The 142,226-nt window shown below is 47.3% G+C and overlaps 5 protein-coding genes and 1 pseudogene across 6 annotated transcripts in view; 5 read left to right on the top strand and 1 right to left on the bottom strand.

Annotated features, from left to right (window-relative positions):
* The first annotated feature begins 26,680 nt into the window (after window positions 1-26,680).
* LOC118641404 (ectonucleotide pyrophosphatase/phosphodiesterase family member 7-like) lies at window positions 26,681-74,047 on the top strand. The gene is made up of 7 exons (XM_036278580.1): window positions 26,681-26,730; window positions 33,017-33,207; window positions 51,982-52,127; window positions 60,394-61,020; window positions 69,817-70,054; window positions 72,147-72,270; window positions 73,978-74,047. The coding sequence occupies exons 1-7, from the start codon at window positions 26,711-26,713 to the stop codon at window positions 74,045-74,047; spliced, it is 1,416 nt and encodes a 471-aa protein (XP_036134473.1). The 5' UTR covers window positions 26,681-26,710.
* A 1,975-nt stretch (window positions 74,048-76,022) lies between these two features.
* Window positions 76,023-92,333, top strand: EEF2KMT (eukaryotic elongation factor 2 lysine methyltransferase). Its single transcript, XM_036280570.1, has 8 exons — window positions 76,023-76,118; window positions 78,373-78,432; window positions 80,645-80,725; window positions 81,913-82,014; window positions 89,231-89,364; window positions 89,446-89,741; window positions 91,009-91,158; window positions 92,123-92,333. The coding sequence occupies exons 1-8, from the start codon at window positions 76,023-76,025 to the stop codon at window positions 92,221-92,223; spliced, it is 1,020 nt and encodes a 339-aa protein (XP_036136463.1). The 3' UTR covers window positions 92,224-92,333.
* A 1,644-nt stretch (window positions 92,334-93,977) lies between these two features.
* On the bottom strand, window positions 93,978-106,120 carry ALG1 (ALG1 chitobiosyldiphosphodolichol beta-mannosyltransferase). The gene is made up of 13 exons (XM_036280569.1): window positions 105,910-106,120; window positions 104,904-104,981; window positions 104,690-104,793; window positions 103,080-103,228; window positions 101,274-101,363; window positions 100,811-100,921; window positions 99,927-100,048; window positions 99,699-99,737; window positions 99,330-99,389; window positions 98,472-98,582; window positions 96,964-97,078; window positions 95,393-95,468; window positions 93,978-94,422 (listed from the first exon to the last, which is right to left on the bottom strand). The coding sequence occupies exons 1-13, from the start codon at window positions 106,118-106,120 to the stop codon at window positions 94,291-94,293; spliced, it is 1,398 nt and encodes a 465-aa protein (XP_036136462.1). The 3' UTR covers window positions 93,978-94,290.
* A 941-nt stretch (window positions 106,121-107,061) lies between these two features.
* Window positions 107,062-107,653, top strand: LOC118642766 (annotated as a pseudogene).
* A 3,081-nt stretch (window positions 107,654-110,734) lies between these two features.
* CUNH16orf89 (chromosome unknown C16orf89 homolog) lies at window positions 110,735-121,352 on the top strand. Its single transcript, XM_036279739.1, has 8 exons — window positions 110,735-110,939; window positions 112,312-112,461; window positions 113,466-113,616; window positions 114,812-114,929; window positions 116,111-116,246; window positions 116,902-117,006; window positions 118,784-118,870; window positions 121,186-121,352. The coding sequence occupies exons 1-8, from the start codon at window positions 110,735-110,737 to the stop codon at window positions 121,350-121,352; spliced, it is 1,119 nt and encodes a 372-aa protein (XP_036135632.1).
* Window positions 121,353-138,757: 17,405 nt separating this feature from the next.
* NAGPA (N-acetylglucosamine-1-phosphodiester alpha-N-acetylglucosaminidase) overlaps window positions 138,758-142,226 on the top strand; it is a 9,121-nt gene continuing 5,652 nt past the window's right edge. For both annotated transcript variants that reach the window (XM_036279470.1, XM_036279471.1), the window contains exons 1-4: window positions 138,758-138,846; window positions 138,946-139,401; window positions 140,586-140,725; window positions 141,625-141,733. In XM_036279470.1, the coding sequence (XP_036135363.1) occupies window positions 138,764-138,846; window positions 138,946-139,401; window positions 140,586-140,725; window positions 141,625-141,733 (788 nt within the window). In that variant the 5' untranslated portion in view covers window positions 138,758-138,763. The remainder of the gene's footprint in view (window positions 138,847-138,945; window positions 139,402-140,585; window positions 140,726-141,624; window positions 141,734-142,226) is intronic.

The raw sequence follows: 142,226 nt of genomic DNA on the forward strand, positions 1-142,226 counted from the left end.
TCACGTCGATGTTTCTCTTGCTCTCTCTCCCTACCACTCTATCTGAACAAAAAATGGCAAAAATGAAGGAATGTCCTCGAGTGAGGATGAAAAAAAAAAAAGAGGGGGTTGACTAAGTAAATTATGGCACATCCAAACAATGGAATAGTATCTATGCAGCGGAGAAAAGGAAAGGAACACTGCACCCTAACATGGGACAATCTCCAAGATAAATTGTAATGGGCAGAATAATGTTCCCCCAAAAGATGTCCATGTTCTTTTTTTTTTTTTTCCTCACCCGAGGACACTTTTTCATTCTTTGTTCAGATAGAGCAGGAGGGAGAGAGAGAGAGAGAAACATCGATGTGAAAGGGACACATCGAGTGGCTGCCACCCGCACGACCAACCAGGGCCGGGGACAAACTGCAACCGAGGTACATGCCCTTAGCAGAAACCGAACCCGGGTCTCTCCGGACCGCAGGCCGACGCTCTAACCGCTGAGCCAAACCGGCCAGGGCAAGATGTCCATGTTCTTATCCCTGGAACCTAAGAATATGTGTGTTACCTTACATGACAGAAGGGACTTTGCAGGTGTGATTAAATTAAGGGTTTTGAAATCAGATTAGTCTGGACTATCCAGGTGAGTCCAATGCAATCAAAAGAGTTCTTATAATAACAGAGTCAGAGAGGCATTTCAAGATGTTAGGCTGCTGGCTTCGAAGACAGAGGAAGAGGCCGCGAGCCTAGGAATGCAGGCAGCCTCTAGAAGCTAGAAAAGGCAAGAAAACCACTAGATTTTTAGCCCCATGGGGCCCATTTAGGGTGTCTGGACTCCAGACTGTATAAAAATAAATTAGCATTGTTTGAAGTACTAAATTTGTGGTAATTCGTTATTGCAGCAATAGAAAACCAGCATATCATTTAAATGGAAAAGGCAAGGTGCAAAACAGTGTTTATAGTGAGCTGTCCCTCATAGGAGATGGAGAGGTATGGGTGTAAATAGAGATAGAGATTTATCTGTATAAAAACAGATACACCTTCTGGAAGGAGACTAGAAACTGGCAATACAGTTTGCCTGTGGGGAGAATGGTTGGCAAAGAAAAAGGGATGGAAGGGTGACTTTTCAATGTGTACCCCTGTCTTAATCCATTCAGGCTGCTGTAACAAAATACCATAGATGGTGTAGTTTATAAATAACAGAGATTCATTCCTCACTGTTCTGGAGGCTGGGAAGTCCAGATTAAGGTGCTAGCAGATTCAATGTCTGGTGAAGACCTGCTTCCTAGTTCGTAGCTGATGTCTTCTCTGAGTCCTCACATGGCAGAAGGTGCCAGGGAGCTCTCTGGAGTCTCTTTCATAAGGGCGTTAATGAGGGTTATGCCCTTATGACTAAATCATCGCCCAAATGCTCCACCTCCTTATACCATCACATTGGGGGTTATGATTTCAACATATGAATTGGGGGTTAGGGAGTACAAACATTTAGTCCATAGCAATCCCTTTGTATCTTTTTTTTTTTTTTTTTTATCCTCACCCGAGGACATTTTTGCATTTTTTGTTCAGACAGAGCAGGAGGGAGAGAGAGGAAGAGAGAGAGAGAGAAACATCGATGTGAAGGGACACCCGCACGACCCGCACGACCAACCCGCACGACCAACCAGGGCCGGGGACAAACTGCAACCGAGGTACGTGCCCTTAGCGGGAACCGAACCCGGGTCTCTCTGTACCGCAGGCCGACGCTCTAACCGCTGAGCCAAACCGGCCAGGGCCCTTTGTATCTTTTTAATGTTACACCACTTGAATGTACTAACTAGTGAAAACAATAAAATTTCAGTTGAAATAAACCCCTCTCCATTACCATAGCATATAGACTTTCAAGGTTCAGATTATTTAAATTGTATAAACTCAAGAAACATAGAAACAGAAGGATCACTACCCAGTGGTTTGGGCTCATGAAAGACCTGTGGTATCTGGGAAGGAGAGACAAAAACGGGAGGAAAATCTCACTGGGTTTCATTGACTACCTGGTACTCACCAACTCAAAAGGAGTCGGCCAGTGGCCCCTTTCAAGGCGATTCAAAGAGGAAATCTCTCCCAAGTAATATATAAGCCCATATTACAGACCGTCTCCAGTCTCTTCTGGCGTGTGCCCCCTCCCAACACCCAACACACCCCAAATAGCAGACGGAACAAGCTCTGATGCCACCTAGAGCATGTCCTGGAGCCCAGTCCGTCCTTCAGTGTTCCAAGCGGGCCCCAGCTAGACTCTTCAACACCCCTCACTCTAACAAAAAACTCCTCATTTCTTCTGACTTTATATATTGGCTGGGGAAACAGTGAGAGACTCTAAGAGCCCCAGGCAAAAATAGCTTCCAGACCTAAAGTGATCAGCTTTATGAAAGCCATTATGCAGGTTTATGGCCATTTCAAAGCTACTGGGTCTTGAGGAAACCTAGCAGAGAATGGGGAGTAGAAGTGAAAGTGTTGGATTATCCACGTTCATTCAAATTGTAATTTGAATATTAAAACTCACCATGATTACTATGTGGCCCCTGTACCCTCAGATCTTTTTGAGCTTTACTCATATTGTGCTCAAAATCGGGGCTGTGGAGACATGAAAATAGTGATGACTCAAGGAATAAAGGTTGGTCCCGGTGTCACCAGTCCCTGGGGGGTTTCTTCTCTCTCACCTTTGTACCTGGATCACAGCATCAACCAGATATTATCATTTATCTCTTGCACAACCAGGAGGCGGCTGCAGACACACCCAGACTCAAAGACTATGAACTAGGGTCCAGAATGAGATCCTAACAACTCAGAAAGATACAGAGAAACATTTACTGAGCGCTGTTATCGGCAGGACACACTGCAAAATGTCTCACTTGTATTAACTCATTTTCTCATCTCAGCAATCCTATGAGATCAGTACTGTTGTTACCAGCCAGATTTGCCAATGAGCAGATTCCATCTAGTGATTCATCCACTCTGCCACACCATCCTGGATCAATGTATGCTTCTCTTCTAAAGTAATAAAACCAGTCATTTGGGATTTCTTGGGTATAGCATGGACATAGCTTACTTGGATGGACAGGGTCTAGACAGGATGGAATCAGGCTTGGGTTCTGGAAGTAGACCATCTGGGTTCAACCTTGGCCCTGACATTGCTCCGTGTGTCATCGCAAATGAGAGTCTTTTATTATTTTTTATTAAGATAGACTAGCCCTGGCCGGTTTGGCTCAGCGGTTAGAGCGTCGACCTGCGGTCCAGAGAGACCTGGGTTCGGTTCCCGCTAAGGGCGCGTACCTCGGTTGCGGTTTGTCCCCGGCCCTGGCTGGTCGTGCGGTGGCAGCCACTCGATGTGTCCCTTTCACATCGATGTTTCTCTCTCTATCTCTTCCTCTCTCTCCCTCTCACTCTATCTGTACAAAAAATGGAAAAATGTCCTCGGGTGAGGATAAAAAAATAAAAAAAAGATAGACTATTGCCCTGGCTGGTTTGGCTCAGCAGTTAGAGCGTCAGCCTGCAGTCCACAGAAACTGGGGTTCGGTTCCCGCTAAGGGCATGTACCTTGGCTGTAGTTTGTCCCCGGCCCTGGTTGGGTCGTGCGGGTGGCGGCCACTCAATGTGTCCCTTTCACGTCGATGTTTCTCTCTTTCTCTTCCTCTCTCTCCCTCCTGCTCTATCTGAATAAAAAATGAAAAAATGTCCTCAGGTGAGGATAAAAGAAAAATTTTTTTTAAGATATGAGTTTTAATTATTATTTATTAAGATATGATTCACATACCATAGTATTCACCATCTTAAAGTGCACAGTTCAGTGGTTTTTAATATATTCACAAAGTTGTGCAATAACTACCATTCATCAGTTGATGGAAGTTTGGGGGTGTTTCCACTTTTTGGCTATAGTATGAATAATGTTGCTATGAACTTTTGTGTGCAAGTTTCTGTGTAGACCTCCAGCTCCAAGGCGTAACTCAGAAATGTACGAGGGGTGGAGGGACTGAGAGAGAGAGAGACAGATAGAGAGAGAGGGAAAGAACTCATGGAATGGACAACAATGTGGGGAAGGGGGGGTGATAGAGGGAATAAATGGTGATGGGAAAAATAATATTTCGAAGAAGAAGGAGGAGGAGAAATGCATGAGAGCGGTCAGCACTTTCTCTCCTGAGAAGACTTTTGTGGGTTAGTGCTTGCATGTGGCGTCTCAAACTGGCCCGATCATGCCATTCACTTTCTTAGAACCTCCAGTGTCTCCCCATTACACAAAGATAATGTGGAAAGGAGGAAGTAGATGGGAGGGGGCATCTACACGGAATAAGTTTGGGCAGGAGTTGGTAATTACTGAAGTAGGGTGAGTGAGGACTCATTTTACTATTCTCTCTATTTTTGCATATGTTTGAAATTTTCTGTCATAAAGAGTTTGTTCAGATGAGGTCATCTTTATGTACTCTCTTGGAAAGAAGTCCATGATAGATTCTAAAGCAAAAGAAACAGCTAGTTGAAAATGCATGCATGACTCTCCACAATCTGGCCTCAGCCTATTTCCTTGAATAATCACTAATTGTTGGAAAGATTCCAGTTATTCTGGATAAGCTCCTTTGAACTCAAGCAGATATGGTATCTCCTTGTGCTGTCTGTGTGACCTTAGAAAACCACTTTACCTCTAAGCCTAAGGATCCTCGTCTTTATAGTGGAGGAGATAATGGCTCCCTTCCAGCATTGCTGTGGTTACTGAATGAGAATATAATTGAAGAGTATCTGGTATAATTGCTGGCATACCAAGGGTCACCTTTTTTTTTTCTAAGGTGAACAGTAAAGCCCAGCCAGTGTGACTCAGTGGTTGAGTGTCGACCCATGCACCAAGAGGTCACTGGTTTGATTCCCGGTCAGGGCACATGCCCAGGTTGTGGGTCAAATCCCCAGTAGGGGGCATGCAGGAGGCGGCCAGTCAATGTTCTTTCTCATCGATGTTTCTATCTCTCTCTCTCCCTCTCCCTTCCTCTCTCTCTAAAATCAATAAAGATTTAAAAAATTTTATAATAAATAAATAAAGGTGTATAATAAATATCTTAGGTCTTGTGGGCCATACCGCCTCTATTTCAATTGCTCAAGGCTGTAGTTGTAGTGCAACGGCAACCATACACCATATTTAAACTCATATGTGTGGCTATGTTCCAATAAAACTTTATTTACAAAAGCAGGTGACAGGCCAGTTTGGGCTGAGGGCTGTAGTTTGCCAATCCCTGCACCAGTTAATAAATATCTCTTGTGTTCACCTATAGTGTCTAATTCCTGACCACACAAGATTCCTCCTGACAGTTCCCTACACACAACCCTGCACCCTCACCTGATGCCTCCACTCAAGCTAGTCCGCCATCCCAGAATGTCCAGTGTGAACATCCTGCCTCCTTTGTGCAGACTCGCCTGCATTCCCCATGTTCTGAAGGCTCCCAAAGCCCATACGTATATGCCCCTGTCCGTGCATGTCCTCACTATCTCATGGCGAGTGGTTTACCATTCTCCCTTCCAAACTGAACAGGGAATCCCTATACTATAGTCCTTGGAGCCTCAGGGCCTAGCACAGCACACAGCAGGTTATCAGCACATGTTGATGGAAAAACTCAGTACTGATCTGCACACAGAACAGGATGAAGGAGTCTCACAGATATGATGTGTGAAAGCCAGACAAAGAAGAATCCCTACCAGATGGTTCCAGTTAGACGAAGTCTGAGAAGAGGCAAAATGTATCGATGATAATAAAATCAGAACTGATGATTATTTACCTTGGGTGGAGAAAGAGGTTCTAATCAGGAAGGGACCCAATGGAAACTTCCAGGTATTGAAGAGGTTCTATGTCATCATCTCGGTGGCTCCCCGGTGTATCAGTTTGCTATGCTGCCATAACAAACTGCCACAAAGTGAGTGGCTTAAGACAACAAAAGTGCGTTGCCTCACAGTTTGGAGGCCAGAAGTCCAAGATAAAGGTGTCAGCAGTGCCATGCTCTCTCTCTCTCTGGCTCTCGGGGAGAAGCCCTCCATGCCTCCTTCAGCTTCCCGTGGTTGCCGGCAATCCTGACTTGCTTAGCTGGTAGACTGAGGCACCATTTCGATCTGTGCCTTCTTCACATGGTCATCTCCCCGGGTGTGTGCCTGTGTCCAAATGTCCTTCTTTTTATGAGGACACCAGTCATTTTGGAGTAAGGGCCCACTCCAATCTAGTATGATCTCATCTTAACAAATCCCATCTGCAACAACTAGTTTTGAAATCAGGTCACATTCGGAGGTTCTGAGAGTTAGGACCTCAACGCAACTTTTCGGGGGACACAATTCAACTCACAACAATAGGTGTATTCGTGTGTAAAATATCATCAAATTGCACACTTAGGAAGAGTGCACTTCATCATATAAGTATTACGTCTCCATAAATCAAAATTTTTTAAAAATAAGCAATAACCAACAAGTCACACATCTCTGTCAGTATCTGAGCAACAAAGCCAGTAATAATACCCTCTGCTCGTGGAGAAGGTAGTTGTTCTTTAAAAAATTCTTTTCCCCCTCACTTATGGCATTGGACATGCACTCCCTTCCCATGAAATCGTCCAGGGCTCCTGGGATGTGCCTTTTCCCGAGGTCGGGGAGAGACTGATGGGGAAGCAGTCGTCATTTTTACTGTGAAGCTGCCTTGAAATTAGCAGACCAGCCAGCTGCTCACTTTCCACCCTCATGTGCCGCCCTTGGCAGTCGAGAAGCAATTTTCAAAGGCTGATTACACATTCTTTTTTATTGGTGCCATGTTTGTAGTATTCGCTGTCCCCAGCTGGTGCCACAGTAGGTGATGTAAGAAGATGTATGAATAATGGATATAACAACCCCAGAGTCATCAGCGAACCTCGCTGCCAAAACAGGAAGGAACAGCAGGCCGAGACCATGGATGCGAGGGGGGAGTGGGGAAAATGCATAGTCCTGCCCAGTTTCCCCGGAAAACTGTGGGCTATGGTTGGCTTGAAGATGAGCAAGTGGGATCTTCATCCAGCCCTAGAAAAAGCTCCCAAGAACATATGGGGTATTCAAACACAGCAAACCCACATCCAGAAATTGAACCTACCAAAATAGTCACAGATGTACAAATATTTATGGACAAGAATGTTGATTTCAGCACTGTCCTAATTGGGGAGAAAAAAATTAAAGCTACTGAATTAATAGTGTTTCTCCAGAAAGTCACCCTCTTGGGGCACGAGCCTTCTAAACAAAAGCTGCCTGAGACAGTCCCTGGCGTGAGTTGATGGACAAAGGTCTTGTGTGATAAACAAGATGATATCACTTGTTGCAGTGGGGTTGAATGTAGTGGAATAGAAGAGCATAATGGGTAAGTTGGTGATTTGTTTGGAAAAGTTGGAGGGTTGTTTGTCCATGGGTAGAGGCCCTCCTCAGCTCTTTCTTTCTTGCTTATGTCTATAGAAAGGACATGCTTGCTTTCCCAGCCAACTTTGTAGTTAGGGTGGCCATGTGACTCAGTCTTGACCAATGAGATATAAAGGGAGATCTCCTGGGAAAGAAATCTATCTCCTCCTTCATAAGAAGACTAACCTCTCCCTCCCACTGTCCCTCTTCTTTTCTCCTCCTCCTCCTCCTCCTTCTTTTTTTTTAATCCTCACCAAAGGATATTTTTCCATTTATCTTCAGATAGAGCCGGAGGGCAGGAAAGAGAGGGTGAGAGAGAGAAACATCGATGTGAGAGAGACACATCGATTGGTTGCCTCCCACAAGACCCCGACCAGGGCCAGGGACCGAACTGCAACCGAGGCACGTGCCCTTGACTGGAATCAAACCCTCAACTCTTTGGTCTGCAGCCTGACGCTCTAACCGCTGAGCCAGATTGGCCAGTGCTCCTCCTCCTCCTCCTCCTTCTTCTTCTCTCCTTCTTCCTCTTCTTCCTCCTCCTTCCCCTCCTCCTTTTTCTCCTTCTCTTCCTCCTCCTTTCTTTCTCTCTCTCTCTCTCACACACACACACGCACGCACACACACAGATACCCTTGGTCATCCCCAACCCCTTTACTCACATTTCACACCTTTGGATGGAACAGGGTAAAGATTTCCTGCTTGGGCCATAGCAGCCATCTTGCAACCATGAGGGAAAAACCAAGAAAATTGCAGAATCCCCAAACCAGAACCTTGATATCATGGGCCTGCTGCCAGAAACACCAATCTTCAGGTTGCTGTGGATCTTCCCACTCACCTGGGTTCTCAGTTGTTTGCAGGTGAATGCTCCCTAACTGCCCTGTGGCCTAGCCTATGGCTGCCTAAAGCCACAGTAACACCTATTGAGCCTCCAAATAGTCCTGGGCTCTTGCCTGGGGCAACTGAAAGTACCAGGACACTCCTGTAGTGAGCCAAAATGTGCCCCCTATAAAATCATGTCTAGCCTAAACCTCCGAATATGACCTTATTTGAAAATAGGGTCTTTGCAGATATAACTGAGGTAAGAACTGCGATGAGATCATTAGGATGGGCCCAAAATCCAATGGAAGAAAGTGTCCTTGTAAGAATCAGAAAAGACATACAGATATTCAGGAAGAAGACCATGTAAAGACAGGCAGAGATCGGGGTGATGCAGCCACAAGTCAAGGAATGGCAGGAGCCACCGAAAGCTGGAAGCGGCAGGAAGGATTCTCCCCTAAAGCCCCCCAAGGAAGCATGACCCTGCCAACACCTTGGTCTCAGACTTCTGGCCTCCAGAACTGTGAGAGAATAAATGTATGCTGTTTTTAGGCACCTAGTTGTGATGTGTTGGGACAGCCCCAGGAAACAACAATACCCACTCGAGTCTGCTCTGTGGCCCTAACATTTGCTGGGACCCATTGGTGTCGCCGCTGTGCCTCCCTGATCCAGTGGCCTGACCCACACCCTTCTTGGGGCCTCTCAGGCTATGGGGATGACCACCCTGCCCCCACCCCAGAGCCTGCCGACCTCATCCCTTCCTGCCCGGCTCAGAGCCCCGTCTCTTCCTTCCCCTGGGTCTGGAAGTGGCAGGAGGCAGAAAAGAAGCTTTTGTTTTACTCAAGACTAGAGGGTCTATGTCCTCAAAGAGTCTCTCCTTCAGAGGAGGAAAAAAAAAAACTTCCACTTAATTTCACATTTACAACTAGAAAAATATATCTTTACCTAGATTAAACACAGCTGGAATGCCCATTTATAGATGAGCCAAATAAATTGTGCTGTATTTATCAGTGGAGTGTCACATAGCAGTTAAAAAGGAATGACGTGTACTGATACATTTATAAATGCATTGATGTTTGGAATTTTCCTCAAAATAATGTGGAAAGAAGGAAGTAGATGGGAGAGGGTGTCTACACAAAATAAGTTTGGGCAGGAATTGGCAATTACTGAAGTGGGGGGAGGGGTACTCATTTTACTATTCTCTATACTTTTGCGTATGTTTGGAAGTTTCTGTCATAAAGAGTTTGTGCAAATGAGACCGTCTTTATGTGCTCTCTTAGAAAGAAGTCCATGATATATTCTAAAGTAAAAGAAACAGCTAAAGAAGCATGTATACAATATAATCCCATTGCTTTGTGTGTGTGTTTTATATGAACATAAGTGTGGAGAATAATCTACAATTATTATTACAGATAATAACTGTAAGATCTCTAATGATTTAATTATAAAATCTATAAATTATGAAATAATCTATACAACAAACCCAATAATGATTGTAAAATTTGCCTGGCTGTCGTTCTCTGTCATATCACCGCTTCTTTTCCTTGATAGCATTTCTTATGTTTGTAATTACACGTTCACCAGCCTGCACATACTAATCACCCCATAGCTATTTAACTGGTGGGTGTCTGACTTCCCTTCCTTATACCTGTGGAGCTCAAGAACGTGCTGAAATCACCAAATAAACAAGTGGACCTAAGGAGGCTCTGGAAGTTATTACCATTCCAGAGCAGTTTATTATTTATTCTCTTAAAACAGAAATTCTACTCTTGGCCAAATAGCCTGTGGGCTCAAGTGCAAAATTATAACATAAAGGCCGGCCTTGGGAACAACCGGGGAAGCTGCAAACAAGATCACAGCCTTGAAATCGATCAGCATAAAAACCCTGAAAGGCTTTCCCACCAGGAAAAGTCTATTTTGAAAGAAGTATTTTGCTGAGACCCAGAGGTCGGCTCACAGTGGGGGAGAGGGGTATGCTAAACCAGGGGCGGTGGGAAGAGGGGGCACTCCACCAGAAAGGATCTGTCTTGGCGGGGGATCACGCTGACAAGTTCAGCTCAAGTTGTCAGAAGGCTAGTGTGAGCCAGGCCTGAGGTGGGCACGTTGGCTCAGCACGGGGCACAGCAGCCACATCTGAGGTCAGAGTTCTAGCTTTCTCTACCCATACTGCAAATTTAAAGAGGTGCACCATGAATACCCCTCTCGCTTGGGATGGGAGGAGCAAGAGAAGAAGGAAAGTTTGCCCAACCCCAACACACATCACCTACCACTGATCCATAAACTTCGTAGTACAAGATACAGGCTGAGAGCCGGGGCACTGAGGCCAACAAACCTGGATTCCAGTCCTGGCTCAGAAACTAAGCGTGGCCAAATAGCTTCAATTCTCTAAGCCTCAGCTTCCTCACCTGTAAAACGGAGCTGATGACGGTTCCTCCTGGGCAAGGCTGATGTGAGGAGTAAATGAGATGACATGCCTAAGGTGGTTGAAGCACATGATGTCCCAGAAGCAGACCTCCTTTGATAGGGATTTGGGCACAAGTAGTTGTTTTGGGAGGTGATCCTAAGAACCACTGATAGGGGAGTGGAAACATGAGACAATGACAGGAAGAAGCCAATACTGGAGGTCTGATGAGCAGGTCCCTGCTATGGGCATCTGGGGCTCAACTAATGGGAAACTTAGAAAGACTACATGGAGCATGTCCCAGAAGCTTCTCCCCTGAAGGGGAAGGAAGCTAGGGGATTTTCCACCAACATCTGCCTGTGGTTGGCTGGGGACTGCTCCCAGTGTGGTAACTTCCTGGTACATCTGGTCTATCCCATGGACTGGCTGAGCAAGTAGGTGGTCATGGGTGCAGGAAGGAGCTCTGTGCACAGAGGAATGTGAGTACTGAGCCCTGAAGTGGAGCCCCAGCAGTCTGCTACAGCTGCTTAGCTACTGGGGCTGAATCCTAACTCCACCACCTGCCAGTATAGGGCCTTGAGGCAGGGTCTCAAGATTATAACCAAAGCTGTTGACAGAACATAAGGAAATGAAGGTGGGGAGCAAAGGTCACTACACTGGGCCATGGTGATCATTTAAAAAGTCAACCCAATGATCTCTGAGAAACACGGTGCTTTGTAATATAACACAAGTATATTGTATATGCAAGACAACCACCCACAGATAGGTGAAATGACCCAGCTGATGTGCAGAAAGAACCCTGTGAGTCTCATCAACAGCAGTGATCCTCCTGTGCACCAGGGTCACCAGGGAGAGTTGATAAAAATGCACACCCTTGGGCTCCAGCACCAGAGATTCTAATACTGCAGGTCCCTGGCTGGGCCCAGGAATCTGCATTTTAGCAAGCTCCAGGTGATTTGATGCAGATGGGCAAAGGACAACATTTGGAGAAATACGATGCTAATAGAGCCCAAGGCATTGTTTTTTCAGATCAATACCAAGTGGGTAAGCAACACCTTAAGGGAGAGGTCACTATTCAGCATTTGAAACAAGTGCGCATGCATGAACACTCATGCAATGCACATACACACACACGTCAACAATACCAACAAAGAGGGCTTGGAACACCAACTGTATTTACTCAACAAAAGAAATGACTCTGCTCTCAACATACTCCAGAAATTATCAAAGAATAATACATAAGCTCTATGATCACCACAACCACCACCACCTCCCCCCACCAAAAAAAAAAAAAAAAGCTCTTGTGAACAGCCAAGGTTAATGAGGCTGGTGGTTAACTGCTGAGTAAGTGCTGGCCACGCAAGTTAAACTGCCTGAAGGAGGATTCAATTTATGAGTCCAATTTTTCCAGGAGCACAAAGAAAAATGCACAAGAAGAGAGGCCAGACGCCACAGGCCTAGGTGAGAAGGAGCCACGACAGGGTTCCACCAGGCTGTACTTGGAATTTGGTCCAGAGAGGGCAGCTGACTCTCCAAATGCCTTTGTTTCCTCTCTATCAGACTCGCTCTTTTCCCCGCTACATCTACTAAGCCAAAGGCAGCACAAGGAACCTCTCCCAAGCTTTCTGTCACATTGAGCAATGCCCTCTACTCCCTGCATCTAAAGATGAAGATATCTATGGTTACCGCCTGTCCTACTTAGCTCCCCCATCCATCCCCGGGCAGTGGGCAGACAAGCTAAGTTCAATGAGTGTCAGCTGGGGAATATCTCTTCTGATGTGCTCAGTGGTAGCAAAGATCCTTGAAAACTTTACTGCTTAACGTGAGGTTCTCAGGCCAGCAGCACCAACTCAGGAACTCGTCAGAAATGCAGAACCTCAGGCCCACCCCACACCCACTGAATCAGAATCTGCATTTTAATAAGATCCCTATGCGACTTGTCTGTACACATCAAAGGTCCCCAGTGTCCTCAGAATAGAACCTGACATGCTTTCTAAGTGTAGGGACATCTGCCTTAGAAAGTTTGGGGGTGGGGGGGTTGCGGACCTTAGCTGCCTCTGTGACAGTCATTCTGTGTCTCCCTGGAGATGGCGCTCAGACCTTTTCTCCAGGATAGATTTCTTTTACTATTAATATGAAGTTGGTCATTTTCATACGGTCCCAAAACAAACACAATTGTGTGTGGCAATTTGCAGCGGTGATTTTACTTTTAAACTTCTTTCATGAGGTCTCAGGTGGTTAGGCCACCGCTTTGTTCAGTTTTGCCGGCATAGTGTTTTTACATTGTTTTCCATTAGTTGCCAATGTTTTAAAATGAAGATTTTCCATTTTTAAAAAAATCTGATTGCTAACATCTACTAAAAACATCAGAACACAGGGGATTCCAACATGGCGACGAGAAGGACCAGAGTGAGGGAGAGTGTTGGTGGATGCGCGTGTGTGAGAGAGGGTGTGCGTGGGTGTGAGTGTGGGTGGGCAGCTGCCTGTCCGTGGGGGAATCCAGGGCAGCCATGTGGAAGCTGCAGGCAGAGGGAACTGCCAGAAACAGAAGCATGCTCCCCGCCCAGCTCTTCTCCATGCTCAGATCAGAGAGCAGGGCATTTTGGAAGATCCGTGGGGTCCTCCTTGGGAGGAGGCTGCAGGGGATGGCAGATTCCCAGTGCCCAGTGGCCACAGATAGACACCTCCAACCCCACAGTCTCTCCTCTGGCAGCAGAGGTCCCCACCACCCCTGCAGGACCCACCAGCAGCAGAGGGCTCTCCACCAGACCCACCAGCAGCAGAGGGCTCTCCACCAGACCCACCAGCAGCAGAGGGCTCTCCACCAGACCCACCAGCAGCAGAGGGCTCTCCACCAGACCCACCAGCAGCAGGGGGCTCTGCCACCACTGCAGATCCCACCAGCAGCAGAGAGCCACCAGCCCTTTTGCAGCCATGAGCTGCGGGCACCGCAGTCTCCCCTACACCCTCATCCCCCCACCCTCTCAGCAGAGAGCCGCCATCCCACTGGCCCCACTGCAGCAAAGAGGTGCTGGCCCCCCTGCTGCTGCTGAGAGCTGCTAGTGCCACCAGATGACTGGACTAGATCTGAGATTCAGCTTACATGACCTGCTACCACCCAATGCCCCTGGACAGCCGACCTGCTCACACAACCCGGCCCACCCCCACCTGGCCCCAGACCATCAGATGACAAAATGGTAAGACAAAGAAAAAGCCTCAAATTAAAGAAGAGGAGGAATCACCAGAAAGGGAACTAATGAAATGGAGTAAGCAAGTTGTCAGATAAAGAATTCAAAGGAATGGTTATAAGGGTGCTCAAACAACTTAGTAAGACTTCTAAGCAACTCAATGACAATTATAATGAACTCAGTAGAAACGATATCTGCATAAAAAAGAAGCTAAGAATAAAAACTAAGTGGAAGTGAAGAATGACAGAGTGAAATAAAAAATACATGGAACCCTGGCCAGTTTTGCTCAGTGGTTAGAGCGCCAGCCCGTGGACCGAAGAGTCACAGGTTCAATTCCAGTCAAGGGCACATACCTCGGTTGTGGTTTGTTCCCAGCCCTGGTCAGGGTTGTGCAAGAGGCAATTAATCGATGTGTCCCTCTCACATTGAGGTTTTTTCTCTCTTTTCCTCTCTCTCCCTCCCGCCCACTCTATCTGAAGATAAATAGAAAAATATCTTTGGGTGAGGATTTAAAAAAAAAATTTTTAAATACCCTGGAACAATTCAATAGTAGATTAGAAGAAGCTAAAGATCAAATCAGTGAGTTAGAAGACAATGTAGAAAAGAACACCCAGCCCTGGCTGGTTTGGCTCAGCTGTTGGAGTATTAGCCTGCGGTCCCCAGAGACCCGAGTTAGTTCCCATTAAACGCGCGTACCTCGGTTGCAGTTTGTCCCCAGCCCTGGTTGGTTGTGCAGGTGGCAGCCACTCGATGTGTCCCTTTCACATTGATGTTTCTCTCTCTCTCTCTCTCTCTCTCCCCCTCCCTCCCTCCCTCTCTCTCCCTCCCACTCTACCTGAACAAAGAATGGAAAAATGTCCTCGTGTGAGGATAAAAAAATTTTGTTTTTTAAAAGAACACCCAACTAAGCAGAAAATGAAAAAAAAATTAAAAAGCAAGAGGAAAGTTTAAGGGAGCTTTGGAACAACATGAAATGTAACATTCGCATCATAGCAGTACCAAAAGGAGAACTGGAGAAAGGAATAGAGAACCGGTTTAAAGAAATAATGACAGAAAACTTCTCTAACCTGTTAAAGAAAGTCACACAAGTCCAGGAAACACAGAAAGTCCCAATTAAGATGACCCAAAAAAGACCCACACCTAGACACATCATAGTTAAAATAGCAAACGCTAAAGACAAAAAAAGAATCTTAAAGGAAGCAAGAGAAAGACAGAAAGTTACCTACAAGGAAGCTCCCATTAGACTGTCAGCTGATTTCTCAATACAAACAGAACAGGTCAGAAGGGAGAATCATAAATTATACAAAGTAATGAAAAGCAAGAGACCAAACCCAAGATTACTCTATCCAGCAAGGCTATCATTCATAATTGAAGGGGAAATAAAGAGCTTCACAGACAAAAAAAAAAAAAAAGGCTAAAGGAGTTTACTACTGCCAAATCAATACTGCAAGAAATATTAAAACGACTGTTGTAAGAAAAACAAAAGAGAGAGAGAGAGAGAGGAACACAGGCATAAAGAATAAAAAGGTCAACAAATAAGTACCTATCAATAATAACCTTAAATGTAAATGGCTTAAATACTCCAATCAAAAGATGTAGGGTAACTAAATAGATTATAAAACATGACCTTTATATGTGCTGTCTACAAGAGACCTACCTCAGAACAAAAGAGTTACACAGAATAAAAGTGAAGGGATGAAATTTTTTTTTTATTCCTCACCTGAGGATATATTTTTTTTACTTATTATCAGATAGAGTGGGAGTGAGGGAGAGAGACAGAGAGACAGAGAGAAACATCTATATGACAGAGCCACATTGACTGGTTGCCTCCCACACGACCCGACCAGGGCTGGGAACAAACCACAACCAAGGTACGTGCCCTGGACTGGAATCTAACTCGTGACTCAATGGTCCGCTGGCTGACACTCTAACCACTGAACCAAACTGGCCAGGGTGGGATGGCATTTTTATACACCAATAATGAACACTCAGAAAGAGAAACTATTAAACAATCCCATGTACCATTGTAACAAAAAAATTAAGATACCTAGGAATAAGCTTAACCAAGAAGGTAAAAGACCTGTTCTCAGAAAACTACAGAACATTGAAAAAAGAAATAAAGGAAGGTATTTAAAAAGTGGAAGCGTATACTATGTTCATGAATTGGAAGAATCAACATCATGAAAATGTTCATACTACCCAAAGTAATCTATAGATTCAGTGCAATCCCTATTAAAATTCCAATGTCAGCCCAGCTGGTTGAGCATCGACCCATGCACCAAGAGGTTGCTGCTTTGAGTTCCGGTCAGGGTACATGTCCATGTTGTGGGCCCAGTCCCCAGTGGGGGGCATGCAGGAGGTGGCCAATCGATGTTCTCTCTCATCAATGTTTCTATCTCTCTCTCCCTCTCCCTTTCTCTCTCTAAAAAAAAATCAATAAAGAAAAAAATTAAAATACCAATGGCATATTTCACAGATCTAGAACAAATACTCCAACCGTTTATACGGAACCAAAAAAGACCTCAAACAGCCACAGCATTCTTGGAAAAGAAGAACAAAGTTGGAGGGATCACAATTCCAGATATCAGGTTATATACAAAGCCACTGTATATAATAGTGTAATCAAAACAGCCTGGTACTGGCACAAGAACAGGCATATAGATCAATGGAACAGAATGGAGAACCCAGAAATCGAGCCAAGACATTATGCTCAATTAATATTTGACAAAGGAGGCAAGAGCATACATGGAGTAAATACAGTCTCTTCAATAAATGGTGCTGGGAAAATTGGACAGCTACATGCAAAAAAATGAAACCAGACCACAAACTTACACAAAAATAAACTCGAAATGGATAAAAGACTTAAATGTAACTCATGAATTCTTGAAGAAAATTCTAGAAGAAAATGTATGCAGAAGACATTACATGTAGCAGAATTTTTACCAATACATCATCTAGGGCAAGAGAAACAAAAGAAAAAATAATAATAAATGTGACTACATCAAACTAAAAAGCTTCCACACAGGAAAAAAAAAAACAGCATCAAAATGAAAAGGGATCCGACTGTATGGAAGAATATATTTGCCAATGATACATCATGGGATGAGGGGTTAATTTCCAAAATACATAAAGTATTCATACAACTCAACAAAAGGAAGACAAACAATCCAATTAAAAAAAGGGCAGAGGACCTGAATAGACCCTTCTCCAAAGAGGGCAGACAAATGGCCAAGAGTCATATGAAAAAATGCTCAGTGTCACTAATCATCAGAGATATGCAAATTCAAATACTATGAGATACCACCTCACACCTGCCAGAATGGCCGCCATCAACAAATCATCAAACAACAAGTGCTGGTGAGGGTGTAGAGAAAAGGGGACTCTAGCACACTGCTTGTGGGGATTGCAGACCAGTGCAGCCACTATAGAAAACAATATGGTGTTTCCTCAAAAAATTTAAAAATGCAACTGCCATTTGACCTAGTGATTCCACTTCTAGGAATATATCCTAAGAAGCCTGAAATACCAATTAGAAAGACTATATGTACCCCTATGTTCATAGCAGCACTATTTACAATAGCTAAGATCTGGAAACAGCCCAAGTGTCCATCGATGGATGAGTGGATAAAAAATTGTGGTACATTTATATAATGGAATACTATGCAGCTGTAAGAAAGAGTTCTTTCCCTTTGTGATGTCATGGAGGGACCTGGAGGGTATTATGCTAAGCAAAATAAGTCAGTCAGAGAAGGACAAGTATCACATGATCTCATTTATTTGTTGAATATAATGAACAAAACAGATGCAGAGACATGGAAGTAGAGAACAGACTGACAAACTTCATAGGAGGGGGAGTAGGGAGTAGAAAGAGATAAACCAAAGAACTTATATGCATATATGCATAACCAAAGGTCAGAGACAACAGTGTGGTGAAGGCAATGGAAGGGAGTGGGAGTGGGGAGGACGGTGTCAATGGAAGAAAAAAGAAGAGACATCTGTAACACTTTCAATAATAAAGATAATTTTAAAAAATCAGAACACAGGGCACAGCAGCTGAAGCTGAGATGTGACTGTCCCCCTGGAAGGGGCCTCTGTTTACCCTGTCCCCATCCAGCCCCTGTGGACAATTGAGTTGGCAACCCCTATTATCACCACATTTCTGATACTTACACAGTTTTCTGTAACTGAGGGAACACATACGTCCCTCTCACATATCCCACCCCGCTGTGTTAGTGTCCTGTGGCTGCCATAACAAATTACCACAAGTCAGTTGGCTTACAATAACAGAAATTGGTTATCTCCCAGGTCCAGAAGCAGAAGTTCAAAATCAAGTGTCAGCAGGGATGGGCTATCTCTGAACCCTCTAGAGGAAGGACCCTTCCTCTCTTCCTCCAGCTCTGGGGACGCCCAGCAATGCTTGGTGCTTCCTAGCTTAACGCTGTGTCACTCCAACCTCTGCCTCCATCGTACATGACCTGCTCCCCGCGTCTCCTCTGTGTCTCTGTATCTAAGTCTTCCTCCTCTTTGTCTTGTGAAGACACCAGTCGTTGGATTAGCCCTTCCCACTACCAATCAAGTATGACCTCATCTTACCTTGATTGCATCTGCAGAGACCCCACTTCCAAATAAGGTCCTACTCACAGGTACGAGGGTTTAGGATTTAGACATAGCTTTTGAGGGGACACAGTTTAACCCACTACACCACTAACTACATTCATCCCCAGCCTCATTTCTTACCCTTCTCCCTGCCACCCCTGCTGTCCACACCACACCCTTGGAAGCTCCAACGCCTTCACAGGGATGCTTTTTAGCATTTTTTCCCCTGGCTCCCATGTGCTTTCTATACATCCTTCCGTCTAACCCCAGCCATCACTTCTCTTGGGAAGCCTTTCCCCTGGCCCAGTTGCTCATTAAAGGGCCTTGTTACCCGCCCAAGTTATACCCCATCCCTTGAAATTGCCTTTTAAAGCACCTCTCCTATAACCGTATGTAAACTTTAAGAGGGATAACAACTGTGTCCATTTGTCCACCGTTTTAACTCTAGTTCTTGCACTTTGTAGATGTGTAGCAAGCACTCAAGTATTTGTTGAATGAATGAATGAGCAACAGAATGAATGAAACAGAGGGAGCAGGGGAGAAGGGGAGAACACAACAGCATATATCACGCCTCACATTTATAAGGATATATTCTGTGGCAAGAGACACGTTCAACAAAATGCCTTAGACTGCCTTAGACTCTCAAGAACTGGTCAGTGCATCTTATTTCCTCTTAATCAATACTGCCCAATCTCAGTGCTGGCTCCTGTCTCATTAACATTTATCAACAATGCTCGATGATATGTGGTCTTTTGCAATTGTTTACCGACTCTGAATTTCAGTTCATCTCACAGGCAGACCATTTAGCATCAGGCGAGGACAGAGGCTGCTTCTAATCTGTATCCCATTGAGTGCACCAGCTTTATCAATGTCATTCCAAACCCAGGCTGGCTGGGGCTCTCCCTCCATTTTTGGAATTGTATCAATTCTAAGACTCCTTCACAAGCCAAGCTGATGCTCCATTTTACTCTATCATGCCACCTTTTTTATTGACAGGGGAGGGTCCTTCTCCATCCTGCCTGGCAGTGATGTGCAGGCAAGTGATTTCCATCCATTCTGTGGGGCAGATGTCGACAAGTACTGAGTGCAATTTCAAAGTGCAGAATGGAGCTGCATTTGCAGAGGGAGAGAAGGGGTTCGGGTTCTCAGGCTGGCTCAAGACTTCCCTGGGTATTTCCTCCACTGCCGCCCCATTAGGGAGCTGTGAGCATTTGTCCCAGGCCTTTGAAGGGGGTCTCAGAATTGCCCTTTCAGTTCATTCCCTGGAAATGACCTTATTATGCACAGGCTTCGCTGAGAGGAACCTAGAGTCCTCAGGGTTAGCGGCTTTGTGCTTCTAGCTGACACTGACTTCTATCTTGCTTGTTAGCAAGTGTACCCCATGGCCCTGTGAGCAAGAAGAGACTTTTCCTGCACAGGTGGTTGGTAATTTGGTTCTCCGCACATCACACCAGCTTCTCTGGGCCTCCTTCTGCACAACTGAGAAAGCATTTGTTTTGCTTCAAAGAGCCTCTGACATCTGGCAGATTCCGGGGGGCGGGGGAGGGGGGGATCACCACTTACAATTTGTCTTCTCTCTGGGTTTTATTTCATTTGAGGTGTGTTTTCCTGTGCCTGCAGTTTACAAAGTCATTTGGGAAGAACGATCTTGAGTATTTCTTTGTTCCCATGATCCCACCTATTGTTCACCGGCATCTCTGATCATGTCACATGGCGATGCCACTCACCCCTGGAGGATCTCAGGGTGGAAGGGGGAGGGAGGGCAACTGCACGCTGTGCCTCAGGAGGAAGAGAAAAGAGTCTAAATGACCTAGTACTGTCTTGGTCTTGGTTAGCTGGGGAGGTACAGCCCCATCAAACACAAAACGGACAAAGTCTTTCACACTTGCCTCTCAGCCTCCTCCATCCCAGCCCAGCACCAGGTTCTCCCAACCTCTGGCTGTGCTCACATGTGTTAACCATCCCCTCCATCTGCTGTTCTTGGAGGTAGTGAGTGGTCTTAGAATTCTAAGAGGAACACCAAGATCTCCACTCCTCAAGCATCTGTGCCTGTATAATCACACCTGGAGTGTAGGCAGAATCTGCAATTAAGTTACATAACAAAGGGGAGGGAATTTTCAAATGCAATTAAGGTCCCTAATCAGATGACTTGGGAGTTCATCAAAAACACCTATCCTCATCAAGTGAGCCCTTTAAAGATGGTGAAGTTTCAGAAATTCACCCCCTGGTCTCCAAGGAGAAGCCAATAGCCATGCTGTGAGTTGCCTGAAGAGAAGGGCAGCCTCTAGGAACTGAGGGCCTCGATTCCACAACCACAAGGAGCTGAAATCTGCCAACAACCTGAATAAGCTTGGATGAGGACCCTGAGCCACAGATGAGACTCTCCAAATGACACCTTGATTTCAGCCTTGCGAGACCCAGTTAAATAAGCCCTGCCCAGACTCTTGACCCATGGAAACCATGAAATAATATAATAAATGGATGGTGTTTTAAGTCATTAAGCCACTAAGTTTGTGGTAATATATTACACAGCAATAGAATATTAATATAAAAGTAGCCCTGGCTTGTTTGCTCAGTGGTTAGAGCGTCAGCCCTCTGACCAAAGGGTTGTGGGTTAGATTCCCAGTCAAGGACATGTACCTGGGTTGCAGGTTCGATCTCCAGCCCTGGTCAGGGTCGTGCAGGAGGCAACCAATCAATGTGTCTCTCTCACATCTCTCTCTCCCTCCCTCCCTCCCTCCCTCCCTCTCTCCCTCCCTTCCACTCTCTCTAAAAGCCAATAGAAAATATCTTCAGGTGAGAATTAACAACAACAAAAAAAAAACATAAAAGGAATATTAATAGAGAAGTAAACTAACACTTCTGACCAAAAGTGGAAGTTACTGCTATTTCCTCTTAATCATCTTTATCTCAGTCCTGAAAAAAGCAGATGCTATTAACTCCGTTTGTTACAGATGAGGCTGAGGTCTGAGGAAGTGATGGAATTTTGTAAAAGTTGCCTTGCTATCTGGTGCTTAAGCTAGAATTCAGCCCCAAGTCCATACAACTAAAGTCCACAATCTTTAAAACACCCACAAAATTTTTACCCCTCCCTCAGCCTTGCTCTTCAGAAATCTGTTCCTTCAGTGACAGATTCCAATCAAGTGTTGAAAGTTATGAAATCATGATTTTGACAAAAATTTAGTAACTGCCTACCAAAATTAATAATAATAAGTAGTGTTTTTGAACCCATAGTTTTTTGGGGTTTTTAAAATGGATTTCTTTTTTTTTCCTTTTTTTTTTTTATATTTTTTAAATTAATTTGTTTTTGTTACAGATGTTTCTCATTTTTCCCCCATTGACACCCTCCTCCCCTCCCCCCCCACCCCATCCCCAGCTTTGTTGTCTATGTTCATTGGCCATGCATACATGCATGTACGTTCTGTGGTTTATCTCTTCCCCCACAAACCCCCCCTCCTCTGAGGCTTGTCAGTCTGTACCCCACCTCTATGTTAATAGAGGTTAATTTTGTTCAGCAGTTTGTTTAGTTCATTATATTCCACAAACAAGTGAAATCATGTGATATTTGTCTTTCTCTGCTTGGCTTGTTTCGCTTAGCATAATACTCTCCAGGTCCTTCCATGCCATCTCAAAGGATAAGAGATCTTTCTTTCTTACAGCTGCATAGTACTCCATTGTGTACATGTACCACAGCTTTTTAATACACTCATCTACTAAGGGACACTTGGGTTGTTTCCAGATCTTAACTATTGTAAATAGGGCTGCTATGAACATAGGGGTACATACATTCTTTCTGATTGGTGTTTCAGGCTTCTTAGGGTATATTCTTAGAAGTGGGATCACTGAGTCAAATGGCAGTTCAATTTTTAACTTTTTGAGGTAACACCATATTGGTTTCCACAGTGGCTGCACCAGTCTGCATTCTGAAACAATAGTTTTAAGCACTGGATATTCCCATTGGGATAGATAAATATTATTATTGTTGTTGTTGTTGTTGTTATTATTACTGTTGGGGAAACTGAAGCATGTAAAAGTAAAGAAACTTGCCAAAGATCACACAGTCAAAAAGCAGTAGAGCCCTGGCCAGTTTGGCTCAGCGGTTAGAGCATTGGCCTACGGTCCAGAGAGACCCGGGTTCGGTTCCCACTAAGGGCATGTACCTTGGTTGCAGTTTGTCCCCGACCCTGGTTGGGTTATGCAGGTGGCAGCCACTAGATGTGTCCCTTTCACGTCGATGTTTCTCACTCTCTCTCTCTCTCCCTCTCTCCCTCTCTTCCTCCCACTCTATCTGAATAAAAAATGTCCTTGGGTGAGGATTTAAAAAAAAAAAAGTTTTTAAAAAGCAGTAGAAATAGCAGAGCCCTGATTTTTAACCATCACACCATAATTTCCTCGGACAAAATTCTTAAGTCTGACATTCTGAAACAAAATAGTGCCCAATAATAGCTCGAAAATGCATATATCTTCTGCAGGTTAACAGATTACAATTCACTTCAGGGCAATGGTTCTCAACCTGTGGGTCACAACCCCTTTGAGGATCAAATGACCCTTTCACAGGGGTCGCCTAAGACCATCAGAAAACACATATTTCTGATGGTGATTCATAACAGGAGCAAAACTACAGTTATCCTCACCCGAGGACATTTTTCGATATTTTGTTCAGATAGAGTGAGAGGGAGAGAGAGAGAGAAACATCGACGTGAAAGCGACACATCGAGTGGTTGCCACCCACACGACCCAACCAGGGCTGGGGACAAACTGCAACCAAGGTACGTGCCCTTAGCGGGAACCGAACCCGGGTCTCTCCGGACCACAGGCCGACGCTCTAACCGCTGCGCCAAACCGGCCAGGGCGCAAAACTACAGTTATGAAGTAGCAACGAAAATAATTTTATGGTTGGGGTCACCACAACATGAGGAACTGTATTAAAGGGTCACAGCATTAAGAAGGTTGAGAACCACTGCTTCAGGAGAATCACAACTAAGGAGCTACATTAAATGAGGTCTTCTGTACAACTGATAAGAGTAGTGAACAAGGCTGTTCACAAACATTTTGGTTGGCCTTCCAGGCACATGGAAGTTGAGCATGACCATATGATCTATTTTGTCTGATGAAACATGAGCGAATGTAACTTGTGTTACTTCCAGGTGGAAGAATTAAGAGACTGTGATTTACCACATTCCCTTCCCCCTGCGATGTTGATCAGGGATATGTACACAGATTCTTTCATCGGCCTAAATTCCTGAGTGTCTGGAATGGACAGGTCACTCCCACAATGCCCAGTCACACACTGGACATGGAACACGACCAAGAATAATAAATCTTGCTGAGTTGAGCCACTGAGATTAGGTATTGTTGTTACAACAGCATAACCCAAACTGTCCTGACTAATACATTGCCCTAACTAGGGCTTCTTACCAAAATCAAAGGCATATTAAAAGTCAACTAAAATGTGGTGAAGGCCTGGGGTAGGATGGAATGGAGATTTGGTGGAGGGAACCAAGGAGGCAGAGGAGATATGAGGGACATCTGTAATACCATCAGCAATAAAATAAATAAATACAGTTAATGACATAAATGAAAGAGAAAATGCCAATATAATCTGCCACTTTGTCAGGCTAACAAACCCAAACAAAGCCAACAGCCATAAGTTAAAAGAAACAAATCATTAGGTTGAAAACAGAACTGACAAAACAGGCACAACAATCTAGTGATTGGTGATGAACATCAGGCAAGACACAGATGTTGTCATCATTATCATTTATGGTACGTCTAATTGCACATAATGTCTAAGAAAAACACAGTGTTTAAGCTCATTGTCTATAATTCAGAGAAGTCACTCTTCATTTATTTATCTCTTCATTCTGGATGTATTTATTGAGCAACCATTATGTCTCAGGCACTGTGCTTGGGTGCTGGTGATACAATGATGAACAAGGTAGGCATGCCCCTCTTTCAAAGAGCTTATGGGCTATTGAGGAAGACAAGAATAAAAAATTATAAAGAAATATAGAATTTTAAAAAGGAAAGTCCATGAAGGGAGTAGCAAGAGGCTGAAACGGAGACATGCAGAGAGTCAGGCAAGATGTGTCTGTGTAGATATTTATGCTAAGACATAAAGGGTATCAAGAAGCTATTCTGAAGAATAGCAAAGGAAAATCATTCCCAGGTCCTGAGATTGTAAAGGTTGTTCAGTTCAAAGAACCAAAAAGAGGCCAGTGTGACTGAAGGAGGTGGAAAGATGGGCAGGAGCCAGCCAGAGACTCAAGGTCTTTATTTTACTCTCTGTGCAATGGGAAGCCAAAGCAGGGACCCTAAGATTACTTCAGCTTCCAGGTAGGAAATGTGCTGTTAATGGTCGAGAGTGGGAGCAGAAAGCAAGTCAGGAGACTGCTGCCATTCCTGGCTGAGATATGGTTGGTGTCCTAGGCTAAGACAGTGACAGCAAAGATGGAGAGACTGGACAACTTGAGATAAAATTCAGAATCACAGGACTTGTTGATGGAGAAAGAGGGAAATGCCTGGCTTCCTGCCCTGAACAGCTGGGTAGATGGTGGTGCCATTTAAAGAATGAGGAAGGCATGGGTTGGGCACAGGGAGGGAGGTGGACAAAAAGCAAGAGTTTGGCTTTAGTGGCTTTGGACATGCCAAGTGTGAGATGTCAACTTTGCTGACATGGGGGGTGGGCAAAAAAAACACAAAACATTGAATGTGTAAATCTGGTGTTCAAAGGAGAAGCCTGAGCTAGAGACAGACATTCAGGGGTCAACAGCCAAGAAATGGCTGCTAAATTTGTGGAAATGGATGGGCTCATCTAGTGAGCAACTCTAGAAAGAGCAGAGATGAGTGTCAGGACTAGGCTGTAAGAACAACCAACATGTCAAAGGCGATTGTGTTGGACAAGCAAAGACCTGATTGCAGGCTATCCTCTACCCCTCAGTCTCTGCATTATGCCAGGGGGCTCAGCCTCTGTTGACTTCCAGTGAATCCTCACACGGCATTTTCATTCTTCTGAGACCTTTTCTAAAATCCTCCTTCCATACTTAGTGAAATGAGGCTCTCAACATGCTTGCCTTTTCTTCCTCCCATCCAGTCTAAGCAAAAACTTTTGATTATGAGAGGAATAAAGAAGCCTTTGGTATCTGTTCTACACTGTTAATTCCATCAACGATTTCTCATTATTCATGCCTGGCAATCTAATTTTCTTCTTTCACCTCTTCCAGCACAGTCATAGCCTTAATTATTGACCTTTTCACCCTCCTGCCACTACCTTTTTCCCTCGTCCAATTCTCAGGAAGTTCTGCTCGCAAGGTTATCTTCCGGATCCTCAGCTGAGGACAGACATTGTTTATGTGGATGTCTCCCCTTCTAATCATGATCAAACAAGTCAGAGATCTCTGTGCATCAAATATTAAATTCACGCTTGATGGATTATGCTTCTGGTTTCTGTCCTTCCAGCCAGTAAATTAACAAGCTTACAACCTTCGCCAAGAAGTCTCACCAAATGTTCACAAGGTCCGAGTTTCCAAGGGTGATGGTCATTCTTGCTCTCTTTCTCCTGTTCAGAATGTGTCATGAGAGAGTGTTACACTGCCACATTTACAGAGTGATGTATCTTGTTCTAAGGGGCCACATTTTAAGAGACGGACAAATTAACAGGCATTCAGAAAAGGGTTACTACAGTAGGAGGAAAAAATCAAAGCTACACCAAAAAGCATTGGTCAAAGGAGTTAGAGATGTTCAGGCTGAAGAGAATTTTTTGGAGTAGCAGGGGTCAGAAAACCATGGCCTGTGGGCCAAATCCTCCCTGCCCCCATGTTTTTATAAATAAAGTTTTATTGGAAGTCAGCCACATTTACAGTTGTATGTGAAACAGTTTATTCTTGTATTATTTATTAATTACTGTATTATTTTCCAGCCGAAGAACTGTAAACCTCCTTTTGCCCCACCTTGTATTCATTTACAATTATCTATGGCTGCTTTTCATGCAACAGTGGCAGAGTTGAGTCATTGTGAGAGATCATATGGCCTGCAATACCTAAAATATTTACTCTCTGGCTCATTATAGAAAAAGTCTGCCAACCCAACTCTGGAAAAGGAAGGGAAGGAGGAGAGAGAGGGGGGAAAGAGAAGGAAACGTGGCTGTATGCAAGCATCTATTGTAAGAAAGAAGGATTTGACTTGTTGAGCATGGCCCAAAATATCAAACAAGGAGCTATAAATTGAAATTACAGAAGATGGAAGTTTTGTCATGTGGTGTGAGACATAATCTCTTCTTCTATATTCTCCTGAAATCTTCAGTGAAATTATTTTACTGAATATTTTGTCCATGCTTCTGAGTTTGCATTAGTAGAGATGTATAGGAGAGCACGTGATATGGTGGCATCTGTCTCAACGAAATAGCATATTAGCCCTAGGAGATCTGGGTCCCTTCTAGCTGAGCTAACCCTTCTAGGTATATGATAGATGTAGGAGGCCATTCCCATCCTACCACCCCTGAGGCCATTTGAGTCTTTGAAAACATGATCTGGCATAACACTTACTTAATCTAACTTAACACTATTACTTAGTCTAACTAACACTATTATTTAGTCTAACACTAAACATGAACCTTGCTGACATAAGCCATAGGAATACATTCTTTAAACTTTTCTTTCATTTCAGATCCTTCCCAGAAATTCCTAAGGATCAACCACATGTATAATATTCCAGGAGAAAAAATAATGTCTGAGCTTTGGGATTTCCCTGAGATGATCCAAATCTGTGAATATTTCATACAAGTTGTACAAATTTTTGGTACAACACCAAGAGTGAACTGTAATATAAACCATGGACTTTGGGTGACTATGGTATGTCAATGTAGGTTCACCAATTGTAACAAATATACAATTTGTTGGGAGATGTGGATAATGGAGGGAGGCTATATATGTGCAGGGGTTGAGGGTATTTGGGAAATCTCTATACCTTCCCCTTGATTTTGCTATGAACCTAAAACTGCTCTAAAAAATAAGTCTTTAAACATTTTTTCATAGGCATTTAAAACAAGAAGGACATTGAGAACATGTGAGCTCTGGGTTGGATCCTAGGGACTTATAGATCTTCAGCAGATGGGATATATGCACCCCACGTGCTCACACCCTCGTGGGCTATTTCTATTACATCCAAAACTTAGTAGTTTTAAACCACAACAGTTGATTCTTTCTCATGATTCTGTGAGTTGATTGGGCATTTCCTCTGCTGGTCTCACCTGGGCACACTTGTGTGGTTGCCTGCAGCTAGAGGTACAGCTGGGCTGGGAGGTCATGACGCCTCATGCACATGCCTGGGAGTTGGTGCTGGCTGTTGGCCAGGGAACCTGGTTTTCCTCCACATGGCCTCTCATCTTCCAGGGCCCCCATGTCCACACAGCCCTTGAGCAGGACAGCCAGGGATTACTTGGTGCTGGTTTCAAAGAGGGCAAAAATAAGGGAAGTTACAAGAGCTCTCAAGGCCTAGGACCAAAAGTTGGACACCATCCCTTTTTTTTTTTTTTTTTTTTTTTTTGATATTTTGTTCAGATGGAGTGGGAGGGAGAGAGAGAGAGAAACATCGACATGAAAGGGACACATCGAGTGGTCGCCACTCTCACGACCCAATCAGGGCCGGGGACAAACTGCAACCGAGGTACGTGCCCTTAGCAGGAACCGAACCCGGGTCTCTCCAGACGACAGGCCAATGCTCTAACTGCTGAGCCAAACTGGCCAGGGCCACCATCCCATTTTGAACATATCCATTGGTCAAAGCCAGCCCAGATATGAGGGGAGGGAAATAAACTCCACTTCTCAATGGAATGATTCACATAATCACATTGCAAAGGGCGTTTGTGGGATATTTCACTCATCTTTGAAACTACTCTCTCTCTCTCTCTCTCTCTCACACACACACACACACACACACACACACACACACACGTATATGCAACCCTCCCTTGTGGTGCACCCACTGCCAGCCAGAACCTAAACTTGACAGTACTCAATGAAAGAAGAAATTAGACTGTCCTGCACGCCAGTCTCTTCTTGTTTAACTTCAGCCTCATCATAAGCAGACCCTATCAGACTGCTTTTTAAGCAGTCTCTTAAAAAGCCTTATAATTGATCTTTCAATCCATCAATAAGTATCTGAATCCATAACAATAGGAAATATTTGGCTCATAGTAGGTTTTTTCCTTTCTGCTAAACTATGCTGTAAGAACCATAATGAAACTTTATATTTAAAAAAAAATTTTTTTAAGCCCTAGTTAACAGGGGCTTAAACCTGTTAATAGTTTTAACAGGATACATCTCTTAATACTTTCAACACAGAAATCTATTATTTTTTTTCAGCCTACCCATTTTCTCTTCTATTGAGACTTATACCTCTCCCTACTCCAGTCACATGGCTCTAGTGGGGGCTACCATGTTCCTACATGACTCCACCCCCACCCCCCCACCCAGCCATGACTGATTAGTCCAGAGATAGGCATCTGACCAGGCCAATCAGAGCTCTTCCCTTGGAATTTTTGTCCTAAGTGAAACTGGAAAAATATAATCTTTCTCTGTGATGACAGGCACTGTAAAGCAAGAAAAACAGGAGCTTTTGAGACTGCATTCCTCACCATATGGAGAAAACCAGTCCTGAGAGAGAGAAAATTAAGCTGATATGAAGAAAAAAAAAAAAAAAGGCAGACACGGCAATGGAGAGAGATCTGGTGGTATGTGAGTCCCTGGACCGTGGAGCCCAGCTGCATCTCTGCCTTTCTGCAGAATGACTTCGATGCCCTGCCCATAGTCTGTGGTACTCATCATTCCAGTTGCATGCACCCAAGACTAAAGCACCTTGCGTCGGCCTCCTTCCTTTCCTTGAATCACTACCTCCCTCCCTTTTTGGTGCTCCCTGGGATCATGTCCCAAATAAAGCACTTGTATGCCCATCCTTGCTTCAGGGTCTGCTTCAGGGGAAAACCAGACTAGAGCATGGTCCCCTTTCTTACATACACTGGTAAGATGCAAGCAAGAGTTCTGACTATTACATCCATCTGGGATGATTCCTAAAATGTTTGTGGAATTTCCCCACCTCCCCACCAGTGACTATATCATAAATATGTAGGTTTATTAACAAAATTTAATAGTATTCTTTGAGCAATCTTGAATTTCACAAACTCATTGCACTTTCATAACTGTTCCCCATGACTAATATGTTAGTCATGCAAAAGAAGGTAAGAGTCAGAGATTGCTGTACTGGACTTGCAAGGAAGAGTCTAGTTCAGGGTGTGACTGTTGAGAGATGCTTTTGGAACTGTGGGACCCTCAAGCCGGCATGTCCCACAGCTGAGTACTAGGACAGCTTGGAAACACAGTGGCAGGAAGAAATTTACTCTCCTCCATATTTTATCTCTGAACTATCCAAAGTACTCAATAAATATTTGCTAAACAAATAATGGATGTATGCCTTCCAAACCAGAACTTACCAAAGAGAAACCAAGACACACACAATGCTGTGACCGTAGCATCACAGTTGACTATCATGAGAATTCTCTCTAGCCACCCACCTCCACTAAACTCTGCTGATTACACCAAACGTTGCACTTTAGGGACATTTCAGTGGACTTGGTGCATGACTGCTGGCTGTTTTATCTGCATTTCCAGAATATAGAGAGGTGTGTAGATTGTCCCTAAAAGGGCCTAACTGATGACTATACAACTCAAAGAGCCAAACCACTTAGTATAAGTATTCATATCCCCTCGGGGAATCTACACACCAGGGACTCAAGGTTCTCTCCAGACTAAACAGTGCTTGGCCTTGGACAGTCCAATCCTGGTATCAACAGTGACTCCTCTGGGCCTGGCTGTCTCAGAAATACATTGTTCATTGTCACCAAGGGCATCCAGGGACACAAAATAACATAACGATGCTTAGGTGTTGGCCCTCGATTGCTTGTTCCTCCCACATGCTAGAAGGAGTGCCAAGTCCAATTTGCCCACCATTGGCCCCATCAGATCAGGTAATGAAACTATCAGTAGTAATTTATCATCATACTAAAAGTAACTAACATCTGTTGGGCACTAACTATTACTAGGGACCCATGTAAGTGCTTAACATGCTGCATTAGCCAGGAAAGACTAGGTTATGCCACAGTAACAAATCAACCCCAAAATAACAGTGGCTTGGCAACAGAGGTTGACTTCCCACATTCCATGTCCAGCATGGGTTGGCAGGGACTGCGCTCCATATGGTCGGTCATTCAGAGGCCTAGAATGATGGAAATTCTTCATTTCAACATAAGGCTTCCACAGTCACTGCAGAGGGAGGGGGTGGTTATGCATCAGCCTTTGAAAGCTTTGGGCTGGAAATGATGTGTGTGGCTTCTGCTCACAGCACATTGGCCATAATTTACAAGGGGTCTGAAAAATGGGGGGGAGCACATGGGTACCCCATGAGCTGTAAGCACTCCTGCCGACATGCATTATCTCATCGGAGCCTCACAACCTCAGGAAATACATTTTCATTCCTTCTTACAGAGAAGGAAAACAGACATAGAGAGGTTGTGGCACTGGCCCCAAGGTATGATAGACAGTAAGTGGCAGAGCTTCAAAATACTCTCAACCACGATGCTTCATACTCATCACAAAATTCTATGAAAAGCCCTCATTTGGCAAAACACCATGCTGATTAATTATAGCAAAACACAGTGCTAACAACCCAAGTCACGCAAATACAAGATGAAGTCCCCTGACCTACCACCTCCTCACCCCAAAGATCCAACCTTAGCAAATGCCTGGAACAGAATTCTCAGGTGACCTGGCAAGAAAGAAATGGATCATCTCATCTGAGTCTGACATCCAGACTTCAGTCTCCCATGTCAAGACAAAATTTACAAAAACTGAAAACCCAGGCAGACTGTCACCAGAAAGCCCATTGATGACATCTTTATATAATTTACAGAACTTTCTGAAAGTGCAGGGGCGTCACCGAAAAAGGCCGGAGGCAGGGGGAGCTATTATGAGACTGTCCTCATATCCAAATGAGTAGTTAAGTGAAGGTGCTTCCAAGAGGCTAACTCCTCCCAGCCTGCAAAACTCAAGGCTAGCACCACCTCCTCCAGGAAGCCCTCCTGTGCCCAGCTTCTCGGGTTAGGACCTGCTCCTGCATCACTTCCCACACGCACCTCCAGCAGGGCCCTTCCACTGCATATAACCCTTTACTTGTCTCCTGGACTCTGAGCCACACACGGGCAAGCTCTGTCTCCCGCACAGTAAATATGGAGTGGACAGGGAAAAGCTTAAGTGTGTTCCAAGCAAGTTGTTCCCTTGGGGAATTTAACCCCCCTGTGCCCAGCAAACATGTAACCAAGTATTAAAACTATAGCTCTGACCTCACTTGTGCTGTGTGGCCTTGGAGTGGTCCCACAGCCTCTATATGCTATTTACTCAGCTACAAAGTAAAAACCACCTCATATATTGTAAAAATTAAGTGGAACGCAGGAATTAGTCAAACCAAAGCCTGTATACTAATGTTCATAGCAGCACTTTTCCCAATAGCCAAAGGTAGGAAAAAAAACAAACGTCCACCAGCTGGTGAATAGATATATAAAAAGTAAAATACCCACACAATGCAATATTATTCAGCCATAAAAAGGAATAAAGCACTGATTCACGCCACAGTGTGGATGAGACTTGAAAGCATTATGCTCAGTGAAAGAAGCCAATCACAAAAGTCTAGGTATTGTAGGAGTCCGCGTGTATGAAGTACCCAAAACAGGTCAATCTGAACAGAGAGAAAGCAGATTCGTGGTTGCTGGGGCTAGAGGAGAGAGAAATGAGGAATGACTGCTAAGGGCTATAGGGTTTCTTTTGGGGATGATGAGAATATTCTGGAACTAGATAGTGGTGATGGTTATACAATACTGAAAATGTACTAAATACCACTGAATTTGTACACTTGCAAATGATTGAAAGGGTCAATTTTATCTCATGTGTATTTGACTACAATCATTTTTTCAAATTTTTATGGGGAATTTTCAACTAATAACCTTCCTAAGATTTTCAAAAGTAGTAATTAAATGGGATAGGTAAGTTATCTACACTTCCCAGCCCCCACGGGCACTTGCTCTATGCTGGCTGTTTTCATAATCATCGTCAACAATCATTGTTGTCCTCAGAAAAACGGGATCTACTGAGCAAAGGAAAGCACCAATCTAATTTGTTCCCCAAATCTTTACAACAGAGGAATTAGTGTAAAAGTCCAAAATAGTTCACACAGTTTGAGTTTTCTTATTGAGATAAAATACCTAGAAAACATGAAATGTACCACGTTTACCGTTTTGAAGTGCACAGCTCAGCGGCATTAAGTGAGTCCACAGTGCTGTGCAAACATCCCCAGTTCCCATTCCCAGAACTTTTTCATCATGGAAAACGTGCCACCTTGTTATGCTCCAGGTATTTTGAGCCTCAGCAGAGCTGGGGCAGAATTATCAAGGTGGACTTTGTTCGACCTCAGATAAAAAAGGGAGAAAATGGGAGCGGGCCCACGGACTCTGTGGTGTGTGCATGCGAGGCAGCATGTTGGGGCGTGGGGTTCTCGGGCTGCTGCTGCCTGTCCTGCTGGGCTGGGCCAGCAGCCACCCCATCTCAGGCAGGAAGAGCTTCAACAAGCTGCTGCTGATCTCGTTTGATGGCTTCCGCTGGAATTATGACCAAGATGTGGACACCCCCAACCTGGACCGCCTGGCCCGGGAGGGAGTGAAGGCCAAGTACCTCACCCCACCCTTCGTGACGATGACCTCCCCGTCCCACTTCACCACAATCTCAGGTAAGTTCCTCGCTGCAGCGGGTCTGCAGATGCTGGTGGAAGGCGCCAGCATCTGTCATTGCCTGAGGGAGAGCCCATTCTGGCTCCGCTCTGGGGAAACCAAGGCAGCTCGTGCAACTAGGGGTCACCCCCTGGAAGAAGTACTGACTTAGTACAGCCTGGGATCTCAGGGCTGTTTCTAGAACCCTGTGGGCTACAGAGCCCTGACCTACAGACGGAATCCGGACCAGATGAGGACTGCAGCCTCCAAAGGGATCTTCATACTCCCAGGCCCACCCCGCCCTCCACCCTGCCTTTCACACAGTGGCTAGTGATTTTTTCTAAGTAAATCATTAAAAGAATTTTATAAAATAATAAAACCTTAAAGTTTAAATAACTCAATTATATCAGGCAACTCCCCTGCTTAATACTGGTGAGTTACAGGGACACCCTTGCACCCTGACGCTCAGCGGTTAGAGCGTCGACCCAAGGATCAAAGAGTCGTGGGTTTGATTCCAGTCAAGGTCACAGACCTCGGTTGCGGTTCATCCCTGGCCCTGGTCGAGGTCGTGCGGGAGGCAGCAAGTCGATGTGTCCCTCTCACATGGATGTTTCTCTCTCTCTCTCCCTCTCTCTCTCTCTCTTCCTCCCACTCCATCTAAAGATAAATAGAAAAAAAATATCCTTGGGTGAGGATTTTAAAAATAACAAAAATAAAGGGACACCATTGCTCTTTGAAGAGAATGTAATTTTGTCTTTCTGTGGCCCGGAAGGTCCTGGGTCCCGGCCTCTGGTCTTTCCTGGCCTCTCTCCTCCCTCTGCCCCTCGAGCGCTTCCCCCCATATCTCAGAGGCCTCCTACCTGTGTCTTCACTCAGCCCCACCTGGCTCAGCACGCTTGCCGTGCTGGTCTCCCCAGATCCCCTGAGCGTGATGTCTGCTGGGGCAGACAGACATCAGACAAGCACACACTAAAAGATCTCATTACCCCTGGGAGACGCACCAAGAAGGAGGAGGAGGGTTTCTCCAAGAGACGGCCAGAGTGGGGTGATTTGAAACTGGAGAGGCAGGAAAGGGGTCTCTGAGATGGAGCCGCTGAGCTGCAAGTGGACGAGACCTCGAATGACAAGAGGAAGGAAAAGTGTTCCGAGCAGAAGACACAGCATGTCCGAGGTCTCTGTGACAAGAAGGAACACGGTTGTCCCAGAGTCCCGGTTGCAAAGGAATCCAGCGTAAGAACAACAGCTTCCGTTTCTCCAGCACGGGCTGCTGTCGGGCACTGTGCTAGGCGCTTTGCTTCCTGTCTCTAACACAGTCCTGCAAAGCAGTGCTGTCCCATCCCACAGATGAGAAAACTAAAGCTGAGTAGCTGCCCAGTCACTCGGCCAGGAAGTGGGGAAGGGAGGAGCCAGGCCTGGATCCAGTTCTGGCTGGTTCTGCCCAGTTCTGAGCTGGGAATCCCCAGACCTCTCTCACAGGGCAGGGAGGGGTGGCCGGCAGCATGAGCCTCACCCCCATTCTGCGAGCCACTCCCCGGGGGTCCAAGAGCAGCTCCAGGAACTTCTGGTGCCAATTTGGGGGCAGAGGGTCTTATTATTTTCATCAGACTCTCAAAGGGGCCCTCAAGTCAGAAACTTACCAAATAAAGCTGAACAACCACGCAGAGGAAGACTTGCTGAGAGAGATTTTCCTACATGTAAACTCTGAGAGGCTGGTCCTTTGGGAACTGTTAGCACCAGGAAGCAGGAACTAAATAGCCCTTTTCTGGAGAAAGTAAATACCACTTCCTGGCGGCCTCAACTTCATCACACTGAAGAGATCTCCCTGGGCAGAAGGTGGGTCCCTGGACCCTGAGAATACCGCGAGCCCTAAACATCATGAGGCTCGCCCACTATTTATGTGTTCCCAGAGGGCGGTGATGAGGAGATATAAACAGCAAGAGCAAATTTTTGAAACTACAAAATCACCCAACTCCTCTCCCACGCTCACTGACAGTGGGGAACGGAAATGGAACAGCTCCAATGAAGGGTCATTGAGCAACTCCCGACACAGACCCGAATGCAGGGACTTTCTCACGTGGCAGTCGCACTGGTAGGACTTGGTCCTACAGATATGTATCCGTGCAGTGGAAAACCATGTACTTACAGCGTTGTTCACAGCATTCGTGTCTGTAACCACAAAAGAAAATATCTATCCAGAGGAAAATGGCTGGAAAAAATATATCCATAGAAGGGCATACTCTGTCACCTTTCAAAGGAAAAAATGAGGAAGGTCTTGGTGCCCAATAAAAAGCTATCCCCAAGATGGATTAAGTAACAAAATCGAGATGCAAAGCATGTGTGTAGCATGCATATATATGGGCATATAATACATATGTGGATATAGGCACATGCAATTGCTTCTTGATGCCTAGAGGACCTCTGGATAAATAAATGAAATTGCTAACACCAGTTCCTCCAGGGAAGGGGCAGAGTGGGAGGGAAGCTTTAAACTGTATTCCCTGTGTAGCTTTTAGATCTTGGACCCTGGGAACATATAGACCATAAAAAACAAAGTGCTATAGCACCAAAAACTCTTTTTAATTCACCCATTGTGGAAAGGCATGTTTCTGTAACCCCTATTTATAACCAGACCTTCCATTTGCTGAGCAGGATTCACTCTGCTTCAACTTTAAAACAGGTTTCTCTACGGACATTTGGGACCAGCTCGTTCCGTGGTGGGGCTGTCCTGGGCACTACGGGATGTTGGGCAGCCTCCACCTCCCCAACCCCCCACCCCCTGGCTGCCAGAAGCACTCCCTCCTCCCATTGTGGCAACCAAAAATGTCTCCAGACATTGCCCAATGCCCCTGCTGAAAAACCACTCCGTTACTGGTGGAGCCCTGTACCTGGCTTAAGAAAATGCCCAGCAGGTACCACCATCATGTCCTTCAATGCTCCTAACAGTGATGTGAGGTCAGGAAAGTTACCCTCCTGACCGGTGAGATATCCGAGGCTCACAGAATATACGAATCTCCCCTGGGGCAGGCGCAGGGTTCTAACTGCCCTGAACAGTCCAGACGATGGGTCTCAGTCCCCACCCTCCCGCATGACTACAGCCCTCTGGTATCTTTGGTTTAATTAAGTAATCATTCCAAATCCCTCTGAACGGTGCCCATCCTCAGAGCTTCCAGGCAATGAGTATATATGCTGAATATGCTGTATCAATGAAAGAGAGGCCACCACAGACCCAGCAAAACCGCTGGTATTTGTTCTCATGAGCCGGGCTCGAGCCGACCTCTGTCTGACTCCAATGTGGAAAAGAATCATCTGTAATAGAAAAAGTAATGGATAAAAATTGGTGCTGCCAGCACCCAAAGACCTCATCAGATTCCAGGGGGTCAGCCTGACACACACTATGATAAAAGAGGCTCTCTTGGCCCAACACCTAATTCACTAGAGTTCTGAAGAACACCTCTGAGCAATTTAACGCGCGAGAGAGGAGGTGACAGGGAGCCGCCACGCTGCTGCATCTCAGCTGAGAAGTGGGGTGACCCAGCTCCGACAAGGGCTCGGGGCTGAGAAGCCACATGGCCACCCCTCCAAGCATCCCAGACAGAGTCCAAGGAATCAGGGCCAGGTGGTCCCAGGCAGGGAACAAGGCTGGAGGGGCCATGCCCCAGGCGCAGGGCCCAGGAGCGAGCCCACTGAAACAGAGCTGACTTGGCTGCCCAGGTCCGAACCCTGGGCCACCCAGGGCACAGTCCACATCTGGGCAGCAGGGCCTCCTCGTGCTTTGGGGCTGCCAGGTGTGCAGATATCTCAGCCTGCACTGGAGCCAGCATCCCATGACCCTCATCAGTTTCCCTGCTGCTGGTGAAGAAGGTCTTCCTGGAGGGTGTTTAGAGGGCTGCCATTGCATGTATTCTTTCATTCGCGATCTCTGTTTGAGCCTCTCCATCGGGCCAGGCAGTGCGGATGGTGGCAAGGAGACACTTGTGTGTCTCCATGGTCTTTCCGGGGCTTGTCCCATGACACGGGCTCACATCCCTTGTGCTCCCAAATCCCACAGACCTTTTGCGGGGCTTGTTTCTGTTTCTCTGTAGTTCTACTAGGGAGAAGGACAAAGAGTCGCTTTGCTGGGGATCCTTCGGCCTCTGCTTTTTTTCTCTGATAGCTCAGAGCATCAGACTGGGGAGCTTCGATCTTACTCATCTGTGTCCCCCAAAACCTTTCTTTGCACCCCAACTCCCTTATGGCTCTCATAAGGAACCAAGCTTATGAAACTCCAAAAGCAGAGGAGTCTCTGCTTTCTACACTTTCTCGCATGGCATCTTGTCCTTGAAGCATGGAGGACAGAGTCCGGATGTTTGAATAGGGGAAAGGCTAAAGGAGAGAGAATTTTTTTAACTGGTTATTCAAAATATCCCACCTTATCAGCTTTCCATTCAAGAAAATATTTGCATCCTTACAAAGAGTGTGTGTGTTTCCTCCAAGTATTTGCCCCCCAGAACCACCTGCAAAAGGGGGAAGTGGGACTTCTGTCTAGAACAGGGGTGGGGAACGTCCGGCCCAGGGTTTTATGAGGCCTGGAAAATCACTTGGTCTGGCCCCGCCAAGCCAACCACAGGCGGGACTCAAAATTCAATAAATCTAGGAGCTTTTTTCATAGCAACATAAATTTACATTAAGTGAATCATAATAATAATGTAAAGTTTAAGGGACAAGCAAGGAACGTCCATTGCAGAGCAGAGAGGACACATACGCGTACATGAGGGGACAGACACACGTGCTTCTCATTGGCTGCCCGCGGCCCATCTGCCTGTATGCGGTGCCCCAGAGGACAGTCAGCCAGGCAGGCTGGGAGTGTACACGCTGTGAAAGTGTTAACACACTGTGGGAAACTACGGCGACCTGGTGATGCTGAGACGAGATGTGATAAGATGATCCACGTTGATGACCTTGCCTCCGATGATTGACAGGATGTTGTCGACTTCCTTGTCGACTTGGATGATAACTCCAAACCAACCTCTATCCACATCCACCATCAACAATCCCAGCAAAAACTGAATCTCAGATGAAGATTAAAGAAATTAAAATACAGAGAAAAGACCTCAAGAGTCCATGATATGAATGTTGGATATGTTCTAAATCCAAGATGCAGGACTAGAAGAGCGATCAAAGTAAAATATCGTGTCACTGGTGACACACACGCTGGATACTTATTGGAATTTATATGGTGTAATATCCCACAAATGGAGACTACAAAGAAAAGAAAAGTGGCCCTGGCCAGTTTTGCTCAGTGGTTAGAGCGTCGGCCTGTGGCCCAGAGAGACCCGGGTTCGGTTCCCGCTAAGGGCACATACCTCAGTTGCAATTTGTCCCCGGCCCTGGTTGGTTGTGCGGGTGGCAGCCACCCGATGTGTCCCTTTCATGTCTCTCTCTCTCTCTCTCTCTCTCTCTCTCTCTCTCTCTTTCTCTCCCTCCCTCCTTCCCACTCTACCTGAACAAAAAATGGAAAAATGTCCTCGGGTGAGGGTAAAAAACAGAAAAGAAAAGTGGATGCAGAGTGTCGATCTTTCCAAGAGAAATGGACAAATGATGTTTTTGTTGACGTCAGAGGCAAACCCATGTGCCTAGTTTGTGGCGATGCATTAGCAGTAATGACAAAAGCCAATCTGGAGCATCATTACAGCTCAAAACATGCTAAACTCAGTGAATTGAGAGGCCAAATGTGTTTGGATAAAATCAGTGCTCTTCAGCGGAGTTTGGAATCACAACAAGCCGCTTTCACTAGGCCTCGCTGGGACAGAGACAACGTTATTCAGACGAGTCATGTAGCGAGCGAGCTAATGGCAGAGAAGCTGAGGCCTCACGCAGAGGAGAGTTGGTGAACGAGCACGTGGTGGCTGCTACGGAGTGTTAGCACCAGACAAAGTGAAATTGTTTCAGTGTTAGTCTGTCTCCGAGAACCGTCTCAGATCAGAGTCCTGACTTAGCAGAAGGTATTGAAAAAACACTGAAGGATTCTGCAGGAGATTTCCAGTTTTTCTCTCTGGCTTGTGACAAGACACTGGACATAACAAATATGGCCCAACTTGCTGTTTATGTTCGTGGGAGGACTGAAGTTTGACAGGTGAGAGGAACCGCTGTCACTGGAAGCCACGCATGGTGCACCACAGGAGGTGAGGACTTGTTCGAGAGGCTTGTTTTATCAACGGAAAACCTTGAGCTAACATTTGAAAAGTGGCCTCCCTACCGATGGAGCCCCAGCCATGACTGGTTCACAAAAAGGGTTAATGGCATTTGTCAAGAAAGAACTGAATCATCTCAGTCTTGATCCAAGTGATTTTATTACATGCCACTGCATCATATACCAAGAAAGTCTCTGTGTACAGTCATTGGAGCTCAACGATGTGATGTCAACAGTATGGTCATGCATACATTTTGTCAGAAGCAGAGGGTTTAACAGCCACCAGTGTAAGAAGTTACTGAATGGTCTTGACTCTGAGTACAGTGATCTTGTTTATCACTTTGAAGTATGGTGGCTGAGTCGCAGGTACATGCTCATGAGGTTTTACAAACTGCAGGATGAAGTCAAGCAGTTCATGGAGCTGAAGGGGAAACCTGTCAGGGAACTCAATAATAGCAAGCGGCTGTGTGATTTAGTGTTCATGGTGGACATTACCAAGTACCTCTCAGAGCTGAACGTCAAGCTGCAGGGCCCAACCAGCTGCTCGGCTCCCTTTCAAACGTGAAATCATTTGAAGCTAAATTAAGGCTGTGGAAAGTGCAACTCGAAAGGAGTAACACAGTGCATTTCCCCACTCTGGACGGACAAAAGCCTCCTACGACACTTGAATATGCTGGTGAATGTGCAAAACTAATTGAGGCATTTAATGAAAGATTCAAGGATGTGAAAAGTAAACAAATGGAGTTGAACATCTTTGCTACATGGTTCACTGTGGAACCAGCTGATGTGCCCGGTAACCTACAACATGAAATCATTCAGCTGCAAAGCAATGATGAGCTGAGAGCTAGGTACAGTCACCTCCCACTGCTTGAGTTCTATAAACATTATGTAAGCCATGATGAATTTCCCACTTTGAGGAGACATGCATTGAAATATACATCTGTGTTCGGAATAACGTAATGCTGCCAGCAGTTCTTTTAAAAACTTACCACCGCAAACAGTTGACTGTGCTGCAGACTGACTGATGCAAACCCGGAAAAGCAGCTGCGAGTAGCAGCAGCATCAATACCAGCTGACATCACACGCCTCACCAAAGAAGAGTTCCAGCGATCGCATTAGGGGTGAGTTAATTAAATATTTGACCAACTATAGCAGGCTAATTTTTAAGTTGATAATTTTGTAAGGCCTGCAAATGGTGTTATAAATATCCAAATGGCCCTAGGCACAAAAAAGGTTCCTCGCCCCTGGTCTAGGATCGAGGCTGTGGGGTGACATTCCCCCTCCAGCTCCCCAAGGCTGGGCACTGGGCAGGCCTGCGTATTCATCGAGATCCTCCCCTCTCTCATTGGATGGGCTATGACTTCCTCCAAGATGGTTTTCTTCTTGCTGCCTGGCTCCATCCCCCTACCTGCCACCCTACCCCCCCCCCCATGCCACACACACACACACACACACAAAGCAGGGCTTGGCCACAGAACCTGAAAGTTCCTTAAGATGGAAATATATATTAGTTTTCTATGGCTGCGAAACAAATTGCCACCAACTCAGCAGCTTAGAACAATAGCCAGTTATTGGTCAGTTTCCATAGGTCAGGAGTCTGAGCATGACTGAGTTCAGGCCTCTGCTCAGGGTCTCACAAGGCTGCAATCAAGGTGTCAGCCAGGCTGGGGTCTTCTCTCAAGCTCACACGGTTTTTGGAAGAAATCATTTCCTTGCATCTTAGAATTCATGGCAGCTTGCTTCCTCAAGGCCAGAAGAAGCGCATCTCTCTCCTCTAGACCCTCTGTTAAGAGCTCACCTGATTAGGTCAGGCCCACCCTGAATAATTTTCCTTTTGATTAACTCAACGTGACCTGATTAGGGCCCTCGGTGACATCAGCAAAATCCCTTCAACTTTTTCATATACTCTTTGTTAGAAGCAAGCCACAGGTAACACCCATGTGCAAGGGGAGAGACTCAAACAAAGCATGTATATGGGGGACAGGAATTTGGGGGGCCATCTTGGAATTCTGCCTACTTCAAACAGGTCTTTGATGGGGCTCAGAAAATCAGGGGTTGAGCATCAGCCTTTGTTTTACGGCAACAGGAAACGAGATGGTGCCCCAGAGTGGATCTCCAGAAAGCCCCTAGAATTATGGTGTAACCGCTAAGCCCCAGGGATCAATACAAAAGGGGCAGTGAGTGACCATAGAGGCTGGATTCCCCACATTACAGTGTGTCACCATGTCAATATTAGGCCCTTCCTGTTGCTTAGGTTAAAACGATGAGGACGATGTTGATGAGGAGGAGGATTTTGAAGAGGAAGAGAGAAGAAGAAAGAGGAGGAGAAGGAGGAGGAGGAGGAGGAGGAGGAGGAGGAAGAGGAAGAGGAAGAGGATTATTAATCTGAAACTGATACTGGACACTAAATGGGTCCGAGACCACCTGTCACTACTTGAGCCAGATTAAGAAGAGACAGGGTTGAATCATAAATGAGCGTTTATTCCAATAATGCCGGCAGTATGGGAGAGCAGTTAGTCACCCTGTAAATTCTGCTCTGAGACATTTCATTTCAAACAACTCTTATATAGGGCTAGTGGGTGGAAAAAAGATCTAAAGTCAGTGAGTTCCCAGAGACTGTCTTTTTTCATTGTCCTCACAAAGATTAGCCCGGGAACACTGCCTCTCTTCAGATAGATTCTGTCCTTGATCTGGGCTCCGGGCTGCCTCGTCTTCAGGGCTGATTTCTCCTTCTGTAACATGTTCTTCAGTTTCCCGGGGTCTATAAGCAAATCTCTTTTTTTTAGTGACTAGTGAGTAGTTATTAAACAACTGTGATTCTATTTCTATTACATGCCCCTCCCCTATCAAAACTACTTACATGGCCCTGGCCGGTTTTGCTCAGCGGTTAGAGCGTCGGCCTGCGGTCCAGAGAGACCCGGGTTTGGTTCCCGCTAAGGGCGCATATCTCGGTTGCAGTTTGTCCCCGGCCCGGGTTGGGTTGTGTGGGTGGCAGCCACTCAATGTGTCCCTTTCACATCGATGTTTCTCTCTCTCTCTCTCTCTTACTCTCTCTCCCTCCCACTCTATCTGAACAAAAAATGAAAAAATGTCCTCGGGTGAGGATTAAAAAAAAAAAAACTACTTACATGTATTTCCTAGGGCTTCATAACAAAATACCACAAACTGGGAGGCTTATAGCAACAGAAATTTGTTGTCTAGCAGTTCTGTAGGACAGAAGTCTAAAATCAAAGTGTCATTAGAGCCACACTCCCTATGAAACACATAGGGAATCCTTCTTTGTCTCTTCTTAGCTTCCTGTGTGTCACAGGGATCTCTGGTCTTCCTTGGCTTATAGTTGCATCACTACAACCCTCCGTGAAATCCATGGAGTTCTCCCTGTGTCTCTGTCTTCACATAGCCATCTCCTTATAAGGACACCAGTCATTTGGATTAGGGGCCACCCTACTCCAGAATGACTTTATCTCTGCCATGGCCCTGTTTCCACATAAGGCCACATTCTGAGGTCCTGGAGTTTAGCTTCAACTTATCTTTTTCGAGGAACATAATTCAACTCATAACGGTCCTATAACACATAAGTCATTGATATCTTCAGGTGTGGCTACATCCAGGTTCTCAAATATGTCATGAAAATAACCTATGTGTGTGTCCCTCCCTCCCTCTTCTCTCTCTTTTTTTTCCTAAGAGTGACCACAAAATTCCCAAGATGACTCATTGGGCCGATCTGCTTCTCAAAACCAGACGCTGCAGCCAGGGGTTTGGAATGATGCTGAACACCCAAACTGGGGCCACACGCCCACCCGCTGGTCAGGGTGGGGGTGGCCAGTCCCCCACACAGCGTGTGGACTGTGAGTGGTGGGCGGGTGGGTCCCCAGTGGAAAATCACAGGGACGAGCAAGTGGAGCAGCACTGGCAGAAATGGCAGGAGCCCACCACCCCGGCCCGGCGCAGGGATGGGGTTTGCTGTCCGGAGACCCAGTTCTCAGTCCCAAGAAATCACACCTCTGTCTACGGGGCTACCCACAGGGCATGGATTCGGTGATCACACTTGCAAACAGCCACCTCCCAGCCCTGTCCCTCCACCTCCCTGAACTCTGTCATTATTCCCCTCAGATCTCACCCAAATGAAGAGCCATCCTCTGAGGGTTAGCAGCTCATTCTGCTAGTTGAAATCACCCACTTCCCCTCTCTCTTGAGAAGCCTGTACTTACTGTTCCATCACTAGTAATGACAATGAACATTTTTGCAATCTCAGTTTTTATTGCAAAATGATTGAGGACCAGTAAAAGTAAGTTATGCTGTTGAAACTAAGGAAATCCTGCCAAGCAAATGGTGGGCGGATAGGAAGTCTTATGGCGGCACCGTAAATATATTCTCTCCCCCAAGGAACTGACTAAAATTAAGAAGCTATCACCACTATGTTTCAGACAAAAATCTATCAAAAGCATAAGCCACGATGTTATAATTTGACAATTTAAGATCTAGTCGCAAGGATATGGCCCCAGGGTGAAAAGGAGATGCTCCATAACTAGACGGTGGTCAAGAATAGTAAAAGCGAGGTCCTCTCTGTTCAACCTTGTCTCCTTCCTCGAAAGGACACTGGATGGTAGCCTCAGGGCTCCTGCTGACCAGAAATTAAGTTTCTCCCAGTTCCAGAACCTCGCCCCAGGGCAACCCCAAAACAGAGCCACCACTTACAGCCATGTAGACTGTGTACAGCATAATTCGGAGGGATCGCTTTCATGAATAACGTGTGGGTGGTGCCCTCTGGAGGTGTGCAGGGCACAACTCACACAAATAATCAGTAGCTTACATTCCATCCCAAAATCAACCTCGGAGGTAAAAACGTCCCATAGATGCAGTTAGTCATGAGTCCCTCTCCTACAGGAGACAGGAACGAAGGAAGTCTCATGTTTCCTTTGTTCCTCAACCTCAGCACTATCAACATTTTGGGCCAGATCATTCTTTGTCTTGGGGGGAGGGGCTGTCCTGTGCATTGTAGAGTATTTAGCAGCCTCCCTGGCCTCTGCCTAATAGATGCTAAGAGCATCCCTCCCCAGTTGTGACAACCAAAACTGGCTTCTGACATTGTCAAATGTTTCTTGGGGGATAAAATCACCACCTGGTTGAGAACCCCTGGACTAGATGTATAATATGCTAAGCACATGTAAATCAGAGAGCCGAAGGTCACACATATGACAATCTAGCCAGTGGGGGGGAAAGTCTGCAAGAGATAAGAGAGGCAGGAAAAAAGAAAGGAAATTAAATTCTTGCTGCCGGTAACAATACAAGCCCAGTAGATGTTGTTGGAAACCTAGTCAGAAGATTCTGTAAATGTTAATCAGCTCCTATCCTGCTCCCCCAGCAACAGCTCCCCGCTAAAAAAGTCCTGGAAGGCAATAAAGCCCAAAACACAGGCAAAGGGCCAAGAAACCACTGATTGAGACAAAAAATGTGCCCTGGCCTGTTTGGCTCAGCGATAGAGCGTCAGTCTGTGGTCCAGAGAGACCTGGGTTTGGTTCCCACTAAGGGCACGTACCTCCGTTGCAGTTTGTCCCTGGTCCTAGTTGGGTCGTCCGGGAGGCAGCCACTCTACGTGTCCCTTTCACGTCGATCTTCCTCTCTCTCCCTCCCACTCTATCTGAACAAAAAGTGGGAAAATGTCCTCGGGTGAGGATTAAAAAAAAAAAAGTCCCTCCGACACCTGTCCTTCCACAAAAGGAGAAAAAAATGAATCATGAAAAAAATTTGAAGGCTTGGAAACCAGGGTATCTCCTAAATTTTCATTATGGAATTTTCTGCAGAAAAAGTAGAGAAAATTGCACACTGAAGCACTGGGTAGCCAGCTCCAAGCTGCAAGAATGTGTCCACATTTTGCCAGTCTAGCTCCACGGTCCCCCTACCAATGCCCCTTTCTTCTTTCCTTCCTTTCTTCCTTCCCTCCTTCCTCCTTTCCTTTCTGGAATCTTTTAAAGCAAATGCCAGACATGAGGTCATTGCATCCACAGCAAACACATCAGTATGCACTTCCAATCCAAGAGTTTGGTTTGGTTTCTACATGACCGCCACACCGTATTTAACAGATTTAACTTGAAGAAACTGGAGTTCTTTCAAGTGGAGAAAAGATCTAATTGCTACCTCAGCATCTCTCCTACTAGTGCTACTCACATTTGAATGTATATATGAACCTCCTGGGGATCTGGTTAAAACGCAGATTCTGGTTCAGTGGATATGTGCTGGGGCCTGAGAGTCTACATTTCTACCAAGCTCCCAGGTGATACAGACACTAGGGGTCCATGGACCACACAAGAGGAAGGGTCAGCCCAAAACACCACAGCAACCAAGCAAAAAATCATGACTGCTCTGGATTCCAAGGCCCTGAGTGAGAGGACAGGCTGAAACCGCCTGAGACTGATAGCACACGTGTATTAGTTTCCTGTGGCTGCTGTAACAAAGTACTATAAGCTGGTGGCTTAAAGCAACAAAATGTGGAGAGGCGAGAACTCCAGAATCCAGGTGCCAGCAGGGCCGTGTGCCCTTCAGAGGTTCTAGGAGAGAACCCTCCCTTGTCTCTTCTGGTGGCTGCCAGCATTCCTTGGCTTGTGGCAGCATCACTCCAAGTCTCTCCCTTCCTGGTCACATTGCCTCCTCCTCTCTGTGTCCTCTCCTCTTCTGCTTCTTATAAGGAAATTTGTCTTTGGATTTACAGCCCATACAGATAATCCAGGATGATCTCATCTCTAGATCCTTAATTACTTTTGCAAGGACCCTGTTTCCAAATAAGGTAACATTGACAGGTTCTAGAGATAAGAATATGATCATATCCTTGGAGGGAAAGAGCCTACTACAGTGGTAAGAGGGAAAAGTGAAGTGAGGAAAAATGCGGAAGCAAGGACAGATCCTGTCCCTGTGACAGCGGCCAGCCCAAGGTAGAACTGTGTGTCAATAGGATTCCCAGATGGAACTCAAGGGCAGTTCATCTGCTTCCAGCTCCTTAGAGAGAGCGTTTCTGTTTCTGACCACAGCTTGAAGGAAGAGGTGGGGGTGAGAAAGCCCATCCTCTGCTGGCCTAGTTCCTAAGGAGTCGTGCCTCTGCCTTGGAGCCATTCTCAAATCTTATCCAAGGATAAAGTGATTTATTTCCAAAAGAAGCAGCGTCAGCATTTCCCATTTGCATTTGCACACAAGCAAGAGCAGCTTAGTGAAGTGGGTGCCCTCGGGTTTTATTTTCTCCATCCAGAGAAGGCCTGCCATCATCTGGTGCTAGAGTTGGGGTCAAGCCTCATTTCTATAGCAAGAGTTGATAAGGTATTAAATTTCTATTGGTGCATTGAGACACCTATTCTCATTTCAATCTTTTGTTATGCTATCAATGGGTAGCACCCAGGGTTGTAGGCTTGGGGTGAATGTAGTTTTGAGCCCCATTGTAGGCTATTTTCCCCTCAGTGTCATGGCTGTGGTTCTGAATAGGCTTGTCTGCTCACGGTTGGGGCACTGGGTTGATAAAAAGCGGTCAGTTGACTTGATGTAGCAGGTGCTCTTCCTCACTGACTTCATACCAGCTGGTGAATAAGACACTTCCTTCTTTGGTTTTGGGTATGTGAACTTAATGAAGCACTGGACCTTACAAAACAGAAGGAAAATGAAAATACATTTATAGCTTATATGGTAGATTAGTAGATCAGTTCGAAGGAATTATTCAATGACACATAGTAGGTCCTCAAATCATTGTCAAGTAAGTGAATGTATGAAAGTATGTGGATGCCTAAATGGACTATTTGCAAATATATATACTGTTTCACCTGAAAATTAGTAGGTAGAAGCTGAGGAAATGTGTGTGGGGGGGGGCTCTTACTGAGTTAATAATTATAGCATGGTTTATTTTAATCCTACTAGAGTATTTTTTTTCAAATTGACTTTTGACTAAATCAAGCTCTGCTTTCTATTTGTTCAGGTCATAACTGGTCATCTGCAAATGGGGTGGGGAGTGGGAGGGAGTTCGTTCAATTAAATTCAACAAGCATCTGTTGCATGCCTATTACGGGTAAAGCCCTATGCTTTGTGCCAGGGAGATATCAAAATATATGAGGCGCTGCCCTACTCTCAGCCGTGTCAGAGAAAAATGGTTGTAAGACACAAACATCCATTCACGCTAGCTCAAGGGAAGGACTGAACTGCAAGGCTCTAGCGGGCAAAGTCATGGACATGAGAACCAAATTAGAGGCCATTAGAGAATGGAAACATCCTCTTTCTGGCTCTCGGAAGCGCAGTGGTCTTTTTTCATCGGCCCCATGGACTTTCTTATCTCTGCTTCTCTCACTCACACCGTCTTTCTCTTTCTACTCATGGTCACCATGGTAGACAGCAGAGCCCACCGCCAGCTGATTAGCTACTGTGTCTCTTGGTTCAAGTCTTGAGAGAGAGAGAAAAAACTGAATTTCAGGACAACCAATTGAATAGAGGGAGGAGACGTCACGTGGCACAGATACGGTGCCTAAACCCAACTTTCAGCAGGATTTATGAGTAGGGAGGTTCTAAGAAAGTGTACCTGTGAGCACGGCAGGCACTCCAGAACATACTTTTTCTGTTTTTAACTCTCTCCCCTGCCCCCTCCCCCGCTATAAATACCATGAGCTAATCTAGGCTAGTACTTGGCCCAAAATATTTGAGAAAGGGAAGGAGAAAGGAAAAGTTGGACCAAACTCTGGACTTCATGGCTTCCTAACTTCATGTTGTAAGTTTGAGAAATAAAATGTCGGCCCCTGAGAACTAAAAGAAGGAGCTGAATCTATCTGGGTTTGTTCCCAGACCTGAAATGTTTGGCTGGGTGAATTTACCCACACCTTGGCATAACTGATATGGTGTGGGAGGCTGCATTGTACCCTGATTAAAAGCAAAATTGGCATGCAGCAGGCATCTCACTCACAAGGAGCACTCATCCCAATTCCTGTTTAACTTGCATAATTACCCACATCACCAGACTGAAACAGCATGCATGACAGAGCCAGAAGGGCCCTTGGAAATCGCTAACCTGGCTTGTTTTACAAAAAGGGAAACTGAGGCCCGGTGTGAGAGTGAGGGCCAGGGTGAACCCTCTCCTCCAGTCCAGCCCCCCTGGTGCAGCATCACACTGTAGCTTCTCCTGACCTGAGTGAAACCCACTCCTTTGCCGCTTCCGGAACTCCAGGCACAACCAACAGTGGACGCTTCACATAGTTTTTCCAGCCAGGTCCCTGGTTGTCTCTCCAGAGTAGAAAAGGCAATTTAAGTAAAATGTGAAAGCTGCTCCCTAGAGCTGTTTGTTCCTCAGCTTTTCTTCTCTGTCATGTGTCGCCCACATTCCAGAACTGGCCCTTGACTGGGATAAAGGGGCCCGAGCAGCGGGAAGGAGGAATCAACCGGGCAGTGCAAGCCTCTCTGGGTCATTAGTGGTCCCCAGGCGCTGGCCGGATTTAGAACATGCCTTTAAGTGTCAGGGTGGAAATAACCCAAATACCACAGAGATGGCTCTCTTTGTGCAATTACTGAAACTAGCCCTGCTGCCGCATGGAAGGGTCATGCTTCCTGAGCTCATTTTAGCTTAGTTGTCTGAAACTTGGGTAACATCGTTTTGAGGGGGAAAATGGGTTCTATGGTCGGTTCCCAGGCTAGTCTACTGAACTGAAATGATAACTGACCTCTGGGCCCCAGGGCATGCGAGCAGCATCCTAAGGGACAAGGAGGGGCAGTTTCTCTGTCCATGGCATCCTTTGCTTTCTCCCATCCCTTCTCCCAAGTCCTCCCAGTGGCTCTGGACCCCCAAGCTCTCCCAGATACTAGAGTGAGCCAGGTTTTGATGGCTGCCTGCCCTCCCCCTGGTTCCTTGGTAATGGGACATCTGCTAGAATTAATATATATATGTTAATGACTAACACGCATGTGTGAATGACTAACAGCCCCTGAACCAGTAATTCTGGTGTGTCAGTGGGCATTAAAACCACCTGGAGAGCTTGTTAAAACACAGGCTCCCAGACCCCATGCCAGAGGTGAGGATTCAGCAAAGGCTAGAATGGGGACCAGGGGATCTGTGTTTTAACAAGCAATTCAATTGAGTCTAGGGCTGGTGGTAGAAAACAACCACGGGAAAACACTACAATGGGTGAAATGGCAGGCGTTTGTAATCCTAGGGTGATTTGCTTTTACTGGGCAGGAAGATAGCACAGAATCCAGAAGAATGCAGGTTGAAAAAGAAAAAGGCAAAGTAGAGCCGCTCCCTGAGAGAATTATCTCTGCTTCCACGTCATGTGCTGGAATTGGCGTGGCTGACCGGGAGAAGCAGGCAGTACAACAAGCAGAGGGCTCTCTGCAGATTCCAGAAGGCTTCCATCACTCATCTGTGAGGCTCGAAAGGTTCTTGCCCCTTATGGCCACTACCTACCAGTAACAAAGTGCTCCCACTCGAGGTAATCAACCCCCACTCCTGAGATACAGTATAGCAGCGATTGAAAGCACCGGCTGTAGATGTTCAACACCATGAGACATTGAGAAATGCAAGTCAAAGCGCAATAAGATCCCACTTCCCATCCACTAGGTTGGCCATCATGAAAAAAAAAAGGAAAATAACAAGTGTTGGTGAGGACGCAGAGAAATTGGAACGCTTGTACATTGCTGGTGGGAATGGAAAATGGTGCACCACTGTGGAAAATAGTCTGGCGGTTCCTCAAACCAGAGTTACCATGTGACCCAGCAGTTCTAGCCCCAAAAGAATGAAAAGCGGAGACTCAAACAGATGCCTGGACATGAATGTTCATAGCAGCATTATTCACAGTCGACAAAAAAGTGAAAATAACCCAAATGTCCATCAGCTGATGAGTGGATAAACAAACTCTAGTCTACCCAAACATGGAAAGGAATGAAGTACAGAAACATGCTACAGAACAGATGAACCTGGAAAACACTGTGTCAACAAAAGAAACCAGACACACAAAAAGTCAATACTGTATGATTCCATTTCTATGAAACGTCCAGAACAGACAAACCCGTAGACAGAAAGTAGATTAGTGGCTGACCGGGCAGGGGAATGGAGGAATGTGGGGTGACTACTAATGGATACAGGGTCTCCTTTGGGGGTGATGAACGTATCTTGGAACGAGAGAGAGGTGATCATTTCACAGCGATGTGACTACAGAAAATGCCACTAAATCGTACACTTTAAAATGTTAATGGTTTATTTTAAATTATGTAAATTTTACCTGAATAAAATAATAAAAATGCATGAGTTATAGCCAAATGTCACAAGTTCAAAGCCTGGCTCTGCCGCATGCAAACTCTGTGCCTCAGTTTCCTGTAAAGAGAGAAATCTCTAAAGGTAACAATCGTAATACCCACTTGCAGGACTATTGGGAGAATTACATGAACTAATGTCCCTAAAGAACCTGAAGTGTTGGTGCGCAGCATGGTAATGTGTGCTCTATCACACAGGCAAACCAAGGCCAGGAGGGTTGGGGGTTTGTTCAAGTTCACACAGCAAGTCCAGAAGTCATGGCGGGGTTGGTGCCCAGCTCCTGTGGACCCTAGATCCCTGACCAAGAATCCTGATACTCCAAGGCCCCAACCCCTGGTAGCACACAGACTCTTTCCAGTAACCTCACACGCAGCTGGATGGCTGGCCTACCTACAAGGTGGAGACAACTGTGTCAAGCTTTATAGCAACAACTCTTTTTGCATCTTCCTGGTTGAAAGCCTTGGCCACCCTAGGGGGACTTTATCCACCAGCAACCTGGTGGTGACTCTGACCCAGCAGAGAGCTTTTCCCTTCCCTGTTCCCATGACCATGAATGTCCTTGGACATAAGAGAAATCATCACTATCTTATTACAGTCAGCAGGGTCATCCTGAGTCTTTCTCTTCCAGAAGTTGGGAGGAATAGGAGCTCAGGTCTCCCCTTAGACTGTCCCCTATGTGCACTCCCCTTGTCCCTGGTTCGGTGTAAGATCACAGGGCTTCTTCATACTCGGTTCAATTCCTGTGTCTTCAGGAACAATCTAGTTTATTCCCATTCCCCAACATCCGCCTTCCTCCCTCAAGTACAGAGAAATTAGTCTACACCCATTTATGTCCAGAAATCCTTCCTGATTCCATTGGCTCTCTTGAACAGCACAGCCCATGGGAGTCCTAGAAGAAACCCTGGGAAGTTTGCTGAGAATTGGGCTGACTGGATGTTTAATATTGAATCAGAGCATCACAGGCAGAAGATAAGAAAAGTAATCCCACAGGAAGTGTCCAAATCCCAGGCTCTTAGCTTCTAGACGCAGACTAATCCGAGGAACCTGGCCCCCTATGCCCTGCCTTCCTTCCTCCTTCATCAGCTTCCACAGCCAACACCAGTTCCCCGTGCTGAAATCTGTTCCAGGGAGCAGATCCAATCTGGCATGTGTGAGATGTGATAAGCCTTTCCTTTGTGGCTACCAATGGTTGCCCCTCCAGAAAGACAAGTTGGAAGCTCCTGGGTGGCCACCTGGAGCCATAGTCCACCAGAAGACATAGGCCAACCAGGAGGATGTTGGGAGAGGTGGTCTTAAGACCACATTAATACCTCTAGCAGAATCCATTCATAGAACTTATACCTTCCCTCCTTTATCCCTCAGGTCGCTGGATTGAAGATCACGGAGTCATTCACAACATGATGTTTAACACTGAGACAGGCTGGAAGTACTCCTTCAAGACCACACAGAACAAGACTGAGTGGTGGGACAATGGCGTTCTCCCACTCTGGATCACAGCCCAGAGACAGGTACCGTCAGAAAACCTAGGCTGGCTTCCAGGGATGTTGCCTCTCATTCTAAGGCACGTGGGATGGAGATTAGAAGCTGTGTGACCTTAGGCAAGTGATTTAGCCTCTCTAAGCATCTGTTTCCTTAAATGTGTACTAGGGGTCATGATGATGTGCTTATTTACTAGATTTGATGTAAGGATTAAATGAGATATGCGTGAAAAGTGGTGGGCACAGAGGAAATGCTCAGTAACTTTTAGCTGTAATGAATGGACAAGTCAGGATGAAGACTGGCTTAATCATAATTGTACCACCAGGGCTCATCACAGAGTCTGGACCCAGCAGCACTTTAATAAATATCTGTTTATACACTTTCCTCAGACTTAGGCATAAAAGCCCTTAGGAATAAAGTTGACCATTTAATGCATCTTCAGGCCATGTAAAAGCTCTGATGAGAGCATTTTCTTGAAAGGATTCCAGTGGCCATTCATTATTGCTTTGAAAAGGCCGAAATCAGAGCTGTGTGTTCAACACCCAGCCCCAAAACCTGTGGCCAGCTTTGCATTTTGTCAGTGAGCTTCCAGTCGTCACTTCAGAAAGGGTCTCTTCTTCCCCAAGACACCGGCCTTTGCTCCAAAGCTATCCTGGGTACTGGGGCTCCATCTCGGTGCTCTAAGCCCGCGCTAAGCATGTCACATTGCAAGGTGGTGTGATGCACAGTTCCGAGTGCAGTCTGTGGACTCAGAGTCCCGTAGCAGGACCCCGGCTGCCTCCACCCTCTCCAGCTGTGTGACCTTGGCCAATGACATCCTCTCTGTGCTTGAGTTGCCCCATCCATAAAGTAAAGATTGTCAGAGTCTCCGCTTCATAGGGTCATTGAGGGGATTAACTGAAATAATGCCTGGAAGGTGCTTAGATCTAAGCGTTCAAAAACGATCAGTCCTGCTCATGAATGGAGGCTGAATCATTTTAGCACTTCCTCAGCTGGTCACTACAGCTCTATGCCAGAACCATCCAGTGGAACATTCCACGATGACGGACATGCTCTATCGCACACTGTCCAATATGGAAGCCACTAGCCACATGTGGTTATTGAGCCCTTGAAATATGGCTAGTGAGCCTGAGGAAATGAATTTTAATTGCATTTAAGTGTATTATTTTTTGTTTGTTTATCCTCACCCAAGCATATCTTTCTATTGATTTTTAGAGAGAATGGAAGGGAGGGAGGAAGTAAAAGAGAGAGAGAGAGAAACATCGATGTGAGAGAGACACACTGATCAGTTGCCTCCCGCACGACCCCAACCCTGGGGCTGGAGATTGAACCTGCAACCCTGGTACGTGCCCTTGACCAGAAATGTAACCCGCAACCCTTTAGTCCATGGGCCGAACCTCTACCACTGAGCCAAACCATCCAGGGCTAATTGTATTAAGTTTAATTAATTTCAGTTTAAATATAAATACATTGCCCTGGCCGGTTTGGCTCAGCAGTTAGAGCGTCGGCCTGCGGTATGGAGAGACCCGGGTTCGGTTCCCACTAAGGGCGCGTACTTCGGTTGCAGTTTGTCCCCGGCCCTGGATGGTCTTGCGGGTGGCAACCACTCGATGTGTCCCTTTCACATCGATGTTTCTCTCTCTCTCTCTCTCCCTTCCTCTCTCTCCCTCCCACTCTATCTGTACAAAAAATGGAAAAATGTCCTCAGGTGAGGATAAAAAAAAATACATGTAGCTAGGAGCTACCATATTGGACAATTCTCTAGAAGAATCACAGGGCGTGGTCAATGATCCTATCCTTTCTCAGGTTCATTTTTCCCCCCTCGCTGTTGGGCCTTAATCTGTCACCATTTTAAACTTTGAGGCATAGATCATGCAAGTAAATTCTGTCCTCCTAAGAAAATCATGATCACAACATTATGAGCCAGGAACTGACTTAAGTGCTTTGCATATATGAATGTATCACAACTCTGAGGTGGCACTATGATTATACTCACTTAACAGATGAGTAAATTGAGGCACAGAGCAATGCTATAACTTCTCAAAGTCACAAAGCCAGTAAGAGGCAGGGCTGAAATTTAAACTCACTTTGGGTTCAGCAACTCTTAACACTTAACCATGACATATCACTTCTGTGGCCAAAACATTTACCTGTGGATTTCAAAGTAAATCTTTTATTTGCCTCACTGCTAGGGAGGTCTGGACGGTTTTCTTTACTTCTCTATTCAAAACCCAGGGCCTCTCTAGTCTCTTGCCATGGTTATTTGTCCACTGGCATGGGGCCTCTGGTAGTATTCTCCTTTCCTGTCATTTTTCTTATTCACAGTTCTCGTCTCATTGCCATTTATTTGCAGGACTTTGTTTCTTTGTGCTCAATTCATAATCAGAGTGTTTTTCCTCTTTGCTGAATTCATAAGTGGTTGTGCAGAAAGAGGATCTGGTGCAGGGCCAGGCGACTGACAACACGCCACTCTTTTGGCAAGTGAGTGTCAAATTGGTGTATCTTGTTCTGCCACTGTCAGCTCCTGCCACGGGACAGGGCCATCGGCCAGCTTCCCGCAGGGAGCTGGCAGAACAGCTGCTGCAATCAGATCGACCCCGCGGCCCCAGGCCAGCGCCCCAGGAACAGCAGTCCAGCAGCCCCAAATGCTGTTCGGGGGGGGCGCATCTGCATCGCCAGGCAGGCTGGAGGAGGGGGGCCTGCCCCGTATCTGTCAGTAGGAAAACCCATCCTTCTCCCAACTCTCTTCTCCATGAACTTTGTGGAGGTTGATACAGGAAACTTTAATATGACTAAAATGTTTTCCTTCGGTGACACTAATGCTGCTGGAGTCCATCAAGATACACAAGAATAGACTTGCCTTGGTGGACGATGCCTGAAAGATTCCTGACCACCTTTGTGTCCACTACTCACAGCCACGAGCATACCGCATTCCAGCAGGACTTCACCAATGGTCAGCGTATAGACCAGAGTCTCCGTGTAGAGCAGGCTCGGATTTTCAATGAGCACCTCCAATAACTGAACGTGATCAGTGGCTGAGATATTTCACCACATTCACAAGTCCTAATTCTCACAGAAAGGCAAGCAGCCATGACTGTGAGACCTAGGAAAACCTAGGGGCATGCTCCGTCTCTCTCTGGAGAAGCCGTAGAGTGTATTAAGCAGTGAGGTGGCAGAGGGTGATCTGAGTGAGATCTTCATGGGTGCCAAGAGTCTGCAACAGGACACAGTAGGCAACTTCCAGGAGGGAATTTGGGGAGAGAGTGGGAGGACAGCTATGGATCTTGGTTTGCAGAGTAAGCCAAGTCTCCTGGACAATAGCTTGCAAACTTGGAAGAGCTGTGAACAAGATATGCCTAGAATAGCAAGATAATGCATCCCAATATTGGCCCAAACTGTGTCTTTATTATGCATCATAAAGTCTCTAAGAATAACAATCTCTCCTCCAAATGGGGTGGGAGGGGGAGAAAACAGAATCTTCAACATCTAGCTGCCTTCTGCTCAGTGACTCCTCCTAAGCACAGAAAGGCAATGAAAACACCCAGAACCAATTTCAACTTCCAAGTTTCAAATACATGAAGCCCATCTCTTTCCACTCAATCATTCCCTGGAATGACTAACAAACTCCTTTCCCTAAGCCACACATACTCCCCACCAAAGCACAGAGGCCTTCATAAAATATGTGCCTTGTGACATTAATTCTGTCACCTGAAGGAAGAGACTAGATAAAATGCAAAACCAAACGGAAACTTTTCCTCTAATTACTGAAGAGTTTGGAGAGTCTGTGCAAAACCCAACAGTCAGGATTTCCCCATAGTACCAACTCTTGTTTTTAAAATGCAACTTAAAAGTAATAGCCACATTGATGCAACACTACACTAAGGGAGAATAATGAACCTAATAAAACTAGCGATTTTCCAATTGCTATTGCTACTGGAAACACTGATTATGCTAATTAAAGGGTAGAATAGTAAATACCAACTCTTTTGCATCCAATTAAGTGCTCAGATTATTTCTCAGAAGTATTTGTTGAAAATAGCACTTTTGATTATCATGGGTTCCAAATAAACACAGCCGTGTGTGTGTGTGTGTGTGTGTGTGTGTGTGTGTGTGTGTGTTCACTCACATACACATTTCTCTCTGGAGCTCATTTCATGGAGCAGCAAGGCTCTTAAAATTCTCATGGGACCAAGTGAGAAAAATCATAGTTTCCTAAGACTACAGAATATCTTTAAAGAAAGTGCTGAGAATACAGTACATGAAAACAATTCCATTTCAAGTTGAGAACATCTGAGATTTTAACATGCAAACGTCAGGAATTCAACTGGATATGCAGGGCAGCCTAAGTCCCTCAGCATATCAATGTCAGTTATTCTAAACAATAAAACAGCCAGCCAAACGACATCCTACAAAATGTTAGAAGTGTCATCCTTCAGGTCAATTCCATACTTGAGAGCAAAGTCAACTTATGTGTAATTTAAACAAAGCACCTTCCCTAAAAACTGAGAATTATGTCAACTGCCAATCAGAAATGCAATAAATAAATATTAGAGGATTTGCAAGTTAAAGCAGCCGTAGAAATTCTATTATCGAAAGAAATGTACTACCTGTGGAGGTTACAAAGAAGATGCTAGAGCCCAAAAGAGAAAGCGTTTCTGTAACTCTTAGTTCTATAAGTTAACCAGAAAATATGGTTCATGCATTCATTCCAGATGTATGTAATCAACAATTAGCACTTACTCTGAGCCAGGCTTGTTCTAGGTCCCAGGAAAAGTGCAGCCAACAAGACAGACATGGTCCCTGATCTCCTTGAGCTCACATTCTGGAGGAGAGAAACAGACAGTAAATAAGTTAACAAATCAAGATAATTTCAGGTTGGGGAAAGCACTTGAGAGAAAATAAAACTGGATCCACCTAATAGAAACTGAGTGCTGGAGGGCAGAGGGGATCATATTTCACCTCTAGCTATGGGTAGCAGAGCTCCTGGAGCCTTGCAAAGTATTTGGATGGAGTTTCCTAAAAGCAGAGCCTGAGGCAGGGATTCAGTGCACGTACTGCATTGAGGGAGCGGGAGTAAGGAAAACTGACAGGGCAGGGGGAAGAGCTAAGTGACATGTGGTCCCAGCTGGAGACCAGTTTCAGCCTGACCCCATGGAGAGCACTGGAGCATGAACTGAACCCCAATGTTCTCCCACCAGGAGGCCAGGGAGTTGGTCTCTTGTCCTCCTGTCAATCACTGGCCACAGGCTGCTGGGGGTGAAGGAGCAATATGAGACACCTTCCCAGGCGACACAGGACGTGGCTACTTGGGTGAGGGTAATTTTCCAGATAATGAGGCAGCTGAGTCATTAGCCACACTCACAGAAGTGGCTGTGGGTGCAATAGTCCAGTATGGGGATCTGGATGGGGCACCAATGGCACCCCTACAACTTCCAAATTGCTTTCCTACTTCTCAAACATACATGGGAAGTTTTGGGGAGGGAGGTTCATCGTTGTTGTTAATCCTCACCCGAGGATATTTTTTTCCATTGATTTTTAGAGAGAATGGAAGGGAGGGAGGGAAGGGGAGAGAAAAAAGAGAGAGAGAGAAACATCAATGTGAGAGAGACATCCGTTGGTTGCCTCCTGCACACGCCCTGCACACGCTCTGACTGGGGCCAGAGATCAAACCTACCACCCAGGTACATGCCGTTGACCAGGAATCAAAGCCATGACACTTTGGTACAGAGGCCAACACTCTAACCACTGAGCAACACCTGTCAGAGTACAAGGGAAGTTTTGACATTACTCTTGGTTATACCTCTCTGCTCATTTGTTGACAAAATAGACAAAATCTAGGGGCCATTATCCCAAAACTCTTCCCATTTATTCTCCATACTGTCAGCACAGTTTCACCACCACCATCCCTTGGTTTTACTGAAGCCAATGAATTTTAAAGTGTTTTTCAAAACATCCAAATCTTGGGTGATACAGGGAGCCTCACAGAATAGCCCTCAAGGTAATAGCCTAGCTGAGATGAAGGAAAGTACTTGTTCCTTAAATAAGCAGGCCATTCATTCACTGAACCAAAAATCTATTCATTTCTGCCTACTATGCACCCATTCCTGGTTGAGGAACTGCTTTGCAAAAACAGAACCTATTTAGTGAGATGTGTCCATCTCATTAACACATTGGTAAGCATACAGAAAATTATTTTCTTTTATAACTATTTTACCAAGCTTTGTCCAAAACTACCTTTCAGCTACGGAGCAGATCACTTAAGAATATTTTTATGGCCTGGCCAGTGTGGCTCAGTGGTTGAGCGTCAACCCATGCACCAAGAGGTCGCCGGTTCGACTACTGGTCAGGGCACATGCCCAGGTTGTGGGCCCTATCTCCAGTGGGGGGCATGCAGGAGGCAGCCAATCAGTGTTCCCTCTCATTGATGTTTCCATCTCTCTCTCCCTCTCTCTTCCTCTCTCTTTTGAACATCAATAAAGAAAAATATTTTCATGACTTTGCAGTCACGTTTATTGTTAAAACAGCCCCATTTCTGAAGACTCAGTTCTGCTCATGGTAGAACCTTCATCTCAAATCCAAATCAAAGCTCTCCTCCCCAGACGTCCCCTACCTCTCCACAGACCCCACTGGTGGCCCCGGCAGCCTGGAGTAGAAGGAGCGTGGCCTGTGCTCTACTCTTTCAGATACATACACCCCTCTCCCCAGTTTACTCTTTGGAGACAAGGAGAGGAAAAAGACATAAGCTCCCCCCATGACAGATTGTAGGGAAGCCATGACCCTTTTCCTATTGGCTGTAATTTGCTGCCCTGTCTAGCTGCCCATGGCCTGACCGAGGTGCGAAGGTCACCAGGTCCCACTGACAAGGGTCTCCAGTGTCCAGCAGCAATCCTAGGCCTCTCTGGGGCCTTGCAGGACTCAGCTCCATTTCATAGCTGACCCATCTCATTCCTCTATTGTAAGGAAATCAATGCCCATTCTACAGCCATTTCTGCCACTACTGAAGTCCTCCGTCTCATCTTCCCTCTGCAGTCCCCAACCCTGGGGTATACAGGTGCATTCTAGATTGACCTTCAGCACCCTGCAGGAAATGGAAACTACAGGAAATAATCATGGTCCCCTCTTCACCTGACCATGCTGACTCGCCCAATGCTCTTTGTCCCTCTCTAGGAAAAATAAAAGCTAAGCTCATTGAACACTTACTAATGTGTTCTATGTGCATTTGGTCCTCACAACCACCCCCATGAAGTGGCATAAGCATCTCCATTTTATAGACGTGGAAACTGAAGTGGAGAGCATGAGTTGGGTGCATCCAAGTGGTGGGAAAGGATATAACCAGGCAACCCAGCATCAGAGCACACTTTCACCTGCCATATTCTTCTGCCTCTGGGCAGGTCGTCATGCCCAGTGGTTGAGCAAACATCTGCACAAGACAGCAGTCTCCTCCTCTTGCAAACACCCCCAAATGTTATAAGCATTATCTATGGGAACCAATAAGGTAGCTTCTCCCCTCTCCAACAGCCCCAGAGGAAGTCCCAAGATCATATCTCATTAGCCTTGACTGGGACATGGGCCCAAGGCTGAACCAACTACAGTGGCCAGAGGATGCAGTGTCCTCTAGCCAAGCTAGAGCCAGATGTGGAGCCAGCACCCCAAACCTGGAATGGAGCAAGGGCAGAGAGGAGAATCTCCAGGGGAAATCAGGGTATTCCGAACCAGCAGACAGGGCAGTGGGTGCTGGGCAAGCAAACATATTAACTGTCCACTACACACACTGGGGAAGGCCCGTGGTGGCTTGTTATGTCAGGAGGCAAAGAGTACCTAACTGTGTCAAAGCATGAAGCCCAACACTTTATCTTAGTTAATTGACTCAACTCTCACAAAAATTGCGTCAACTTTTTGGCATTTTGCATGTAAAAACACTGAAGCATAAGAGGTTAAAGAACTCACTGTTACCAACTTAGAAACTCATTTTTCTCCATTCTAAGGAATTTTTTTTAATTTTTCCATCTCTGAAGTTAGAGTATATTTTTCAATCACTGGAGTGTCATGTTTTAATTGGCAGTATTGTCCTTCCTATTAGTGCATAAAATAACGGCATGTCTTTCGACTAACAGAGTTTTAGATTAGATGAGATCCTGGTGAAGCCAAGAATAAAATCCAAACCTCTCTGACTCCAAAGCCCATTTGTTTCCTAAACCTCTGGACGAGGGCAGGGATGTCGACAAGTTGGGCTTTACTTATTATGAAAAAGATATGAGAAGTGATCCTGACGGAATGTTCTTCTTGTGCTTGCAGGGGAGGAAGACGGCGTCATTCCACTATCCCGGGGGAGGTGCTACATACAAAGGTGAAGCCGTCCAGAGGTCCCTGGTGGAGTCTTACACTCACCCAAACAGCAATGAGACAGAATGGAGGGAGAACATTGATATCGTTATGAACTGGTTCACTAAGGAAGACTTTGACTTCGTGACTCTATACTATGGAGAGCCAGATAACGTGGGACACAAGTACGGGCCAGAGACAGAAAACAGAAGGGTAATTATTCAGCAAATTGACAGAACCATCGGGTACCTGGTGGAAGCCATTGAGAGGCACAGCTTGACTGAGCACCTCAATGTCATCATCACGTCAGACCACGGCATGACAACAGTTAAAAAGAAGCCCAGTGTCACCGAGATCCTCTTGACCAACTACATCAAGTACAAGGACTTGGTCAAGTTTGATATCGTGGACTATGGAGGCTTTGGGATGATCCTGCCCAAACCAGGGCAAGAGGAAGCCCTTTACCAAGCGCTGAAGAATGCACACCCACACCTCAAAGTCTACAAGAAAGAGGAATTTCCAGAACGCTTCCATTTTGCTAAGCATGAGCGGGTCCTGCCAATAGTGCTGTATGCCGACTCTGGTTATAACATCAATGGGGTAAGTTGACTTTAAAATGAATCAAGTCATCTTGGATCTGGGAGACAGCCGCTAGGGAGGGACAGTCTGGAAAACATTAAAACGTAAGTACACAAACATTCAGTGGTAACCCACTGTTTCATATGTGTTCCCACCCCCCCACCCCTGTCCCATATTACCATTATGCAATAATAATGAACACATCCCTGACCAATGCTAAGTGCCCAGTGCTGTACTAGAAACTTAACATGAGTTATTTCGTTTTTATCTAAAGACAGATGCTCTTATCTCCTTCATTTTAATAAGGAAGAAACCACAGCTAGAGAGGGGTCATTGGGGATTAGAAGTGTAAGGCTGATATCTGAACCCAAGCCTGTACACTTTTTGTTTTCAACTTTTACTCATTTATTTTTGTTACAGATGTTTCTCCCCCCATCCCCCACCCCCAGACACCTTCCTCCCCATTCCGCCTCCCCACCACCTCCAGCATTGTTGTCTATGTCCACTGGTTATGCATAAAGCATATGAGTTATTTGGTTTATCTCATCCATCCCCTCCGCACTCTGAGGTTTGTCAGTCTGAACCATCTTCCTTTCTATGTCTCAGGGTTTATTTTGTTCATCAGCTTATTTTGTTCATTATATTCCACAGATAAGTGAGATCATGTGATATTTGTCTTTCTCTGATTGGCTTCTTTCACTTAGCATAATACTCTCCAGACTCCCTCCATGTCATCTCAAAGGATAAGAGATCTCTCTTTCTTACAGCTGCATAGTGTTCCATTGTATATATATACCACAACTTTGTATCCACTCATCCATTGATGGACACCTGGGTTGTTTCCAGATCTTAGCTATAGTAAATAGTGCTGCTATGAACATAGGGGTACATATATTCTTTCTGATTGGTGGTTCAGGCTTCTTAGGATGTGTTCCTAGAAGTGGGACCACTGGGTCAAATGGCAGATCCATTTTTAATTTTTTGAGGAAACACCATATTGTCTTCCATAGTGGCTGCACCAGTCTGCATGCCCACCAGCAGTGTGCTGGAGTCCCTTTTCTCCACACCTTCGCCAGCACTTGTTGTTTGATGATTTGTTGATGGCGGCCATTCTGGCAGATGTGAGGTGATACCTCATTGTCGTTTTAATTTGCATCTCTCTAATGATTAGTGACGTTGAGCATTTTTTCATGTCTCTTGGCCATTTGTATGTCCTGTTTGGAGAGGTGTCTATTTAGGTCCTCTGCCCATTTTTTAATCAGGTTCTTTGTCTTCCTTTTGTTGAGTTGTTTGAGCACTCTATATTTTGGAAATTAACCACTTATCTGATGTATTGTTGGCAATTATGCTCTCTCATATAGTGGGTTCCCTTTCCATTTTGATGGTTGTTTCTTTTGCTGCACAGAAGCTTTTTAATTTCATGTAGTCCCATGTTTTCATTTTTCTTTTGTTTCTCTTGCCTTAGGTGATGTATCAGCATATGATGTCTGAAATTTTGTTGCCTACATTTTCTTCTAGGATTTTTATGGATTCATAAGTCACATTTAAGTCTTTTATCCATTTTGAGTTTATTCTCGTGTATGGTGCAAGTTGGTGGTTTAGTTTCTTTTCTTTTTTTTTTTTCATGTAGCTGTCCAATTTTCCCAACATCATTTATTTAAAAGGCTGTCTTTACTCCATTGTATGCTCTTGCCACCTTTGTCAAATATTAATTGAGCATAATGTCTTGGGTCAATTTCTGTGTTCTCTGTTCTGTTCCATTGATCTATCTGCCTGTTCTTGTGCCAGTACCAGGCTGTTTTGATTATAATGGCTTTGTAATATAACTTGATATCTGGTTGTGATCCCTCCTACTTTGTCCTTCTTTTTCAAGATTGCTGTGGCTATTAGGGATCTTTTTTGGTTCCATATAACCTTTTGAAGTATTTGTTCTAGTTCTGTGAAATATGTCATTGGTATTTTAATAGGGATTGCATTTAATATATAGACTGCTTTGGGTAGTATGGACATTTTAATGTTGATTCTTCCAATCCATGAACAAGGTATGTGCTTCCACTTTTTTATATCTTCCTCTATTTCTTTTTTTAATCTTCTGTAGTTTTCTGCAAATAGGTCCTTTACTTATTTGGTTAAGTTTATTTCTAGGTATCTTAATTTTTTTTTAGCAATGGTAAATGAGATTTTTTTTTTTTTTTTTTTTTTTAGTTTCTCTTTCTGTGAGTTCATTATTGGTGTGTAAGAATGCTGTCGATTTCTTGATGTTCATTTTGTATCCTGCTACTTTGCCAAATTCATTTATTAAATCAATAGATTTTGATAGAGTCTAGGGTTTTCTATCTACAAAATCATGTCATTTGCGAATAATGACAGTTTCGCTTCCTCCTTTCCCATTTGGATCCCTTTTATTTTTTCTTCTTTTCTAATTGCTGTTACAAAGACTTCCAGTACTATGTTAAATAAGAGTGGTGAAAGTGGGCATCCCTGTCTTGTTCCTGTTCTTAAGAGAAATGCTTTTAGTTTTTGCCCATTGAGTATGATGTTGGCTGTAGGTTTTTCATATATGGCCTTTATTATATCGAAATATGATCCCGCTATTCCCACATTGCTGAGAGTTTTTATCGGAAATGGGTGCTGGATTTTGTCAAATGCTTTTTCAGCATCTATTGATATGATCATATGGTTTTTATCTTTCATTTTGTTTATGTGGTGTGTCACATTTATTGATTTGCAAATATTGTACCAGCCTTGCATCCTTGGGATAAATCCACTTAGTCATGGTGAATAATTTTTTTAATGTATCGCTGGATCTGATTTGCTAATATTTTGGTATCTGTGTTCATCAGGAATATTGGCCTGTAGTTTTCTTTCTTTGTAGTGTCTGTATCTGCTTTTGGAATTAGAATTATGCTGGCCTCATAGAACGAGTTTGGAAGTCTTCCTTCTTCTTGAAATTTTTGGAATAGTTTGAGGAGAATGGGTGTTAGTTCTTCTTTGAATGTTCGATAAAACTCCCCCATGAAGCCATCTGGGCTCGGGCTTTTGTTTCCTGGGAGAGTCTTGCTTACATCTTCAATTTCCTTAGTTGTTATTGGTCTGTTCAAGTTTTCTGTCTCTTCCGGGTTCGGTTTTGGAAGAATATGTGTTCCTTCAAATTTGTCCATTTCACTTAGATTGTCCAATTTGTTGCTGTATAATTGTTTATAGTAGTTGTCAAGGATCCTTTGTATTTCTGTGCTGTCAGTTGTTACTTCTTTTCTTTTGTTTCTGGTTTTGTTTATTTGGGTCCTCTCTCTTTGTTTCTTGACGAGTCTAGCTAAGGGTCTATCAATCTTGTTTATATTTTCAAGGAACAAGCTCTTTGTTTCATTGATCTTTTGAATTGATTTTTTGGTCTCTATGTCATTTATTTCTGCTCTGATCTTTACTATTTCTTTCCTTTTATATGCTCTGGGTTTTTCATTTTGTTTATTTTCTAGATCTTTAAGTTGTAGGGTTAGAAAGTCAATTAGAAATTTTTCTTGTTTCTTGAGGTAGGCCTGTAGTGCTATGAACTTCCCTCTCAGAACTGCTTTCGCTGCATCCCATAGATTTTGTGTTGTTGTTTTGTTTTGTTCATTTTCATTGGTTTCCAGGAAGTTTTTAATTTCTTGCTTGATCTCCTTGGTAACCCATTCATTGTTTAATAACATGCTATTTAGCCTCCATGTGTTTGGATTTTTTTTTTGTTTTTTTTTTTTTTGGCGTGTTTTTGTTGTAATTGATTTCTAGTTTCATGCCACTGTGATCTGAGAAGATGCTTGATATGATTTCAATCTTCTTCAACTTGCGGAGATTAGTTTGTGTTGTAACATGTAGTCTATCTTTGAGAATGTCCCATGTGAATTCTGCAGTTTTGGGGTGTAATTCTCTGTAGATATCTATTAAATCCATTTGATCTAGTGCATAATTTAGAGTCTCTGTTTCCTTGTTAATTTTTTGTCTAGAGGATCTATCCAGTGTTGTCAGTGTGCTGTTAAAGTCCCCTGCTATGATTGTATTGCTGTCGATTTCTCCTTTGAAGTCTTCCAGAAGTTTTTTAAGATATTTTGGTGTTCCTATACTGGGTGCATATATGTTTACCAAGGTTATATCTTCCTGTTGGATAGATCCTTTCAATGTTATATAGTAGCCTTCTTTGTCTCTAGTTATGGCCTTCATTTTGAAATCTATTTTATCAGATATGAGTATTGCTACTCTAGCTTTTTTTCCTTTTGTTGGCTTGGAAGATTATTTTTCATCCCTTCACTTTCAACCTATGTGAGTTCTTTTTTTTTTTTTTTTTTTTTGTTCAGATAGAGTGGGAGGGAGAGAGAGGAAGAGAGAGAGAGAGAAACATCAATGTGAAAGGGACACATCGAGTGGCTGCCACCCGCACGACCAACCAGGGCCGGGGACAAACTGCAACCGAGGTACGTGCCCTTAGCGGGAACCGAACCCGGGTCTCTCCAGACCGCAGGCTGACTCTCTAACCGCTGAGCCAAACCAGCCAGGGCCTATGTGAGTCTTTTGTTGTGAAGTGGGTGTCTTGTAAAGAACATATATATGAGTCATGCTTTTTTATCCAATCAGCTACTCTTTGTCTTTTGATCAGAGCATTCAATCCATTTACATTTAAGGTTATTATTGATATGTACTTATTTATTGCCATTTTTGTTTATTGTGGTTATATTTTTCTTCCTATTTCTTCTACTAATTACAGTAGTCCTTTTAACATTTCTTGTAGTGCTGTTTTGGTGTTAATATATTCCCTTAGCCTTTTTTGTGTGTGGAAAACTCTATTTGAGCTTCTATTTTGAATAATAGCCTTGCTGGATAGAGTAGTCTTGGATTCAGAGCTTTGTTCTTCATGACCTTGATTACTTCATGCCACTCCCTTCTGGCCGTAGTGTTTCTGCTGAGAAGTCAGCTGAGAGCCTTATGGGGTTTCCTTAGTAGGTAACCTGTTACTTATCTCTTGCTGCCTTTAGGATTCTCTCTTTGTATTTAATTTTTGGCATTTTAATTACTATGTGTCTTGTTGTGAGCCTGTTTGGGTTCTTCTTACTTGGGGCTCTCTGTGCTTCTTAACCTGAATGCCTTCTTCCTTTGCCAAGTTAGGAAAGTTTTCTGTCACTATTTCTTCAAATATATTCTCTAACCCTTGCCCATTTTCTTCCTCTTCGGGGACTCCTGTGATGCGAATGTTATTATGTTTAAAGTTGTCCCACAATTCTCTTAAGCTGTCTTCCTATTTTTTTTTTCTTTTGGCTTTCTGATTGGTTGATTTTTTTCTACCCTGTCTTCTAGTTCACTGATCTGGTCCTCAGCTTCCTCTGCTCTTCTGGTTATTCCTTCCAATGTGTTCTTTATTTCTGCTATGTCATTTATTTACAATTGGTTGGTTTTCAATGTTTCTATATCTTTACTCATGCTGTTGAGCTCTCTACTCATATTGTTGAGCTTCCTCATTATCATTGCTATGAACTCTACCTCTGATAACTTGCTTAACTGCAGTTCATTTATCTCATTTTCAGTAGAGTTCTCTTATTCTTTCATTTGGGATTTGTTTCTTTGTTTCACCATTTTGGCTATCTCAGTTTGTTTTGGAGCCTGCCAAATTTTCCTTGTGGGTGTTGGTGTTCTGCTGATTGTGGCTCCCTCTACTGAGTTTGGATGAGTATGGGAGAACCCACATTAAACACCACTGTCAAGTTTTATTTTTCTGGGTAGATTTACAAGCCCAGGAAAAGTTCAGTTATCCTCTAGCTCTTTGCCTGGAGGTTGTTAGTCTCAGTTACTTGATGAGCCTTGGGTTGTAACCCTCAAATGAATGAAAAATTCCCTCAGGTATTGAGGTTAAGGGGATTTCCAGAGGGTAGGACAGAAGCTGGCTGTTGATGAGTCTCAATTTGCATTTCTCTGGTCTGGCTGAGTGGTTAAATTCCTGAGGGAGGGGCTGTTGCTTCTCCCTGGGGCTAAGGGAAGGGGCTCTTTAAGTAATATGGCTACTGCCCTGTGAGGGAGTGATTCAGCAAAAAATTCCCATTGCGCTCTCCCCTTTTCAAGTTCCTGAGTCTCCGCAGATTACCAGTCCAATCCATCCTCTCTCTGTCAGAGCCCAAGGTAAATTGTTGTAGCGAATTTAGTGCTGTTACCTGGTCCTCTGTGCTGTGGAGCCAGCTTTGAATTTTAACCCCAAGGGAGCTGCTCACAGCAAAAACAGCTGCTGTTCATTGGCTCCCAGCCCTCCCTCTCACACTTCTGCAGTTCTTACCAGGCTTGATTCAGTGTTCTTTTTCCTGTCCTTGGTTATATGGGTCCTCTCCAGCTGCTTTTCTGTTACTTTTTCCTGACAATTTGTCTTTATTTTAGTTGTAATTCCAGTTTAGTCCTGGGAGATGGTCTGTGTAGCTTCCATTCACTCTGCCACCATTTTGGAATCTTCCCTGAGCCTGTAAACTTGATTATTATGCACAGATCACCAAGAGATTCACCAAAAATACCACCTCCTAGTTCCCCTTTGTACATATCCAAAAAAAGAGCAATCTTTTTTTTCTGTTCACACAAAAATTTATAAACAAATGCTCACAGCATCATTATTCACAATAACCAAACAGTGAAAACAACCCAAATGCCTATCAACTGATGGATGGGTAAACAAATGATATATCCATACAGTGCAATACTATGTAGCCAATACAAGGAACAAAGAACTGATACATGCTACAACTTGAATGAACCTCAAGAACATTATGCCCAGTGAAAGAAATTAGATACAAAGAACCACATATTCTATGATTCCATCTAAATTAAATCTCCAGAACAGGCAAATCTACAGAAGCAGAACATAGATCGGTGGTTGTCTCGGGCCAGGGGTGGGGAAGACTTCAGGACAAATGGGGAGTGACTGGGGAAGGCAACCGGGTTTCTTTTTGGGGTGATGTTAATCTTCTAAATTTGATTGTGGTAGTAGCTGCATAGCTCTGTGAATACACTAAAAATCATTGATTTGTATACTTTAAATGGTATGTAAATTATGTCTCAACAAAGTTGTTCTAAAAAAACAAGCAAGTCTAAAGAAGAAAATACAAAAATCAATGCTAATTGTGAGACATAAGTAAAATGGTGTGGTTTTTGTTAACTACTAACCAATAATTCATGGCAGAACAAAGTTGAGATGATGTTTAAATATCACATAACAGAGGACTATCTCAGGTACAGCTTGAAGAACCCCTGTCTAAGGCTGTGGGGACAGGAACCAAACATTATAATTATGTTTGCATTCTGTATACTTTCAGCTTGCTATAAGTCCTGAGTATAATAGATATGGGAAAACTCAGGTCATTATGATCTAATGGTGGTGGAAATATTCACAATAAAATGCAATAATTTGTTGGTATTTTATAATCCCTCAAGTATCCCAAAACACTGAGGATGGGTTCCCAAAGCTCAGGCCTCTCTAAGGGGAGATTCCAGAGCCAGTGGCCTCTTTGTAAACCTGGTTCATGATGTAACAGGTTGCAAGTATTGTGAAGGCATTAAATGGACAGTCACATTCCCAACGTGATGAACCAGATAGTTTGAGAGAATAGGATGCTGTGATCAGTTTAATCTCTGGCAAACTGACAATTAGACAGAAAATCCTTTGGTCTCAGTACATCTCCTTGAGTATACTTCTTGAATTCCCATCTACCTGCCTGCCTTGAGGCACAAAGTATAGTGGATGCTATGCTTCCCTCTTCAGGGACTAAGGAGTTTGCAAACCACATGAGGCCCTCACTTGCTCTTTTTTCCCCCTAAATACTCCCCAGGGAGGGAGGGGGAAAGAGAGAGAAACATCGTTGTGAGAGAGACACATTGATTGATTGCCTCTCCAATGACCCTGACCAGGGCTGGGGATCGAACCTGCAACCCAGGTACGTGCTCTTGACCGGGAATCAATCCCATGATTCTTTGGTTCTCAGGCTGATGCTGTAACTGCTGAGCTAAACTAGCCAGGGCTCAGGCACTTGCTCTCGATGGGCTTCCCCGTGGCCTCAAAGGTCATTGGACTGGTTTCTTCAGCGAGGGTGAGGGAGCCTGAGCTGAGTGAGAGAATGTTTCTGTATTCACCAGGCCAAATATGAGACCAAGTTTCCAAAGTACAGAGCATCACATTTCTTACATGCTAGAATATCTGTTGGTCCTAAGAAAATATAAACAGTATTGTAACTCTTACTTAGTCATTTGAAAAAGGGCACAGACAAAAACCTATCTGGAATTCATTAAATAATTATCTACAGTCTTTAATCCCTTCTCTTCAAACCACCCCCCAAAATATAGACACACTTTTATGCTATAAAAAACATACCTGGCTCTAGAACCAGGCAGTCTGGGTTCAGATAGCTGCTCCAAACCTTGCTACGACATGACTCAGGTCAGGCTCCTCACTTCTCATATCTTCAAAATAGGGATGATAATAATAGTGCCCTTGCTGGGCCACTGTGAGGGTCAAAAGAGTTAACATATATTGGTAAAGCATTCAGAACAACTCATGGTACATAGTAAGCGCTCTATGCTTGAGCTTATTGTTATTGTCACTATTGTTGTCATTATCTTCTTGCTGTTTCTAATGGGTATGCTCTCTTCACTCTCTCTTAAAGATCTTTCATTCCTTGCTCTTCTTCCTGCCACTGCAGAAAGCAGTGTCCTTCCTCATCGTTTAAATTTTCAAAGATTTCATGGATCCCACAAGTATGAAATTACCTCAGGGGCAATCAGTGAATCAGAATATAAAGTGGCTTTTTTGTTATTTTTCAGCGACTTATAATATATTTCAACAAAGGAGATCACGGCTTTGATAATGATCTCATGGACATGAAGACCATATTCAGAGCTTTCGGGCCAAATTTCAAGAAGAATCACCTGGCTGAGCCTTTTGACAGCATCCATATCTACCCACTCATGTGTAAGCTTCTGGGGGTTACCCCTGAACCTCATAACGGCTCCCTGGCAGTCACCCAGGAAATGCTTGTGGACTCTTACAACCAGCAGCCAGGTGAGATATAAAAACAGCCACCAGCAATGAGGTATCACCTCACACCTGTCAGAATGGCCGCCATCAACAAATCATCAAATAACAAGTGTTTACGAGGGTATGGAGAAAAGGGGACTCTAGTAGACTGCTGATGGGAATGCAGACTGGTGCAGCCACTATGGAAAACACTATGGTGTTACCTCAAAAAATTAAAAATTGAATTGCCATTTGACCCAGTGATCCCACTTCTAGGAATATACCCTAAGAAGCCTGAAACACCAATCAGAAAGAATATATGTATCCCCATGTTCCTAACAGTACTATTTACAGTAGCTAAGATCTGGAAACAGCCCAAGTATCCATCAATAAATGAGTGGATAAAAAAGCTGTGGTACATATATACAATGGAATACTATGCAGCTGTAAGAAAGAAAGATCTCTTATCCTTTAAGATGACATGAAGGGACCTGGAGAGTATTATCCTAAGCAAAACAAGCCAAGCAGAGAAAGACAAATATCACATGATCTCACTTATTTGTGGAATATAATGAACATAACAGTCTGAGGAACTGGGTAGACCCAGAGATGTGGAAGTAGGGTACAGACTGACAACCCTCAGAAGAGGGGGACGAGGGGAGGGAAGAGATAAACCACAGAATTTATATGCATGTACATATAACCGATGGACATGAACAACAAAGCTGGGGTCAGGGTGGGGGGGATGGGGAGGAGAGTGTCAATGGGAAAAAATGGAGAAACATCTGTAACAAAAATAAATTTAAAAAACAAAAAAACACAGCCACCAGAAAATTGGCAGCACAGTCTGTTCTGTCCTGAGCAAGAACAGATTCATAATGGGGTCTTCTGGGGAGGGAGTGAAATCAAGCAGAATAATCCTGTTTCCCTGCAGCTTCAGCACCCCCAGCACAAGATATCAGCAGCTCTAAAAAGATAGCAGAGGAGGTAGGGAAACCCAGGAAGTGCTGGTGACATTTTACATAGTGCCTCCGGGGCAAAGGGAAGTCCCTCCATAGAGGAAGTCAGAGGATTATCCTTCTGATCCTCAGAAATCAAGTGCAGTCTGCCCCGATGCCCCTTGCAGATACCGAAAATTAGCCTTCCTTCCGTAGCTCTGTGCATGTTGGTGCCTGGAGAAAGCTGCTTACCATTTCACTCATTGCTGAAAAAAAGGGGGCAGGGGCTCCTGTAAATGAGGTTGCTAATTCTTAAGACTTCAGAATCCTAAATCTGGTCCCTGGCCAGGTGGATCATTTGGTTGGAGCGCCGTCCTGTACACCAAAAGGTTGCGGGTTCGATCCTCCGTTAGGGCAAGTGCAGGAGGCAACCGATTGATGTTTCTCTTTCACATCGATGTTTCTCTCTCTTTCTCTTCCTCTCTCTCTAAAATCAATAAACATATCCTCAAGTGAGGATTTTTTTAAAATCCCGAATCTGGGCGACATAAAGGAAGAAAGAAAGCATCTCTGGGAATTCAGTTGTTTGCAAACCCTGGCCAGATTTTCCTCTGCCAGGAGAGACTTAGATACTGCCTAATGATTTATCGAGTACTAAGAGCAACCATACTCAATCAAAACAGTATAAAGAACAGCTTCTTGCACCCTTCTTCCCTTCTTCCAAGCCACTGCCCATGATCTTGTGAACTTACAAAAAGCAGGTCCTTTTGCAGAAAACTAATTAAATAAATGACCACTTCAAATTATTTAGGATTTTTTTTTTTTAACTTTAGAGTTTGCTCAACTATTTGGACCCTACTTCTGTCTAAGGTAAGGTGTGTTTGACCATCAGTTATTGATAAGCAGAACATCCCACCAACTGATTTTTAGTGAATTGGCTTTTAGCAAAGTGGTCATTTGGCAAAGTGGTCATTAGGCAAATGGGTCATTTGACAAATAGGTCGTTTAGTAAATCGGCTTTCAATGACTTGCCCTGTAAGATTTCTCTACAGTGAGCACTTTCTTGGGTTAAATGTATATTTCATTTCCATAATTAATATTCACTAGTGCCTGGATGGGAAACTTCCCAGGGACCCAGGAGCATCTGGAACAGCCTCTTAATAATCAGACAGTTAAAATCCATCTGATTTTTTTAACAGGAGCGGAGATGCAGAGGGCATCTGTTCTCCAAAATACAGCCATAGGTCTTGGGACTGTCACAGGAGTTCTTGTAGTTCTATTTGTCACTATCGTGACATACACAGCGATTCGTCGGAAAAAGAAGTGAGTGGCCTTTGGGTTTCCTGTGTTTGGTGCACATTGTAATAATCCATTTCTACCACTTCCTGCCACAGGGGGTCCAGCACTTTGAGAACCCAGCAATCAGAGCCAATTTGGGACCAGGGCTCAGAAGAGACCCCAGCTTGGTTTAATAATCTACTTTCATTGTCTCAAAATTCTTAATTTTTAACAAGGACCCTGCATTTGCATTTTGCACGGGACCCCTAATTATGCACTGGTTGTATTCATTTTCTAGAGCTGCCATAACAAAGTACCACAAACTGTGTGGCTTAAAACAACAGAAATGTATTGTTCCGCAGATCTGGAGGCTAGAAGTCCAAAATCAAGGGTTGAGCAGGGCCATGGTCCCGCTGAAACCTGTAGGGGAAGGTCCTCCCTTGCCTCTTCTAGCTTCTGGTGGCTGCCAGCAATCCTTGATGTTCTTTCTCCCATCTCTGCCTCCACCGTCCCACAGCCCCCTTTTTCCTGTGTCTCTGTCTTTTAAGGATACCAGTCATGGGATTTAGGGCATCCTGTAACCCAGTATGACCCCACCTTAATATAATTATATCTACAAAGACCCTATTTCCAAATAAGGTCACATTCCTAGGTACCAGGTGTTAGGACTTTTAACAAATCTTTTGGGGGAATATAATTCAACCTATAATATTGGTTCTACCACCAATCAAAGCATTATATGAGCCTGGCCCACCACTGTCTATATCTCAATAGTTTATCATTAGACTGAGCCTTCCATATTATTACACCCAATCCTGACCATTCTTCTACTTTAACACAGCATGGGGACCTCCTGAACACTATAAACTAAGGAAAGGCAGAACTTTACTTAACCTTAACTCCATTTCAAAGCCCACATTTAACGTAATTTATATTTAAACCATAAAATTTTCCTGTAAGTTGAAACATGACCTGTAAAGGTCTCTACACCCTGAAGCAAATTTTTAGAAAGAAATCAATTGGTCCTTTTTTACAGAAACCATTATCCATAGGATAGATACAGGGAAAACTGCAATGTACTGATTGAATTGCCATGCCCACAGCATAATTTCTAAAAGGCAACCATTCTATACAGTTAAAAGCATTAGGTTGTTATTATTATTATTATTATTATTATTATTATTGAAAGCTCAAATCCAGAAGCTGAATCTTTAATTTAGCATGTGCTCACACACCCCTCCTGCCCCTGGAAGGACCACTGAGATATGTTCTAATGCTTCTCTCCATATCAACACCACCTGGAATTGTTACTCGCTGTGTTAACAACAATGGTTACTTACTGTGTTAAACAGCAGTCTAATCTTCACTTACACCTGAACATACCACACCTCTGAGGTCCATAGAACGTCATCAGTGCCTTGATCCTTCCAGATTCAGACCTGAAATGCATCACCTTTGTCCCTCCTGAAAGCCCAATGCTGTGGCCCACTCAGGGTCCTTCCCCCAATTTGCTTCCCATCTATGGCACCAGGAAATGTTGGACCAGCCTAGGTTTATTAATATCTTAGCATAACATCATACAGTGTTACTATGGCATTGACTCTACATGTCCTTTCACTCCTCAGAGGAAAGGTAATTAATAGCTATTATGTGTGTTCATAGAATAAGACCTTTAGTTATGAGTTTAACTGATAGAATAAGTCCCATGGTTATGAGTTTAACTGACCCATTCCCATTGGTTTTCTATTACAGGCAGAGAGCTGATCAAAACATCAAAAGTGAGCCAATGCACCTGACCGAGCTTCCGAGAGCCATCCTTTAGGACCAAGACTCAAATCATAGTTAAGACTCATTGTTGTATCACAGGTGGTTCTATCTCTGGAGACTGAGAATAAGAGGATTTATGCAACATCTCGGAACCAGAAACCATGGATTCCATGTAAAAACACAGCAATCGCCACAGTGCACCTTCTTTATTTAAATCAACAGTGTTAAGGGAATAAAAGATGATCAATTTTTGTGTCAGATCCTGCACTCATTTGGTTGTGGAAGAAGCACGACAGACATGGGAGAATAAATACATTCTATTAGAGTTCATTCTCCTCTCTTGTTCTCATTGCTGAGCAGGGCTCCAGTGTTTCTTGTCTGAAAGGGGTAATGAGATTTAATGTGTCCTCTCATCTACCCTCTGCAAGTATATTTAACAAATTAAGCTCTCAAGACGCTTCTAAATGGAGTTTTGTTGAGAGACGTGTAACCACGTAGCCTATGAACACAGTTCGAACTCCAGAGGCAGCACTGCTGAGGTGGGAACTGCCTGCCCTGCCTCTCACTCAAGACAGAATAATGCCCAACAGAAATTATTATCGTTTTTGGTGGTTGTTGTTAATCCTCACCCAAGAATATTTTTCCATTGCTTTTTAGATAGAGTGGAAGGGAGGGGCGCGGGGAGAAAGAGAGAAACATCGATGTGAAAGGGGCCAGGGTCGGAAGACCCGACCGGGCCGGAAATCGAACCTGCAATCCAGGTACATGCCTTTGACCGGGAATTGAATCCATGACCCCATGGTCTGCCAGAGCAACTATCTTTTTCTTTTCCTCCTTGTCCCCATCTCAGCACCAGCCCACAACACCCAAGAGCCCTCTTCCTCTTCTTTCAGATTCCTTTTTCCTGCCCAGTGACAACTCCCACTCAGCTCCATGTGCTCGGCAGCCTGGCATATAATGCCGTCATACCTCTCCATGTATCTGCGTGTTAATTAGTTCAATGTCTCCCTCCCTAAGAGCCCCTGAGCCCCTGCAGAGCTGGGACACCCTTGGTTTTTCTGTTGCATCCCCAATACCTGACATGCCAAACGCATTAAGTGCTTAATAAGTATCTGGTGAACAAAAGTCCCCATGGGTTTGGGGTTTGGGGAGCCTGAGCTCCTGCCTGCAGCTGGAGGAGGTCATGCAGAGGGCAGGGCTAGGGGGAGCCGCCCAGAGTAGACGAGTCTCCTTGCCCCTCCTCTGCTGACGCCCCCAAAGTGGGAGGCGATTCTGGGACACAGCCTTGAGAACTGTGGTGTGGGGACCACTTGCACTGGGTACGTGACACCAAAGACAAGACTCTTAAGTAAGCTCCCTTATTAAACCTGCCACCTACCATCCGGAGCGGCCTGCCTCTCTTCCGTTTCTCTCCGCCCTCAGTTTGGAAAACACCACCTTGACCTAAGTGCCCTTTTCCAAGGAGAGAGAGCAGCCATGGCCCGAGCCCATGGACCCTGGGCCTGGGAAGGTACCCCCGCACCCTCGAGGGGCAAGAGGGCGGGCGGCCAGGGTCCTTTCTGCCCGTTCACACCGAGGAGGCGCTGACGGGGACAGGACTAGGATAAGGCGGCTGGGGAAGCCCCGACAAAAAGGTCCTCATAAAAGGGCAGGAACAGCGAGAATGAGAGAATGAGTTCCGGGGTCTCAGCCTCACCGGGAGCTCCCAGGGAAGCGCTCGCAGCTCTGCAAAACCCTAATCAGGCTCCAACCCTGACTCCGCCCCGCCGGTACCTTGGCCCCGCCCCTGCCAACCCTGGCCCCACCCCCCCGGGTCTCAAACCTCGCCCGCAGCCCTCCTCCAGGACCCGCCTCGGACCTTCCCCAAGTCCCGCCTCCCAGAACCCCAAGCCCCTCCCCCAGAGCCCGAGCAGCGCCTGCCCGCGCCCAAGCCCCGCCCCCAACCCTTCTCGGGCCCGCCTCAAGCCCCGCCCCCAGGCGCCTCCCCGCTCCCAGCCGCCTCCCGGGCGACGCTGCGGCTCCGCCCCGCCATGGCGCCCGACGACAGCGCCGAGATCTCGCGCCTGCTGCAGAGATTCGAGCGCCGCTTCTTGGCGACGCGTGCGCTGCGCTCCTTCCCCTGGCAGGTGGGCGACGGGGCGCGCTGAGGGCGAACGGTGGGGGGGCGAAGGCCTGGAGAGGGGGGCGCTTTGGGCTCCCACCCCCGCCCTCCCCGCCACGTGCCGGCCTGACCGTAACGCCGGTCCTCGTCCCGCAGCGCGGACGGGAGGCGGAGAGCAGGAGGAGCGCCTGCACGCCCCGGGAGCCCGCGCTGCACCCGCTGTCAGCTCCCTCCTGCCTGGGCCCTCCCGCCCTTTGCGCCTGGGGTCCCAGGAACGGAAGGATGCAGCGCTTCCTCCAACTCCCTTTCACGCGGGTGTTTAGGGTCATGGACAATTCCCAAGAGTTTTCGTGACTTTTTTTTTTAGCCAGATATCGGTCTGACCATTGAGTAACAACTATTGTTGCCCATTTAAACAGTCAATGGCCTCAGGACAGTTGGAGGTCACGTTTCAATGAGCGCAGTGACCAGGTCACAGACAGTCCCCCCACCTACATACACACACACACACACACACCCAAAAGTGTACTGCATGCCTTCCATGAGCCATCAGCAGAGGACGAAATCGTTTCAGAGGCAGCTTGAGTCTCTTAAGCCTCTAATGGAAGACAGGGAGGAACAAAGCCGGCCAGAAAATAGATGAAAGAGGTCTGGCCTTCCCTGCCCTGCGGACCTGCCCTTGTCGCAGAGGTCAATGGTGTTGGAGCAGCCTCCTTCTGCCAAGGAGGGGCTTCTAATGACACTGCCTCCTTTATAATTCATGTGCCATGAGCTCACTGGGTGACTCAGTTTGGATATGTATTCTTCCCAGGTCTTCCCCATCTTCAGGGGTGGTGGTAGTCATTTGTATTTTATTGACAAACGATTTGGCATTCTGAGAGCTCATTTCCAGTCAGAAAAGAATATCTACATTTTTTAACCCCCAATTTAAGCCTTCATAATAGCATCTATGGGACCCAATTCCCTATCAACTAGAATCGGTCACATGAAATGAGTGCATACTCTGTACCAGGACCATACTAAATTAACACTTAGGCTGGCCCACAACACCCATGTGGTGGGTACTATTACCATCATAGTGTTTGACTAGAGAAGTAGAGTGCATCAGTGGAGAAGAGCTCAGACCTGGGAGACAGCCTGCCTGCTTGGAATCCTGGCCCAATCCCATCCGAGCTGTGTGACCTTGGGCAAGTGACTGCGCATCTCTGGGCCTTGATTTTCTTATTAGTAAAATAGGAGAATAATAATGCTTACCTCATAGGGCTGTTGTCAGGACTACATGAGAATGAAGTATACCTGAGGCAGTGCCTGGCTCATGGTAAGTGGATGTAAGTGTTAGCTAGTATTTTTATTCATCACCCAATGTTTACTGAATGCCTTCCATGAGCCAGACACGAGGATCAGCAGCATACAGATGAGGCCTTGCTGAGAGAGGAGAGCCAGAGAATAAACACGTAAATGAATAAGAATGAAAACGTCAGGGGATGACAGTGGCTATAAAGTCAACAAAACAAGGAAATGTGTCATCAAAGTAGGGGGATCAAGGAAGGCCTCCAAGGGCGCACATTTGAGCTGGGACCTGAACAGTGAAGCAGTGGGCTATGGGAGGTCTAGGGGAGCAGGGAGTACGAAGGTTCTACCAGTGAGAGCAAGCTGCTACAAGGAGGTCAGTGCGGCTGGAGTGGCATCCGCAGAGATGGGATGGGGTGGCGGCAGAGGCAGTGAGAGAGAAAGGCCAGGGCCGGTCTTGTAGGCCTCTTAGAGTGTGATAAGTTGTTCTGGAGAAATGAAGTAATTTGCCCAGTGTCACACACCAGGCAGGCAGTCTGCCTGATTCTGTAGCCTGAGCTCACTCCCCGGCTGGGGTCAACTGCAGGAGAGGACAGTATGTAGCTGGGCCTGGCAGCTGCACATTCTACATGTCCACTTTAACTCGGATGTCAAGTCCAAGGCAAGCCCATCTATGTGGATGTCATGGATAACTAATTCCTGGCTGACCAGTACAGCCACCAAGCCGCCTGTGACCCGGGCGAGGCTCAGTAGCCAGGGCTAATGCAAACCAAGAGTCCGTCTCCTGACATTCTTTCTCCAACTCATCCAGGTGTAACCTGGGACTTGTCAAGGTCAGGCTTTCAGCCGCCTGTGGCTTCCACTTCCAATTGGCCCCAGATCCCTGAGGAGAGATCACTTAGCACTTTGCCAACATGTCCTATTGCATGTGTAATGTTCCTGTGAAAATGCATTGAGACTTCTCTCTCCCCCACTCTGCCTCCAAATAGAGCCTAGAAGAGAAATTAAGGGACTCGGGTTCTGAGCTGCTGCTGGATATTTTGCAGAAGGTAAGAGTCCTCCTGACTTGCCCTTGAGGACATAACAGAAGTGCAGTGGGTGTGCTGGTCTCCTTTAAAAAGAAAGACACTGCATTTGGGTGGTAGCACCTTAGAGAGCTCTGGCTCTTTTGTTTCCTTAGATGAAGATATCAGCATATACAAAACCCTACTTCAGAGGAGGGAGTCTGGGGATGTTTTTTAAACTGTCCACAGAGAAAACAAATGACAGCTGTGGGAACATCTAGCATTTGCTAGCTGTTCAGAGACTTCCTTCTTTGCATTTAAGGAAAAAATAAGAATGCAAATCTTGCCCACTTGTGTCTCATCCTAGAAGTAGATGGGCCCCTGCTTTTTGGAAGTGTTTTGGATTCTAAGGTGCATGTGAGTGAGGATATATATGAAACCACCACTCAGCCTGGCCTGGCCTGGCCCCAGCCTGCCCCGGCCATGTGGATCAAGTGCAGATCACACTGCATCCTGGCTGTCGTCCCTCTGAAGGGTCATGAACCTTCCTCAAAACCCAAAGCTATGGATTCTCCCCCCAGAAAAAAAATGCACTAGAATATATTTTTTATACAAATTCAAAGGAGTCACAGATCCTCCTCCAACCACTAAGCCCATCCAAGGATCTCAGATTAAGAGTTCCTGTGTGCCCTGGCCATGTGGTTCAGTTGGTTGGAGTTTTGTCCCATATACCAAAAGGTTCCCGGTTAGGGCACATATGGAAGGCAACCAATCGATGCTCTCTCTCTCACATTGATGGTTCTCTCGCTCTTGCTCTCTCTCCCTCTTTTCTTCTCTTCCTTCTTAGCCCTGCTTCAAGTGAGAGGATTAAAACAAAGAATTCCTCTGCTGCCCGGTTTGGCTCAGCGGTTAGAGCGTCCGCCTGCGGTCCGGAGAGACCCGGGTTCGGTTCCCGCTAAGGGCATGTACCTCAGTTGCAGTTTGGCCCTGGCCCTGGTTGGTCGTGCGGGTGGCATCCATTCGATGTGTCTCTTTCACGTCGATGTTTCTCTCTCTCTCTCTCTTCCTCTCTATCCCTCCCACTCTATCTGAACAAAAAATGGGAAAGTGTCCTCGGGTGAGGATAAAAAAAAAGAGTTTCTGTGTGGAGGGTGAACCAGGAGTATCCATCTGACCACCAAGGGGAGAAGATGGAGCTGTAGCTAGGAAGGATTTCCAGGGCAATCTAGTTAGTATTCAGGACTGGAGCTCAGAGATGTCCAAGGTCATTGCTCATTGTCTTGTAGCCTACTCTGATTCTCAGCCCACCTACCACCAGCCAACTAGAAAGCCCTGAGCAATGTGTGGGTATTTTGTTGTCCTTGGGTAAAATCGTGTCCTTCCAGCCAACAGGCCCCGGTAACCTGGTTTCTTGCTCTAATTGCTCCTGTCACCCCACCCTCCTTCCCAAGATGCCAGTCTGTGACTGCCTTGAAGCCTGCATAAACTATTCTCTGCCTGAATCTCACTCCCCTGCTCTTTGATTCTCTAGGTTTCTACTAAACTGTCACCCCTGAGAGTCCCCTTTCCCCTCCTCCACGTCCCAGGCAGAGCCCCCACCTTCCTCTGTTTCGAATTCAGGCTGGTTGCCCTGGGAAGAGTATGCCTTAATCCAGTCCAGCTGCTAGAACAGTACCATAGACTGAGTGACTTATAAACAACAGGAATTTATTTCTCACCGTTTGGGGGACTGGGAAGTCCAAGACCAAGGTGCCAGCAGGTCCGGTGCGTGGTGAGGGTCTGCTTGCTGGTTCACAGAGGTCCATCTCCTTGTATCCTCATATGGTGGAAGGCATAATGGAGCTCTTTGGGTCTCTCTAGTTCCACTCATGGGGACTCTACCTCCATGACCTAATCACCTCCCAACAGCCCCACCTCATAAAACCATCGCATTGAGTGTTAGATTTAGCATATGAATTTGGGGAGACAGACATTCAGTTGATAGCAGACCTTGGGTCGGTATGCCTCATGTTCCTGCCCAGAATGGGCATTAGAAACATGGCCTGTGTTCCTGCAGGAGAGGAGTTTTTAGAAAGGGGCTTATTCTGAAGACTTTCTCTTTCAGATGCATGAGGATCACCTGGAGCCAGAACCCTTGTGTCTATACATGTCTTTGCTGAGGGACCAAGTAACTGGGGTTTGCCCTGTATTTACTTAGAGCTCACGGGAGACTTAAGGCCCGGTCTCTCCAGCAACTCACATGTGTCCTTTGTCACAGACTGTGAAACACCCTCTGTGCGTGAAGCATCCACCGTCTGTGAAGTATGCCCGGTGCTTTCTCTCAGAGCTCATCAGAAAGGTCAGTAGGGGGCACTGTGAGTTCAGTAGCCAGACAGCGTCTGGGACTTGGCTCACTCTACAGCAGTGAGCCCAGCTTTGCCTGTTGCAGCCCATATCCATCTCATGCCCTTTGCCTGCTCTACAAACCTCCACGTGGCAGGTGTTCCCTGGGCAACTGTCTCCTAGCTGAGCTCGACCATTGAGAGGCCATGGAGGGCAGGAGGAAGGGAAAAGCCAAGGTATATCTCCTTCTCTGCTCCGCGGGGTCTCCGGCAGCAGCTGCGCCTCCTCTGTGGTCCCTGTGCAGGTTCTCATTTCTGCCAGGCAGCCCTGAGCACTGAATCCCCACTTTCTCCCTCTGTTCTGCCACCTCAGAGGTTTTGACGGTTTCCTGCTGTTGCCAATCTCTGGATTGGTGCACTGTCCCTGTTGGAAGCTTTAAGTGGTTCAGTGCCTTTAGAACTAGTTCCCTTCACTACCTTCCCCCCAGTGAACAGCCTGGAATGGCTCTTCTCCTGATACAGGATGGATTTTAAGGATGAGCCCAAATTTGCTGAGTTTCATGTTAGCTTGGATTTCAGAAAGGCGAATCCTAGAGGTCAGTAGCAGACCTGACACGTTTGGCCTCTGAATACAAGGGCCACGCCTCACCCAGTTTTAGCACATGGAATGATCCTGGCTTCTCCGTTACCTCCATCCCCAGTTCTCACCAGCATGGCACATCTAGCAGTTACCGGTAGGTCTCCCCCACACCACCAGAAGTGTATGCCACCCACCCCCATGAGGCGCAGGACAGGAGACTGCCCGCTGATGAAGCGACACCCTGAAGTGTGGAGTGCCCATCCTGTGTTTTTTACCTAGGCCCACTTAAAAATACCAATTTTGTTCTTCATCCAGGACATCATGGTCAAAGGGCCGAGCTCTTTGTCCCTGTCATGTGGCAGCTACCTAAACTACACCTTAGTCTCACCCTCACCCTCTCTACACCTCTTTGAGATACCCCACATCCCCACACCGAGTGAATTTTTTATCTGCCAGGTGACCTTTATTATGTCAGTCCATCTCAAACTGCCCCTCCACATTTGGTGAAACTCCTCCAGCTATTTCTAGAAGTCAGAGTAAAAGCAGCTAGACAAGACCTTTGTGTGGTTCACGAGGGCCAATATTTAATGCTCTCATTGAAGCTCTCTCCCCACCCACCTCTAGCATGAAGCTGTTCATGAAGAGCCTTTGGATGAACTGTATGAGGCGCTGGCAGAGACCCTGACAGCCGAGGAGCCCCCGCAGTGTCACCGGAGCTATCTGTTGGTAGGAGCGTGTGCCTTCCTCCCCACACAGGCCAGACACCCACCTCTGCACACAGAGTCCAAACTGGGCTCCAGTCAGCCTCCCATGGGTTCAGATCCTGACTCATCACCTCTGTGGTCTTAGATGGAGTCAGTTAACCTCCTTGAGCACTTTGACAGATAAGACTATCTATCTTATGGGGTGGCTTGGAGTTAAATTTACACAGCAAAGACCTGGTGCTTAGTCCCCAATGAATACCTGATGGGTGGATGTTATAGGACAGCAGTCACTTACCACTCTCCCCCATCACCATCCTAACCAGCCTGGACCAATGCCATAGCCTTCTGACTGGTCTTCCAACTTCTTGCCCCACAAAAATCCGTTCAGCATACAACAGCCAGAGGGATCTTGGATGTTTTTGTCTGTTTTTAACCTTTTACTATAAAATAAAACATAGATATAGAGAACCACACAAAAGAAATATACAGCTTTCTGCCCTGTCCACCTCTGGACACGAGCATTTCATCTTGCCCGTCCTCCATCCCAGCTCTTTCTTCTCCTGTCAATGCCTCCTTTGAACAGCCCTCCGCGGGCTTGCTTTTGGTTGCACATGTGTGGTGCTATTCATCTTGTTCCTCCATCCTGTTTCCCAAAAATTGGTGTCTGAATTCAAAGGCCCACTCAGATTCATGTCTGTTTGATTGCTTTGGCAAGAATACAATATGGGGTTCTAGGAGGCACATCATATCTGTTTCTCATCCTCTTAATGACCTTGGTTATGGATACCCAAAGCACAGACTCATTCATTCACTGGAGGATGCAAAAGGGTGATTTCCCAATCCTGTCATTTTGCTTTCATTCACTAACTAGAGGAATTTTATAAGGAGGTGCCTCCCTTCAGCCACTATTTGATTACTCACAGGTACAACTTGTGGAGAAAAGGCTGGATACAGGCTTGATCTTTTCAAGATAGTGAATCTGTTTCCCATCATCCCCCGAAGGGGTTCAATCCATACAAACCATGTCCTCATGGAAGCTTAAAATGTGCTATTTTGAGCCACTTTGAATAGGCTTCTGAGCCCTTCAACATTACCCTAACAATTTTCTTGCTTTATTTTTTGTCAAGCTTCTCCAGACTCATCTTGTATATTTCCTGTCCCAGACCAGGAATCAGCCATGTCTTAACAAGCTCCTCATTTCTTTTAGTGGGAAATGATATTTAAAGACCATAATCTGGGCATTAGAGTGCTCATTGCTACAGTGTAGGCCTTTCCAGTGAACAGAACTGGGATATGAGTAGTGATAATATATCCGTACTTAGAGAGTGTAGAAGGAAAGTGGGGAGAGGGAGAGAGAGAAACATCAATATGAGAGAGATACATCAATCAGTTGCCTCCCACACTCTCCCAGGTCAGGGCCAGGGATCAAGCCTGTAAGCCAAGTACATGCCCTTGACCTGGAATTGAACCTGTGACCCTTCAGTGTGTGGGCCACACCAGCTAGGGCTATATATCCATACTTTTTGAAATAGAATACCTCGCCCTGGCCGGTTTGGCTCAGCGGTTAGAGTGTCTGCCCACAGACCAGAGAGTCCCGGGTTCAGTTCCCGCTAAGGGCACGTACCTCAGTTGCAGTTTGTCCCTGGCCAAACCCCAGTTGGAGTTGTGTGGGTGGCAACCACTCGATGTGTCTCTCTCACATTGACGTTTCTCTCTCTCCCACCCTCCCTCCCTCTCTCCCTCCACTCTATCTGAAGATATATGCAAAAATGTCCTCAGGTGAAGATTTAAAAAAAAATCTTTTTTTAAATTCAACAAAACATTATCTGTGCACTGTATTATGTGCCCATAGCCCCAAGCAAAAACATTTTTTTTAATGTTTTTATTGATTCGGAGAGAGGAAGGGAGAGGGAGAGATAGAAACATTGATGACATCCTTCAGCTGCCTCCTGATGCCCCACACTTGGGATCGAGCCCACAATTCCTGTATGTGCCCTGATAAGGAATCAAACCAGTGACCTCCTGGTACATGGGATGATGCTCAATCAACTGAGCCATACTGGCCAGGACAAAAAGTCTCCTTTTCTCCCTATTTTTCCCCCTCTTTGCCCTCCTCACCTACCCCCATCCCCCTTTCCTTTTGGCTGTCACCACACTTGTCTGTATCTGTCTGTGTGATGTGTGTGTGTGTGTGTGTGTGTGTGTTTGCTTAATCCCTTTGCCTTCTTTCATCCAGCCTCCCAAACCCCTCCCCTCTGACAGCTGTCAGTCTCAGAACTGCAGGGTTTTACTCAGCCCCTTCACCGTGCATCTGTATCTGCTTTCTCCTACACTGGAAATTCTGGTTCCCAAGACCACAGAGGATAATGATGAGATATCCCCCAACTGCCTGTTGGCTTTATCCCCAATACTCATGCAGCCATCTCAGAACTACGGTGCTAATTCTGTCCACCAATTATGATTACTGAAAACTGTAGAATTGTTATATATACTATCCCCCTTCTCCCTCAGTGTGTTTGTTTGTTGCCATACCATAACTACATTGTCATCAAAAAGGCATTACATAGTATTACTACAAATTTAGCAGTTTAAAGCAACATAAATTGTATTGTCTTATAGTTCTGTAGGTCAGAGATCTGGTGGGCTCAGCTGGTTTCTCTTCTTTGAGTCTCACAGCGCAAAATTCAGGGTGTCAGCAGGGCTGGGCTCTAGAGGAGAACCTGCTTCCGGGCTCGTGCAGGTCATTGGCACGATTTCATTTCCTGTGGCTGCAGGACTCAGGTTCCATTTCCTTTCTGGCTCTTGGCTGGGAGTTGTTCTCAGCTTCCAAAGGCCGCCCCCTGTTCCCTGACCCGTGGCCCCTTCATCACCAAAGCCAGCAACAGCAGGTCAAGTTCCTCTTGCAATTCAAACCTTCCCTGCCTCTTTTTCCTCTGCATGTCTTGGTCTTCAGCCACAAAAAAAAAAAAATGCTCTACTTTTTTTTTTTTTTTTTTTTTTTTTATCCTCACTCGAGGACATTTTTCCATTTTTTGTTCAGGTAGAGTGGGAGGGAGAGAGAGGAACAGAGAGAGAGAGAGAGAGAGAGAGAGAAACATCGATGCGAAAGGAACACATCGAGTGGCTGCCACCCGCACAACCGACCAGGGCCGGGGACAAACTGCAACCGAGGTACGTGCCCTTAGCGGGAACTGAACCCGGGTCTCTCAGGACCGCAGGCCGACGCCCTAACCGCTGAGCCAAACCGGCCAGGGCAAAAATGCTCTACTTTTAAGGGCTCAGATGATGAGATTGGTCTCACCCAGATAATCTAGGATAATTTCTCCATCTCAAATTCTGTAACCTTAAGCACATCTTCCAAGTCCCTTTGCCTTCTAACATAACACAGTCACAGGGTCCCGGGGTTAGGGCATAGACGTTACTGATCAGGCGCACATTCCATAATCTCTGCGTTCAGTCTGTATATCTTTAGAGCTCCCCCTCAGTCCACATGTTTGCGTCTCTCAAGCCTTTTTGGTTGTCTGAAGTTTCTTCTCTAGTACATTCTATAAGAAGGGCTTCTGGGATTGACCTTCCCAGAGTCCTTACATGGTGATAACAATTTGAGCCTTTTATACTTGAATTCTGACTCACATTTTCTCTCCTTGAGTTTCCTAAACATGTTTCTCATTTTCTTTGGCATAAAGCATCGCTGTGGAAAAGCTTGATGATAACCCAGTTTTCTCTCCCTTTTATGCTGCCTGCCTTTTTCTCTGAGCTGGCCAAAGGGTCTTCTTTCTTTCTTTTTTTTTAAACCTCACCCGAGGACATTTTTCCATTTTAGTTCAGATAGAGTGGGAGGGAGAAAGAGGAAGAGAGGGAGAGAGAGAAACATCGACATGAAAGGGACACATCGAGTGGCTGCCTTCTGCACAACCCCAAATGGGGCCAGGGACAAAATACAACAGAGGTACGTGCCCTCAGCGGGAACCAAACCCGGGTCTCTGTGGACTGTGGACCGATGCTCTAACTGCTGAGCCAAACTGGCCAGGGCAGGGTCTTCTTTCTTTAAGGTTTAGTCATTTTACCAGAATGTGTCTTGGTCTGATTGTTCTGGGCTGGTGATCTCGGGCTCAGTGTGTGTACTCCTTCAATATTATTTCAACTCTTTTTTTAGGAATGCTTTCTTGAATTACAATTTTTAGTATTTGTTCTTTGCTTTTGGTTTTTATTAAATGTTTTTGTTTCGTTTTTTTTTTTTATCCTCACCCGAGGACATTTTTGCATTTATCTTTAGATAGAGCAGGAGGGAGACAGAGAGGAACATTGATGTGAGAGAGACACATTGAGTGGTTGCCACTCACACGACCCCATCTGGGGCCGGGGACAAACTGCAACCGGGGTACGTGCCCTTAGTGGGGACTGAACCCAGGTCTCTTCGGTTCACAGGCCAACGCTCTACCGCTGAGCCAAACCAGCCAGAGCACTTTTGGTTTTCATTAAAAAGCACCTAAAAATGGGTGGCTCATACAAGAGAAACCTATCACCTCACAGTCTGGAAGCTATAGCTCCAGTCGGGACGTTGGCAGGGCCGCCAGGGAGGCTGCGTTCGGGGCCTGGCTCCTCGGCTTGCACATGGCCTTCTCCCTGTGTCTCCTCACAGCACCGTCCTCTGTGGTGTCCAGTGTCCCGATTTCCTCCTATAAGGACGCAGTCAGACTGGATTAGGGCCCACCCCAATGACAGTATTATCACTTGATTCCCTTTGTAAAGACCCCATTTCCTGCCCTGGCCGGTTTGGCTCAGCGGTTAGAGCGTCGGCCTGCGGTCCTGAGAGACCCGGGTTCGGTTCCCGCTAAGGGCGCGTACCTCGGTTGCAGTTTGTCCCCGGCCCTGGTCGGTTGTGCGGGTGGCAGCCACTCGATGTGTTCCTTTCGCATCGATGTTTCTCTCTCTCTCTCTCTGTTCCTCTCTCTCCCTCCCACTCTACCTGAACAAAATAAAACGGAAAAATGTCCTCAGGTGAGGATAAAAAAAAAAAAAAAAAAAAAAAAGACCCCATTTCCAAGTAAGGTCAGTCGGAGGTGCTGGGGGTCAGGGCTTCAGCATATGAATTGGGAGGGTGGGGGGACACGGTTCATCCCACAGCAATCACTTAATTTCTGTTTTAAAAATCACTTCATGTCCAGCTGGTGTGGCTCAGTTAGTTGAGCGTCCCCATGCACCAAGAGGTCACCAGTTTGATTCCTGGTCAGGGCACATGCCCAGGTTGTAGGCTCGATTCCCAGGGGGGGGTGTGCAGAAGGCAGCCAATCGATGTTTTTCTCTCATCAATGTTTCTTTCTTTCCCTTCCTCTCTATCTAAAAATTAATTTTTTTTTTTTAATTTTTTTTTTTTTTTATCCTCACCCGAGGACATTTTTCCATTTTTTGTACAGACAGAGTGGGAGGGAGAGAGAGGAAGAGAGAGAGAGAGAAACATCGACGCGAAAGGGACACATCGAGTGGCTGCCACCCGCACGACCAACCAGGGCCGGGGACAAACTGCAACCAAGGTACATGCCCCTAGCGGGAATCGAACCCGGGTCTCTCCGGACCGCAGGCGGGCGCTCTAACCGCTGAGCCAAACCGGCCAGGGCTAAAAATTAATTTTTAAAAAAAGTTTTTTTTTAATCATTTCACCCTGGCCGGTGTGACTCAGAGGTTAGCGCATTGGCCCACACACGGAAGGGTCACTGGTCTGATTCCCTGCCAGGGGAATGTTTTTATTCTCTTGTTCCTTCGAGTAATCTTTATTTCTGAATGATGTTTTCTGTATTGTCACACATATCTGAGTGACTCGGGTGGTCAGATCCCCTCCCAAGTGTGCTTGCTGTTCTTGGCCGGCCGCGGCTGTCCCAGCGAATGCCTGCCTGTTGGCCCTGGGTTCCCCTGTCCTCAGGCCAGCCACATGCCCCACTGCTTCCCTCTTCTACGTCCACAGACGCATTGAGCACGAGGGTTGTCTGTTTGTGGTTTTCCCTCACCTGTTGATAGTTTCAGGCTCACAGAGATACCTTATGAATGTTGTCCTACCTCACTGCTCAGTCTGTTCTTATATGGGGATTCAGGAAGATTCAAAACTACGCTGCAGCCATCTTCCCCAAATTCCCCTAAGTGATTCCCTGATTTGAGGTAAATCAGATCGTGTCACTCACCTGCTTATAGCCCACCAGTGGCTTCCCTTTGCTCACATGCTCTGCCTCAGCCTTTCTCTCTCTTGTCTGGTCCCTTCTGCTCTCCCTGTGCTCCAGCCCCATGGTCTTTCTCTTTCTTGAACTCACTAACTGTAATGCTGCCTCAGGGCCTTTGCACTTGCTCTGCCTAAAATACTCTCCCCCCAGAACCTCACATGCCTCACTTCTCCTTTTCACCCAGATCTCGGATTATATGTTACATCCTCCAACAGGCTGTCCCTGACCAATCTATCTGAAACAGACCTCCCCTTCCCCACCCCCAGTCTTCATAGAAGACTGGGGATGGGGGGTTGCATGTTGGGAGTGCCATTCTCAGCAGCCCCGGGTTGGAGAACACATTTCAAGACTGGATGTTCCACGAAGCACATGCCGGCAAGCCAAGCGTGGGGTATCCCACCTGCTTTGGGAATGAGACTGACAGGAAACTCCAAAGGCTAGAGAATTCCCCAGCCCCAGATGTCAGGTTGAACTCAGCCCCACGCATTGAGAGTTGTAACTTGTTTTTGTTAATAACTAGGTTCACAGAAAGCTGCAAAAATAGTACAGGGAGGTCCCACGTGCCCTTTCCCCAGTTTCCCCAGCGGAGACACCTTACACTCCGGAATATCACCGCGTGGACACTGACGCTGGCACACTGCCAATCTACGTCGTTTACCACGTGTGGTCTGTGCAGGCGCCATCACAGTCAAGCACCGTCCTCAGGCCATCCCCCGTCCCCACCCCTACCCCAGGTGTCCTACCACTGACCTGTTTCTCCATCTCCACAATTCTGTCATTTTGAGAACGTTAGATAAATGGAATGACTCTGAGTGACTCTGAGATTGGCTTTTCTCATCAGCATAACGCCCTTGCAGGCCATCCAGGTTGGCACGTGTGCCAACAGTTTATCTTTATTGCTGTGTAGTATTCCATGGCATGGACGTACCAGTTTATTTAGCCATCCACCTGCTGTGCTTTTTTTCTCTTTAACACCAGCTCCCTATCTTCTGGTAGCTGGATTACTCTCTACCTGTCTCCATCCAGCCTTCCGGGGACTCTGTCACACTCTCTGAGAGCACAGCCATCGTTTCCCATGGCACCACCGGCCTGGTCACCTGGAATGCTGCACTCTACCTCGCAGAATGGGCCATAGAGAACCCAGAGGCTTTCACTCACAGGTGACCTCGGGGCACAGGGCAGGGCACCGAGGCGGCTTTGCCCTGGCACGATTGCGGACACGTGTCCCCTCTCCCACTCAGGACTGTCTTAGAGCTCGGCAGTGGCGCCGGCCTCACGGGCTTGGCCATGTGCAAGATGTGCCGTCCTAGAGCATACGTCTTCAGCGACTGTCACAGCCGTGTCCTGGAGCAGCTCCGAGGGAACGTCCTTCTCAACGGTCTCTTGTTGGAGCCAGATGTCACTGCCCCTGCACAGCACCCAGAACACAACACCCACAACTCAGAGAGCCCCAGGGTGATGGTGGCACAGCTGGACTGGGACACTGTGACAGCCCCTCAGCTCGCTGCCTTCCAGCCGGACGTCATCATCGCAGCAGGTACTGCTCGGCCCCAGCCGCTGGAACCGTGGCTTCCCTGTGGCTCCACCCAGCTCTCGGCTCGGGGCCCGTGGACTCTGCACGGGCAGAGGAGTACTGGTGGGATGACTGGAAGGGTCACGTGTGCCCGCAGGGCGACATCGAAGCACAGGTGTGACTCGGGTGCCCTAAAGCCACAGTCCTCCTGTTTGGGAAAATGGCCACACGCACTCCTGTTGTAATGGTGCCATCAGGTAAGTGAACCTGGCTCTTCCCAGCAAGGCCTGGATGAACAGGACAGGCCACCGCCTACTGGACAGACCTGCAGGTCCCTGTCCAGCAGCCTGAGTGAGGCGGCCCCGCTGCCATCTGGAACCTAAGTCAGCTGGCACAGCCCGTCTTCCAGGGGAGCGGGTGGGAGATGGCCGTGGCAGCCTTGTCCTGTCCGGGCCACAGAAAATGGCACAATGTTCCCAGGACCATGTCGGTTCCTCTTTTTGTCATGGGCACCGAAGGGCTTAGGGTCTGACTCATGGTGCCTGAGTCGGGGCCGGCCCTCCGAGTGCCCCCTGTCAGCGCTGGCTTCCCTCTGCTCTGGCCCTGTGGAGAACAGCTCCTGCTGTTTCTGTCCCGGGTGCACACCCGTGTCTTTCAGAGAAGTCCCCACGGAGGGGCTGCCCACTTCTAGTGCAAGGACATGGTCCTTGAGAGAAGGCATTTGGCGTGGCCACCAACAGGCCGCTCACTGTCCACTGAGCTCACCCCGTGCCCATCTGACTGACAGAGCCTCTAGTCCTGGGCCACAGCCCTGAGACTCACAGGCACACAGTGGCCGGAATGCAGAAGCCGAGCAGCACGCCCCAAGGGGCACCCATCCCTGCATGCCTGGCCAAGGGGCACCCATCCCTGCATGCCTGGCCAAGGGGCACCCATCCCTGCATGCCTGGCTGGCGCACAGCGGCGAGAGCAAAGTAGCAGCCCCTGGGGTCGAGAGGTCTGAAGCAGACTCAGGGTTTGCTTTATTAATGTCTTCTAAATAGGCCATAAGCAAATTGATTTTTATTTAAAGAAACAGCAGCGAGTCCTGGATATTTTTCCGTTGTTGCCTTGTCTTTCAGCAGTTTATATCCTCTCCTAAGGTTTTTTCCACCCACATAACTTTCTTCCCTTCTACTAGAACTGCCGCTTTCCCGGGCCTGCCCCGCTGCCGCGGCTGGCACAGCCCAGCGCCCTCCGTGGTGGGGTCCTGAGCCCAGGGGTCCCTGTCAGTACCGGGGTTTCGTTGCAGATGTGCTGTACTGCCCAGAGACCGTCCTCTCCCTGGTCAGGGTCCTGCAGACGCTCTCCACTTGCCTGAAGGACCAGCGGGCTCCTGACACCTACGTTGCCTTCACCATCCGCAACCCGGAGACGTGCCAGCTGTTCACCACCGAGCTAGGTGAGCTCGGGGACCCCGGGACAGGCTGCTCTCTCGGAGGGGCCGTCGGGCCTGCAGGGCCACTGTGCTGGCCCCACGTGAGACTCCGCTGAGGCAGAATCAGGGAAGTAAGAGAATGGGGTCCTGCCCTGGCTGGTCTGACTCAGCAGTGAGAGTGCTGGCCTGAGGACTGAAGGTTGTGGGTTCTATTCCTGGTCAAGGGCATGTACCTGGGTTGCAGGTTCTATCCCCAGCCCTGGTTGGGGTCACAAGGGAGGCAGCCAATCAATGTGTCTCTCACATAATGTTTCTCCCTCCCTCCCTTCTATTCTAAAAAATCAATGGAAAATATCCTTGGGTGAGGATTAAAAAATAATAATAATAAATAGTATCACCTTTATATTAATGTTCATATCGTAGGGAATCTGGAAGAATATACACTAGTTAACAGTTGTTATACTTGGACGGCAGGATTATAGATGCTCCTGCACTTTTCTGTCTCATACTTCCTTTTTAAATATTAATTTTTCATTCAATAAAGAACTAATGACAAAATGACCCTCACCAATGGCTCTTCAGACATGTGCTCATGAAGAGGACACAAGCCCCTTCAGATTCGTGCCCAGCCTTTCTGAGGAGGCACCAGGCTGAACGGTCGGGCAGAGCAGGTTCCGATCTTGGCTGCACCTGGGGACAGGGTGCACAGGTGCAGAGAACTACAGGGAACCTAGATGGGCCATGACCTTCCAGGGATGGGCATGGCCCGATGGGCAGAGGCAGCACACCTGTCAGGAGCTGTTTAAAAACATGATTCCTGGTCCTGCCCCAGAGGCTTGTTCTTCGTGTCTGGATGGGGCTTGAAAATCCAGTCTGTACACGCACACGCACACGCACGCACACCCAGGCCTGTCCTGCAGCCCTGCACTGATAGGGTGGTGTCCTGTCCCCAAACCCCATCATCCTGAGACACATGCTCTGTTTCCAGGCAAGGCTGGGATCTCATGGGAAGCAGCACCTCGTCACAACCAGAAACTATTTCCCTATGAAGAGCACTCGGAGACAGAAATTCTGAAACTAATACTATAGATTCACAAACATTTTTGAAAATTAAATCACCCACGAAAGAATTTGTATGTGGGAAAGCTGACAGAACTCTCACTGGACTTCAGAGTTTGAAGAGTGTTAAATTCTGAATCAGGAACCACCAACTATGTTCTAATAAAATATAAACGGTTCACCTGGCCGGTGTGGCTCAGTGGTTGAGCATTGACCCATGCACAAGAGGTCGCCGGTTCGATTCCCGGTCAGGGCACATGCCCAGGTTGTGGGCCCGATCCCCAGTGGGGGGCATGCAGGAGGCGGCCAATCAATGTTCTCTCTCATTAATGTTTCTATCTCTCCCTCTCCCTTCCTCTCTCTAAAATCAATAAAGAAAAAAAATTTTTTAATAAAAATATATATAAACAGTTCAAGTGTGGAGGTGTCCCTTTCTGTCAGCAGTTCTGGTTCATAAGCAAATCACCATGAACCAGAAATGAACATTTTGGCTCAGCAAGGAGAAACACCAAGTAGGTTTCCCCCATCTGGACACATCTCGTAAAGCCCGGCCCGTGGTGCTCACGGCCCCTCTGCTCCCAGTGCAGTGGGCGGTACAGCCCGTGTCACAGCAGGAATCAAAATGTTAGGGACATGACAGAGCAGATGCTGAGAAAGGCACACACTAGGAGACAAAAACGGACAGAGATGCTGAGTAGGCCACAGGAAAGTAATAAATGGGAAAAGAAGAGAAAGAAGTGACCCAGGGCCCCCAAAGAAGAAACCAGGCTGAACCAGTTTCCTGGGCCACAAATTCCTGGTCATTATAACTTCATTCCTTCCCCTGGCCAGTTTGGCTCAGCAGTTGGAGCAAAGGCCTGTGGACCAAAGGGCCGCGGGTTCGATTCCGGTCAAGGGCAAGTACCTATGTTTCAGGTTTGATCCCCAACCCTAGTTGGGGGTTATGCAGGAGGCAACCATTAATCAATGTGTCTCACACTGATGTTTCTCTGTCTCCCCCCATCTACTCTAAAGTCAATGGGAAAATGTCCTCCGGTGAGGATTAACAAAATAACTTCATTCCAAGCCCAACACTGCCATTTCTTCGGCAGGTCTGGTAAGCCTATCTAGCTGCTCAGATGTGCCAGGCCACCACGTCCCCGTACTATACTACACAGGCCACGTGTCACAGGTAGTCCTGCGGAAGCTCCCTCCCAAAGTGAGGTGCGAGGCAGATGCCTCCTCTCCCACCTTGAGGAAGATGCGGGACTCAAGAAATCCTCAGCACAGATCCTCCCCTTAACCGTCCCTGTCACCCAAGCCCTTCTGCCCTGGACAATGCAAGAGCAGTGAAATGGATGTTCGTAGATTGACAGTTTACACTGGAACCAGCACTTCACTTGGTGGACAACCTTCTCCATCTCATTGAAAATTCCATTTGTGGCCCTTTGGTTTGAGATTTCTCCCCCATTTCTGACGTGTGTTAGTATTGTCTTGATACCAATGCATACAACACTCCACTATGAGCACAGGCCCGCAGACTGGCTGTCTGGAGGTGTTTCATTCATTCTCAAAAAAAAACAGGAAGTGATGGGACTTCCAGCAGATTCTGTGTGGAGTGGACTGGAGGCTAAGACAGCAGCAAGCCTGAGAAAAGCACATCCCCTGGGTCCGAGGTGCAACTGAACGTTCCCTGCAGGGGGAAGTCACCCACACCAGCACCCATTAAATGGAAACTTTCTTGCGGCCCTCACCTCTGTGTCCTGAATCGAGACTGTGTTTGGCAACTTAAAAATGACCATAGGATTCTTTATTGACCTAAACAGTCATGAAACTGCCAAAATTCGCCTCCTGAATAAAGTTCAGAGGGGAAAAATAACTTCATTCCAACAGTGGTACCTGCTGCTGTCCTTCCAACTGCTGTCCACTGGAAGGCGCTGCTCTACACTGTGCCCAGGTGCTGCGCAGCAGCTGAAGAGGCTGGAGGAGGGAAGTGGACCCAGTTTCCGGTGAGGATAGGAAAGGAGGGGACAGGGGTTCACATCAGCGTCAGGGCCCTTCATTATGACATCCAGTACCAGGACATGCTCAGAGGGGTTCAGTCATTGGCCCAAGGGGTCATGTGTCCGTAAGCAAAGGGAGAACTGTCTGTTTCCAGCTCTCGTCCCAACGAAGCTGCTTGGACTCCTGGAGGTTCTTCCGGAACTGGTTCAGTTTGCCAGCAGGATGAGGAAACTTTGAGAAAAGCATCTAGAAGAAAAATGAAGACCAAAACTTCCCTCGTCGCCGCTTCCCGCCCCACTCCTGCCCAGCAGCCTGGACACCTGTCACACTCTGAACACCAGATGTCAGGCCAGTGACTGAAACCCTCCTCTGCACTACCACCAGCAGTGTCCTGGGGCCTCCAGTGGCCCCCTGTGCCAGCCGGCCCGGCTTCCACGCAGCATGGCGAACTGATCTCAAACACCTCTGACCCCAACATCCCCAAGCCCCGACCCCCTCCCTCTCCAAGCATACTAGAGCCCCCACACCCCAGCCATGCTCCATCTACGCGGCCCCTACCTGACAGCTCGGCCAAGCTCATGCTCACCATCCACACGCTGACCTGCAGTAGCCCCGGCCTCGGCCACGCTGTCCCTTCTACCAGGAGCGCCCACCCCGGTCTCTGCCCAGCACCGCCAGCCCGTGGGCTGGGAACAAGACAATGTCTGTGTTCTTTACAGCTTGCTAAACTGTCTGTCAGGCCTTCCACCTGTTTTTGTAAATAAAATTTTACTGGAACACAGTCACACAGATTTTTCTAAATGGGCCTTTCTAGAAAGCTCGCCACCATGTTCTCAACTTCAGAAATGATGACATATTACTTTCTGCAATAAGTAAGTATCCTTTGAAGACTCCTGCCCATCTTGCAAGGCTGCTCTAGGAAGCTCCCTTCACTCGCACGCTCCCTCCCGACACCCAGTTGCTCCCTAAGTGACACACACAGTCCACCTGTGCATTGTCTGTGTGGTATAAGCTCGCAAACCCAGGCGGCAGGTGGGCTGTGCCTTCATTCCCCAGGGCCCACTGAGGCCCAGCCTCTGGGACCGCTGCTCCCTCCTGCTGCTTTTCACCCAGATGCAGCACAGGCCCGCTGGGCTGCAGAAGCAAGGAACCCGGGAACGAGGCTCAGTGCCAGCCTGAAGCCTGTAAGCCCCGGCATGGGGGCAGACGCGGCTACCTGCAGCTGAGCTGCCAGTTCCTCTGCGTCCTCGAAGACCAGGCCATTTTCCTCATGTTTCACAAGCTCGTGTAAGCTGCAGAGAGAATCAAGGGAGTCCTTAGAGCTGCCTGGAGAAGACACCAGAACCCCATGGTGCCCATCCAGATATACATCAAAAATCCAGACTAGTGCCCTGACCAGTTTGGCTCAGCGGTTAGAGCACCGGCCTGCAGTCTGGAGAGACCTGGGTTCAGTTCCCACTAAGGGCATGTACCTTGGTTGCAGTTTGTCCCCGGCCCTGGTTGGGTCCTGCAGGAGGCAGCCACTAGATGTGTCCCTTTCACGTCGATGTTTCTCTCTCTCTCTCCCTCCCACTCTATCTGAACAAAAAATGAAAAAATGGGAAAATGTCCTCGGGTGAGGATTAAAAGAAATCCAAACTAGCCCAGCCAGTGTGGCTCACTGGTTGAGCGTCAACCCATGTACCAAGAGGTTGCCAGTTCGATTCCCAGTCGGGGCACATGCCCAGGTTGTGGGCCAAATCCCCAGTGGGGGGCATGCAGGAGGCAGTCAATTGATGTTCTCTCTCATCGGTGTTTGTTTTTTTTTTTCTTTATTGATTTTAGAGAGAGAGGAAGGGAGAGGGAGAGAGAGACAGAAACATAGGTGAGAGAGAACATCGACTGGCCGCCCCCTGCATGTCCACACTGGGGATCAGGCCCACAACCTGGGCATGTGCCCCGAACAGGAATCAAACTGGCGACCTCTGGGTGCATGGGCTGACGCTCAACCAGTGAGCCATACTGGCCAGGTTCTCATCAGTGTTTCTATCTCTCTCTCCCTCTCCCTCCCTCTCTCTAAAATCAATAAAGAAAAAACATTTTTAAAAAACCCAAACCAATTCGGGGACCGAGGGGCCGTGAACAGGGATCTGGATCTTTTCTACTCTGTGCTCTTTCCAGTGAGAACATGCTCAGTGGGTTCTGCACTTTTTTTTAAATCACACAGCAGAGAAACAAGGTAAAAAGCAACCTCTCTGGAGGAAGGCTCAGCACATTAAGGGTGACTTTCCTGGGTAGCCCAGCGTGCAGAGCTCAGCTCACACGAGTCTAACGTCCTGACTTCCCTTTCAGAGGCTGGCTCCCGAGCTCATGGAAGGGCACCGTTTCCACAGCCTCTTCTAACACTGTTCTCCAAACTCCTATCTCTGCCAGGAGGAGTGGAGACAGCATTACACTCACTTAACTGATCTGGATAAGAGTGAATGAGCTCAGACAAAAGGGACAGAGGAATAAAATCATGTAAACCGTGTGGGCAATTCCAGCCGCCACTTCATCATTTGAGCACAATTCCCGAGTTGAGAATTTAGGACACGTAGTTTTCACAGCGTGAGCTCTATGTGGAAGCCAACTCCCGCAGTGGGACTCGGCCCATCCAAGAGGACTCCTACTCCCCAGGGCCACCTGGCTGGGCTGCAGACCAGGAGGTGGAGCCTTTCTGGGGAGCAGCTCTGACCACACTGGTTCCCACAAGCTGCTGACTGGAGAACCTAACTCCTAACTCCGGGAAGATCCGGTCTCCACTCTTACCACCGGAAGTTCACGGCACACACAGGCAGGCAGCATCCGAACATGTCCACCACCTTCATGGGCAGGTCCAGGCCGCTGGAGGACTTGTGCAGGCAGATGCCCAGGTCTGCTGACCCTACAGGGTGCGGGGGCCATCAGAGCACTAGCCATGCTCCCTGTGACCACACATGCTGCAAGGACTGTGGCTCAACACCTCTGGTGGGGGGTGGAAGTGGAAAACACTCCCAACCCCACATACAACTGGCTGGAGTTGGCCAAGCAGCCTGGGAACATAGCAGGGTGGGAACATAGCAGTGTCTAATCCTGGCCACTCAGCCCTGTCTGAAAACTACCTGCCTATCAATAACATATTAATTTAAACTGACTCCCTTTTCCTACTTAACCACTATTTTAAAAGAACCCACAGTGCTCTGGCCAGTTTGGCTCAGTGGTTAGAGCATCGGCCCATGGACCAAAGAGTCGTGAGCTCGATTCCCAGTCAAGGGCACATACCTGGGTTGCAGGTCCGATTCCTAGCCCCAGTCCGGGTCGTGCAGGAGGCAACCAATCAATGTGTTTCTCGTCATCGATGCTGCGCTCTCTCTCTCTCCCTCCCTCCCTCCCTCTCACTCTATTTAAAAATCAATGGAAAAAATACTCTGGGGTGAGGATAAAAAATAATTAATTAATTAAAAGAACCCATAGCAGTTATGCTGAGTGAGTTCTGAGTTTCTGCGTGGGCTGATGTTTTGGAAACAGACAGGGATGGTGACTGCACAGCCCTGTGAATGTAATTCATGCCACTGAGCTGTATGTACACTTAAAACAAAAAAATGGTTAAAATGGCAAACTTTGTTATACATATTTCATCATAATAATTAGAAAAAGTACCCACAGCAGACATAACAGAAAACCAGCTGTCACTGTGAAAATAAAGCCAAATAAACAACTTCACATCACTAAATAGGCTGGAAACGCTGCCTGCCAGAGGCTCCCCGCCCAGGACTGCGAACTGGCTGGACAACGAGCCTCAGAGACGCATCAGCACCAAGCCAGCTCCCCCCCCCCCCCCAGAGCAACGAAGACAGGAAGCGGAGGGGAGGGCAATCTCGCTGGAAGAGTCAACACCGTTGAACACGTCTTTTCTGCTCTGCCCTCCCACACTTTGGAACAGTGGGTCCCTACCCAAGCCCAACCCAGCCCTTCTGCCCATGGGAGAGCAGGCCTGAGTGGAGGGCGTGGAGGCTAAGAGGACATACCCCTCTTAGAATACCTTGGCAAACAGCTCTCCTCACTGGGCAGGGAGGAGCTGGCAGACCAGGAAACAGCCTCGTTTCCTGGAGTTCAGCCAATAGCTCCTCCCAACGGCTTTTAATTTTTAAAGGGTTGCCAAAACAAAGAACACGCAACAGAGACCAGGAAACATTTACAATCTGGCCATTCGCAGAGAAGTCTGTTCCCCCAGCCCTAAAGTATTCCCTTTTGAACCTCAGCCCTCTCCCCGCAGGCCTCCTGTCAGGCATCCTCACCTAGAAGCAGGGGGTAATCCTCAGCCTCCAGCCATGGCGTGCAGACGCGGATGTACTGGAAATGCTTCCGGCCAATGAGACGGCTGTAATACTCTTTCAGAGGCCCTTTGCCTTGCAGAGAAAATCCGAGTTACTGCACTGGGCCCGTCTCTGGCTCCACCTCACGGCCCCAGGCCTGCAACACCCCTGAGAAGCCGCTGCAAAGGTGTGAGCAGGAGGCCCACACTCCACAGCTCCCACCAAAGGCCGATCTGGCCCTTTCCAGAAACAACCACCCAGGGGTGTGTCCCCTGACCGCTAAGGCCACAGCAACCTGCACCCAACAAGCTGTGAACGTGGCCAAGATAAACTCTGGCTGGGCACCAGAGTGCCAACCAGACACAGCTTCTCACATGGACTGCCCCTGTTCCCAGCCAAGAGCCCCAGGTGGCTTGGAATGTGCAGGGCTAGGAGGAGGGGAGCACACGAGGTGGGACAGCTGGCCCAGGGCCCTCCTCCGACCACAGCTCTCTGCTTCTGTCCCCACTGGAAGCAATTTAATGTCAGACAGTGGCCTCTTTAGGAAAAAAACAAAAAAACCCCTGCAAACCAGTGCAGAAGTGAAAAGCTCAGTATCTCTGAAGCCATGCTAATATTCAAAGCCTGACTCCATGCCCTGCTATGAGGCCCCTGAGCCTCAGTTTCCCCCTCTATCAAATGGGTGTAGAAAACCCTATGGCAGAGAGCTACCGTGAGGATTACGGAAACAAGGAGTATTGTGCGCCTGATGTGGAAAAGGCACACGAGAAAGGCAGGTGCCTTCCCCCATCTCCACTGCCTCAAGCTAAACACAGGAGCATGGAGGGTCCCAGGCTGTACCTGTTATCACACAGACCAAAGAAGGCAAGCTTTCTCCACTCTGGATCAGCTGTTCAAACTCTGTGTTTAAGAAAATAAATACATGGTAACCAGGGTTATTAGTCAGAGGAGGGAGTGGCGGAGGGGAAGGAGGGGGAAGAGCTTCCAGACACATGATCACTGTCCCAGAGGTGGCATTTCTAGGGCCTGGTCACTCAGTGACCCAAGTGGACTCAGGGTCGCCACCTCCACCACCCGAGTGCTCAGGCTGACCCACCCTGCAGCCCTGGGGCAGGAACACTCTGCAGAGGACACCACGCAAGGCTCAGTGAGCACCTCACAATTCAACAGCCCCTGAGGAGCCCAGCTCCTGGTCAGCCACACACCTACTTTCTAACGCTACCAGCAAGATGGAGAAGTCTTCGTCCTCTGCAAGAGAAGAGAGCTAAGTGTCACGGCTGGTGTCGAGATGCCCCCACCCAGCTCCATACCCTACCCTTTCTCATCAGGGCCTCAGGGCACCCCGAGCACATGTGGGGCACAGGCCTGACAGGGAGGAGACTGCAGGCCCAGACAGGTGCTCATCCACGCCCCGAGTGCCCAGGGGGGTCCTGAGACCTGTCCAGCTTGTGCTGCTGACCAACAGGGCCGGCCGCCCATGAAGACGTGTCACTGTCCCACTCTTAGCATCCCGCTCCGTGAAGGTCGACCTCTCCGCGGCCTGGTCCGAGGGTTCTGAGCTGAAGGAACAGAGACAGAACCCGTGAGATGCCACAGAGCAGGCCCGCAGGCCCCAGGATGGCCGCCTCCCACCAGAGTGAGGCCCAGAGCTCCTGAAGGCCAGGGAATGGCCATGTCAGAGACACCAAGCTGACCCTACTACCGTAGGCCTGGGCACAGACAAGCACCTTGCTTTCTTTATCAATATTTATTTGTTGCTAGGTGTGAGGTCACAACAGCAGACAAGACCGACTTAGCCCCTGCCTTTACCCGCTTACTGTTCTTATCGTTCCCTCAACTTAGGATGAGGATGCTGTGACCTCCCAACTGGCTCCCAGGTTACTGAGGGGAGCAAACAACTGGCGTATGAGGAGCTTCTCAAAGGGCCTTTGCTTAGCCCTGAGACACCCCACAGACCACACAGGCCCACAGACCCCGCCACCGGGTGAGGAGCCTGCGGGCAGAAGGCTAAAAACACCTACAGCTTTGCGCAGGACAAATATTTCCTTAAATGGACAGAGACCAAATACTTCAAGCTTTGGGGGCCATTCGATCTCCTTTGTAACAGCTCCGCTGTTGTAGTGTGGAAGCAGCCGTGGACAATGCGTTAATGAATGAATGTACTGCGCTCCAATAAAACTTGATTTCATGAACAGGCAGTGGGCCTGCAGCCATAGTTAGCCAACCCATGGATTAGGGGATTCCCAGGTCTACAGCGAAGAGATGGGAGAGAAGCCAGGACAGCAGCAAACACAAGAGAAGATGGAAGACGGGAGACCCACCTGGCCCTGAACGCAGAGTAGGTGTGGCCCAGTTTCATAAAGAGCCGGTGTTGCAGGTCCAAGGGCGTCTCTTTAAAGAAGGACGCTGGCTTGTCGTAGAGAGTCACGGCTCTGCAATGAGATCATTGGGAGACTTTAGGAGGAGTGGAGAATAGCCTAAGGAATAAAAGCCCCAGGAGGATCTGGAAAAAGGGCACTTAGGAAACCCAAGTCTCAGACAATGACAATAAGAAGCTATGAATTACTTGGGGAAGCAGAGAAAGAATTTCTAGCATCAAAACTGCCTGGGCTGTCTGGCTGGCTGGGAAAGAAACTCCAGCCTCCTCCTCCCTCAGCTTCTCAAAGGAAATAACCAGCTCCCAGGCCCCTGGGTATTTCCAGACGCCTCGCCAACAGCACACAGTAGGCACGGCAGCTGGGACCAACCAAGCTGGGACCCCTTGTCCCCAACCCAGGTTCCTACTTGATGCCCCAGTTCTCTGCCAGGTCTCCCCTCATTTCACTGGTCACACACAGGTTCAGATGGGAGAGGCGCCCGCAAAGCTTCTCGTACCTGAGAAGACAAATGGTTGGTTAGCCCAGAGTCCTGGGCCAGACCCCACACCCATAACTACCATGTGACTCAAAACCTTCCCATAGAGCACAGGCTGCAGAGCTGGGGTCTCCCAAATCAGGTCACTGGCGAGGCAACTTTCCAGGGTTTGCACTACCTGAGTCCTACCTGCGCTATTGTTTCCTTCACACCTGTCTTTACATTGTATTGTTTTGCATCTTAAATATAATTACTTTCAAAGGCAACTATACAGTGCTACAGAAGAAAAAATCCAGTCTCTCTTACCACAAAAAGAAGAAATACAATAAAGTCCCCATTATTAAATTTTAGCCACACCGCACTGTTCCCTGCAGAGGCTGTGGAACTGAGGATGCTCCTAATGTATTACAAAGGGAGTTTAGCAAATGTTAGAGAGGCGTTAACAAGGGTTAGCTCCAAACTGAGACTTGCAACCTGATGACAGGGCAGAACGGAAAGAGAACTGAAAAGGGGAATGAGTGACTTCAGGTTGACGCCAGTGGTGTATCAGGGCTTGTTCCTAACTCAGGATGCAGAGAAAGCTCCGCAACTGGATGGCCTGGGCCTGCATTTTGATCCTCACACTTATTAGCTGTGTGGCAAGAGGCATAATGGTGTTCAGCCTCGGTTTCCTGGCTTTAAAAGGGGGGCAATGCTGGTTTGGCCCACAGACTAAAGTCACAGGTTCAATTCCAGTCAAGGGCATGTACCTTGGTGGCAGTTCGTCCCCGGCCCTGGTCAGGGTTGTGCAGGAGGCAACCAGTCAATGTGTCTCGCATTGATGTTTCTCTTTCTCCCTCTCTATCTCTCTTCCTCCCTCCTACTCCATCTGAAGATAAATAGAAAAATATCCTCAGGTGAGGATTAAAAAATAAATAAAAGGGGGGCAATGTAAACTGAATGGGATAAAGGACTTGGCCTGAGCCTGGCATGCAGCAAGTGCTCAATAATTGCTGCTGCCGCCAGCACTGTTACCACCATCAAGGAATGACCCATCAGGGAAAGGTGGCAGCTGGAAGCTTGAGGCTGCAAGTCCCCACGAAGGCAAGTGTCACACACTGAGACTCAGAACAGATTAATTATTCCTGCTCCAGGTCAAACCTGCTACCACAGGCCCTTCTTCCCTCTCCCTGTCTCATCAGCCGCAGCAAACTCTGGCCTGAGTCCCTATCACCCAGCAGCAGCCCGTTTTGATTTGGAGATCGAGTCTGGGTGCACTGGGGATCCCAGCTCTCCCAGAGGAGCACTCGTCCCAAGCCTGAGTCAATGGGGTATCACAGCTCCTGGCCTCAGTCGGGGTGGGGAGGGGGAAACAGCATGGCAAGTGAGCACGTGCCAATCAGGGGCTCACTTTCTCCACTGAGCCTGATGAGATGAGACTGAAAGCAAGGGGAGCCCCCAGAACCTGAGAAATACCTCCGAGAGGGAGCGTGGAGCGATGAGAGGGGTCCTGATGACACCCTTTTTGAGATCAAAGTCAGCCATTTCTCTAGACTCTTGTTTCATGAGCCAACAGACACCGTCTTTTGTTTGCTTAGGCCTGTTTCTGTCATTTTGAACCAGCATCAGCCCCATTCCCCAGCCTAGCCCATACCCTACGAGAGTATACAAGCAACAGGCTTCACTGAGTCTCCGCACAGGCCCTTCTTCCTACTGAAGTTTAGGAAAGGTATCTGTACCATCCTCCCAGACCCTCACCACTTAGCCAGCAGAACAAGGCAGTGGCTGGGGCCATGTACCAGACCCATGATGGAGTAGCCATAGTTGTGCCAGTCGATGACGAGCTTGCTCCCACAGAGGCAGCCCACAAACCAGCAGACGGCAATGGCGGGCAGACCCGGGGGGTTCTGGAAAAAAGAGAGATTTGAATGAAGAGGAAACCAGACCATCATTGACAAAACTGTGTGTGACATACATGACTGATAAGCAGAAGACCATCTTATTCACTAAAAAAGGTATACAAAATCATAAAAGAAACAAAACTGACCAACCTGGAAAGTCCAAGATCATCAATAATCAAGGAGACAACAAATGAAACAAAGAGGTACATTTAGTTTCAGGGGTGGGGAATGTCCAGCCCACCGGCTGCATAAGCAAAAGCAATACCAGCTCACATCACATGCCTCACCAAATCAACTTAATTTTTAAGTTGATACTTTTGTATGGCCCATGAAGGACGTTATAAATATCCAAATGGCCCTCGGCAGAAAAAAGGTTCCCCACCCGAGTGGAAGTTAAAACACCTAACAATGCCCTGACTGGTTTGGCTCAGCGGTTAGAGCGTCAGCCTGAGGACCGAAGAGTCGTGGGTTCAATTTCCAGTCAAGGGCACATGCCTCTGTTGCAGGTTTGATCCTCAGCCCCAGTTGGGATTGCGTGGGAGGCAACTGATTGATGTGTCTCTCTCACATCAATGTTTCTTTCTTTCTCTCTCTCTCTCTCTCCCCTCCCTCCCTCTCTACCTAAAAATCAATAGAAAAATATCCTTGGGTGAAGATTTTTAAAATAAAAAATATTTTAAAACACCTAATAGCTAGTGGTGGTGTGGATGTGGGGGAAGAGGCAGCCCCTTGTGGGGGGAATAAATTGGCGCCACCTTATTCTAGGACTATCTAGGAGCACACCACAACATTTTAAGGTACATGAGTTTTGACCTAGCACTTCTACCCCTATGAATTTATCCCAAGAAAGAGAATGGACCCATGCAAAAAAAAACATATCTTCAATGATGCTCTTTACCACACTATTTGTAACAGTAAAAAAAAAAAAAAAAATTAGGAACAATCTGAGTGTCCATTAAGATGAGACTAAATAAATAGATTAGGGTACATCAGTCAATTAAAATAAGGTGCTTCTATATGTTAAAAAGGGAAGGGAAGAGGTTAAGAGCCTAACTCCAGAGCCAGACTGAATACCCAGTTCAAACTCTGCCTCCAGCACTTCCTAGCTGTGTGACAATGGGCTATTCACTGAACTTCTCTGGGTCTAGGTCTCCTCATCTCTAAAATGTAATATAAGAACCTATCTCTTTGTACTGTTCTGAGTGATTAAATGAGTTAATACATGTAAAACTCTCAGATGTTTAGTAAGTACAATGTAAGACTTACCTGTAATGACATAGAAAAATAGACTGGATGGGTAACATAAATAGAATGGACACATACTATAGACTCCTACTCATATTCTTAAAGGTTTATACACACACAAAGATGTGCAACCTATTTACCAACCTGTGCATTTTTAAAGGCTGGAAAATAAAGAAAACTTTAACAGTGATTCTCACAGAAAGAAGCAGGGCTGACATATACCTGGAGAAAGATGTAGGCCGCTGGCTCACTGCACATCAACTTCCACAGCAAGTTCACTGCCTGAAATACAACTTTGACTCCGTACTGAAGAATGTGCAGCCCAACTGCAAGTGAGAAAAGGGCTATCACTTCAAGGAGTTCTTGGCAATTTGCAGGCCCGCCCACCCCACAACACACACACATTCAGAGGAATCTGGAATTTATTGCATCCTACCTGCAAGTCTCTGAAGTTCTGTCAAATGCACAATCCGAATTCTGTCATTATGCAACAGCTCGTCGTAAGGTTTGGAGTCTGAAAGGAATGTCCCCTTTAATGAACCAGACAGGATGATCTAATTTAAAGTCAGATGATCCTCCAGCTTAGGCAAAATAGTGGAGAGTATTTTGGAATATAGGACTTTACTGAACAGCTCTCTGTTCCTCAATAGCTGGAACAGAGAATGAGGCCAATTCTTGCCCATATTCCACTAGACTGCCCACAGAGAAAGGACCCGAATCTTATCCACCTTTAGGTAACACAATGCCTGGCACATAGTAGGCCCTCAAACTGATCTAGATTCCATGGATGGTGGAGACCCCTATGAAGTCCCATTCCAACCCCTCACCCTAGAGAGCAAACTCTAAACGGAGACCAAAGGCAACTAGTGCTATTATTACTGCTTACCCTGATATAAAATTGAGCTACCCTTTATCTAAAGATAACAACATGGAGGAAGATGGAGGAACACACATTCATGACCCTGCACAACCGGAGGGGAAAAGCTGGACATGCTGTGCAAATGAAAAACATGTCCTCCCTGCAGAGCTCTGCAAAGAGGAATGCAGAGGAGACAAGCTGCCTGTCTCCTCAGACACAGCCTGACAAGTCGCCTCAGAGATGTGGTCACCAGTACTGGCCCTGGAGTCACACGCATCTGGGTTCCAGTGTCTTTCCACTTACTAGGAGGATTAAATGAGAACTATGCAATGAGTTCATTTAGCTTAGCACTGTCCTGGCATATGGCGGGCGCTCGCTTAACGCCCGATCAGGCTGTTCCTAGAAACCCACCCAGCAGAGCCTGGGCAGAAACCTGGAAATAGTTGTCCGGGCCAGAAGCAGGCTCGTCCAATCTCGGAGAGCTGCCCAGGGGAGGAGAGAGAAAAGGGGCGTCCTCGCCCTGGCCCTTCTGGGGTGATCAAAGCTGAGAAAGCTGCCTCCTTCCCAGAGCCCCGGCACTCACTGCAGTACCCCAGGAGGGTCACGGAAAAGCCCCACTTGGCCAACGACAGCGCGTGGTACTGCATTCGGGGGCTGCGGCCCACATCGCCCAGCACCACGACGATCGCGTGCCGGGCCGAGCGCCCCCGCCGCCAGCGCTTCCACGCGATCAGCAGCAGCAGCGGCGGCAACCCTATGGCCAACACGAGAAGGGCCACGTAGGGGGCAGCCATCTTGGCCGGCTGGCCGAAGTCACATGACCTCGCTCCGCAGGCGGGCGCGCGGTGCGCAGCCGCAGGTTGAGCCCGGAGATGGGCGGAGAGAAGGCCGGCGAGGGCGTGGTCCCCTGAGTGGCAGCCGGGGTAACCCAGGAGGAGCCGCTGAGGTCCAAGAGTTAGTTGTTTTAAAGTAAAGTTTTTTTACCATATGGGGATTTAGGAACATTGTTTTTTGTTGTTAATCCTCACCCGTAGATATTTTTTCCTTTTTTTGAGAGAGAGGGGGAGGAGAAGAGAGAAAGAAAAACCTCCACGTGTCTTTCTCACATTGATTGGTTTCCTCTCCCACGTCCCCCTCCCAGCGCGGGGCTGGAACCTGCACGCCCCTGGCGGTGCCCTTGACCAGGAATCGGCCGTGACCCTTCCGTGCAGGGGCCACGCTCTGACCCCTGAGCGACACCACCCTGGGCTAGGAACATTGTATTTCAAAGTTCTAAGGTAGCTGCAAAATATAGTGAGAACAATTTGGATGAATTTCATAAGCATAATGTTAAAAACAAAAAAAAGAGGCCAGATGCCAAAGAGTAAATGCTGGCTGGTACCATTTACATAAAATGCGAACTCGCCCTGGACGGTTTGACTCAGGGGTTGGAGTGTCGGCCTGCGGTCCGGAGAGACCGGGGTTCGGTTCCCGCTAAGGGCATGTATCTCGGTTGCAGTTTGTCCCCGGCCCTGGTTGGTCGTGCGGGTGGCAGCCACTCGATGTGTCCCTTTCACATCAATGTCTCTCTCTCTCTGTTCCTCTCTCTCCCTCCCGCTCTATCTGAACAAAAAATGGAAAAATGTCCTCGGGTGAGGATAAAAAAATAAAATAAAATAAAAATAAAATGCGAACTCATCTTCCATCTTTCCAGCTTTCAGTCAGACCAAAGAGATGCTTCTGGAAGTACTTCACAATGGTTGCCCAAGGAGAACCCCAAGTTCAGTCCAGGCTTGTATTGGTCGGTGATGGTGAGACTGGGAGACGTTATCTGGTGAATTGGAGAAGTATGTAGCCGCCTTGGGTGTTGAAGTCCATCCCCGCCTGTTTCACACCAACAGAGGGCCTTTTAAGTTCAATGTGTGGGGTGCAGCAGGCCAGGAGAAGTTGGGGGGACTGAGAGACGGCCATTGTAATATTTGATGTCACTTCCAGACCTCCTCACAAGAATGTGCCTTACTGACATAGAGATCTGGTACAAGTGTGTGAAAACATCCCCATCGTGTTGTGTGGCAAGAAAGTGGATATTAAGGACAGGAAAGTTGAAGCAAAATCAGTTGTCTTCCACCAAAGAAGAATCTTCCGTGCTACAACATTCCGGCCAAAAGTAACTACAACTTTGAAAGGCTTGCTACAAAACTGATTGGAGACCCTAACTTGGAGTTTGTCACCATGCCTGCTCCTGCCCCCCAGAGGTGGTCATGGACCCAGCTTTAGCAGCAGAATATGAGCATGATCCAGAGATCGCCCAGACCACGGCTCTCCCAGATGAGGGTGTCGACCTGTGAGAATGGGAAGCTGGAACCCAGAGTCAGAAGTCTAGTTTCATAGGCAACTGTCCAGTGATGTCAGTGGTGCAGCATGTTTGCCACTTTATTGTAGAGCTAAGCAGAACCTGTGCTTGATCTTTGAGATGCTGAAGGAAATGAATGGGCTTCGGAGTGAATGTGGCAGTTAAAGAAACACCTTCATTTTTTTGGACCTGCGTATTTAGCTGTTTTGGAATGCAATTGTTTCCTCACTGAGTTTGGTGAGACCTGTATATTTCTGTTCCTTTTTGTTTAGAATCAGAATAAAGTTGTATTTCAAATATCTAAAATAATCAGCTCTGCTGTCAGAAGTCAGGAAAATGACCTGAGAGTCAGGAAGTGAGTGGGAGGGGGCAAAGGGGAGCTGGGGGACGGGAGTGGTCACGTTCTCTTTCTGGGTCTGGGTGCTCTGAATGTAGCGTGTTCCATTTGGGGAAATTCATCTAGCAGCAAACATTTGTTTTTCAGAATGTGTGTTGTACTTGAATAAAACATTTAAAATAAAGAGAAAAGGACAAAGAAGGTAGTAAACACCATAATGATTTTAAGTATCCATAGTATTGAGGGAAAATTTCCTCCCTAACCCTGCAATTTCACCTCCCAAAGTAGCCACACTACAGAGTTTAGTGTGTGTGTCCATGTGACAGCCTTTTGACTTTGAAAGGGGTCCCCTTGCTGACAAACATCAAGAACATGTTGATGAAGCCACTCCCGCTACTGCTACCTTGGGAGCTGCCCCAGAACCTGCCGAGCACCCCACACAGCCACCACTCACCCTCAGACCTGCCTCGCCCACGTTTGCATTCCGCAAAGAAACAAAACAGCACCTCCTCCCTGGGTAAGAGCCTGGACATGTTAGTGCCCACTGGACAGGGCAGCACCATGCTGATGCGTTTCCCCGGTGACCCTAGCTCACGACTTCACACGTTTCTCATCTGGTTCTCACAATAGCCCTATGACTCCCCTTTTTACAGATAAGGACACTGAAGCTTGCGCCATTAATGAATCTGTGGCAGAGGCAGGGATTGAAACCTGAGCTGAAGAGAGGAAAGAAAAACGAGTAAATATGTACAGATGGGAAGGGTGGGCAGACAGACACCGTGGGCAGCCTCATTATTCCCTCAGTTACCAGCGAGGCCCCTGCCTTTAGTTGCATGTTCCCAGCTCCTTCCACCCTCTGTTGGGGTGAGCCTGGGGTCTGGAGACCTCAGCCTCGTGAGTTCCTTGATCTTGAGCAAGTCACTTAACAGTCAGTTGGCTTTCCTGACCTGTAAATTAGGGGAGGGGACTTCACATCTGAGAGAGCCCTCTTGCTCTGATGGTCTAAGAGGATAAGGACCAGGCACCATGGTTATGACAGAGTGAGCACCTCACTATGGAAGGTGAAACCCCCACTGGAAAAGAAGTTGGGAACATTTCTCTAGGGAGAGAGGAGCAAGGTGCATCGCCAGCCAGCCCCGCTTTTCCTCCTCGTCCCGTTGATGTACATCACACATGAAATGCAGTCCTTCTAAAGGGCAGGAGGACACTGTTTCCCCTTCCAGAGGTGGGAGGTGAACCCCGGCAGGATTACTTGATGCTGAAGATGTCGACTCAGGAACTGGCATCCCTGCACCATTCGATACTAGCTGTGAGGCAGTGGGTCACAGTAAGTCACTTACCTCTCAGAGCCAAAAGTGTTCTTTAAAATATAAAGGGGGCTTGGCTGGAGTGGCTCAGTGGTTGGGCATCGACCTATGCACCAAGATGTCACTGGTTCAATTCCCAGTCGGGGCACATGCCCAGGTTGCAGGCTTGATCCCCAGTGTGGGGTGAGCAGGAGGCAGTCGATAGATGTTGACGCTTCTCTCTCTCATCAATGTTCCTATTTCTCTCTCCCTCTCCCTCTACAAAAATAAATAACTTTTTTTTTTCAAGTATAAAAGGGAATAAGAATAGTATGCACTTCAGGGTCTCTGTAGGATTCACAGAAATGATGATAGTGACAAGCTTCACCTGGAACATTCATTCTCAATGGCACATTCAAGAGGGCAAAAAATGGTTATTGGGGAACAAAGAAAAACCTACTCTTTTATGTATAAAGCCCAGATACATACAGTGCATAAACAAATCTATGATATATCTGCAGTATTAAAATTTCATGGGAGCTCTGGCTGGTTTGGCTCAGCGGCTAGAGCATCAGCCCACGGACCAGAATCCCGGGTTCGGTTCCCACTAAGGGCACGTACCTCGGTTGCAGTTTGTCCCTGGCCGTGGTTGGGTCGTGCAGGAGGCAACCAACTCGATGGGTTCCTTTCACATCGATGTTTCTCTCTCACTCTCTCTCTTCTTCTCTCTCCTTCCCACTCTATCTATACAAAAAATGGAAAAATGTTCTCGGGAGAGGATAAAAAAGAAAAAGAAAAGATAATATTTTTGAAAGAATGTAAAAATCCTTTTTTACATTGATTACAAGTTGAAAAGGTAATATTTTGGATCTCCTGGATTAAATAGATCGTTAAAATTCATTGCACCTGCTTCTCGGTTTGTTTTAATGTGGCTACTAGAACATGCACAAGTGACCTTGCGGCTTGTCTTTGTGGCTCATATTCTGTTTCCACTGGACTGATGCCACTCCAAGGAAACGTCTGTCCATTTGGGGCATGTGTACCCTCAAATGAGTTAATGCCAAACTTATTTTTTAAAAAAAACAAACAACTCTGCATTTTAGTGTTTGGGGATTTCTGCATTGTAATTGCAATCGCTAGATCAAAGATGTAGCCCGTGGGCCTGGAGAATCCGGTGAGAAGGAGAGGGTGGGAGCCCCTCTCCCCAGCCTTTGGCCCCCTGGCTCCACATTCAGGCCTGGCCTGACCGATGGGCCCCCCTCCCCACAGTCAGTCCCCTGCAGCTGCCCTTCCCAGAGCCCTGGGCTCAGGCCCCCCCAGCTGCTGGGTCAGCCCTGCCCAGCCACTTTTCTGCCGCTCTGCAGGGGGAAGGGGAGGAGGAGGCGGGAGGAGGCGCATGGGGGCGGGCTGGCCGGGGCTGAAGCGCTCCACCGGCCTCAAGCAGAAGCCAGCCATGTCCAGCCTGGGGCTCCTGCTCCTGCTCCTGCTCCTGGCACCGCCGGTGTTGCCCTTCACACTGCCACCGCTGGACACCCCAGAGGGCAAGGCCACCGTCGCCGACCTCATCCTCTCGGCCCTGGAGAGGGCCACCTCCTTCTTGAAGAAGAGGCTGCCTGAAATCAACCTGGATGGCGTGGTGGGGTTCCGGGTGCTGGAAGGTGGGTGTACTTTCGCTCCCCTGGACTGGCCACCAGGAAAACCAGTTCTCCGTCTGGCACCTGCCTGCTGCACCCTGGGACCTGGCCACCTTCTGATTGAACCATAAGGAAAGAAGGGTGGGGGTTGGCTTGCTTCTTCTGGGTGTCTAGGGGCCCTGCTGTCGTCAGATTGTTCAGAAGCAGGGAGGATTCGAAGGCCACTGAGAAAAAATTAGGAAAGTATTATTTTACTGGGAGGAAATGATCCATTTGATAGTCCCTCCCTCCTGACATGCCATGAACAAGGTGGGCAGAGGGAGTGTGCCCTTTGTAGGGGTATCAGCCATGGACAAAACCGGGGACCTCCAAGGTAGTTTCCAGTCCCATGCCCCCCACTTCCAGCCAAAGCCACCAGGAAGCTCCAAGAAAAGAGCCAACTGTTTGTTCAGCTTTGAGAAATATAAGATCCCCGAGGAGGGAACTGGAGACAGGCCAAGGCAAACAGGGAGACACCCCCCCACACAGTGAGTTGCAGTAAGCCCCTCCCCACAGGCCACCCTAAGTGACAAGGAGCCAACTGCGTGTGTCAGCCTGGGGCTCTAGCTGGCCCCCTCCCAAGTCGCCCCCTCTGCGTTGCCAGGGCGGCTTCGGGCCACCAGGACTCCAGGCCCCAGCAGGAGGGGCTCTGGACAAAGACATCTCCTTTCTTTCTGGCCGCCACCGTTCTCTCCCACCCCGCAGGGCCACGGCAGGCCATCCTCAGGGCACCTTTGTGAGAACTGGAAAAAGGCACCCCCTTCCTCAAGTCACTTGACTGCCACCTGCTGGAAAAGCGGCTTGGACGTACCCAAAGCCACGACAGGACGTGTGCTGTCCTTGCGCGGTCACAGCTCGCCAGCTGTACATGCTGGGTCTTCGCCCTGCAGTCAGAGTCCCTCCCTTGTTCTTCTCTCCTGTCCCCCGAATTAATACTAACAGCTAAACTCTAGTAAGTGCTTACTTTGCACTGTGGACAATGCTAAGTCCTCTCAATTCATCCTTATAACCCCATCCTTCAAGAAGTAGGGACTATCATGATCCCTATTTTACAGAGGAAGAAAGTGAAGTGGAGAGAAATTAAATGACTCTTTGGTCACCCAACATAAAAAGCACTAGAGTCAGAATTTGAACCCAGGCCCACCTCCAGATATCTTGACCACCCAAACCTTCTGTCACTTTAGCGCCACCCCATGCCCCCCGCTGAGCCCCACAGAGGCCTGATTTCCATAAACTCAGCGAATTCTTTCCCTCAAGCTGGAGGAGGCGGAGAGTTCCATAAGGGTCATGTCCTGGGACCTTTTTTCCTATCCACGCGGCTCAGATGGTGGAATGAGTGCACTCTGTTCCCTCACAGCGCAGCTGGAAGGAGTTCGGGAGGAGTGGGCCCGGGACCCGCGGCTGCAGCCGCAGAGCCTGCGCGTGGGGAGGCTGGCTCGGCAGCTGGCACCTCTCCTCCACAAAGCCATTTTCCACCTCAAGCTGAGTGACCCGCAGTACCTGAGAGGTAACGGCATGGGGTGGAGTCCCATTTCTTCAGGAACACCGCTCTGGGCTATTACTGAAATAACCTAGTGAGGTTCCCCTGGCGCAAAGGGAGGGTCCAGAACGGCTTGTAACCCTCCAGCGCCACAGGCTGACCCTGGGGAATGTCTGTTCATCCTTGACTTCAGACGGAGACGGCCTCTCCTACCCACACAGAGGGGCTGGAAAGTAGGGAACGAGTCGCTCCTTCTTTGTTCAGCTTGTGCCCAGGCTTGGGGACCTTCATCCTAGGCCAGAGGGAGCGGGACGTGGCGTCTAAGCGGCCATCCAGCCCTTTGCACATCAGCGATCAGAGTCTTGCCAGCATCTCTTATGCCTTATAAAGCTAAGAGTTCCTTCTCCTCGTCAATCTTGAGTTGTCCTACCACAGGCCCTGTCCGGTGAGCCTGCTGAGCCCGCCTGAATTGTTCGAGGGGCGGGGAGGGGGTTATAAAACCTGCTCACCATGCTCATCTGGCCCCGTCTGCCAGGCTCCGGGCTCATGTCTGGCCCTGCTGCACAGGACCACAGCCCAGCCCTCCCGGGCCTCCCTCTCTGCAGGGGAGACCCTCCACCTCTCTCAGGCCTGGTCCCTGAGACCCTCCCAGCTCATGCCTTCCTAAAGAAGCCCTTTGGCTGGGTATCTCTGTTGTAAGAGCTTCACTTTCTAACCAAACTGAAGGGACCAACTAACCCTATTTATCCATCTCAGGCTTCCACGGATTTAGCCAAAGCCAGTCCCAACATTGTTCTAGTGATTTTTATCTTTATTTTTTAATTAAAAAAGAGCTTCCTGAGTGTTTCAAGTGCAATGCCCAACCAGCAGGCAAGGCTTAGAGCCCTGAGCAGACACCCGCGTGTGGTCAGGGATGCCCGGGGAGGGTCACCCCATTCCTTGGCTCTGAGCCACGGAGCCTGGGGGTGGTGGTGAAACATAGCATGGCCCACTGCTCCTGGGTCTCTTCCCCCACCCCTTCTTTCTGCCAGAGTTCCAGCCAACCGTGCAGCCCGGATTTTGGAAGCTCCCACATGCCTGGACACACACCAACACCTCTATGGTGTACCCCACGTTCGAGCCTGAGGACTCCTTCTCAGAGGAACGCAGTGACCTGTGCATGGTGCAGCTGCTGGGAACTGGGTGGGCCCCCATACTTGCCCCACTTCCCAAAAACCCCAAAATGCTTTTTCTCCACCAGTCCTGTTCAGCTAGCTCTCCAAGTCCCCAAGGTTTATACAAAACCAGGAGAGCACCCCCAGAGCCTCCCTCTCCCCTCACACCCCCCTCACATGTGAGTCGGCCCCCACTCTCCACCCGAGGCTGCCAGCCTGGTCCAGCCACCCCCCATCTCTGCCCTCCCACCCTCACCTCCTGACTGGTCTCCCCACACCAGAGGGACCTTGTCAAAAACCACACGTGAACACCCCACCCCCAGTGTGAAGCTTCCTGTTGCTGTCAGGACAAAGCCCCATCTCCTACCACCCTTCCAGGCCCCCAGGGCCCCCTGGTCCAACCCTGAGGGACACCCTCCCACTGTAAGCCCGTCCTTTTGCCAAGAGTACCCCTCTGTGGGCCTCCTCCCACCCCACCCCGCCCCACTCCTGGGCCTAAGTAACTGCGCACAGTTGAGAACCAGCCCCAGTGTACTTCCTCCAGAACCTTCCCTTACCCTGCTGCACGAGGCTGACCTCCCAGTGAGGGGCTGCCTCTCCCAGCATCACCGCAGCCACAGGTGCAATATCCATTTGTTTTATGGTTCTGTTGCCCGACCCAGCTGCAGGTCTGGAGAACAGGACCCGAGCCTAGTGTAGCTCCCCATTTCACCCTGCTGAGCCCTGGCCTTCGAGCATATCCAAGGGCAGCCCAGATGCAGGGATCCACGGGCAGAGGGCAGCAGGTGCTCAGGCCCCGTCCTCTCAGCATCCTTCAGAGAGGTGTTCGGGCTCAAAGAAGGTCTGCTCTCCATGCAGCGAGGGACCCGCCCATTGCCCCACCCCTTGCATGGGGCAAGCCTGGCACAGGGGCAATGGACATGCTGGGCCCAAACCCCAAGCTGTCTGGGTGCAGAGTTCCCATGGAACAATGGGAAGTTGCAGCCTCCTGGCTCCTCCAACCCAAGATAGCTCCAGGTCACCTCCCTGTGCTGGGGGTACCGAGATTTAGCCAATCAAAGCACAGACACCTGTGTTTTATCTAGCAGCCCCTTGTGGTCAGCTGGGTGCCTCAAGCCTACAGGGTTCTAACAACCAGTGGGGGAATCAGGACCAGGGAAGGCTCCAGGCCTTCGGGCTTCCTTTAGGACACCCTTCACAGCCTGGAACCACCCCTCCCCCAGGACAGACAGCGGCCAGCCCTGCAAACTCTCAGACTTCTGCAGGACCCTCATGACAAAGCCTGGCTGCTCGGGCTACTGCCTGTCCCACCAGCTGCTCTTCTTCCTCTCGGCCAGAATGGTGAGTGTCGTGGCCACGCCCGAGGAGGCGAAGGGAGATCAGAGGGGCTATGTGGTCTTGTATGCTACACGCTGGGAACGTGAGCAGGTTTCTGGAATTGTGTTTCAGACACCAGGGAGGAGAAATGAGAGTAGCCTGCCGTCCACTGGCTGTAACATCTAACCGAACTGGGTGCGGGGGTGTGGATTGGGGATTCTGTTGGACGGAGAGCTTTGCATGCTGACCTGGATTGTGGGCATAAGAAAAACAAAAAGGGAGTCAAAGAGAAGCAACAGAAAGAATTCAGTAAATACCCACGAATGGAAAGGGACTTAGGCTAAAGTTGACAGTTGCTCCTAGGAGACCAATTCAACACCAAAGCAGCCCGCCCCACCTCCCTAGCACCCAATGTGCTTCCAAGCCCAAGAGCTCAAACTTTGCTAAATAACACTGATCATTTAAAAACACCTATATTTCTTTATATAGAGAAGTAGGGATCATTATCTGTATTCAAAAATGTTATTTAAACATCCAGAAATGCTAGCGGAAAAGGGACTTGCTGGTTTTAACAGATTCTTTTATTATTATTTATTTGCAAACCATCACCGACCAGTATTTTTGTAAATACAATACAAACCAGATGACGAGGAACATTATTTGACTATTAAATTCGACAGGTAGAAAGTTACCCTGACACATTGCTGTAAAAGTTTCTAAAGCCTATTCACATCTCCTGTCCTCCCCCAGTATGCGTGGCACACCCACTCTGAATAGCACTGAAGCCACCAGCCTCGTCAGTCTGGAAGCAGAATGTCCTAACCTCAGCTAACTGCTGTGGAGTGCCCCCTAGTGTTGGGCATCCTGTCGGGCACTCCTAGTGCGTATCTCCCAACTGTGTGAGGGCCCCTCCAGGGCAGTTCCCAGCAGCAATGCCCTTTCCTTGCGAAGCCCCTTGAGGCTCCAGAAGGTGAACTTGGTGGGCCAAGGTCACACAGCAGAGCCAGGACTCAAACCCAGATCGCTCTGAGCCCCATGACTGGGCCTCCAACAGGCTGGGATTGTGGGTGGGGAAGAAATTTTGGGAAAAGGGGAAAGACCTGACCTAAAGGTAGCAACTTGCAGGACCATCTCAGAACTGCAAGTCTTCCCAGAACAGAGTGCACCTCTGTCACCTGTACCACCAACGTCCTTTGTCCCCGCAGAAGGGATGCACAAGGGGGCTGTTCCGCCAGAGCCAGCACTACATGAACCTGTTCTGTGCCAACATGATGGACCTGAACCGGAGAGCTGAAGCCATCGGATATGCCTACCCCACCCGGGACATCTTCATGGAGAACAGTGGGCATTCCTGTCTGGGGACCGAGCAGCAGGGGGTCCCTTGTAACAACCGGGCAGGCACACACAGAGCAGGGCTGCCAGATTTAGCAAATAAAAGTCCAGGATGCCCAGGTACATTTGAACTTCACATAAACAATGAATACTGTTTTAGTATAAATATCCTAAATATTGCATGAGCTATACTCATACTTCAATTTTTTAATTTGTTGTTTATTGGAAACTCAAATTTAACTGGGCATCCTATATTTTATCGGCCACTGTTTTGACTGCCTTTGGGGGCAGGAAGCAGTCCAGACAGAGCTCTGGATGGACTGACTGGCAAACAGTGGGTCAAAACCTTAGAGTTGAGGCACGAAGGGGGTCCCTGGGTGGCCACTTCTTGGCTTCAGTGTCCAGATCCCTCTCCTGATCCTGACTATAGATTCCCTTCAAACAAGGTCCTAAGTGGGAGGCAGGACCCAGGCCTGGGAGCCCCTGCTCACTAAAGCAGGGTCTCAGAGCTGCCTCCTGTCGGCCACTACACTGGGCATTCACCTCCTGGCACTGCCTGGCCCTGGTAGGAGGAGGTAGATGGCCCTGTAGTGGCCTTGGGGGGGTGGGAGGAGGTAGGACTGTGGGAGCAGGGCTGCAGAGGGCCCCCTGTGCTTGCTTCCAGTCATGCTCTGTGGAATCGGTGGCTTCTCCGACTTCTACAAGCTTCGGTGGCTGGAGGCCATTCTCAGCTGGCAGAAGCTGCAGGAAGGATGCTTTGGGAGGCCTGGTGAGCTACCTTTGGCCCTGGCTGGGAACAGAGGGTGGTTGGCGTCAGCATGTCCTAGGCCAGATGGGGAAAGGATGCGCGGGTGTGAGGGAAGCCAGGAGAGATTTGCAACACCCATGTGCATGCACACACACACACAAACGCACACAGGTGGAAGTGGGCTCAGAACTTTGGAAGCCAAAACTTTGCAGGACAGGGGGCAGTCAGGTTGGCCCACTGCTGCATTAACAAACTCATTCCTTCAACGAGTATTCCCTGAGCACCTACTGTGTGCCAGACACTGTGCTAGGCTCCGGATCAGCTAGGGCACTGTTCAGGCAGAACCCACCCAGACCAACCAATAAGTGAAATAATTTCAAGTTCTGAAAGGGCTGTGAGGGAGATGCAGGCTGAGAAGGTAAAGAACGTCAGCCCTGGCCGGCGTGGCTCAGTCAGTTGGGTGTCGTCCCATACACCAAAAGGTTGCTGCTTCGATTCCCAGTCAGGGCACACGCCCAGGTACGGGCTCGATCCCTGGTAGGCAGCATGCAGGAGGCAGCCAATGGATGTTTCTCTCTCATTGATGTTTCTCTCTCTCTCTCCCTTCTCTCTCTCTCTAAAAATCAATAAACTATTCCTTTAAAAAAAAAAAAAGAACATCAGGGAAGGTTCTTCAGGCAGAGTGTTTAGGGAGATGTCTGGGACGGGTGACACAGGAGCAAAGGGAGGAAGAGGCAGTCCCTTCCAGCTGTGTGACACTGGGCAGCTGGTCCTCATCTCCGAACCTCGGTTTCCCCATCTGTACATAAATGGGCATAATTCCTTTCTAAGCTGTGAGGAGCAGGCACAATACACGTGAAACCACCTGGCTGGCCTGGGTTCAGAGGAGACTCCCAGTAACTGCTGGCATCCTAAATGAAATGCCGTGATGCTTGGAGATAATGCTTTTGAAATAAGAGAGTCTGCTTTTGAAGCAAGAGTTGTTCATGAAATGAAGATTCTCGGGCCCCAGATCTATAGATTCAGGAGGTGGGGCTGGGGCTCTGGAACCTGCATTAAAAAATTTTTTTTTCAATTGCAGCTGACATACACTATCATATTAGTTTCATGAACCTGCATTTTTTGTTGTTGTTTAATCCTCACCACAGGATATTTTTTTTTTCCATTGATTTTTAGAGAGAATGGAAGGGGGAAGAGGGGAGAGAGAGACACATCGATTGGTTGCCTCCCACACATGCCCCAACCGGGGCTGAGGATGGAACCTGCAACCCAGGTATGTGCCCTTGACCGGGAATCGAACCCGAGACCCTTCGGTGTGCAGGCTGACGCTCTAACCGCTGAGCAACACCAGCCAGGGCATGAACCTGCTTTCTTTTAAATCCTCACCATCGATGTGAGAGGGACACATTGACTGGTTGCCTCCCACACGACCCGACCAGGGCCGAGGACAAACCAGACGGAGGTATGTGCTCTTGACCAGAATCAAACCCACGACGCATTGGTCCATGGGCCAACGCTCTAACTGCTGAGCCAAACCAGCCAGGGCTAACCTGCATTTTTGATGAGCTCCTTTGGCCATTCAGATGTGGGTGGCTGGGGGACCACAATTCGAGAAATACCCGTAGGTGACAAATTTAGGCCATGGGGCAGGGCCTGCAGACAGGTGCTCAAGGAAACTTCTGGAAGAGCCTCCACATCCAAGAGAGGAGTGGAGTGGTTTGAGGTGTTGTGAGGGGGGAGGTTAGCAAGTAATGTTTAAAGTCCAGCTTGAGAAGTTCATCTTTCACTCTTCTCCCAGATGCTGAAGATGAGAAATTAGCTCAAGTCATTCAACACCAACAGCATAATTTGAGAAGAGTAAAGAGGCGAGAAAAACAATTTGCAGGTAATAGAAATACCCAAGGGACCTTCCTGGCGTGAAAAGAGATGTTCCAGAAAGGCCACACACAGATGGCCCTCCACAGCCCCAGCATCCCTGAAGGGGCCGGGTCAAAGGGCACTTGCGGGGGGGAGGGTAGGAGTCCCTAACGCCCTCCCCTTGGGAAGTGGGGAGTCCAGAGATATCGTCTCAGTGAAAGGAACATGAAAGAGAAGTCTCAGTGTATCACTGGAAATCACAGAGAGAACACCTCTCCATCAAGTTCTAATCAGGAGAACGGAATCCGCAAGTGAAACTTCCCAAGAGGGAATTGAATAGAGAGAACTTGTCTCAGAGGTGTTGCAAGAGCTGAACACAGGGGAGGTGAGAAAACCCAGAGATGAACCACGGCGGGATACCACTGCCCCTCCCTGGAGGTGGTGTTAGCAGAACTTCAGGAGCTGGACACAGAGGAGACAGAGGGGGAGAAACACTTCAGCTTCTCCCCTAGCTCCACCTGTGCCTGCTGTTGGTGGGCAAGGCAGCCTGGGAAATGTAGTTCGAAGAGGGCGGTGCCCAGGAATTTGGAGCAAGGAAAGGCAGGGAGGGAATCTGGAAGCCAGCACGCAAGTAACCAGCACAGTCCCAGGGGCCACATGTCCTGGTATCCCCGGCTTCCACCTGTTGTCCTGGTGCCATTATAAATAGTACTCCTTGTCCCCCCCAAAGCGTCCCGGTTGAAGTGATAAGTTATGTGGTCAGCCCACCAATTCAGGGAGGCTGAGAATAGGCTATAACTACATGAGAAAGGAAAGAAAGGCAAGATATGACATGGAATAAAGGCATGGAGAGAGAGGGAGAAAGAAGGAAGAGAGGACTTGATTAGCATCTTTTTATTAATACAAATAAGTAACTGCAAAAATATCCTCAGGTGACGATAAAAAAAAAAAAGTAACTGCAAGGCAAACGCAGGAAGGGAAATGGGACAGCCAGCTCTGAGTAATGTCCAGCGTGCGCTGGGGGATGATTTCAGTAACTGATGTCTCACTATCAACCCCACCCCGGCCTCATCACCTACCTGCAGGTCGACCAGAGAGGGGAGTGGAATCACAAATCCAATGGGTCCGTTTTGTAGCTGTCCCCAGGGGTCGGGCAGGACAAGGGAGAGACTCTCAGGAGACTCCCAGGGGCCCCCTGCCCCGGCTAGGCCTGCCTGACATGGAGGGGACAGAGTAGCTGCATATGGCAGGAGGTAGGGAGCCTGCTGTGCACACCCTGGGAGCTGGCTGCTCCCTGAAGACTGACAGCTGGAGAGGGAGCTGGAGAAATTCCGAAGCCCAAGGCCCTCTCCGGGGCTCCGATGGTTGACCAGCAGCCCAGGAAACTGCCCAAGAGAGCAACGTGCTCCTTCTCTCGCTTTTGGCGCACACCCGTGGAGATGAGGAGCACGGGATTAGAAGGCAGGCTGTCTGGGTTTGAATGTGCTTCTGCCCTTATTCACTGTGGGAATCATTCAGCCTCTCTGAGCCTCCGTTTTTACATCTGTAAAATGGAACCAAAAAAGTGAGTCCTTCAAAGGGCCGTTGAGGTTACTATCAGATCGTGTGCAAAGCTCTCCCCACAGACTTTGGCGGAGGGTAGGCCACCGATTAGCATAGACTGCCGGGGTACTGAAACCTTCTCTCTCCCTCCCCGCAAGGGGCCTGGCTGGGGTTCTTCTTTTCTCCAAGTTTGTGAAGGGAGAGGAAAGTCTTGGCTCCCTCCACCAGCCCAGAGACTGAAGGTGGGTGGTCCGCTTTGAGTTCAGAGAACCAAAGAACATCTAAGAGGTTCCTGCTTCAGGCAGGTGCTCACAGGGGACCTGTAGGTCCCAGGGTCTAGAAACAAGCTGTAGAATTACCAGGGCTGGGAGCTCAGCTCTGCTACCTGAACCTGTTTCCCCAAATGTAAAACGGGGCAATGAGGTGCTGAAGGTCTTGGAGGGCCTGAGACTAAGGGAAACAGGAAGGAGCTGGACAAGGGTGTGGCCTCAGGTCAGACCCCCCAGGAGGGGGCTCGAGCATGAATCACACCACAGAGTCACACCCCAAGACAGGGGCCTGGCTTTTGTGCCCCTGTATTACTGTCACTGGGAGGAGGTGTAACCCCCCAGACAGCTGAAGACATTTCTCTGGAGAAGGGAGCTATGAGTGGCCGATACCCAGCAGCTGGCCAGTGGGTGCCCAGCCCAGCAAAGGGGAGCTGCGGGCATCAGGCTGGCTGGGGGAGTATCTGAAAAGCACTCACGATGGAACTGTGGCCCCGCCCGGCACTCACAGCGGGGAATCTGTCTCTATCCCCAGATGGCTGCTCCTCCCACAACACAGCCATGGCCGTGGGGTCCCTGGGCGGCTTCCTCTATGCCCTGGCACAATACCCCCCAGCAAACGGAGAGCTGCAGCAAGCCACGCTGGCACCACCAGCGGCCACTAACACAGATGGCTCCACTCCTGCCGCCCCAGGAAGATGAAACCCATGCCTGTCATCCTTCCTTCCTTCCGTCCTGGGTCACAGCTGAGAAGGCGGCAGCTGAGAGTAAAGCTGGCTTTGTCCCCTCGGGGCGCAGGGCCTGGGAGGGAGGCACGGAAGCAGGCGAATAAACTTAAGAGTGCAGTTGAGTGGGGAGTTGAGCCTCGTTTCTCAGCCTTTGGGACAACTTCTAGGGCCGTGTTCTGAGTCTTCAACCCCACTCAACACAAATTCAAGAGAGACCCGTAAACCTGAGTCTTAAAGGCAATGTGTTCACATGTCAACTGTTGCATCCTCCTCAGTGGGAGAAATAAGGGTCTTGAAACATAAGTTAAGTCATGACCTAGAACTCGAGACAGGAGCAGGCAAGGCGGCACATGACATCTTTATAACCTGTGCAGAAACCTCTGTGATGTCATGAAGTCACATTGAGTCAGTCACGCCATGGCACCAACGGCCGTGTGGCGTCATGGTGAACTGCATGTTCTGTGCCCCAGCTGCCCGAGTCCAAGTCCCAGTTGGCACTCGTTAGCTCAATGTCCCTGGGCAGTCACTCAGTGACTCTGTGGCAGTTAGAGTCACTGGGACAATTAGAGCTCCTACCTCAACCCCAGCTCCCCAGCTGCGAGAGCTCCGTTTGCAGAGTACTGAGAACAGCACCTGTGCCGGGGTGAGTGCCAGGTAAGGATTTCCTGCTACCACAGCGGTGGTGATGTCAGGTTACATGGGGGCTTGTCCCCACGCAGGGGGAAGGGGCAGCTGACCTGTCAATGTTTCTGTTACCCCAGTCTGTGGCTCTTCCCACGTGTCCTAAACCTGTCAGCTGGGGTTCTGACATAATAGCGTGTTTGAGAAAAGACCTTCTGGAACTTTATTATGGGTCCGGGCCCTGTCTGTGGTGCTGATTTCAGTCTGCCATCCAACGAGCATCAAAACCAAATTCCAGCCCTGGCCGGTGTGGCTCAGATGCTTAAGTGTCATCCCAGACATCGAGGGGTTGCCGGTTCAACTCCCGGTCAGGGCACGTGCGGGAGGCAACCTATCCGTGTTTCTCTCTCATATCCATGCTTCTCTTTCCCTCTCCCTTCCTCTTTCTCTAAAACTCAAGAAAAATCTTTTAAAAATTAGTTTCCAGGGTAGAAAAATCAGCTTAAAACCCGGTCCTTGGGCTGGAAGGCTCTTGGAGTTCATCATCTTGCTTCACTCCACAGTGGGAAATCGCTGCCGAACTTCCTGATGTGACAGTGTAGTCATGTTTGGGATCTGAAGCAGATGCCCAGGGGGGCGGAGTTCTTCTGAAGTCTCTCCTTTGGAAGTTCGTTTCCTCTGTCGACTCCTCTTTGCCGCTGCCCCTGGAAGCTTTCCCAAGATTGCTCTTACGTTGTCAGACCCACAGGAACATTCCGGATTCTGTTGATGAGTTTGACTTGCTTTTGAGGTTGTAGTTTTCTTGAGGAGCCAGGGGCCAGAATTTAATACCCCCCTGGCTCTCTGTGTGCGTCCAGACGTCTTTCACTTGCCTCGAGAAACAACAAGACAGGCACACGACCAGATTAGGGGCGAGTCATGCCTCACCTCCCCATCCTTCCGGAATTCAGCTGGATTAGTCGCTGGGGCCTGACACTGGTTCTTTTTAGAAGGCTGAAGTGACCAAATGACTCTAGGTGAAACCGGAGCCCACAAGTCACTCCCAAGAAGCAGTAGTTCTAGTGCAAAATGGGAAAGTCGTGACTTACACCTTGCTTGGTCGAGTCGCCTCAGTGTGAATCAGTTTGTGGGAACAATTTCTGCAGGTCAGTTGTCTGAAACCAGATCTGAGAGAAGAGCCAAGGGAAGAAAAATCACCATGAGCAAGAGCCGAGATGAGCTCAAGCGTCCCCTTTCCCATTTTCTCTCTCAGTGATGTGCCTCTACTTCCCCCTCACACACCATGGTCAGGGAGACTGGATCAGGCGTCATTTCCCATCTTTGTTCCGTCTGGATTGCCTGTTCTGCTCCCAGCCCCCAATTCAGTTAAGATTGTATTTGACCTTTAAGATTCAACTGGAAGGTCACTTGTCCTATGAAATCTTCTCCCACCCTCCCACCTACCTCCCTACTTCTCTTATATACAGCTCTTTTGGCACTTTATTCTGGTATTGATTGATTGATTGATTGATTGATTGATTGATTGATTCTATCATCAAATTGTAAACTAGGGCATGGACAGTCTCTTGTTCCTCTTCATGTGCCCAGTTCCTACAAAACTGCCTGGAACACAGACTGATAAATGTTTGTGGAATTAAATGGTGGGCGGGGGTGTGTACAGACACTTTGGATTGCTGTGTCCAAGTCCTACCTAGTGGAAGAGAGCCTGGGCTATGAGCATTGTTGAGTCTGATCTGGCCAGCCAGCAGCCCCCAAATCCACACAGAATGAGGGGGCCCCTAACGTCACCCCCCCAAGACAACAGAACCTCCTGCTTCTCAAAACCTCGAAGCTAGTTCTAGGATACTGTAAATACCCTCATAGCACTTTAAAGAACAGACACAGAATACAGCACAAACATAAGAAAATTATCTTAGTTTATAATTCTTAAAGAGGTTTTATAGCCCTGGTTGGTGTGGCTCAGTTGATCGGGCATTTGTCCCGTGCACCAAAGTTTGCCAGTTCGATTCCCAGTCAGGGCGCATGCTGGGGCTGCAGGTTCTTTCTCTCCCTCTTCCTTCCTCTCTCTCTAAAAAGCAATAAAAAAAATTAAAAAAACTTAAAAAATAAAAAAAGGTTTTATAGCCCGGCTGGTGTGGTTCAGTGGTTGAACACTGACCTACGCACTAAGAGGTCACTGGTTCAATCCCTGGTCATAGCACAATCCCAGTGGTGGGCATGCAGGAGGTGGCCAGTCAATGTTATCTCTCATCGATGTTTCTCTCTCTCTCTTTCTCTCTCTCTCTCTCCTTTCCTCTCTAAAATCAATAAATGAAAAAAAAATATATATATATATATATATATATATTTTTTTTTTTTTTAAATCCTCACCCGAGGACATTTTTCCATTTTTTTTTTGTTCAGACAGAGTGGGAGGGAGAGAGAGGAAGAGAGAGGGAGAGAGAGGAAGAGAGAGAGAGAGAGAAACATCGATGTGAAAGGGACACATCGAGTGGCTGCCACCCGCACAACCAACCAGGGCCGGGGACAAACTGCAACCGAGGTACGTGCCCTTAGCGGGAACCGAACCCGGGTCTCTCTGGGCCACAGGCCGACACTCTAACCGCTGAGCCAAACCAGCCAGGGCTAAATATATATATATATATATATATATATATATATTTTAACCTCACCTGAGGATATTTTTCTATTTATCTTCAAATAGAGTTGGAGGGAGGGCGAGAAAGAGAGAGAGAGAGAGGGAGAAACATCGATGTGAGAGGGGCACATCGACTGGTTACCTCCTGCATGACCCCGACCAGGGCTGGGGATGAACCACAACCAAGGTATGTGCCCTTGACCAGAACTCTTTGGTCTACAGGCCGATTCTCTAACCGCTGAGCCAAACCAGCCAGGGCAAGAAAAAAAAAATTTTTTTAATAAAATAAAATAAAAAGGTTTTATAAAAAACAGCTTTGATTTTCCAGACTCCAAAACAAACATGCATCCCCACCTGAGAAAGAAGTTGCTTCTAGGTCGGAGAGCAGAGGGCTATGAGCTCACACTTCAGAACCATCTTCTTACAGCTGTGTGACCATGGGCCCGAGCCTGCAATGTGTCTCCATCTCCTTTTCTGTATAAAGGGGAACTTAATGACACCACCTTCTAGGATTCGCGAGGGCATCCATAAAACGGTGCAGGTAGGCCCCTCGCACAGCGCCTGAGGTTTAGATGGGCTCCAGTGGCCGTCAACCATGAGTTTTCTTATAAAACCAGCATCCACACCACCTCTGGGGTTTTATCAGTCACCTATTAATACTAGCAAATTATGTCATCCCCACCCATCCGTTCAATAAATATTGAGAGCCTGCTGTGTGCCAAGCTGTGCTCTGGGCACAGGAAATGCAGCTGAGAACACAATAACCCTGCACCCATCCATCAATTCAAGAAATATCATGAAGCACCTACTGTGCGCCAGGCACTGTGCAAAGTGCTGGGGGAAAGCAGTGGTCTCTGCCCTCATGGATGTGCCAGTCAAGGCAGGACACAGACTTTAGGAAAGTTTCAACCAAGTAGGCTGAGATTATGGTAGGGAAAGACTGGGTGCACTGCTCAAACATTTTATTCTTTCCCTCAAGTCAATCGCGTACCAACGCATGCGTGTTGTTGGCGTCCTAGGCTTTTTACGTAGCGAAGGACACTCGCTGTTTTCTATGCTCTGTCAGAAAGACTGCGTGAAAAAGCTCAACATCAGCAGAGGCCCCTTCAGGAAGTGTGCCCCACAGCTGAACAGAGAGCCTGTGAACCGAGAGGCCTCAAGGAGTCCACACAGCCCAACACCCTTCCTGTCCGCCTCAGGAGCAACACCTCCCTGCGGTCTGCAGTCACTCCCCGGACCCACCCACCCCCAGCTCCAGGCAACCACTAATCTGCTTTCTGTCTGCAAATTTGCCTTTTTCAGACATTTAATACAAATAAAATCACTCTATCAAACTGGGGGGGGGGGTGATTAAAATGTCCTAAAAGTGCACTAAGATGATGCTGAGATATCCCTATATATTTAAGTGTACATTTAAAACAGGTAAATCTTATCTTATGATCTGTAAATTATACTTCAATAAAACTCTAAAAACAACAACAACTTCAGTGGCTTCCTAGTTCACTTGTGCTAAAATCCAAACTTCTTTGCCTTGAGCCCTGTGGGATGAGGTGTTGGCCTGGTCCTCCCACCTCAACCCTCCCCTGGCTCTGCTCTCCTTGCTGACTGACCCGCCTCCTGGAGCCAAGCTCTGCAGTGCCCTCTGCTTGCAAGGCTATGGCCCCCATCTCCCCACAACTGCCCCTTCGTTCCTATTCTTTATGTCTCCATCAAAATGGGCTCACAGAGGCCTGCCTTCCCTGTCACCCGGGTGACCCTGTTCTCTTCCTTCTTCCCAGCTCTCAACATGCTTGCATTGTTTAGTGTCTGTTTCCCCATTAATGTCTAAGATCCAGCCTAGCCGGTGTGGCTCAATGGTTGAGAGTCGACCCCTGCACCAAGAGGTCGCCGGTTTGATTCCCAGTCAGGGCACATGCCCAGGTTGTGGGCCCAATCCCCAGTGGGGGGCATGCAGGAGGCAGCCAATCTATGTTCTCTCTCTTCGATGTTTCTAGCTCTCTCTCCCTCTCCCTTCCTCTCTCTCTAAAATCAATAAAGAAAAAAAATTTTTTTTCTAAATCTAAGATCCAGGAGGACAGGGCCAGTCTATCTGTTTTACCAGCATCTGGCACATAGGGGAGCTCAATCTATTGAATCCACAAATGATGATGGAACCTGGATGAGGATGCTAAGAGGGGACCAAGGTATTCCAAATAAAAAAACAGATGTGGCCTTGGCCGGTTTGGCTCAGGGGTTAGAGCATCAGCCCTCTGATCGAAGGGTCTCAGGTTTGATTCCAGGTCAAGGGCACGTATCTGGCTTGCAGGTTCTATCCCTGGCCCCAGTTGGGGTCGTGCAGGAGGCAACCAGTTGATGTGTCTCTCTCACATCCATGTTTCTCTCTCTCCCTCCCTTCCACTCTCTTTAAAAAACAAAAAGCAATGGAAAAATATCCTCGGGTGAGGATTCACTCACACACAAAAAGATAAACTAAGTCATATTTAAAATTTTAAGAGTTTATTTAAGCAAAAATCAATTCAAATCACACAGCACCAAACTGGAAGTGGTTAGGAGCACACGCCACAGCAGCCAGGTGAAGGCTCCTACGGAGAAAGTGGGGAAGCAACAGAAGGAAACTGATTGGCTGTAGCTTAAAGCCTAGTTAAGTGTTTATTTCTTTAGCATTTTGATTTCATAACCTTGAGGCATTTACAGGTTTAAGTTCTGGTTTACTTACTTCGTAGGCAGCCACGCCATTACAGCCCCTCTCCGTTCAAATGGACAATTTCTGAGGCACTTATGTGCTTAGAACAACGTGGCAAAGGAGTAACAACATCAAAGCAGGGAGAAGGCCAAAGGTCAGAACCTGCAGGAGACTGCTTGCCTCTTACCACCTCCTAGTTGACACAAATCTTTCCAATTCTTAGTTGACCCAGAGGAAAGAGGACCTCAGAAGCTCGAAGGTGGGTGGCAGGCCTTGCTGATGGTTTTTGGAAGCCTGAAAATGAAGAACAGAAAGACCTAACCCCGTCACATTACATATATCTGCGTCAGGCCAGGTCATTTCATCCCCGAGAGGAGCAGTCGAGAGGAGCAGTCGTTCTGAATGCGGTTAACTGAAGTAAACTAACTCCGATTCTCCCACAAGCCTCAGAGATGGTCTCGGGGCCCATCTGATGTCACTGATTGCTAGTTCAGAAGCCTCAAGGGAAGAATCGGTTCCATCCCTCTCTCCTAGTTCCCGGTGGTTGCCAGCAATCCTTGGCGTTCCTTGGCTTGTGGCTGCCTCACTCCAGTCTCTGCCTGTCTTTACATGGCCACCTTCCCTCCGTATCTGTATGTGTATCTCTTTTTTTAAGGACACCAATCAGACTGGATTTGGGGCCCTTTCTACTCCAGAATCACCTCATCTTAACTAATCACATCTGCAAAGATCCTACTCCAAAGAAGGTCACAGTCTATGGTTCTGGGAAGAATGTGAATTTGGGGGGACACTAACCAAGCCAGTACACTGAGCCTCAGTGGCTCTTAGGTAGAGTGGCTCAAAGAGGGGCCTGAGTTCAAGCACTAATCGTACTGACTGCACAGAAAGGGTCTGGACTGGCCCTGAGTACCCATGCCACCCAAGGCCAACCAGACTTCTGCTGGATCCGAGGTGGCCCGTGAACTGCACTGGCACCAACAGGTGCCACTGAACCCTGGGCACTGGCCTGGACCAGAGGCCTGAAAAGAAGTATCTTCTGGAGAGACTTCCGGTCAAGATGGCGGGGAGGTAAACACGGTATCGCCTCCTCCCACAACCACATCAAAGTTACAACTAAACTACAGCACAGCCAACATTCAGAACTGCCTGAAATAGAGCTGAATGGAAGTCCTACAACTACGAAATTAAAGCAGCAGCCACATTGAGACTGGTAGGAGGTGCGGAGGTGCAGGGCTGGTCCCACACCCACGTGTGGCAGATAAAAATCAGGAGGACACCTCGGCTGGGAAGGTCCTCCCTGAGGACTGAGGGGGTCCTCTAAGCTTGGAGGAGAGGCAGCTTGAAAGGCACCAGAGAGCTGTTTGGCCTTGGAACCAGGGCTGGAGAGACAGCTTTCTCCCACACAGACGTGCTGCCATATCTGGGACTCCAGCAGCCTGGATCACACTATTTGCCCCGCCCTGGTGACTCCCTGAGACCCTGCCCTACCCAACTTTCGGGCCCACCCAAGCTGTTTCCAAAGGCTTTACCATAGGATTGGCCTGTCTTGGATCCTGCTTCAGATTTTCCTAAAATCTCTCAAACAAGCAGCATCTGGTCTCAGCAAGCCCCATACCTCTCGTTAAGTGGCCCCAGGCCTGGCACTAGAAGCAGCCGGCCTTGGTTCACAACTTAGCTTTTCCTGGGCACCTCCAAGCCCAGCACAAGCAGCAGCCATGGGCAGATCACTATAAAAAAAAAAAAATTTTTTTTTTCAACTGCGTAAATTTGAGGATCTAATTGGCTGTATTAAATGATTCTGAAATTGGGCAGCATCCCATTTAGCAATTACAAAGGAGCTCAGAGATGTACAGAATGAACAGCTTTTACAGGCAAAAGGGGGAAAAGAGTGGATTGTTTCAGGCAAGATCACCTCCTTCAACAGACAAAAAGGGTCCATTAGGCACATGTCAATATAAGAACATCCAAACCTGTAGAGAATTTTTATAATTTATTTGACCCAAACAGAGGATATGCCTGGAAGAAAGATCTCAACAGACTGAGAAAAATGCTTCAGAGAATAACAATTTGCAGTTGCTTTTGTGCATTTGCGATTAAGGGGGGATCATAAGGAAGATTAAATGAATGTGGGAGAAAGCAAGGCAGGGATTGGATTATAGGATAGTTAAGATCTGTGCTCACTTGCCCTCGCCAGTTTGACTCAGAGGTTACAGCGTCGGCCCACAGATGGAAGAGTCGTCACTTTGTTTATTTATTTATTTATTTTTTTATCCTCACCTGAGGACATTTTTCCATTTTTTGTACAGATAGAGTGGGAGGGAGAGAGAGGAAGAGATAGAAAGAAACATCGATGTGAAAGGGACACATCGAGTGGCTGCCACCGCACGACCAACCAGGGCCGGGGACAAACTGCAACCGAGGTACGCGCCCTTAGCGGGAACCGAACCCGGGTCTCTCAGGACCGCAGGCCAACGCTCTAACCGCTGAGCAAAACCGGCCAGGGCAAGAGTTGTCACTTTGATTGCAAGTTCAGTCCCTGGCCCTGGCTGGGGTTGGGCAAGGACAATCAATCGATGTGTTATCAATGTATCTCTCTCTCACTGGTGTGTTTCTCTCTCTCTCTCTCTCTCTCTCTCTCTCTCTCTGTCTTTCCCTCCCATTCTGTCTGAAAATAAATAGAAAAATTCCTCGGGTGAGGATTTAAAAAGATCTGTGTTCTCTCGAGGATGGTCATGCTTTTTAAGGAGGGGCCTGGAGGGGTGGGTTTCAAAGGCGTGTTAACATAAATGCACAGACACAATGGATACGACTTGCTTAAGGCAAAGATAAAAGCCTTTCATCAAAAGTTATATGCCTGGCCCTGGCCGGTTTGGCTCAGCGGTTAGAGCGTCCGCCTGCGGTCCGGAGAGACCCGGGTTCGGTTCCCGCTAAGGGCATGTACCTCGGTTGCAGTTTGTCCCCGGCCCTGGTTGGTCGTGCGGGTGGCAGCCACTCGATGTGTCCCTTTCACATCGATGTTTCCCTCTCTCTCTCTTCCTCTCTCTCCCTCCTACTCTATCTGTACAAAAAATGGAAAAATGTCCTCGGATGAGGATTAAAAAAAAAAAAAAAAAAAGTTATATGCCTGGAGCATGACTACCCACCTGCCCAGTTAATAATTTGTGATCAGGTTCTGAAAAATGGGGACAGAGTGAATGGAAGCTTCACAGACTGTCTCCCAGGACCAAACTGGAATTACAACAAAAATAAAGACAAGTCATCAGGAAAAACCAACTGAAGAGCAGCTGGAGAGAATCCTTATAGCCAGGGACGGAAAGAGGACACCAAATCAAGCCTGGTAGGAACTGCGGAGGCGCAAGAGGGCTGGCTGGGTGTCCATAGGCAGCAGCTGAGAGCTATTCCCTCTGAGAAGTCAGAGGTGTTTAAAACCCCAAGCCAGTTCCACAGCACAGATTGGCAGCTCCCCAGCACAGAGCAGCAGAGCAGGGAGAGGCTCCCACATAACACCTGGCTGAGGAATTCACAAGAGTAGAGGTGCTAGAAACACCGGCACTTCCCTGAAGGGCCAGGGCACTAAATCAGCTACAGCCACTCACCTTGGGCTCCGGCAGAAGGAGGGCAAACTGGACTGGAACTGTGTGAAGAAAGTCAGGGGTTCATGGCACTGGGAGAGAGCTGGGAAGGAGGACATTGGGAGTTTTATGCTGAATCAACTCCTTCATAGACCAGTAGTCATCTTACTCAAAGAGCCCCTTCCCAGAGCCCTGGGGAGAAACAATGACCCCTCCCTCAGGAATTTAACACCACCCAGTTAGAGAAATGCAAATTGAAGCTCATTAACAGCTAGAGTCTGCCAGCAAGCAAGGAGGGGGGTGGGTGGAAGAAGCGTCTTGAAATTTGGACCCAACTCTCAATGTTGGAGGTCCTAGCTCTGAGGGCTGAGCTGTGAAGGCTGAGGCCTGAGCTCCTATGCTGAGCCCCTCCCCTATGGCTTTAGTAGCCATCTCTTTCAAGTAGCCCTCTGTTTTAGCCTGGGGGAGAAGCAACTGCCCCTCCCTTGGAAATTTAACACTACCCTGTGGCTCTGGGGACTGAGCTATGAAGGCAGAGGCCAAGATCCCCATGCTGAGCCAACAATCCACACCTCAGAAACCACTTTCTTATCACAGCAACTTTAACCCAGGGGAAAGCAATTGCCCCACCCTATGGAAATCCTCATACCCTGTCCACCTGAGGAATTTCTCATTCAGCTGAGGGCTAAAACCCGAGGGTCATCAAGTAACTGAGACTAATAGCCTGCATGCAAAAACTATAGGATAACTGAATCTTTGCTTGGTCTGGAAATCTACCCAGGAAAGTAAGACTTGACATAGGTGTTGAACATGGGCCCTCCCACAGTCATCCAAACCCAGTAGAGGGAACTACAATCAGTAAAACACAAACACCCACAGGGAAAATTTGGCAGGCTCCAAATCCCACTGAGATAACCAAAATGGTGAAATAAAGAAACAAACCCCGCCCTGGCCGGTTTGGCTCAGCGGTTAGAGCGTCGGCCTGCGGTCCTGAGAGACCCAGGTTCGGTTCCCGCTAAGGGCATGTACCTCGGTTGCAGTTTGTTCCCGGCCCTGGTCGGTCGTGCGGGTGGCAGCCACTCGATGTGTCTCTTTCACATCGATGTTTCTCTCTCTCTCTCTGTTCCTCTCTCTCCCTCCCACTCTATCTGAACAAAAACTGGAAAAATGTCCTCGGGTGAGGATTAAAAAAAACAACAACAACAACAACAAAAAAAAAAAAAAAAACAAACCCCAAATTAAAGAACAAGAGACTTCTACAGAAGAAGAGATAAATGAAATGGAATTAAGCAAGTTAACAGAGGTAGAGTTCAGAGTAGTGATTATAAGGAAGCTCAACAGCATCAGTAAAGAGCTCAACAGCATGAGTAAAGATGTAGAAACAATGAAAACGAATGAATTGGAAATGAAAACCACCAAGCAGAAATAAAGAATGACATAGCAGAGATAAAGAACACACTGGAAGGAATAATCAGCAGAGTAGAGGAAGCCAAGGATCAGATCAGTGAATTAGAAGACAGGGTAGAAAAAAATCACCCAATCAGAAAACCAAAAAGAAAAAAACAATTAAAAACAAGAGGACAGCTTAGGAGAACTGTGGGACAATATGAAATTTAACAATATCAGCATCAAAGGAGTTCCAGAAGAAGAAGAAAATGAGCAAGGGTTAGAGAATATATTTGAAGAAATAGTGACCAAAAACTTTCCTAACTTGGTAAAGGAAAAAGGCATACAAGTTCAAGAAGCACAGAGAGCCCCAAGTAAGAAGAACCCAAACAGGCCCACACCAAGACACATCATAATTAAAATGCCAAAAATTAAAGACAATGAGAGAATCCTAATGGCATCAAGGTATAAGCAACAGGTTACCTACAAAGGAGCCCCCATGCCCTGGCCAGTTTGGCTCAGCAGTTGGAGCGTTGGCCTGCGGACCAGAGAGTTCCGGGTTTGGTTCCCGCTAGGGGCACGTACCAAAAAAAACAAACAAAAAAAACAACAAAGGAGCCCCCATAAGGCTATCAGCTGATTTCTCAACAGAAACAATACAGGCCAGAAGGGAATGACATGAAGTATTAAAGGTAATGAAAAACAAGGCTCTGAATCCAAGACTACTCTATCCAGCAAAGCTATCATTCAAAATAGAAGGTGAAATAAGGAGTTTCCCAGACAAAAAAAAAAAAAGCTAAGGGAATATATTAGCACCAACCCAGCACTGCAAGAAATGTTAAAAGGACTGCTGTAATAAGCAGACGAACTACGAAGAGAAACATAACCATAATAAATAAAAATGGTAATAAATGAGTACACATCAATAACCTTAAACATAAATAGTTTAAATACCCATATCAAAAGACACAGAGTAGCTGAACAGATAAGAAAGCATGACTTGCCCTGGCCAGTTTGGCTCAGCGGTTAGAGCGTCGGCCTGTGGTCCGGAGAGACCCGGGTTCGGTTCCCGCTAAGGGCACGTACTTCGGTTGCAGTCTGTCCCCGGCCCTGGTTGGTCGTGCGGGTGGCAGCCACTCGATGTGTCCCTTCGCGTCGATGTTTCTCTCTCTCTCTCCCTTCCTCTCTCTCCCTCCCACTCTATCTGTACAAAAAATGGAAAAATATCCTCGGGTGAGGATTAAAAAACAAAAAAGAAAGCATGACTCACATATATGTTGCTTACAAGAGACCCTACTCACAACAAAAGACTCCCATAGGTTGAAAGTTAAGGGATGGAAAAAATTTTCCAAGCAAACAGAAAGGGAAAAAAAAGCTGGGGTAGCAATATTCATATCAAAATAGACTTCAAAATGAATGCCATAACTAGAGACAAAGAAGGCCACTACATAATATTGAAAGGATCTATCCAACAGGAAGATATAACCTTGGTAAAGATATATGCACCCAATATAGGAGCACCAAAATATATTTTAATACTTCTGGAAGACATCAAAGGAAAAATCGACAGCAATACAATCATAGCAGGAGACTTCAACATCTGCTAACATCACTGGATAGATCCTCTAGACAAAAAATTAACAAGGAGCCCTGGCCAGTTTGGCTCAGCGGTTAGAGCATAGGCCTGCGGTCCAGAGACCCCCGGGTTTGGTTCCCACTAAGGGTGCATACCTCGGTTGCAGTTTGTCCCCAGCCCTGGTTGGTCGTGCAGGTGGCAGCCACTCGATGTGTCCCTTTCACATCAATGCTTCTCTCTCTCTCTCTCTCTCTCTCTCTCTCTCTCTCTCTCTCCCCACTCTATCTGAACCAAAAAATGGAAGAATGTCCTCAGGTGAGGATTAAAAAAAAAAAAATTTAACAAGGAAACAGAGACTCTAAATGATGCACTAGAGCAAATGGATTTAATAGATATCTACAGAGAATTTTACCCCAAAACTGCAGAATTCATATTATTTTCAAGTACACCTAGGACATTCTCAAAGACAGACCACATGTTAGGACACAAACTAAGTCTCTACAAGTTCAAGAAGATTTATATCATATCGAGTATATTCTCAGATCACAATGGCATGAAACTAGAATTACAATAAAAACACTCAAAAACATTCAGACACATGGAGGCTAAATAGCATGTTATTAAACAATGAGTGGGTTACCAAGGAGATCAGGAAGAAATAAAAAAAATTCCTGGAAACCAATGAAAATGAACACACAACAACACAAAAATCTATGGGACGCCAGCAAAAGCAGTCCTGAGAACAAAGTTCATAGCACTACAGGCCTATCTCAAGAAACAAGAAAAATTTCTAATCAACTATCTAACCCTAAAGCTTAAAGAACTAAAAAGTAAACAAAAAGAAAAACCCAAAGAAAGTAGAAGGAAAGAAATAGTAAAGGTCAGAGCAGAAATAAATAACATAGAGACTAAAACAAATCAATTCAAAAGATCAATGAAACAAAGAGCTGGTTCTTTGGAAAGATAAACAAGGCAGATGACCCTTAGTCAGACTCACCAAGATACAGCGAGAGAGGACCCAAATAAACAAAATCAGAAACGAAAGAGGAGAAATAACAACTGACACCACAGAAATACAAAAGATTGTTAAAAAAATATGAACAATTATACGTTAACAAACTGGCCAATCTGGGTGAAATGGATGAATTTCTAAAATCATACAGTCTCCCAAAACTGAACATAGAAGAGACAGAACACTTGAACAGACCAATAACAACTAAGGAAACTGAAGATGTAATCAATAAATTCCCAGCAAACATAGGCCCAGGCCTGGATGGCTTCATGGGGGAGTTTTACCGAACATTCAAAGAAGAACTAACACCCATTCTCCTCAAACTATTCCAAAAAATTCAAGAAGGGCCTTGGCCGGTTTGGCTCAGCGGTTAGAGCGTCGGCCTGTGGTCCAGAGAGACCCAGGTTCAGTTCCCGCTAAGGGCGCATACCTCGGTTGAAGTTTGTCCCTGGCCCTGGTTGGTCGTGCTGGTGGCAGCCACTCGATGTGTCCCTTTCACATCGATGTTTCTCTCTCTCTTTCTTCCTCTCTTTCCTTCCTACTCTATCTGAACAAAAAATGGAAAAATGTCCTCGGTGAGGATAAAAAAACAAAACAAAAATAAATAAATAAAAAATAAAAACCATATGATCATATCAATAGATGCTAAAAAAAAAAGCATTTGACAAAATCCAGCACCCATTTCTGATAAAATCCCTCAGCAGTGTGGGAATAGATGGATCATATCTCGACATAATAAAGGCCATATATGAAAATCCTACAGCCAACATCATACTCTTGGGCAAAAACTAAAAGCATTTTCCTTAAGAACAGGAACAAGAGAGGGACGCCCACTTTCACCACTCTTATTTAACATAGTACTGGAAGTCTTAGCTACAGCAATTAAAACAAGAAGAAAAAATTAAAGGGTTCCAAATCGGAAAGGAGAAAGTGAAACTGTCACTATGCTGATGACATGAGAAAACCCTAAAAACTCCATCCAAAATCTACTGGATTTAATAAATAACTTTGTCAAAGAGCAGGATACAAATTAACATCCAAAAATTGATGGCATTCTTATACACCAATAATGAACACTCAGAAAGGGAAACAAAAAAAACAATTCCATTTACCATTGCAACAAAAACAACAACAACAAATACCTAGGAATAAACTTAACCAAAGAGGTAAAAGACCTATTCTCAGAAAACTACAGGACATTGAAAAAAGAAATAGAAAAGATATATAAAAGTGGAAATGTAAACCACGTTCATGGATCGGAAAAATCAACATCATTAAAATGTCCATACTACCCAAAGCAATCTACAGACTCAATGCAATCCCTATTAAAGTACCATTGACATATTTCACAAATCTAGAACAAACACTCCAAAAGTTTGCATGGAACCATAAAAGACCCTAAATAGCCATAGCAATTTTGAAAAAGAAGACAAAGTAGAAGGGATCACAGTACCAGATATCAAGTTATACTATAAAACCATCGTAATCAAAACAGCCTCGTACTGGCACAAAAGCAGACAGAGATCAATGGAACGGAACAGAGAACCCAGATATCAATCCAAGACAGTATGGACAATTAATATTCTACCAAGGAGGTAAGAGCATACAATGGAGAAAAGACAGTCTGTCCAATAAATGGTGCTAGGAAAACTGGGCAGCTATATGCAAAAAAAAATGAAACTACACCACCAACTTACACCATACACAAGAATAAGCTCAAAACGGATAGAAGACTTAAATATGACTCATGAATCCATAAAAATCCTAGAAGAAAATGTAGGCAAAAAATCTCAGACATCATATGTAGTGGAATTTTTATTGATACATCACCTAGGGCAAGAGAAACAAAGGAAAAGATGAACACATGGGACTACATCAAACTAAGAACCTTCTGCACAGCAAAAGAAACCAGCATCAAAATGAAAAGGGAATCCACTCTCTGGGAGAACATATTTGCCAATGATACATCAGATAAGGGGTTACTATCCAAAATATACCGAGTACTCATACAAACCTCAACAAAAGGAAGACAAACAATCTAATTAAAAAATGGACAGAGATCCTGAATAGACACTTCTCCAAACAGGATATACAAAAGGCTAGGAGATATATGAAAAAATGCTCATCTCTAATCATCAGAGATGCAAATTAAAACAATTATGAGATATCTCCTCACACCTGCCAGAATGGCAGCCATCAGCAAATCCTCAAACAACAAATGCTGGCGAGGATGTGGAGAAAAGGGTACCCTAGCACACTGCTGATGGGAATGAAGACTGGTGCAGCCACTATGGAAAACAACATGGTGTTTCCTCAAAAAATTAAAAATGGAACTGCCATTTGACCCAGTGATCCCACTTCTTGGAATATATCCTAAGAAGTCTGAAACACCTGTGTTCATAGCAGCACTATTTACAATAGCTAAGATCTGGAAACAGCCAAAGTGCCCATCAATAGATGAGTGGATAAAAATGTGTGGTACATTTACACAATGGAATACAATGCAACTGTAAGAAAGAGAGATCTCTTACCCTTTGAGATGACATGGAAGGACCTGGAGAGTATTATGCTAAGCAAAATAAGCCAGTCAGAGAAAGACAAGTACCACATGATCTCACTTATTTGTGGAATATAATGAACAAAATAAGTTGTCCACCAAAAGAGATCCAGAATCATGGAAGTAGGGAACAGACTGACAAACCTCAGAAGGATAGGTGGTGGGATGGGAGAGGAGAGATAAACCAAAGAACTTATATACATATATGCACAACCAATCAACCAACACAGACACTCAGCTGGGGAAGGCAGGAGGGGGGAGTGGGAGCGGAAAGGAGGGGGTCAATGGGGAGAAAAGGGGGACATCTGTAATACCTTCAACAATAAAAAAAAAAAAAAAAAAAGAATTTGTGATCAGATCACAAATGAGGTTATTGTCCATAGAACTACTTTTTTTGTCTACATACACCACATCTGTAGTACTGACCAGGAAAATCCAGAATGACAGGTTAAGATTACCTTCCAGATAGGGTCTGAAATTGCAAGTAGGTTAGGTATTAAGACTCCAGTTGGGCCCTGGCCAGTTTGGCTCAGCGGTTAGAGCGTCAGTCTGCGGTCCACAGAGACCCGGGTTCGGTTCCCGCTAAGGGCATGTACCTTGGCTGCAGTTTGTCCCCGGCCCTGGTTGAGTCGTGTGGGTGGCAGCCACTCGATGTGTCCCTTTCACATCGATGTTTCTCTCTCTTCCTCTCTCTCCTTCCCGCTCTATCTGAATAAAAAATGGAAAAATGTCCTCAAGTGAGGATAAAAAAAAAAAAAAAGACTCCAGTTGGTGATGTGGGGCTTAGCACAAATGACTTCATTTTGGGCCTCTAGTTTCTTTTTAATATGACATTATAGGAACAGTTAACAAAATCGGAATGTGAACTGTGGATTTGTTAATAGAACTCTACCAATTCGAAATGTCCTGAATCTACTTGGCCTGTGGACACGCAAGAAAATGTCCTTGTTGGTATAAGATACAGAGCGAATTATGGAGGTGAAAGATCATGATGTCTGCAACCTGGCTACAAATGGTTCAGGAAAAAATGCATATGAATAAAATACACGTACTGGCAGGAAGTGGCAAACATTAACAATTGGTAAAAATAAACGTATACCGGAGTTCTTTACATTGCTCTGGCAACTTCTGTAGGGCTGAAATCACATCAACATTAGAAGTTCCCGCCACCCCCCAAGGCCACGCCCCCTTCCAAACCAGCACAGTCAATTACCGGACGAGATGCAGCCACAGCCGTACCCCAGGGAAGGCGCCGACGCGTCAGAGCGGAAAGCCGCCTCCGGAGGTCTAGACTAGAGTAACGTGGGTCGAGCCCACGTGACCCGAGGCCCGCGTCCAACATGGCGGCCTCCATGGGTCGCTGGTTTCTCTTCCTTATGCTGCTCAGCTTCCTCTGGGAGGCGTCCGGCGGCTTCGGCTGGGGGTGAGTGCAGCTCCCGGGGATGGTGGCGGGTAACCCAGGTCCGGGGGTCCCCCTGCCCCGGCCACAGTCCCCCGGGTCACGGCCGCCCCTACCCCGCAGGGCCTCCCTGGACGACGACTTGCTGCTGCCCTACTCCCGCGAGCGCGCGCGCTCCGCCCGGGACTGCGCGAGGGTGCGCGTCGGCAGCCGCGAGCACGAGAGCTGGCCGCCTTCCCCCGCGACCCCGGGCGCCCGCGGCCCCGCGGTGCGCACCTTCGTTTCGCATTTCGCCGGCCGCGCCGTGAGCGGCCACCTGACGCGGGTCAGCGAGCCCCTGCGCACCTTCTCGGTGCTGGAGCCCGGTGGGCCCGGCGGCTGCGCGTCGAGGCGCCGCGCCACCGTGGAAGAGACGGCGCGGGCGGCCGGCTGCAGCGTCGCCCAGAACGGCGGCTTTTTCCGCATGGACACCGGCGAGTGCCTGGGGAACGTGGTGAGCGACGGGCGGCCGGTGAGCAGCGCCGGCGGCATACAGAACGCGCAGTTCGGGATCCGCCGCGACGGCACCCTGGTCACCGGGTGAGGAGGCAGGGAGGCCCGTGACTGTCGTGGGTAGAGGGCCTGCAGTTTAGGTTGTCTCCGTACTGTCACGTTCAACTCCCCTAACCAAGCCGAGCCTCCGTGTCCTCATCTGCAGAATGGGACGAGGAACACCCTCCTTGCACCTTGTAGTCGTCAGCCACTATCACTGAGCGCTTGCCTTGTGTCAGGCAATGTGCCCTGTACTGGGGACATATATAGCCGACAAAGAGCACAGTGTAGCTTTTGCCTTCATGGATCTCTCCCATTACTAGGAAAAATAAACAAAAGTCAAGGAGATGGTTGCGATGAATTCAGATCGTGTATGTGCCGTGAAACAATGAATACGGTGAACTGATTGTAAATAGAGTGTTGATTTTAGGGAAGGAGATTAGGAAAGTTGTTGAGAAGGTGACCTTTGAGTTGAGGCCTGAAGATTAGTCACAAGTCAGCCAGGGTCAGAACTGGAGGAACAGCATTGCAGTCAGAAGGCATAGCAAGAACTAAGACTCAGAAGTGCATAGGGGCTTGGTGTGTACGAGGGACTGAAGGAAGGAGCAGAGTATCAGAGGATGACAGGACTGATTTTGATTATTTAAAAGCTTACTCTGACCCTGGCAGGAGAGTAGACTGGAGGGCCATAGTAGAAGCAAGGAGGCCAGTTAAGAGCTGTACAGATATCAAGTGGTAGTTTGGCCATGATGATGGCCTGGGAAATCGAAGGTTGTTTCTATTCAGCCCTGGCCGGTTTGGCTCAGCGGTTAGAGCGTCCGCCTGCGGTCCGGAGAGGCCCGGGTTCGGTTCCCGCTAAGGGCACGTACCTCGGTTGCAGTTTGTCCCCGGCCCTGGTTGGTCGTGCGGGTGGCAGCCACTCGATGTGTCCCTTTCACATCGATGTTTCCCTCTCTCTCTCTTCCTCTCTCTCCCTCCCACTCTGTCTGTACAAAAAAATGGAAAAATGTCCTCGGATGAGGATTAAAAAAAAAAAAAAAAGGTTGTTTCTATTCAATGACATGTAGCCTGGACTCTGTAGAGTGATTATAAGACTGCTTTCCAGATTAGGACCTGGCAGGTTCCTGGAGCAGGAGGAGAATTCAAGCAGCCAGGTTATTGGGGCTGGAGTGGAGAAGCTGCCCACAGCTGCCCATGCTGCTAAGTGAACCTCACACCTTCCCTTTGTTCAGGTACCTGTCTGAGGAGGAGGTGCTGGACACTGAGAATCCATTTGTGCAGCTGCTGAGTGGGGTCGTGTGGCTGATTCGAAATGGAAGCATCTACATCAATGAGAGCCAGGCAGCTGAGTGCGATGAGACACAGGAGACAGGTGGAGTGGGGGTGGCAACAGTGCTCCTGAGAACCAGGACCAGAGGAGTCATGGGGAAATCTTTCAATAAGTACTATTCTATGTACTAGGGATCAGGGATTGAGACAGATAAGGTGCCTGCTCAATATATGAGAGAAAATAGATGTATAATTTGCTAAAAAGAAGTGGTAAGTGATAAGAAAGAAAAATAAAGTTGGGAGGAAGAGGCTTGGTGGAGGAAAGGAGCTACGGGCAAGGAAATGGACAAGTGCTGCTAAAATATTCATGGACCAACAGTGTCTGTCATTCAGGAGGTTGTTATAAAAGCAAAACTTAAGGCCTCCCTCAAACCTACAGGATCAGAATCCCTGGGGTTGAGGCCAAAGCTCGTGTTTTAACAAGCCCTTGGGTGATTTTGATGGACACTCAAGTGTGAAAACCACTGGGATGTGGGATGCTGGGTCAGGAGGGATACCGTGGCCCTAATGTGGAAATGGGCTACTTTAGACTGAGCAGTCAGAGATGGCCCCACGGAGGTAGCTTACATCAGAAGGAGCAAGCTATGAGAAAAGCTGAGGAGAAGCGCAGTCCAGCTGGAGGGATCAGAAAGTGGCTGCAGGGTGATGAGAGGGAAGCCCCAGGAGATGAGGTAGGAGCACAGGCCAGGATGGCCATGCTGGGCCTTGGTAAGGTGTTTGTGTACTACTCTAAGAACAGTGGAAACCATAGAGGGTTTTCGCCTGGAGGCTGACATTACTTTGTTTACACTTAAGAAGAGCCCTTTGGCTTCGATGTGAGATTGCAGCGGGGCAGTGGGGAGGCAGGGAAACATTGGATGGCGTGGACTGGCAGGAAGGGACAGACCAAGCCTAGAAGGCCTCCCGAAGGGCCATTGATCAGCCCAGCTGCTTCTCTTTCAGGTCCCTTCAGCAAATTTGTGAATGTAATATCAGCCAGAACAGCTGTGGGCCATGACCGAAAGGGGCAGCTGGTGCTCTTCCATGCAGACGGACAGACAGAGCAGCGGGGGTGAGTACCAGGAACCAGAGCCTCTGGATCTGGGCTGAGTCCTGCTCTGAGGAACTTGCACCTACCGATGGCTGCCTCAGACGGCCAACTGTTCCGGGGGGATGTTCACACCCATCTGTCCCCTGCCTTCCCCTGGTCTGTACCACTTCCAAGAATTCATCATCCTCCCCACACTTCCTCTCAGTCTCCCCAGTGTAGGCCTCCTCCCTCCTGAGTCTCAGGTGGTATGAAAGGCAATCATCACAAAGTTAGCAGGGAGAAGACCTCGATTCTAGTTCCTCCTTAGCTATCTGCTAGCTCTGTGGCCGTAGACAAGTCACTCAACCCCTCTGAGCCACAGTTTCGTGCTCTGTAAAGAGCAATTGTGTTATTGCTGTATTACAAATGAGCACCCATTTGTTACATCATGGTTCTGTAAGTCAGGAGTCCAGAGGGGTCACTGGGCTCTGTGTTCAGGTTATCCCATGGACAGAGTCAAGCTGTTGGCCAGGCA

This window comes from Molossus molossus, unplaced genomic scaffold (assembly GCF_014108415.1).
Source record: "Molossus molossus isolate mMolMol1 unplaced genomic scaffold, mMolMol1.p scaffold_m16_p_3, whole genome shotgun sequence".
In the NCBI taxonomy this organism is placed as follows: Eukaryota; Metazoa; Chordata; class Mammalia; order Chiroptera; family Molossidae; genus Molossus; species Molossus molossus.

Coding starts and splice junctions, on each gene's coding strand:
- LOC118641404 (XM_036278580.1), top strand. CDS start 26,711: ATGCTTCTGAGTTTGCATTA. Junction 61,021..69,816: donor CTGGTTATAACATCAATGGG/GTAAGTTGACTT, acceptor GTTATTTTTCAG/CGACTTATAATATATTTCAA. Junction 70,055..72,146: donor CTCTTACAACCAGCAGCCAG/GTGAGATATAAA, acceptor TTTTTTTAACAG/GAGCGGAGATGCAGAGGGCA.
- EEF2KMT (XM_036280570.1), top strand. CDS start 76,023: ATGGCGCCCGACGACAGCGCCGAGATCTCGCGCCTGCTGCAGAGATTC. Junction 80,726..81,912: donor TCTCAGAGCTCATCAGAAAG/GTCAGTAGGGGG, acceptor ACCCACCTCTAG/CATGAAGCTGTTCATGAAGA. Junction 82,015..89,230: donor GTCACCGGAGCTATCTGTTG/GTAGGAGCGTGT, acceptor GTCTCCATCCAG/CCTTCCGGGGACTCTGTCAC.
- ALG1 (XM_036280569.1), bottom strand. CDS start 106,120: ATGGCTGCCCCCTACGTGGCCCTTCTCGTGTTGGCCATAGGGTTGCCG. Junction 95,469..96,963: donor TGTGCCGTGAACTTCCGGTG/GTAAGAGTGGAG, acceptor TTCTCTCTGCAG/CTTACACGAGCTTGTGAAAC. Junction 94,423..95,392: donor AACTGGCAGCTCAGCTGCAG/GTAGCCGCGTCT, acceptor TTTTTCTTCTAG/ATGCTTTTCTCAAAGTTTCC.
- CUNH16orf89 (XM_036279739.1), top strand. CDS start 110,735: ATGTCCAGCCTGGGGCTCCTGCTCCTGCTCCTGCTCCTGGCACCGCCG. Junction 112,462..113,465: donor TGACCCGCAGTACCTGAGAG/GTAACGGCATGG, acceptor TCTTTCTGCCAG/AGTTCCAGCCAACCGTGCAG. Junction 118,871..121,185: donor GCGAGAAAAACAATTTGCAG/GTAATAGAAATA, acceptor CTCTATCCCCAG/ATGGCTGCTCCTCCCACAAC.